The 123,690-nt window shown below is 29.3% G+C and overlaps 13 protein-coding genes and 1 long non-coding RNA gene across 20 annotated transcripts; 5 read left to right on the top strand and 9 right to left on the bottom strand.

Annotated features, from left to right (window-relative positions):
• Nucleotides 1-2,498: 2,498 nt before the first annotated feature.
• On the top strand, nucleotides 2,499-6,332 carry LOC126844816 (cathepsin B-like). Its single transcript, XM_050583235.1, has 6 exons — nucleotides 2,499-2,609; nucleotides 4,921-5,139; nucleotides 5,420-5,620; nucleotides 5,704-5,854; nucleotides 5,939-6,049; nucleotides 6,109-6,332. Exons 1-6 carry the CDS (start codon nucleotides 2,499-2,501, stop codon nucleotides 6,330-6,332), a joined length of 1,017 nt encoding a protein of 338 aa, XP_050439192.1.
• A 5,418-nt stretch (nucleotides 6,333-11,750) lies between these two features.
• On the bottom strand, nucleotides 11,751-15,996 carry LOC126844370 (seipin). The gene is made up of 5 exons (XM_050582516.1): nucleotides 15,466-15,996; nucleotides 14,187-14,332; nucleotides 13,913-14,115; nucleotides 13,598-13,850; nucleotides 11,751-12,225 (listed from the first exon to the last, which is right to left on the bottom strand). The coding sequence occupies exons 1-5, from the start codon at nucleotides 15,684-15,686 to the stop codon at nucleotides 12,083-12,085; spliced, it is 966 nt and encodes a 321-aa protein (XP_050438473.1). The 5' UTR covers nucleotides 15,687-15,996; the 3' UTR covers nucleotides 11,751-12,082.
• A 1,346-nt stretch (nucleotides 15,997-17,342) lies between these two features.
• Nucleotides 17,343-28,468, bottom strand: LOC126844865 (uncharacterized). The gene is made up of 3 exons (XM_050583307.1): nucleotides 28,257-28,468; nucleotides 27,451-27,576; nucleotides 17,343-18,682 (listed from the first exon to the last, which is right to left on the bottom strand). The coding sequence occupies exons 2-3, from the start codon at nucleotides 27,502-27,504 to the stop codon at nucleotides 17,495-17,497; spliced, it is 1,242 nt and encodes a 413-aa protein (XP_050439264.1). The 5' UTR covers nucleotides 27,505-27,576; nucleotides 28,257-28,468; the 3' UTR covers nucleotides 17,343-17,494.
• Nucleotides 28,469-34,879: 6,411 nt separating this feature from the next.
• On the bottom strand, nucleotides 34,880-38,390 carry LOC126844866 (uncharacterized). Its single transcript, XR_007686634.1, has 3 exons — nucleotides 38,145-38,390; nucleotides 37,650-37,802; nucleotides 34,880-35,024 (listed from the first exon to the last, which is right to left on the bottom strand). It is a non-coding gene; the product is annotated as an uncharacterized LOC126844866 (long non-coding RNA).
• A 1,938-nt stretch (nucleotides 38,391-40,328) lies between these two features.
• LOC126844270 (uncharacterized) lies at nucleotides 40,329-50,373 on the bottom strand. Of its 2 annotated transcripts, XM_050582332.1 has the most exons (18): nucleotides 49,956-50,373; nucleotides 48,600-48,769; nucleotides 47,388-47,445; nucleotides 47,233-47,312; nucleotides 46,007-46,080; nucleotides 45,272-45,328; nucleotides 44,967-45,080; nucleotides 44,749-44,871; nucleotides 44,448-44,633; nucleotides 43,936-44,019; nucleotides 43,217-43,297; nucleotides 43,018-43,155; nucleotides 42,834-42,928; nucleotides 42,691-42,755; nucleotides 42,521-42,564; nucleotides 40,738-41,102; nucleotides 40,527-40,675; nucleotides 40,329-40,435 (listed from the first exon to the last, which is right to left on the bottom strand). In XM_050582332.1, exons 1-18 carry the CDS (start codon nucleotides 50,111-50,113, stop codon nucleotides 40,350-40,352), a joined length of 2,127 nt encoding a protein of 708 aa, XP_050438289.1. In that variant the 5' UTR covers nucleotides 50,114-50,373; the 3' UTR covers nucleotides 40,329-40,349. The 2 variants fall into 2 exon arrangements, with proteins under 2 accessions (XP_050438289.1, XP_050438290.1); XM_050582333.1 differs by lacking the exon at nucleotides 45,272-45,328.
• A 1,341-nt stretch (nucleotides 50,374-51,714) lies between these two features.
• LOC126844617 (vacuolar protein sorting-associated protein 4-like) lies at nucleotides 51,715-55,804 on the top strand. 2 transcript variants are annotated; one of them, XM_050582927.1, is made up of 9 exons: nucleotides 51,715-51,858; nucleotides 52,000-52,111; nucleotides 52,191-52,332; nucleotides 52,806-53,037; nucleotides 53,115-53,382; nucleotides 53,444-53,657; nucleotides 53,722-53,950; nucleotides 54,637-54,788; nucleotides 55,664-55,804. In XM_050582927.1, exons 1-8 carry the CDS (start codon nucleotides 51,835-51,837, stop codon nucleotides 54,736-54,738), a joined length of 1,323 nt encoding a protein of 440 aa, XP_050438884.1. In that variant the 5' UTR covers nucleotides 51,715-51,834; the 3' UTR covers nucleotides 54,739-54,788; nucleotides 55,664-55,804. The 2 variants fall into 2 exon arrangements, with proteins under 2 accessions (XP_050438884.1, XP_050438883.1); XM_050582926.1 differs by having other exon boundaries at nucleotides 51,717-51,858; nucleotides 54,637-54,793; nucleotides 55,664-55,802.
• A 1,623-nt stretch (nucleotides 55,805-57,427) lies between these two features.
• LOC126844618 (coenzyme Q-binding protein COQ10 homolog B, mitochondrial) lies at nucleotides 57,428-62,111 on the bottom strand. Its single transcript, XM_050582928.1, has 3 exons — nucleotides 61,821-62,111; nucleotides 58,261-58,443; nucleotides 57,428-58,172 (listed from the first exon to the last, which is right to left on the bottom strand). The coding sequence occupies exons 1-3, from the start codon at nucleotides 61,883-61,885 to the stop codon at nucleotides 57,710-57,712; spliced, it is 711 nt and encodes a 236-aa protein (XP_050438885.1). The 5' UTR covers nucleotides 61,886-62,111; the 3' UTR covers nucleotides 57,428-57,709.
• A 1,607-nt stretch (nucleotides 62,112-63,718) lies between these two features.
• LOC126844543 (putative leucine-rich repeat-containing protein DDB_G0290503) lies at nucleotides 63,719-73,591 on the bottom strand. Of its 2 annotated transcripts, XM_050582818.1 has the most exons (29): nucleotides 72,702-73,590; nucleotides 72,521-72,634; nucleotides 72,399-72,460; nucleotides 71,928-72,313; nucleotides 71,146-71,240; nucleotides 70,651-70,825; nucleotides 70,462-70,586; nucleotides 70,204-70,371; nucleotides 69,879-70,130; nucleotides 69,718-69,813; nucleotides 69,548-69,651; nucleotides 69,265-69,457; nucleotides 69,004-69,210; nucleotides 68,633-68,785; nucleotides 68,375-68,449; nucleotides 68,078-68,311; nucleotides 67,203-68,019; nucleotides 67,085-67,140; nucleotides 66,827-66,978; nucleotides 66,612-66,762; nucleotides 66,252-66,458; nucleotides 66,067-66,189; nucleotides 65,873-66,001; nucleotides 65,233-65,334; nucleotides 64,962-65,120; nucleotides 64,734-64,895; nucleotides 64,604-64,675; nucleotides 64,334-64,545; nucleotides 63,719-64,096 (listed from the first exon to the last, which is right to left on the bottom strand). In XM_050582818.1, the coding sequence occupies exons 1-29, from the start codon at nucleotides 73,077-73,079 to the stop codon at nucleotides 63,970-63,972; spliced, it is 5,286 nt and encodes a 1,761-aa protein (XP_050438775.1). In that variant the 5' UTR covers nucleotides 73,080-73,590; the 3' UTR covers nucleotides 63,719-63,969. The 2 variants fall into 2 exon arrangements, with proteins under 2 accessions (XP_050438775.1, XP_050438776.1); XM_050582819.1 differs by lacking the exon at nucleotides 68,375-68,449 and having other exon boundaries at nucleotides 72,702-73,591.
• A 3,075-nt stretch (nucleotides 73,592-76,666) lies between these two features.
• On the top strand, nucleotides 76,667-92,628 carry LOC126844292 (ionotropic receptor 93a). Of its 3 annotated transcripts, XM_050582377.1 has the most exons (19): nucleotides 76,667-76,779; nucleotides 77,623-77,775; nucleotides 79,098-79,202; nucleotides 79,525-79,674; nucleotides 79,942-80,056; nucleotides 80,805-80,913; nucleotides 80,972-81,133; nucleotides 81,247-81,414; nucleotides 82,587-82,805; nucleotides 83,649-83,755; nucleotides 84,427-84,496; nucleotides 84,748-84,825; nucleotides 84,969-85,124; nucleotides 85,472-85,634; nucleotides 86,983-87,206; nucleotides 87,430-87,613; nucleotides 90,853-90,931; nucleotides 92,143-92,297; nucleotides 92,371-92,628. In XM_050582377.1, the coding sequence occupies exons 1-19, from the start codon at nucleotides 76,668-76,670 to the stop codon at nucleotides 92,463-92,465; spliced, it is 2,604 nt and encodes an 867-aa protein (XP_050438334.1). In that variant the 5' UTR covers nucleotide 76,667; the 3' UTR covers nucleotides 92,466-92,628. The 3 variants fall into 3 exon arrangements, with proteins under 3 accessions (XP_050438334.1, XP_050438336.1, XP_050438335.1); XM_050582379.1 differs by lacking the exons at nucleotides 76,667-76,779; nucleotides 77,623-77,775 and adding an exon at nucleotides 78,423-78,511 and having other exon boundaries at nucleotides 92,371-92,626; XM_050582378.1 differs by lacking the exons at nucleotides 76,667-76,779; nucleotides 77,623-77,775 and adding an exon at nucleotides 78,772-78,856 and having other exon boundaries at nucleotides 92,371-92,626.
• LOC126844294 (protein TEX261) lies at nucleotides 92,491-94,712 on the bottom strand. Its single transcript, XM_050582380.1, has 5 exons — nucleotides 94,396-94,712; nucleotides 93,881-93,960; nucleotides 93,344-93,565; nucleotides 93,180-93,276; nucleotides 92,491-92,735 (listed from the first exon to the last, which is right to left on the bottom strand). The coding sequence occupies exons 1-5, from the start codon at nucleotides 94,463-94,465 to the stop codon at nucleotides 92,623-92,625; spliced, it is 582 nt and encodes a 193-aa protein (XP_050438337.1). The 5' UTR covers nucleotides 94,466-94,712; the 3' UTR covers nucleotides 92,491-92,622.
• Nucleotides 94,713-95,282: 570 nt separating this feature from the next.
• Nucleotides 95,283-101,205, top strand: LOC126844416 (RNA-binding protein 34). 2 transcript variants are annotated; one of them, XM_050582600.1, is made up of 7 exons: nucleotides 95,283-95,588; nucleotides 95,764-95,866; nucleotides 96,262-96,729; nucleotides 98,429-98,808; nucleotides 99,242-99,360; nucleotides 100,760-100,966; nucleotides 101,095-101,205. In XM_050582600.1, the coding sequence occupies exons 3-7, from the start codon at nucleotides 96,716-96,718 to the stop codon at nucleotides 101,155-101,157; spliced, it is 783 nt and encodes a 260-aa protein (XP_050438557.1). In that variant the 5' UTR covers nucleotides 95,283-95,588; nucleotides 95,764-95,866; nucleotides 96,262-96,715; the 3' UTR covers nucleotides 101,158-101,205. The 2 variants fall into 2 exon arrangements, with proteins under 2 accessions (XP_050438557.1, XP_050438556.1); XM_050582599.1 differs by having other exon boundaries at nucleotides 95,533-95,693.
• A 268-nt stretch (nucleotides 101,206-101,473) lies between these two features.
• LOC126844415 (DNA repair protein RAD51 homolog 1) lies at nucleotides 101,474-106,840 on the bottom strand. Its single transcript, XM_050582597.1, has 7 exons — nucleotides 106,744-106,840; nucleotides 105,272-105,385; nucleotides 104,169-104,306; nucleotides 103,881-104,090; nucleotides 103,195-103,403; nucleotides 102,978-103,107; nucleotides 101,474-101,901 (listed from the first exon to the last, which is right to left on the bottom strand). Exons 2-7 carry the CDS (start codon nucleotides 105,368-105,370, stop codon nucleotides 101,656-101,658), a joined length of 1,032 nt encoding a protein of 343 aa, XP_050438554.1. The 5' UTR covers nucleotides 105,371-105,385; nucleotides 106,744-106,840; the 3' UTR covers nucleotides 101,474-101,655.
• Nucleotides 106,841-109,860: 3,020 nt separating this feature from the next.
• On the bottom strand, nucleotides 109,861-114,488 carry LOC126844950 (heat shock protein 83-like). Its single transcript, XM_050583468.1, has 3 exons — nucleotides 114,310-114,488; nucleotides 112,106-112,374; nucleotides 109,861-112,028 (listed from the first exon to the last, which is right to left on the bottom strand). The coding sequence occupies exons 2-3, from the start codon at nucleotides 112,372-112,374 to the stop codon at nucleotides 110,123-110,125; spliced, it is 2,175 nt and encodes a 724-aa protein (XP_050439425.1). The 5' UTR covers nucleotides 114,310-114,488; the 3' UTR covers nucleotides 109,861-110,122.
• Nucleotides 114,489-116,682: 2,194 nt separating this feature from the next.
• Nucleotides 116,683-121,194, top strand: LOC126844260 (exocyst complex component 5). Its single transcript, XM_050582309.1, has 17 exons — nucleotides 116,683-116,912; nucleotides 116,976-117,094; nucleotides 117,169-117,286; nucleotides 117,351-117,548; nucleotides 117,627-117,691; nucleotides 117,754-117,937; nucleotides 118,056-118,196; nucleotides 118,303-118,379; nucleotides 118,435-118,545; nucleotides 118,616-118,711; nucleotides 118,935-119,094; nucleotides 119,198-119,436; nucleotides 119,514-119,600; nucleotides 119,664-119,766; nucleotides 120,372-120,528; nucleotides 120,593-120,753; nucleotides 120,830-121,194. Exons 1-17 carry the CDS (start codon nucleotides 116,880-116,882, stop codon nucleotides 120,929-120,931), a joined length of 2,151 nt encoding a protein of 716 aa, XP_050438266.1. The 5' UTR covers nucleotides 116,683-116,879; the 3' UTR covers nucleotides 120,932-121,194.
• The last annotated feature ends 2,496 nt before the right edge of the window (nucleotides 121,195-123,690 follow it).

Here is a 123,690-nt window from a genome sequence, read left to right as displayed (position 1 = left end):
AATAGCGGCTGTTTATGTTAAATAAACTAACAACTTACCGCTTGTATTTGCTTCTGTCGGGTTTCACATAATCGAACAAGAACTTCATGATAAATCATGACACCACATCGGTTGAATTTTATACTTGTAATACATTAGTTGTAGTCTATAATCACACGAAGTAAGTAGTTAGAATAAACAACATTTTTTCTAGGCAATATTACAATATTAGGTACTTGAGCGAAATCCTTGTGCGACATCTTGTATAATCTATACGGACATTTGGTTGGCGTAAGTAATTAAATTTGTAGCAATAAAATAGTTGTCATACGCTACGATTCAAAGGAGTGTATAGTAAAATGACATATACTGAAGACAGATTTGTGGTATCTAATTTACTTATAAGAAAACACTTATAACTGGTTTATAACTGACTACTTCCCACTTTGCTAATTACCTACTATACTTATTTAGGTTCCTTCCGAGGAGGTTGCAGCGAAAGCATTACGTGGACTGCTTTAGCTGATTCCAAAAATAAGACATAGTGTGATTATGTTAACGGTATTACTTCATATTATCTACGGCTTTTGAGTTTTCATCGAATCAAAAAATCCCATTTTTTTTTTAAATAATTAAATTTTTTGTAAACGATAAGAAATAATGTCAACTGTCAATATTTATGATGTCGCTTTTCCCCAAAATTGTAGTTAAAGTCTAGTTTTAGTGTATACACATCTCCTAATTTAAATCTGAAGTATTTTGGTGTTTAATGTTTTCCAGATAATCATCATTTAGTAAACATAAATAGCTCTAGTACCAGGGGTAAAAACAGATTATTTTATTATGAGAAAAACAAAACATTTATTGTGATAAGTAACGTGATTTAGGTGTTATTTCATATATATTTTGTAACATTACATCTCCAAATATTCAAAATAATATAATTTAATAAGTAGATACACTTCTACTAATTTAAATCTGAGGTACTTAGATAAAAATATAAAGATTTATTTTAAAAAACGAATTTATATTTTGTTGAATAATGAAATTTTGTTTATCTATTGCAACATTTCTCTAGTAAACTGCAAGTTTTTATTTCTAACTGATCGACAAAAATTGTATTTTACTACGTTGAATATTTAATATATGTTGTGTTAAAAGAGAAATTATATTCAAACAAATGTAAATCACATCTAAAGTGGTTTTGAGTTCAAACCTCACACAAGCACAACATTTTAATGTATTTTTATCATTTCAAAAATGATTTATAATAATAGATATTATTATCTACTGTTCTTAGATATGCGTGTGCACTGTGTAGAGAGTATATTATTAACTTATTTTATTAGGTACTAAAAATCGATACTGACTTGATTCGTGCTTCGTATGTGTAATAATGCGGCTTACAGCTTACTACTGTAGTTTAAGTAATCTTAGCGTCTTCGAGAAAGAAAATAAACATGTACATTTCACCATTATAATAAAATGAATATTAAGACGTTATTTTAACTTTTTTTTGCACAATAGTTCAGATTTGAAATTCTATTGAATAAGGTCCTTCATTTATAGCACTACTTAACTTTAATTACTTAAGCTTTTTAATGATATAACTATATTGATAATAAAAAGTTAAGTTTTACTAAAACCAAAAAAATATGCAAGTGTTGCCATTGGAAATTCGAAAGTCCTAGTATGTACCTAGTTTGAAACTATGATAATCTTAGATATGTGAAACTAGAATAAAGTTAAACTTTTTCGTAGATTATTTTATTCATAGATAGGTATTTAAACACAACAAGTTCAATATCTATGATTCGAACACGGTGGTCTCTGATAATGTTTCACAAAATTGTTGAATTAAAAAACCACATGGCTATGAAAATATGTATAATATGCTACTCGTAACTGTAATCTGTTATTTAACTACATATTTGTAATAAACAAAGCAAAAAACTACATTATAACATATTTGTATGTTATTTTTTTATTAATTTCTATTTACAAATTTGATAATGTATTAATGTATGTTTGTGCAACGTACTGACTGAATGTTTAGTATGTTTATTTATAATACAAACTTAATAGTGTATAGTAAATAGTGTATTTTACAGTGTAATTGTAATTACTAAATCTAGAAATGGTATTTGGGCATGTGAAGGCGCGCCTTATTGCCTTTATAATTTCAGAACTTCCATTATTTTAGCTCTCAATATCGCCTATGCCTAGAACTTTTAACTTGAAAAATGAGATTGAAAGTATATATATTATAACTAAATTCGTATTAATTTTGTTATCTACGCTTGTTAACCTACTTGAAAGCAGTATTTTGTATATATTAAGCCTTCAATCTTCATTTTAGGTAACATTATTTCAATGTCATCAGATCAACAAGAACGAAGTTAGTCTTATTAGTTTTTTTCAATTGTTTTATTTTTTTTTTAATCTTAACAATTTCTAGAGTGATTATTTTACTGTCCGTCGTTTTGTTCAGTATTTATCAAACTGGTCAAGCACATTTTATGACTGACGACTACACTGATCAGATATACGACGAACCTACAACCGAGCAAGCATATTTTCTGACTAACGATTACATTGATCAGATAAACGAAAAAGCTACAACATGGAAGGTAAACTATTATTTCACAATAAGTAATCCTCGCATTATTTTCATATAACTATATTTGTATAACTATGTGTAATTAAATATAAACAACTATAATGATTTTCAAGAATCTAAATACTGTCATAATAGTCTTTCTGTTATTTATATTTTATATTATAATAATATTATTTTTATTATACCTGCACAATTGAAGTAATTAAAAATATTCTTTTAGTTTCTTAAATTGTTCGATACACGCTGTTACGTATTTATAACTTTCATACAGATATTAGATAAGTTTCTTTTGATAGTTTATCTATTGAAGTGCAATACACTATCATTCTTAACATTATATTAATAAAATTGATCGTAGACTCGTTTTGTTGTTAATACTTTACTTATGATTTAATATTGTAAAAATATACCAAAGGTAATGTCTTTTAATGACATTACTACTTCTGACGAGCAAGGCACTGCTAACTTGTTTTCTGACTATTTTTATATTGTTTATTCTTTAGAACGGAATGATGTCGATGTATGTGAACTAGGTATATCTTTGATCTTTCTAATAATATTGGTTTTAGTGTTAATGATGTTTTCCGTGGTCTATCTGCTTTGCGTGGTATCGGGTCTATTGGACCTGATGGTCTTTCTGGTACTTTTTTATTTGAACTAAAGTCAATCTTGGCGTATCCACTCTGGGTTTTATTTAGGCGGTCACTGGATGAAGATATTTTCCCGTCAATGTTTAAGTTTAGCTCAGTTACACCTGTCCCTAAGTCCGGTTGCCCGACTATTGTTTCTAACTATCGGCCAATAACCATCCAATCTCATTTATCTAAAATATTCGAGTCTCTTGTACTAAATGCTACCCAGCCATCTATAAATTGTATCCTTATGAAAGAACAGCACGGCTTTCGCCCTGGTCGTTCTACTACCACTAGTAATCTACTGTTTTGTAATTACATTTTTGATTCATTTCAGTGTCGGTCCCAAGTCGATGTAATATATAGGTACCGACTTTAAAAAAGCTTTTGATTCAGTGAATCATGAAGTTCTTATTCTTGTTCTTAGAGAATCTGGATCTGCTGTCCTGGTTTAGATCATATTTTAAAGACAGATATCAGTGGGTTAAGGTGTTTGGCATTAAGTCCAAACTATTTCTGGCTTCATCAGGGGTCCCACAAGGAGGTCATTTGTGTCTCCTTTACTCTTCTCCTTATTTATAAACAGTGTTAATCGAGTTTTGCGTCACTGTCGCTTCTTCTGTTTTGCGGATGACATCAAATTGCTAATTATAAGTTGCTGTTCAGTTGTGTGTTTAATGTTTTCTTCATTATACAAATATGCATGTATATATATATATATATAAAAGGGCCCAGCCCATATACAATAATAATAAATAAATAAATAAATGAATATTATGTTATATTATATAATATTATGTATCTTGGATTATTTGTTGTCCGTTTAGTTAATAAATAAATAAGTATTGTCTACAATAAGTTTTCGGTTTTCCAACAAGTTAAACATTTTAATTTTTATGTAATATACAATTTTGAAGCTTCAAAAAATATTTCAAACATTAGTAAAACATATAGACATTAAAATAAAAATAGTTAAGTTAATTAGTGAAAAACATCACAAAACTTATTAAGACATAACTTTTGCCAGTTCATCACGTATTTTAATCATGTTAAATTTTAAATAGAAGATAAAATTTGTTTAAATAATATGTAACGTCCATTATTAACATAGATATATTTATTGACAATTATCTAACTTTATGGTGCACGGTTTACTTTAGTAACCATTGTAGTACCATTGTGTATATTTACAATATATAGATACTCAATGGTTTTACAAAGGGTACTAAGGACACTATAGTCAAAACATGTATCTAAATAGTCTAATATATATATAATGTAATTTTGGTACTTCAACAAAAATGTGCCAACAATTGTTATTTCATTGCTATTTTTGTATAAACCAGTAAAAGTATAAACCAATTTTTTTATTTTGCAGAAATTTGTTTTTATATTGTTATAAACTATACAATGTAAGAAACAAAAAAAGCTGACTCTAGTTCAGAAAGGGTTTAGTGGTCTTATAATTATTTATTGTTTAATATTTAAAAATATAGAAATTAAGAATTTTTTAACCCACTAGGAGAAAGACACTCTTAATTCATCATTTAAGACATAAGTGTTGGTATCTACTATCTAGTCATAAGTTATGTCGTATAAATTATGTATGCTTTCTGGAAACCAGTGACAACGCCGTAGTATTTAAGTAAAATAATGACTTGTTTTAATTTACTGTGGCTTTGTTTTTAGGCTGGCAGAAATTTCCCTTTGACCACTTCCGTTGTGTACCTAAAGGGCATGCTGGGATCGAAAGGCGTAGGACTATCGTTGAACGGTCCTGTTAAATCCGAAGATCCGAATTACTCAAATTTCCAAGACATTCCTGAATCGTTTGACGCGAGGGAACAGTGGACAGAATGTCAAACGATCGGTCACGTCCGAGATCAAGGAAATTGCGGCAGCTCTTGGGTAATAATATCATTGAATAAATACTGTTTTCCTGAGTGCACCGTTTAAAAAAAGTGACATTTTCTCCACTTCATAGAAACCAATGCATATGTTTTTAAGCCATCGCCAACACCGGCCGGTATTCGACATGTTCTTGTAAATTTTCCTCGCCTGCCGTTTCCCTATCAACATTATCCAACACTCCCCTCCGTCTCATCCTCCCCTCATTTGTCTGTGATCTCTTATCAATAGCCCTGCGCTATCAGCTGTGTCTTATTGGTTGTTGGTGGGTTTATTGTAGGCGGTGGCGACTACGAGTGCGCTTTCCGACCGCATGTGCATAGCCACGAACGGCGAATTCAACGAAACGCTGTCGGCCGAAGAACTGACCTTCTGCTGTCATTATTGTGGTTTCGGATGTTTCGGCGGATGGCCCATCTTGGCATGGTATCGGTTCAAATATCACGGCTGTTGCACCGGAGGAGACTACGGCTCGGACGAGGTGAGTCTTTGACCGATAAAATCGAAGTACACCTATACACATATGTCTTGACTATAACGCAACTGGTGTTTTGCACTTAACAGGGATGTCAACCGTACCGAGTGTCGCCGTGCACAGTGGACGGGCAAGGATACAACTCGACGTGCAATGACCAACCGTTCGAACGTAACCACAAATGCTCCCGGGAGTGTTACGGTAACACTACCGTCGACTACCACGACGACCACGTCTACAGTAATATTTTCAACTGGTTTTTGTCTTATATTTTTGCTCTGTCCTATAACCTAAGCCCCTTTTGGTGGCTTTTGCTAATTACAGCCAGAGACGCGTACCACTTGACGTTCCGCGCCATTCAAAAAGACGTGCTGTGCTACGGTCCGATCGCAGCGTCTTATGATGTGTACGACGACTTCCTAAGCTACAAATCAGGTAAGAAGAAACGAAATCCATTATCCGGTGATCCGACTAACATACTGTTATGCTCGCAGGCGTCTACGCCAAGACGGATAACGCTACTTATATAGGAGGACACGCCGTGAAATTGATCGGATGGGGAATCGACGACGATACTGATACCCCCTACTGGCTGTTAATTAACTCGTGGAACACCGAATGGGGTAATAATGGAACGTTCAAAATTGAAAGGGGCACCAACCAATGTAGAATTGACGTCTCGACGACAGCCGGTGTGCCATTCCTTATTGAGGAGTAAAAAATATAAATATAATGTCTTCCGAAAATGTATTATTATTATTAATGGGAAAAAGCTTTTGTTATTTTTTTTATAAAGTTTGTTCTAAAAAATATAATTTACCGTAAATTAAAATTTGCAATCAACGTTTTTACCTGTAGTCGCAAAAAAAAATCCAAATTACCTGTATTTTTGTAATTAATTCCGTACTTATGTTATGCCTATGGAAAACACTGACCGATTCACCATCTAGATTAGTAAGTTGTACAGTAGTTTTTAAATTTAAAAAAAAAACCTTCAATGATTGGGAGCTTATTCATTTTTTTGGTAGGAAGTAAGCTTTTTCACCTTTCAAACCATCAAACTACAAACAGTAAGTGTAAATAGTAATTAATGTTCTAGTGTGGTGTCAATTCTGTAAATCGATCCAGAGAAAAAAAAATATCGATACTCCGATCACAAGAAAGTCACATAACCAGTTTTGGATACTTACTTTTAAAGTTTAAAATATAGGACGGGGGGAGGGTGGAATGTAGTATTATTTTTATCTCCGCACTCCACCTCCCAACCTAAATTTTAAACTTAAATAACTTTTAATGATAAAATTTGTATTTAATATATTTAAGTTAAACTTAAATAGTTAAGCCGAAATTTAACCACGATTTAGTTTAAGTGTTATTTGAAAAAATCAAGTTGGCGTTTTAGTGTTATGGTGCAACATAAGTAATTTTAAGGAACCCTTAATCTCTACTTAAATTTTAAGTAGAACTGGTGCATTTTTGGCGGATACTAAATAATAAAACAAATTATAATTTTCGCTGTGTTTACAATTTTAGTTCGTGTTGTCCTACATCGGCCTTACTGCAGTATCCACAATAAAAAGATATAAAAACTTATATATTGTCTAATACTGAAAAATAACAGAAGTCATAAACAAAAGTGTCTCAAAAAAAAAAAACCCCCAAAACAATTGGAATAATTTTAACGAAAAATTAGTGTCTTACCACGCTGTACAATTGGTATAAGATTCAAAATATTGTATAATATATTTATTAATATTTAATTGTAATATTTAGGCGTATAAAACACCTGATTGGTCTTAGTTGTTATAATATTGGTTGATATACCTACCCGTATTCTGTTGAAAAAAACATGTACACATAAATACCTATGTAAAAAAAAAAGTATAACATAAACACACACGTCATTTCATACAATTTTGTACACAATTTTTAAAAAAGTAAAAAACACACGCGCAATGGACAATAGTACACAGGTAGTGATTGTCTTCTGTTTTTAGTTATCGTAATAACGAAACGAACGATTTCGTATACGTTGTACAGGCGTTTAGTGCAACAGTGTAAAAATATATAAATGTTAAAAACCATAAACGCGGTCACAGTATTTAAACATTTTCAGACAAACAACAGTGCGCACGCGATAGACCAAGCATTTGCGGATAAGCTAAGAAAGGCGCACAACATGCTCGACGACGCCAGAAGCGAACTACAACTATGTCAATATGACCGGCATAACTGTTACAAAAGTCACTACAGCTTGGTAGAAGACATAACACGTTTGAAATCAGAAGTCGAAAGTTTAGAAGAAACGTAAGTTCTACTTGCATACCTACTCACCGCTCGCGTTTCGTACTCACTATACTTCTTACTTACATTAGGCGATAGCACAATAACTAATAATATTAGTATTATTAGAATAATACTATTAATAATATTAATAATAATTCGAATATTCGAATTTTCGCATGAAAAAACTAAAAAGAACTTCTCAATTTAAGAAAAAAATAATTTGGTTATAGTAAATGTTTGGAAATATTCTTGTTTGATCTACTATATTACAGCTGCACCTACTACATCATTTTAGTTAGAAATACGAAACTAATTTAGTTGTTTATGAGTAGTTGGATTAACATACTAAACATTTAGTTAGGTTAACTATACTTTTTACGTACGCGTACAAGCTAGTCAAAAGAATAATTCGTTATAATTATATTTATTTTGTTAAAAAATTATTAAAAATAGATCAAGGACACCTTAGTTGTCTCTTAATTATTTTTTTTTTAATCTAATTAATCCTGCAAAGAAAATGATAAAATATTCGAATATTCGAAAAATCAGATAGAATATTCGAATAAAAAATTCGATAAATTCGTTATTCAAATAACGAATATTCGTGCGAATAAAGTATTCGAATATTCGAATTTTTTTTATTCGAATAGTCCCACCACTAGTAGGTAGGTATATCTACGCCTTTAGTAGTTACATAAACACCGAAATATTGCAAGACACCCGTTCTGTATAACTTAATTATAAGAGGAGTACTTTAAAAATAAATAAATTTATAATATGTAATTTTGTGCTAATAAATAATGTAATGATCAACCCAGATTGTAATAAAATAAAAATAAATATTGTTTTTTTTGCCTAGAGTTAACCTTAACTCCACGAGTAATACTTTATTAATTCAGATTTAACTTTTTATAATATTCACACGTGTTCAAAACCTGAAAAAGTGCCCGACTATCAACAACTGTTTTCATGAGCACTTAAAAAAAAGGTCACTCACTATTGAAGATTTTACCGTTTTATTTAGTATAATATTATCAATAAAACTAAAACTGAGTCCAGGAATAGTATATTCAAACAACAACCTAAGGTATCCAATACCTGACACATGCGAGTCGGCAATGAGTTAATTAAATTTGTATATAGGTATTCATTTGTATAATAGTGTAAAATATAACATACATTTAATTTTGCATTAACTGAGTCCTAGGTTAACAGTGCTTTTACAATGTTTACAATGTTTTTTTTTTAAATCCAAGTTAACAGGCATGCATATTTTAACAAAAAGTTTGACGTATTAGTCTCAGTTAATATAATATCATTGTTTATATTCTAAGACTGGCATTGAGTGAGGACGGCGTATTCATTGCGGAAAATACAAAATTGAAATATAAAATTACTCTACTAGAACAAGAAGTGCATAATTTAAAAGTAGACAACGGCAATTTAAAAATGGAAATCGATTCGTTGAAAAAAAAATTTTAATGAAACTCCAACAGAAGACGCCAAATTAATGTCGAGCACTGTACGTAGATAGACAATCATCAATATCATCCAAAATTCCAACATTGTCTGACAATAAATTATTAATAATAATAATAATGATGTGTTTTGGTACAATCATATTTTCGTATTAAACTTTTTTTTAAGTATGTCTTCATTCACAAAAACCTGAAAAAAAAACCAGCACAGAAGGGTCGAGAAGGTCATATGAAATCTTCAGGAATTATAATTGGAGCGATACAAAAATGATACATGAGTCATGGATATGTCCTGATAATTATATGATTATTTCCGATTTCTAATCTCCTTCCGATATATCATGATAGTATAGTCCTAATTGCGTATACCTAATACGTTCTGGTCCAAATTGTGTTTAGTTGTTTCATAATATCTGACCTTAATCGATTTTTTGGCAACATTTATCAATATTTAACATTTCTGATAAATCAATTTCGGTGGTTCGCCTACCTAACAAATTCATTTGACCATCCTTATATATATATATTTATATATCCTGCAACTTGATGTAACTTTATTTTCAGACTGACTCTCCATAATCATCCTTTATGTCGACATTTTCAGAATGACCCCCAGCCATAAAACATATCCATGTCAAAATCGCTTTCAAATACTCACGCTTCGATATGAAAATGTGGATGGTAAAAATTATTAAATATAAATAATTTATTTGCCAATAAAATTGTCATTGAGAGTATAATAATTTAATTTCGATTTCCTCAATGAAAAAACATGACTATAATTTTTTTTTTAATAACAGAGAAATCGATTGACAAACAAAAAAGAAATTATTATTAAAGAAAAAGTAAAAGTTTTACGTTCTATTTATTTTTTCGGTTTCCTTAAAAATTGTTATTAGACTAAACTAGGTTTACTGATACCTGAACCTTAAAATCCAAATACGAAAAATTAAATATTGAAATAAAGAAAAAGTTCTCATTTCTTATTGGGAAAAGAGTTAATAATGTGTTTTTTGGTTTTCACTGTAGGTATGTAATAATATAGCTAAAGGAAATTCCATGTAAATTGGAACTAATTAGGCTCTTTATATATAATTTATAAATAATAATAATGTATATAATTTTTTAAAAATTTATACATTTATAGTATAAAAAAACCATACATTTTTAGGACGTTTTCTCAATTTTGAAGGAATGAGGTTAATATTTGTATTTATTGCCTTTTGAATTAACTTTCGGGTTCGATTTCTAAATCAAATTGATTTCTAAAGATTTTTCCATTAGAACGAAACAGTCAAGCAGTTTCAAAGCTATTGTGGGTTAAACCTGAGAATTTAAATTTTAAATAACAAATCGTTTTTATTGAAAATAATGAGCTATATATTATGTTTCAAATAAAGTGTTTTTTAAGTGAAAACGTACTTTATTTTATTATTTTAACTTTTATTTAAATTTTGAACTTCGATTCGGAGCCGAGAAAATATTATTTGAACAATGATGTTCAGCAGTGCTGTAGGTAATTTTTTTTTTTTGTGCATATGTCTTTAAATCCGCTGAGCAGATTCCTGTAGGTAGCAAGGTTAATATAGACCAGAAAACGTTAATAACCTAAACAAAATACCGTTAACCCTCCTAGAAAGATTGGAAACTTTCTCTTTATTTCTTTTTTTTGAGTGGTTTTAATATAAAAATGACTTTATTAATAGATCTTTAGTGGGGTTATAACAAATACGATTTTCTTAAAATTTAGAAGTCAAACTATCTTTTAATTAAAGAATAACTAAAATAAAAGGGAAAATTCCCTTATGGCTTAGGTCATAGTAAATTTCTAGGTTGCTATGTGCCAGTTAATCAACAATCAACAGGTATATCTGTACTGGCTTTTTCTTATTTAAGTTTGACAAATAAAAATGTATTTGAAATAATAACTTGGATTCATGATTAAATTTTAAAAATTTATTTTTTTGTTTTTAAGTAAATACATTTTTATTTTAATAATGTACAGCCATGTGACGGGTTCAGACATAAAAATATTAAAAAAAAAAAAAACACAACATTGTAAAAACAACACCTTTTTAACTTCGCAACAAAGTTAATAAAGTATAAATTTTAAATCATCCTAATCGCAATTGAAAACTGACAATGAGTACAAATACTGAAAAAGTGTGTGACATAAAAACTATTCTGAAATTTTCAGTAAGTAAATACAAAAATATGTATATTATATAAGACAAGACAATTTTTTTAAAAATAAATATTTATTATTATGTAATTTTAGGTGTGGTATATACAACAATTTCGGTTAACAATATAAAAACATATTTTGTAAAATTATAATGATTTTAGAACACAGTAAAAATATTATTAACAATGAAATGTGTATGTACCCAACAACAATAATAATATAATACATTAATAAATTAACAAGAGTAATAAAATGGATATCAGAATACATATCACAGCAAGGATTCATAATTACTAGAACTAGGATAGAGTAACCAAGTAATAAATGTTCGACAAATCGACTTTTAGCAAAATTCTCATTTTGGCTGTAACAATATATCTATAATATTATAATTGTATGTATCGGACCTTCTAAATATCTAATAACATATAAAATTTTGTGTATATTGGTGTGTACATAAAAGTTTTAAAACGAGTAAGATTTTTTCATAAAAAATAACAACTATTTCGATTGTCAGTATTATTGTTCGGCAATCATCAAATCTGCTGCGGCATACGTAGACCTTTTCACCTTGAACACATTACTCTCGTCCGGCACATAGTCAGCACTATCAGAACTGCTTTCTGATGAATCTTCTGATGAATCTAATTTTATCAACGATCCTATGAAATTTTAAGAAAAAAATGTATATAATTCATCACTTTATAAAACACATTTCAGTACATTTAGTAAATATAAATTTTGTTTTAACATATTTGACGTTTCATAAGTTTGACAAATATAAAACACTCAGTTTAAAATTTCTTTTGTTAGCTTTCGTCTTAAAAAAAATGAATACGTAGTATTTTATTTATATACGTAACTTAATTAATTTGATAAGTTTACTTTGAAAAATATTTACTTTATGCTTGAAAAACCAAAAATTTATAAACAAATTCAAGTTTAAGTTCGAACTTTAAGTAATTTCCTAACAGAAAAAAACAGAACTGTATTTTAGTTTTCGCTGTCCTGTAAAATTACAAAAATGTCATTTACGACCTTTTGCCTATGAGTGCCAATATGCAAAATGTTTGGTTGTATCCTACAATATGTATACTATACAGAAAGAAAGGCCTTTAAAAATATTCGACAACCACTCGTCCTTATCAAATGTTGTTAAATAAAAGAATTAAATGCCTAACTGTTGTGAACAGTAACACCAGTTTCTTTTAATTCTTTAAAAAAATTTAATTAACGATCGTTTGGAAAGTAACACTAGTTTAATTTTAAAAAATGTTATTATTTTTTTTTTCTACAAAATTTACATATTTTGATGTAAATATATACAATTTTTTTTTTTGTAGTCTGTGGAACGTTTGATATATTTTTAATAACTAGAGATCAGCGTTTAATATCATTACTGAAAATCTCTATATTTCTATCCTTAAAGGTCTGTTCCACCATCTCTTTTGTCCAATTCCAAATAGTGTCTTTGATATCATCATAAGTTTGAAATATTCTCTGGCTAAATCAATTTTCAATTTGACGAAAAGGTAAAAATGACTTGGTGCAAGTCAATTGTGAGTTGAGCGGTGTGTGGGTGGGCATTGTCACAAGGAAGTAAACACCTTCAGCCAATATTCCTCTTTGTGTGTTCTTCATCACCAAGTAAGGTGGATAGTCAAACATACCACCTAAACGAGTTGAGTACTCATTCCTGGCTTAGCACCAAGTAGTTTTCACCTTTTCTCCAAATTTGAAAATGCTTTAGTCAGAAACATTTGACAATAAATAAATAAATCAAAGGAGGCTGTTTGGAATTGGGAAGGGAGAAAGTGAATAGACCTTCAAAGAAGGTATATGACACCCATGTTGAAAATGTAATAGAATGACAAATTAAATCCTATAAATTTGAATGACAAAAAAACTAAATTTTTTAAAAATAAACAAACATTACTTTTCTAACGATCCTCATAGTAATTACTCAAGACTATAGAATAGCGATTGGCAAATTCTTAAAATCCGAAAAATTATTTATGGTTTAAAGTTATATACCATGTGATGATGATGATTCGCTGTTATGTTTGTTGTCGATCACTTCTGAGCCAAATAGGTGCCGCCACGACATTGCAAACACGGCAAATGCAAAAAGCAGGTTGGTCCCTATACCAACTAATGCTGAAAACACAGGCCAGTGGTACATTAAGTATCTAAGTCCACTTAAACGAGCCAAAATGGTCATGCGGGCTGCATATATTTGCACATCATGATCAAGGACTTCAAAGTGAATATCTGTAATTGGATGAAGCTAAGGAAAAAAAATTACAAAATGACAAGTGTTCACAATATTTGTAATACATTTCTTTTTACTCTGTCTTCTTCAAAATCAGTGTACATTTCCAACACCATGGACTGTTTCTCTTCGGCCAAACCGGACAAATAAAGAGGAGATTTGACGACAGTGCGTAGATTACGTAATATGTCACTTATGTAACGTATTCGAGCTGACCTGCACGATGAAGAAACCAATTGCCCGTGTCTATCGGCTAATCGAGCACATACCATGAACATACCTAAATTTTGATAAACTGCTTTTTTAATATTGCAAAAAAAAAATTCACATTGTTGCAACATATATGCATACCTACTTGTTCATTGACTGGAGACTCGGGCAGATCCAAATTTATTATTATTCGGTATTTTTGTCCTATCATCATCATACTACTCTTGGTAGGTAATTTGATGTGGGCCGAGGGATAGTCACAAACGCCTTTGTTGCTGTAACATGGTCTGTAAATCGAAAAAAAACACATATTTATTTTATAAATGGATTCACACAATAATACATTTAAAAAAAAAAAACCCCAGCCAAATTACTGACACATAACTTTCTTAAAAAACAAATTCTACTCATACTAGAAATGATAAGAAAACCAAAATAATTTCTCAGTGAGGCTCAGTTATTCTGTGACTAACAATGTGAAACTATAAATAAATAAATAAAGGTTGCCATAGCCGATGGTAATGAAATCAAAAAAATCTCTAAGGTCTAAAGGTATGTTCGACTAATAATATCCAAAATAGTCATAAATTCTAAAAAAATGTTAGTTAGTTCAACAATTTTTCCAGGGATTTAGCTTCTTCTCTAAGGAAGCAAAAACATTATAATAAAACTCATAATTTTTTATTCTGCAACAAAGCTAAAAAACACATAATATGGAATGAATTCTTTATCTAATTTACATCTATGCTAAAGCTCTTATTTTACATATTCAATATATGGGTAACTATGTCAATACATTTTTATAGACAGACGATCAACCCTAATCATATACACTTAAACTAAACTCTACATCCTAGTAAAAATTAATTTTTAATCACATAATTGTCATTAGGTACATTGCTTATTTATATTTTTATCTGTGAACACTGGACCTCCCTTACTCACTTATTTACTACTATTCACATAACATAATACTTTCATAGTGTGCTGGTTCATACTGTGCTTGGTTTAGACAGTACTTGCTTTTTTATTTAAATATAATTTATATAAAAAATGTGTATCATTTAATTTTCTTATAATTGATAATAAATATGCATTATTAATTTCGTTCATGTTTAAGTTTGTATTTATTAATATTATTAAAGGTTTAATTGAAAAGTTTTGTTAGCACATTTTTGGCTGTAATGTGTATACAGTAAAATCTGATAAAGAATAGAAAGGTGTTATAATTTTTTTTTTTTTTTTAACAGTATATTCAAGTATATATTTCAACCGTTAGAAAGCGTAAAAAAAATGTAATGAATACTGTAAAAGAAAAACTTTAATGTTCTTCTGTAAAATCTTCATTTAATACTTACAACACTTTTAAATAATCATTTTAATTATAAATTATAAATTTGAAATCAATTTTAATTCGTACTTGTACTGCATGTGGACTGGACGGGTGTACGCCAATGAAGGCATGTAAGCTGTATAGAAAGCCGCGTACAGAAAAATGGAAGCCCAAACAACTGTGACCACCGACATCCAGAACACCGATCCACGGTAAGCGGCCAGAGTAGCCCATAGACCTACGGACATGATACTCTTTTTTACACGCTGAACTTTGCGGTCTATGTACCTGGTTAGAAATCCAAACATGATTGGGCAGTGTCGAATCGAGTATAACAGTTGAGTATTAACAGTTGACAGCTGAATGGCAAGCAACACAATATCGACTAGGGACTTAGAGTGCCGAAACTTATTGTTAAACAATTTGTATTATTATGTAATACAGCTGGTAACAGGAGCACGGTTTTTAACAATGTATATATACTCCTTACACTCTCATTAATGCTCCACTGAATCTAACATCAGAGCTGAAATAGAAACGAGAAAAAAAGCCTACTAACCAAGAACTTTTACACACTAACATTACAACATTGTAGTTCATGCTACCCAGATTAGATAAAATGTTATCTCATCTCTGATGCCACTAACGCATGGCAAATCAGAATGGACACTGATAAGAAATAACAATATAACGTCATGTCCAGCGTAGGCAGGCGGCAAAATCACTCCGACATCAGCTTATTGAAGAAAAAATCAGTTTGACCATCTAGGCAAAAGAAATGTTTGTTTCTTGTAAATGTATACAAAATTACTCCTTTAATAAATATAAATGTTTGTTGTGTAAATATAAAGTATGTATACACAGCAAACGAAAATGTATAATTGAATGGCGTTATGCAGAAAGTAGCAATCCCACAAATCTGTGTTTGGAAATAATTTGATGTTTTACAAAAAAATGTTTTAACCTATCACTGGTCGTGTGGAGAATGATTGGGTTGTGACCCCAGTCACATTTAGTCACACTTTGATTCAGGTAAGAAATGTACCAAAAATCGCAAGACTAGCGATGGGTTAAAATTCATACTATTCTGTTAGTTTTTGAAACGTCGATCCACAACCAAAATTGATTTATTGCATTTTGCAAAATGCGCAAAAAGACATTTTGTATCAACTATCAAGTAGTATTAAAATCGCATTTTTGGAAGTTTTTATGGGATGGATGCATTCTGCATAACGCCATTCGGTTATACTACATATATACACGACAAACGTATCGTAGAATAAATAATTATTTTTTAAGTGCCCGATAGAATTTGTCGGTTATCAATAGTTAAAAATGGATATTGTTTCCTCCAACGAAATTGCTATACCAATTGTGTTTACATTACAGTGTCCAGAGCCTGCAGACATATATAGGTTCATAGCCTGCACATAGCCATTGTATGTTATGGCTTATCGCACTGATTACCCAACTAAAGAAAAATAGCTGGTACAAACTACTCAAATTATATATATATATAAATTGTAATTACCCCGACCGTTTCGGTCAAATGTAAACTGTTGTACTATCGTTGTGTATACTTTTATATAAATATCCGACTGCTAAAACATAATTAAGCATCCATAAATTTATTATTCAGCAAGCCTGCCTAATATTATCGAACTAACAGGTAAAAACTTTATCTTTATTGCCATACGGCTACGGACCACAGTTCACATGTTACTGTAAATTTAAAAAATATATATATATTGCATACTTATGGGTACGGTGTTCAATATTATTCTACTATTATCAATATAATAGTATTCTACTCAGTTACCCACCTGTTATAATTTAATGTTTTACCTAAATATCTCGCTCACCTTTTTAATATACATGTTATTATTATATACAATCCCTTATTGTGCCTATGAAATATGTAGGGAAAAAATGCGGTTGACAAAATTATTGAATCTTTACTCTTTAATTATACGGGTAAAATATTAGAAACATTAATACACATTACACATTAATAATAAACACACTTATGGAATTATCAGTACTGGGTTCACACAAAATAAAACAATATTAAAATTTACAGAATTTACATATAACAAAGTTTAAAAGAATAAAATCTCTAAAAAGCATAGTAATCTAAAGATCTCGAGCTGTGGTCTGTCCCAAAATCTGTATCATCCAACACTTCATCCATAACAACATCTAATTTTTGAAATTCCTTTTCATAATACTGCAATTCGTAGTTACAATACTTCCAGTTGTCGTGAGTCATTTTACTTAATGCGCCAGACACTAGATCGTAAACATCGCTTGCAGTATTATTGTTACTGATTTCATCTTTTATCAGACTCCAAACAAATGTCATCAGATTCATTTCACCATGGTAACGTGGCAATCTTAACACTTCCTTTTGGTATCTTTTGGCTGTTTCGTCTACCATATGGATATTGAACATATTCTTGTGCTTCTTGACAATATTAAGCATTTCGATCTTCAACATGTTTTCTTGATTTTTCTTGATTTTTTTTTCTTCCAACCAACGTGAAATGTTTTCTTTTTTCCAATGTTTGTTAGGGATTTGTTCGTATTTAAATAAATTAAATGGTTTTTTATTCATTACAATCACGCCATTAGGATCTAATGATGGCAATATATCTTCAAACCAAATTAAAAAAGCATTATAGTCTGTGTATAATTTATCTTTTGACATTTCAACACAAAGCAAGCCGCCAGGAACAAATCCTCTACTTGTGCAAATATGAAGTAAAAACAATATTTTGTTTTGAGTATCACTAATATGTTTCTTTTCATCCAAGTCAATCCAAGTTTCATCTAAATAATAAATAGTGCGTCCTTCTTGGCGGTATTGCATTATTTTGTTTAAACATCTTCTACGCCAAAGAACTATCTTCTTTTTTTCGGTTAACGCAAGGCCATGTGTTTTTGTTTTAATTAGTTTAAATTTTAAACTTTTAAGAAAATCGGCAAAAAACTTTTTTTTCATAAATGGCAACAAACCTCTCTTTTTAACTTTACTGTATACTTTTTCAACTGTTGGTAATTTACGTTTAACATAAAATGAACGTACTATTTGTCTAATAGTTGTTTTAACAAATTCATTTACGCCTTCATACGGTCTTGTATTTATGCCAGCAACACTTGTGCACTTTAGAGTCGATGAAGTTCTTTGATTTTCAGACCACTGTATACCGAATTCGGAAGCAATTTCAGAAAAAAGGTGTCGTTTTGGATTATTACACCGCTTATACAAGTTCAATGCCGCAGATCGATTCTGAGTGTCAAACACCTACAAAATATATGATGTATCGTTAGTTAATTAATAAAATATCGAAGACAAAAAATTAAGTAAATAATCTATTTTTGTATTGATGTTAAAATTATAATATGAACAAATTTATTTTATGGTTTCATATGGTAGAATTAAATCTAAAAATTAATAGGTGCAGTGCTTATTTCAGGCACCTTTTCAGGACCAATTTAAGCGCCCCTCAGGAAAAAACAGAGCGCTGAAAAATTATGTTTAGATTAACAAATGGAAAATATACTAATATTAGAGAGCTTATGTACTAGTAATGTCCTAGTATTATTATTAAATTAATTATGACTGTTGTACAATTGTGGATCATGTGCATTAGCAGATTTACTTAAGAGGACGTGATATACCCCTATTTGTTAAGGAGTTAGGTATAGGCAATTTTTCGCAAAATCTTAATTTAAAGCTGGAAATTTGGGTGTATAACGTCCTCTTAAGTAGTTAGTACTTTGCAGTTTCTAGTAAGTATTAAGCTAATATGAACGATTAGTTCATACTTGGATAATGTTTTATACTTCAATAGTTGGTTTTTTAATACTACAATAAATAATATTATTTAAAATATTATTAAGTATGAGTCGCACTCTAAATTAAATTAGTGATAAGTGAAGATACCTAATTGAATATTTTGATAAAATATGAGATCTCGCATGAAAAAAAAACGAGTTGTCATGTTACCCGTATATACTTATTAGGGCTAGGATTTATATTATGCATTGGTATACTTTTTCGCAACATCCGACAACAAATTTGGTTAGTATTTTATTAATGTCAACGAATTTGTTCATACTGAAACCAATAAATAATAGTGGTTTTTTGTTTGCATATTTTGAAAGTATAGCAAATTATTTAAAAGTGCAAAACGGGAAAATATTGTCGAAAATGAAAACTGAATAAGTGCAATAGGGGCTGTCATCCTTAAAGGGGATTGCATACAGTTGATTTTTAAGGAGTTTTGTATAGGCAATATTTAAGAAAAAAGTGGTTTTAATAAATTTCGATCATGTCAATTAATTTACCGGTTAATTTGTATAAGCTTCATAATATTATTTTTAATTTAAATTATTTTGTCTATGAGTAAAAACCATTTTAGTTAATATAACATACATTTTTTGTTCCATCGCACAGGCTGAACCAGTGATCCGATAAGTAATCTGAAAACAGATTTGAATTCTTTATGAAATTTACTTATGATCGGTCTGGGTACTTTTTTGATACCTTATTCCTACTATGTATAAAACACGTTTACCCTGACCGATCATAAGTAAACTTCATGCAAATTAAAATCTGTTTTTAGATTGCTTATCAGATCACTGGTTCGGTCTGTGCAATGGAATAAAAATGATGTGTTTTTACTGAAAAAACCGACCGCATGCAATCCCCTTAATGGCTCAAACGTAAAGGGGCCCCTACATCAGCATTTATTAACAAGCACACAGTATAGGCAATTTTTCACCAAAATTTTAAAATTTAGCTTACATTTTTAAGTGTACATATTACCATTGAGTATATTACAATATATTATACTCAATGATATTACCATAGGAAAGAAGGAAATCATTTGATATTCAATTTTTTTTTTCAACTTAAAACACATATAGGATCTATTTTTGTACAAAAACATATGAAGGGCACAAGAGAAGAATGGTAGTAGTCCATTTATGAAAATGTTTTTTTTCAAATAGTTTTTTCAATATATATGCCATTAATTTTTTTTATTTATGTCAATAGATTGTTTAAATAACTACATTTTTTGTTAGAATAGCACTTAATGTGATTTATTTTGTTCTTATGTAAGATAGAGAGGAATTCACAAACTTTGTTTTTGCTATACTCTAAAAATTTCATAAACAGACTAAAAAAAAACTAAAATCAGTCGAAATATTATGTGTATAGTATCAATCATGCTTTATAAGCGCTGAATTGGTCTTTGGTGTGAATCAAAAAGTATCCTACGATAAAATCTACAAGTCGAAATGTCTATAAGCGGATAAGCCTACTAAAAAGTGTAGACTTTTAATGAGGTTTGTTTGTATAAATTCTAAAACTTAATTTTTAAAAAATTATTGCCAACGCATACACATTTTTAAAAATTTGTTTTAGCATGGAACATACTTTAGCCAAGGCCTCTCAGCGCAAAAAAGACACAAATTAGCGTCACGAAAGTAGCGCGTCTACTTTAAACGTATAATATAATGAGTCGTCGTCGTCATGCAAACGTTTTGGCCAGAAAATAAAATTAATTTTATCGTCATAAATCGCAAGGGGATTATAGATCAGAAATAATCACTATTCAGTATTCAGGAACCAGCAGACTGCGCACGGCGCGACTGTTTTGCGACTAAGGTTGCAAATGAGTTGAGCGCGCAACTGTTTTGTGACCTTGGCAGCGAAAAGCTGTAGGGATCCGCACACGAGGCGATTGGAAAGGGAGTAGTTTGCAATCGGTTTCAAATCGTTTCAATGCGATCGTTTTCCGCGGTCGCAGTTGCGTTGCGTTACAGTTGCACTGAAATTAGTAGGTTTTATTATTTTGGTTTTTTGTTGTTTTTGGTAATTTTTTTCAATTTTTTTTAATATGAATGACCAAGAATCAAATATACAATTTGTTAAAAAGATGGAGAAGCACCAAGAAGTTTATAATTATAAACTTCCTGACTACTCCAGGAATGATGTAACCGAGAAGGCATGGCAAGAGGTTGCCGCCGAAGTAAATATGACAGGTATGAAAAAGTAATAAGTTAAGTAATTAATTATTTTTTATGATTTATTAATTTGTGTATTTTACTGTACTAAAAATTTGGAAGTAACTCGAATATTGCTAAAAAAATATAGACTGCTATAATTTTAAGTTGTTTAACCTGGCTTCGAAAGTCAATGCTCCCAAAAAACTTAACATGATGAAAAAAAAAAATAAAACATTTCGTTCTTCTCTATTTTTAAATATTTTTATACATGGATAATATATATATATACACATATTATCCATGATTTTATAGTCCGCTGTGTTATTGATACATAGACAGACTACAGAAATCGTTCATTTTTTTCCTTTATAAAAATGAATTTATTTTTATGTTTAAAATAGTAATGTACAGACTACTGTACGATAAATTGAATAACGATGACACTCCTCTCCCTACCCTCTCAATAGGGATTGTCACAAGACAATTCGCTGTACGCTGTACGGTCCCTACGGCCACCAAGAAATATAATAACAAAATATTCACCTAACCACGCATAAAACGAATGTAACCTTATTATTTTTGTTATAACGTTTTTATGAACTCACAATCTTGTTTGTCGTTCCGGGTGGAATCTTGCAACTCAAATTTCGAGCACATCCCGATTAGCTATCGGGCTGAAACTTACAGGGTAGCTCACAATTCGATGACAATGCATTATTAATCCACAAGAGGTTGAAAATTCCACCCCTAAGGGGGTTAAAATGGGGTCGATTTCTTGTCCGTCGTTCTGGGTGGAATCTTGCAATTCAAAAAGACTTATTTCTCACCCGCCAGCAAAAATTATGCGTGGTGCGTTTGGGCGTAAACGGTGCTCAGAAATGAGCGGTACCAGGTTCAAACCCGTTCCCATCATTACACTTTTTTGTATTTTCTTACAACTTTTATGATAATTTATATAGTGATTACAACTTAATTTCAACTTTTATGATAATTTATACAGTAATAAATCTAAAATTATAAGCTTTTAAATTGATTACTAATTCTTATGATAATCCTTCTGACCATGCAGCATTTTCTATAACATGTTATAAACTTTTTATAACATTGTACATTTAAATATATAGGTACGTACATACGAAAACGAAAAAGAACAAAATAACTAAAGTAGATTAAAAAATTAATCTAAAAATAACGTTTTTATGCGTCTTAAAAAGTATAAAATAACCTTCCGGGGGTCTTGATAACCAAATAGGACAGGTGAACTAGAAAAACGAGGGGCGCATCTTTACTACTTCACACGTCTGAATAAATAATAACATTCTCTTCTCATTAATAACTACCTTAACTCATAATTCATGCACAATCATCTTTTCTCGTCTAAATAAAATAATACTTAATGACATGTCATGTAAAATTGAGCACCACATTACTTTAAATGTTAAGCAAGTAGGTAGTTAACAAAAAAAATGAAGCAACCTACATAAAACAAACTTTGGAGAGAATAGCAATTAAGTCTTTTCAATTTGTAATGAAATTTAAGGCAAGTGGCACGGAAATCCATTAAATTTCATTTCCGATAAAAATGCACACTATCACTTTCTGATCCGTTCGGTTAGAGAGACAGCATTATGAGAGACAACTTAATGCATTAGCATGAAAGCTTAGGTTTTAATATCTAAGTAGAAAGATGCGCCCCACGTTTTTCTAGTTCACCTGTCCTATTTGCTTATCAAGACCCCCGGAAGGTTATTTTATACTTTATAAGACGCATAAAAACGTTACTTTTAGATTAATTTTTTATTATACACCTATTTGAATAGAAAATACCAACTGACTGATCCGCAATCGTCTTGCTCGTGTGCGGACAAAAGTAAACTAGTTGCGCGCTCAACTGATTTGCAACCTTAGTCGCAAAACAGTCGCGCCGAGTGCGCTGAGCCTAAAGCATGTTCCTTGTTTTATAATTTTAGCCATTAGGCTTTAGGTAGACTGTACTAACTTTTTACTAGTTTATTGGATTTAAAAACTACAAAAATAGTTCTTTAATAATTAAAAAAAATGTTTTATTATACAAAATCAAGATAGGAAGCCATTTTTAAGCGCACAGATCAAAATAATATTTTTCTCTACTTCAAGCTCATGCCTACATCATTATCGGTTAATAACTCCAAAATTATGTTATCAAAACTGTTATAAACTAGTTGAATTAAAAACAATGCTCCTTCAAAATCGTGAAAACTCCAATTGTGGGTTTTTTTCACTTTTTAGGTTGGTATGTGTGAGTGAATCTAGAATTAATTAGTTACCATGTACCAATTTGAATATATTTTCATTATAATAATATAACGACGTAGATGCAATATTACGATATAACAACAGCAATAAATTGTTTTAGACAAGACTCTAAAACTAAAAATACATTTTATAGCACATTATTGTCATAAAATCACTTTCAATTCTACAAATATTACTAGACTTTAGTTGACTCCCGCGTTAAGTAACACATATTATTTTTATCCAAATTGCGTCCACCAGAATATCTGATTTCCAAAAAAATTGTAGAAATAATGTTTTTATGTGTATAATAGTATTATCACGTTTGATGATTGTCGGCTTAGTTGTTATCCGGTCCGATCACTAGACTATGTTTTTATAATTTATCGGGTTAGGTTTAAGTTTTATTTGATCCGGTCTGGTTAATTAAAAAAAATATTCGTTAGGCGGTCTGGTCCGGTTCAGTCAAAATATAGCTATGGTCAATTTATTTTAAGAAACTAAAACCGTTTCAAACGTATAAAAAAATGTAGGCTATTAATTGAACATATAAACGGACTTTTTCGTTATACACTTTTATTATTACGATCATACTAGTTATCAATTTTGTTAAAAATGTTCACTAAACCGATTTAATATATGGACATGTAAACGGATATAATAGATATTAAATTCAAACCATTTTAACGCCATCATATAAACGTACTAATAGATTTAAGTAGTCCGTGATGCCTGTAAAGCTATTATTTGAATTTGCGAGACTTATGATATAAGTGCCTAGGGAAATGATAAGTGAAAATGGTAAAAATATTAAAAGGTTATAAATTTCGTTAAAAAAAAAATGGTAAATGATGGACTCGTACATCAAAAACATCTGTTTTGAAGGTAAGCACCGGTAGAAATAACAATATAATCACGTTGTACAGTTTACCTGACCTTAAGCTGATGGAAATATTGATCACCTGGCACGTGAAGCAACTATAGTACTTTTTGACCCAAAAATGTTACAACAATAAGAAATAAACTCTCCCGCTGCAATATGCTCAGACTTCACAATCCCCGATCCCACAGTAGGTACTGGCTTTATTTATTTAATATTTATCGGTGCAACCCAAACGGCTCCCATCCATAAAATATTACATACATTAAATTTGCTAAACGGTAAAAAGGTCCGGTCCGGGGTATAAAGGTCCGAAGACAAAAAAAATATTTGATAAAAGGTCCAGCTGGTACATTGAAATAGGACAAAGATCTGTCGGTGCAACCCAAACGGTTCCCATCCATTGTTTGTTTTTTCCCAAACGGCTCCCGTCGTAAAAGGTTTCACGAGTAGGTAAATTCCCAAACGGCTCCGGTATCGGTATACTACGCGTATATTATCAAGTCTACCTTTTAAAAAAACTTAAACTTAAATTTAAACCTGTAACCTCCTCCTACTTTTTTTTTTTTTACACTTGCATCCTTTGCGCTCCGGTGGGGTACTTGCCTGGGAGGGCATTACTTCCCCCCGGATCGCCGATGCTCTTTATTTACAAAATTAATTTACAACTTTTTTGAGAGGGTGTTCCCCGCACCCCCTCTACATACAACTAAAAACTATACAAGTCAGCCTTACTCTAACACACCCTCTCCGGGTGGGAGCCCAATAACAATATTAACATTGGACCCCGGAAGAATTAATATACAATTTTGAAAACATTTTTCGTTTTCTTTCCATAAAAACTCGCTGACGAGAAGGAATTTGTGTAGTGAAAAACCGGAGCCGTTTGGGAATTTACCTTTTTATAAAACGGGAGCCGAATGGTCTACGTCCATATTTATATATATTAAATAGTATGTTCCGGTATTAAGAATATTTTGTTTTATTTAACGCGTCTGAGATTGGCATTGCGGTCTGCGGAACAACGATATCTATATACTTTCTTCTTTAAAGCAAAACAAACAAAAATGTTAATGTTCTTTATTTAATATTTACAGTCAGAGCAAGTGGCTATGGCTGTGCTGTATTTTCGTTTTTATAGCGTTTTATTTGGGTTCCTCTTGTATACGTTATCTTATTTCTCATTATTTTTACAGCAATAATTGGATAACGACCCCTCTGTTTTCCTTGATTAAATATGTTGTCTCTATAAATATATGTTATGCATTGTAATTTTTCTACACTTGTTATTGTGTATAAATTGATAATGGGCTTGCCCCGTAAAATATATAAATACAAGCTGTCCCGACCCGGCGTTGCCCGTGTATTAGAATAGACACACAATCAGCTGATCGGATCACTGTATCCCTGTGGTATGGAAAACCATAGAGATGTTTTGATAACTATTGATACTATTGATAATCATAATTAATCATTTTAATTAATTAAAAATTAAAAACATATTCTTAGGGGTATGAAAAATAGTTTACGTTCTATTCTCAGACCTACTGAATAAACACACAAAATTTCATAAGAATCGGTCAAGCCGTTTCGGAGGATTTTGTTACAAACACTGTGACACGAGAATTTTATATATATATAGAGGTACAATGAACAATTTTTTTTAGACTTTAAGTATGTTATTTTTTCAATATATGATGCGGTCGGCATTTCACTACTATTTAGTGGCACTTATGGTCACTCGTTTTATTTTTGGCCTTTTTCCTGACCAAACAGATTAAAACATCCATAAAAATAGGATTTTCTGGTAAACAAAACCGAAGAAAGGTAAAAAAAAAAAAAAAATATATTAAGGAGGAAATAACCAATTAATATCAACAAGGAATGGTAAATAATATAATCGCAATATAACAGCAAACAATATAATATTATATCGCGTACCAACAAGGAAATATTTACGCGATATGATTTCATTAAAATAAGTGTAATAAAAATAAAATAATAAATATTAATTCTTTTTTTTTTTTTACAAGTAATTTTGACTTTATGGTTAGTTTATGATTGATTTTTGAATTTATTATATCCAATATTCATGTATTATTATTATTAACGAATGATCGTGATTTGTATTATAAATATTTAAAATCATTTTTATATTTTTAAACTTAAATGACTACGATTTTAACTTTAATTTAATTTTAATTATTAAATTTAATTTTTTAGTTAACCTTTTAACTAGTTATTATATTTGCTCGGATACAATAAATTGAAAATATAATTGTTTAAGAATTAAGCTAGGATCTCGATAAGTACAAATTTTGCCAGTACGTTTAGAATGATGCAAAAACCAGTTATGTCCGCACGTATATTTTGGTTGTTGCATCTAGAAACCTAGATATAGATTTTTTCCGTAAAATGTTTGGGCATATCCGATTCTTACACTGAATCGACCCTGAATGTTATTCTTAGCTTGTTATTATACCAAATACCGATGCCTTCAATAAAAATGTTAACTAGAGTTGAGCTATTAGGTATAATTTGTCAAGCTCAATATATTTAAAGCTTAAGATGATAAAAAATTTAATTAAAATAATTTAAGTGCTTTCGTTCGGACATTCGGTATTGTCACAGCATATAATACTCATTACGTAAAATATATAAAAAAAAAAAACTGTCGCAGTTTTGAAAACTATTAATTATAATTAAATTGCCTAGATACTTAATAATAGTAAAAACTTTACTTTAGGTAATAACTATAGTTACAAAATGAAAATGCGACTTAATTGTTTTTAATATCAAACTGTTATTGAAAAAAATTAAATCGTTATTTACTAATTAAAAGTATAATAGTCACTAGACTTTTTTATTTATTCATAGCATTACATAAATTACTACTTTACCCGATTTCCTCTGCTTGTAACGTTTGAGACTTGTTGACGGCTGTTAGAGGACATAGCTATTTTTCTCGATGCACTTGGTTATTTAATAATGAATCCAACAGATTTGTTTTGAACAAAAAGATGTATCTAGAGAAATACGTAGAGAATTTAATTAAATTTAGTGTAAGGTAGATAAAACAATATATTATGCGTGTGACACAAACAGTGAAAATCAAAAAGTATTTTATTGATTTTTAATTAATTTAGTTAATTATTTCAAATAATAAGTTAAGTTATGTACGTATGTGTATACATATGCATAATAATAAAGATATTACATTATATACATTTAAAGTAAAAGAAATAATTAAATTTATTCTGATTTAAAAAAACAATGTTTAACTCGTGAAAAATTATACGGTAGTAAATAATCTGCAAAACAGTGAAAAGTCAAGGCCGTTATCCTATATATTAAATTAGTTTTTTATATTTTAATGACACTTAAATTGAGTCAAATTGAGTTATAATTTAATAAATAAATAAATATCACATAAATAATAGGAAATTAAAAATTACATTAGCGTTATATACTGTTAAAAATCAAATTACACGAATTCTACTAAATTCAATAGCACGTTAGTTAATTTTAAGTTCTTACAAAAACAAAAGTTTAAATAAATTGAGTTGAATAAAACATATTTAATGCTTTTTTATTGCAGATAAATATTCAAACAAAAATACGCTACTTGACAGTGAAAAAAGTATTTAACGGAATTAATTTATTGAGGTATTTAATTAAAAATTAGAAAAAAAAACATTCAACTCACTGTGGCAACAATAAGTAGGTATCGTCGACCGACAAATCCACTGGTGCTCTTTGAACTACTGAGGTTTCTGCAGCGGTCCGCGAACGACCTTTCTGCATTGACAGCGTACGACAACTAACAAGCAACCCGCAACGGCTGACGGCAGTCGATACTCGATCAGGTCACGTCTCACGAGCATTGGAATTTACCAGAAACCAAACAGTTTTTGTCCTATGACAACTATCATCCCCTCCTCGTCTAGTGGCTACCCTACCACCGGTTCGGAGAACTAAACCGACGGTGGCGCTGTCCCGGAAATGGGTTCTGCAAAATTATTTTTCACTCTGTAATTTTTACTTACATACATTGATTTTGACAAATAAATAATAATATGTAAATTGCAACGGAAATCTTATTATTGAAGTATTATTTATTGTTCCGCATTTCGCCAAAACCAATAACGTTCGAGGCGGCCGGCTAGTGTCTAAATAGAATAATATCCGGTGGGCAATCGGTAAAAAGCAGAACAATTATTTCACGATTGAAAAAGAGCCAACTTTAAAGCCAGGCCAGGCCGGCTCAAGGATTTGCGGGGCCTGGTGCGAAATAATTGTTTTATATGAAAGGGTACTCTTCATAGACAATTGTACAAAATGCATCAAAATGGCTATTGACACATAGTTCCTATAAATACTAAGGCCCCTTGGTATTGGTTTAACTAAAATTGTTAAAATAAATAAGTCTCCCTGATTTCATGAATTTGTTATCCGTACCGGTGTCCGGTCCGCAGGATTACCTATTGGTAATAAATATAAATAACACGACTGCCGTACAGTGTTGCTGCACAACAACATAGTAATAATAACAATAATAATCGTTATCGTCGTCGTCGACCCACGGTGACGACGACAAACAAAAAATTGAAAAAAAAAGAAAAATACTAATAACAACAATAATGATTGATTCCTACAATTTACTAAAAATAGCACGTTTAATAAGAGACGTCGGGTCTATATTATGATTCGACGGCCGACGTGACCAGTTAAGCGGCCAGTTATACAATTATTAGGCGTAAATAGAGCTGAATGTCTGGAGTGAGAACCCAATGTATATTATAATGTACTTTGTACATAATTTTATTCAAATTACTAATATTATACATAATTTAATAAATAAATAGTAATAATAATTTAAGGCGATTGGGTACCGGCCTTAACTAAGGAGTTGTGGGTAGGCAATTTCTGGTTTTTTTTCTGTTACGCGTTGTTGTTGTGTACGTAGTAAATGAATATTAGTGTGAGTGTTGTTATCTTACCCTCCCATCCTCGCACCCGTCTAATTCATTGTTGAAATGACTCTCGTATGCACACGCACAAGTCGGTTAAAACGGCTACTGTTCATGATTCGTACAATCTTATGCTGAAAAACTACTAATTATCCTTCAATCAGTCCGATCGTTGTATAAGACTTCTGAAAATCAATTTGAGTTCAGCGTGAAATCTACTTGAGATCGGTCAGGCCACTTTTCCAGTTTCATTTAATAGTATTTTTTAAACACTACTACAAGATTTAATATTTTTCAAAAAATTTAAACCAAACTTGTGGAATTTTGAAGGCAAAATTAAAAAATGTAAGCTGACCGATCTCAAGTAGACTTCATGCCGAATTAATATATATTTTCAGAAGTCTTATCGCATTAATACAACGATCGGACTAATTGAGGTAAAATGGGTAGTTTTTGACGGAAAAATTGGCCGGTACCCAATGGCCTTAATAAATATAGTTTTAAAATCTTTAAAACTGTTCGGTTTTTAGCTCGAACATAACCGTATCGTGTGGCCACTCGGCACTGCAGTTGTGGGTTTAACCGTCAATTTTGCGATACTTTTATTTTTGGTGAAGCATATATTACATATAATCTGACTACCGCAGTTTTCCTTCATCTAATATAATACCAAGTTTTCTTATCTAAACTAAAACGTTATGTTTAGAAGAAATGTTCAAATTTTTGATAATCTAATTTTCACAAGTTAAACAGACATAAAACGGAGACCTTCAACAATAAAATCGATATGATGGAGTATGGTCTGTATGGACAATCCATATAGCAAGATATTTTATTGGGATCCGTCAGTTACATAAACTATATTATACAATATATATAATACTTATTTTGACATTATATGGGCGATGCGGCGTGCACGGTGTGGCACGCCGACGGACCGACACCACATTAAATAGTAAACAAAAACAATATTGTTTTAATTTTAGGTCATGGGTTTTAATTTTTTCATACATTGCAAACAGTGTAGAGAATAGGCACAGATCATATAAATTAGAAATGATATGATAACAGATTATTTCCGTAGTACCACCACTGGGTGTCTTCTCCTGTCAAGCCATTAAGTGAAAAACTATATTATGTTTATTTTATAAACTACGCCTATTGTACATAAAAATTGTACATAGGTAAATTGTAATAAAAATAATAAATTATAATATTAAATTATAGAAATTCAATTATAACAAGTTCAAATAGCTCACCGGCACAACTTGACATGTCAAAAATGTTAAACACTAAACTACCAATAAAAAAGATTAAATTGTGTCCAAAAATTATAAATATAAGCGAGGAAAATAAAAGAAATCAAGAAAGGAGTAAAAAGTATTATGATATGAATGCAAAAGTTAGAAAAGACTTCAGAGAGGGAGAGTTAGTTTTAGTTAGACATAAAAAAATCAATTTGGATTAAAGGTAAAATAATTAAAAAACTAAGAGCACCTAGGTCGTATTTGGTTGAGATCAGTGGTGTTATATATAGAAGAAACTCGTTTCATATTAGACACATTTAATAATTTATTGTTAATGTTTTATATTATTATTATTATTATTATTATGTTATTAGAATATGTTGTAGAAGTTCTTATTGTCAATGTTTTATATTATTATTATTATGTATATGAATTATTATTTGTAAAGAAGAGAGATGTATTGTTATCGTAGTCCAGTTAGTTAATAAACGGCCGTGCGATAGTCAGCATGTTGTTCATACCTGCTCATCATGACCATAACATAACAGAGAGATAGCGCAGCATACCTTTATTGACAAAATATATTATATTAAATATTAAATAATAATAAATGGTATTTTTACTACTACGGCAACCGCGATCGTCGGTCTACGGCTGACAGCCGCATGCAATCGATAAAAACCAGTTTTATATTACCAAGCCCGTCTATTATTATTCTATTATTTGATAAAATTAAATGTTTTATATTTTACGCGGATTCATGTTACAATAACAAAATCCTTTTTAAACAACTTGATAGTTTGAAACAGATATTCTATATGTAATAATACAGGTAGTAAAATATTAATACTACATTATATCATAAATTAAATGTATTTAAGAGGACGCCACACACCCAATTTTTTAGCGTTAAAACCTGTCTACGCAGAATAGGTTTTACTCGGTCCACAATGGTCTTAGAGCAAAAACACCAAGTATAAAATAGAAAGATAATGACATTTCTGAGAGAATAGCATATCCGTTTTAAAAAAAATATCCAACAAAAAAGTTATTGATGTTTTAAAAAAGTAAAATTTACACTTTTTTTAACATTAAATATTGAACTATGTACTAATTATATCGAAAAAAGGATATGCCTATCCCTCTAAAATGTCATTATCTTTCGATTTTATACTTGGTGTTTTTGCTCTAAAACCATCGTGGACCGAGTAAAACCTATCCTGCGTAGACAAGTTTTTACGCTAGATTTGTAAATTTGTACGTCGTCATGTGCTGCTTCTAACGGGGCGTTCAAGTATTATTTATAATGGACCGTGTGGGGTGCGGGGGTAACGGTCAGCCGCCGTCCGTCCGTTCGACAGACCGATGGCAGCGTTATCGGTAATAATATTTTGTTATTATTATTCAATCGTTGACACTTGTCAGCACAATTGGCACGTCGCGGCGGTAGTGTTCATGGGTAAATGTATCCTAAATAATATCAGAAAAATTTGTCTTAAAATTGTTATAAACGATTCAACAAATTTTAAAACTGAAATTGTTTTGATACTTGCGATACAATCTAGTGCAAATGTAAGGGGTGGGGTAATAGTGCCCCCCTCCGTTGGTCATACCATAGTATTTATTATGTATTACAATATATATATATTGTAATACATATTTCATTATTATATACATAAAATTCCTTTTTTTTTAATTCGCCTCTACCATTAATGTAGGCTGGATACAATTATTGAAAAACAGAAGCGCTAAGTTATCTGGTAACTAGTAACTACTGTAATATCATGATGACATTGATGTTCCGCGGATGTCTATACGGATTTTATTTATAACTGCTCGAAATCGTACAGCCCAATTTTTTTTATACCCATTTATGAAAACAAATATGTGTTTTTACCCAACTATGGAAGATGTTTTTAGGTGTAAAGTATCTGTGTATGACTATGAATATATTACTACTGAATTAAAAAAATTACAAAAATCGAGTGTTTTTGTCTATAAATAAATTATAATGTACTTTATCTATGGACAGGACTGGTTTTGGAAGAGATGAGGTGATCCCACGCTTTAATCCGAACAAATATGTTAAAATTTAAATTTAAAACGAAATTGATCGAAAAAAAATTAAGCCGAGTTTATTAAATTTATAGTTAAAAATAAAATATACTCCTGCAAAACTTAAATTTCGATATTATCGTGCATACTTACCTACTACACAGGTTAATTAAATTTGCAGACTTATGTATTTAATCTATGCTTACTAGTGTTGCCAGATTTTTAAGTAGGTTATTACTTATTAGTAAAAATCCTTAACCAAAACTAATCAAAGGTTTAAAAAAATTAGAATTCTAGTACTTCATGATAATATTATGTATGGAAATTTCATACATAACATAATTATATGAATATAATTAAATAATGTTCATAATATTATAAATGAAGTCAAAAATAAAAAATTTTAATTGCCGGGTAAAGTTTAACCAATAGAAACGCGCGACATTTACTATCATCATAATGACATAATCGCCTGCGTCCATTCGTTTGAGCTATATGAGTAAAACTCTAATAAATACTGTAATAAATAAAAAGAAGTATAATGGAAGGGAGTAAAGGTAAGGTAAGTAGATAATGTTTATATGTGTATATAAGTGAGCGGGGTATGCATATATATTATTATATTAGTCTTCCGCTATACCAAATTTTATCATTACATAGTTATTATTATTATAATGTCTTACCTTTGTGTGGAGATAATATTTAATTCTCTAGCGTGTGTATTTGATTCTGGTGTGATGCTGTCAAGATGTATTCGACGTTTCTTATATACGAATATATATGTATGTATACGCAATTAAGACCGGTGGTATAACCACAGACACTAATAACGTGATTAAGTGCTCGCGTCACAACGCTACCCTTATTATCAACCTATCTCGACAGAGTACAATTCTATATACAGTTTTGTAGCGTATATAATAATAATTTAACGCTTGCTACTAACACCAAGAGATTATTATAACAGTTTATACTGTTCGCTGGTTAAGTTAACCACATACAATATAGCCAGGCCAGTTAAACCATTAGAATTGATTTATGTACTTTTGCGATCGGTTCATTAGGATAATATTTAATGTAGAAAAGGTAATGTAGTAAATGAATGAACAACGGTAGTTTTATATTTTAAGTGAATGCGACACGCGCATGATATAGATCTCATATAAAGGAAGTATGTAGAGGATATGTGATGGATATTTAAGAATGTTCATATGAAGCACAAAGGACTATAAATAGCTACCTTTTAGGCGTCAACATATGAGCAGGAAAGAGTGCACATCCCACGTCGGACTACTAGGTAGCTACCCGAACAGCCGTAGATGTGCGGAATAGGGAATGGAATAATTAGAGTACTCATTCCACGTCGGACTATAAAAGTAGCTACCCGAACAGGCGTAGATGGTATTGAAAGGAAAGTTTTAGGCTAAGGAAGGATTACTCACTGGCGCTCCGCTGGTCCGGAAGCTGGTTATATCATATATGCCTCTCTTTTGAGTCATTAAAGATCGTTAAGGATCGTGTAAATTCGATCAGATTCGGACAGCGGATCATGAAAAGACAATCCCCTCTTAATTAGTTTATTGTTGTTGTTTTAAGATGTACGCTTCCATGTGTAATAAAGTGTCAAGGAGAATAGATAATTATCCTATGAGATACTATACACACGACGCGCGCTTCGTATATTGCTAATAACATGATAATAATTATTGTATAAAAGTATTGTGTAATATACGTTATTACAATACTATTATTTATATCCTTTTGTTAGCATAATGTTATTTAAAGTATAATAAAATCATAATACTTTTAATTTATATGTAGGTAATACATTATATAATCAATGGTAAAACTATAACAGAAAAATATCCTTATAAAAATAACAAATATTTTTGTTGAGGCAAACTATTAGATGTTTATTTATTTAAGTGTCAAATATTTCAATTCAGATAACATGACAAAATTTAAATATAAACTACTGATGCAACAAATATTAATTAACATAAAGAACTATGGTTTACGATTTCGCTTTCTGTATGTGAGAAAATGATTTTCTCCGCTCATTTCTAAAAGCATCTCGTTATCAATGTTAAAAAATCCAAATCTAAATTTATAACAATAATCCCACCAATTAGACATTGGCGATGTTAAGATTGTAATTAAATTTTCCATGTCAAATGTCGCATTCGTATAAATGTAATCCCCCTATATTAACATAACAACAAAACAAAAATGAGTTATTATTATTTAAAATAGATTCACATGGAGCTAAAAACACATAATATACACACAGTGAAAATTGGTTGTATTAAATTGAAGACATTTTTTGTTGTAATAAACGTTGTGGGGTTTTTGTATGCGACTTTGCTTCATTAAAAAATGTCTCACCGGGACTTTTAATTTTGTTTGTTATTAAAGATTTTTATTATAACTGACTATGTAAAATAAAATAACTTTAAAAGTAATTTTCACTCTACTTAAATAAATAAATTATTAAACAGATTGTAATATTTCTATTAAAGGACCCGAGCAAGTTCTTCTGTTAAACAAAACTTATATATTATGTACTATAGGGTTGTCCTTAAAAAGTCGATTTTCGAATTTTAACCTCGATGCCACCTAAAATGTTTCTAAATACAATAAAAATCAATGCATCACGTTTTTCCTACTCCTTAGTAGTTTGATCTCAAGTTTTGATGGTTTTATAGCTAGAGTCTGCTGAACACGTAAACCATACCCAAAAGTTCATACCTGTTAAAATCATACCAGAATATGAAAATTTAACAAAAAATAGGCGTTTTTTATGCTTTTTCCCGATAACATTGTATTTAATGTACCTGGGGGATAAAACCTAATATTTGAGTTCAGTGTATTTTTGGTATCATGGTACATAAATGAGTAGAATCAACTAGGTCCAACACGATGTTCAAAATAAAGTTAACAGTAATGTTATAAGTTTAAATCACAACCCTAGCAAAACGATAATTGTTGACAATATTGTCATCACATAACGTCATCTGCCGTCCCCACCATATTCTCTGTGCATCACCCGGCGATCGGGCTGTCCTCTAGATTTTTATGTCAAAATTATAATCTTTAATATCAAATATAAGACAATCCCATTTTTTTGTGTTCTCACTTGTTTGAAAATTAGCTAAAAAAAGTACCAAAAGACGTCTATTTGATGTTAAATTTTTATTTTCTAGCAGCAATTTTGACAAGTATGAACTTTTGGGTATGGTTTACGTGTTCAGCAGACTCCAAGCTATAAAACCATCGAAACTTCAACCCTTGTGGGGCATGTGTTAAAATCACTATTTTTCAATTTTTCATCTGCGTAATTTTGGTTGAAACAACTCATTCTAATTCAAACGTAATGTTCCTAAGAATACTCCGATTTAAGTTTTGAAAAAATATTTGAGTTCTTTTAAACATTTTCAAGGCATCGGTCTTGGCACAATTTTAAAATTATTTTTAGTTAATTAATTATTTTAGTTGAAAAAGTTAAAAATTGCATTGTTTTATACTGAAATAATTAATTAACTGAAAATAATTTTAAAATTGTGCCACGACGGACGACCGATGCCTTGAAAATGTTGTTTTAAAAACTTAAATCCATGTACGATCAGATTGAGGACAGTACGTTTGAATTAGAAACACGTGTGTAAAATAAATGTCCAGAAAAAGTTTTAACCGCCTTGGCGCTTATACACTTATTAATATCGCTGATTTGTCTTAATTGTATTAATAGATTAAAATCATTATTTGGTGCACGATAAAGTGACAAAAAAAGGTAATTATGTAAGAAATATACATAATGTTGAACAAAATAACGTATTAAAAAAAAAATTATACTTTTTTAGTTACCGTAAAACTGGGTTACTTGGGACTTTAAGGGTAGTTTGGGACATACGTATAACACTATATATTCTTAATATATATTGTTTTGCTCATGTCCCAAATTACTCTTAAAGTCCCAAGTAACCTGGTTTTACCGGTACTTTAAGCTAAATTGAAAATTGACCATTTAATTATGAATTTTTTGTTAATTACGGAATCAATTTTTCACTTAGGATTTTGAAACTCGAACAATTGTATTTAACGCTAAAAATACTACAATTTAGATGTGCTAATATTGATTTTTGACCAAAAATTATATAATTTAAGTAGATTTTTGTTTTTTTTTTGAGAATTTTTGGTCAAATTACTTAAAACGCGTTGAGCGACCAGTAAACAATTTTTTTTTTACCTCAAATTTTCACCAAGTCTTTTTTTATGTATAGAACAAATTTAAATGTTACCCCATTAGCATTTCGAATATCGATTTTTTGCTCCACCTTAATAGGTATGGCTATTCTTAATATCTTACTAGCTAAGTCTTGTGTAGGAACTAAATGTTCGCCTGTCAAATTTAGGATCAGTGTTTGGGTTAAAAAAATGGCTACATCTACTTTGGTCTTTGGGCATATTTACTTAAAGGACAACGCGTCTGCGCATATAACTATTAACAATAGAAACCCTATTTGCAGGTAAATATAATTGTTTGTGCACATTTTCAGGTATTCTATATTAGTTTAAAAAATTGACCCTGTTATAACTAAAATATTATACATATTAAATTTGGTAAACGGTAAAAAGGTCCGGGGTATAAAGGTCCGAGGACAAAAAAATATCTGATAAAAGGTCCGGCTGGTACATTGAAAGTAGGACAAAGATCTGAATGTAATTTTATCATACATACAAATTGTGTAGAAATGGGACAATTTGCACTATCGAGACATTAGCATATCAAAAATTATTTACAGGGTTACAAATTATAATTACTCTTACTTTTAGTTCACATGAAAATTCTTGGGATTTATAAGCTACTTTTAAAAAGTACGCTAACGCTCTCATGTTATTACACATATGTTTAACTTGAAAAGTTCTAACGTTAACGCAGTCGATATAATGTTCTTTGCATTTGTTGAATTCAACAGTCATCTAAAATATAAAAATAATTAATATTATGATTATGTTAATGCTGGTCGGGTAACAGTGGAGTTTGGCCGAACATTGATTATTATAGTTACTGCACATTATCACTGACTCGTGACTTAACCGGTGGCTCTTTAGGTCTCGAATTTAATCTTATTATTTTTTTTTTGTATTTTTATAAAGATCACGATTTACGCTACAGTAGTTTAAAAAAAACCTAGGGGAGCAAGTAAAGTTTTAAACAATTTGTTCCGATACTGAAAAAAAGTCTTTCAAATGTAACCCGTGTTTAAAAATGTATACTAAGTTGATACGCGATAATAGCAATTACACTTAAATTAGACTTACAGAATATAGTAAGGCTTGTTTTCTGAAGAACATGTGTACATCAACTATTTGTTTGTCATAATACTGCTTAAATGTAGCCTCAAATACCGTTCCATACGACTCATTCACTACGAGTTGAAATTTTGTGAAACGCATTTCGTGCACTATTGGATGAAGGAAATCCAGTTTATCCTACGAGAAATTGACTATTAGGTAATTTCGTCATAAATAGTTTTACAATTTAAAAAACTTCGAACTTACTTTGGACCACGCAAATGCCACTAATAAGCAAACCAAATAACAAACTTTATTTTGAAAACTCATATTCGTAATTAAATCAATATTTTTTTTACATCAAAATTATTACGTACGAGTAACTTACATTAAACAAGTCAACTAAACTTCAGTGCCTCTATTTAAACTCTTGAACTGATGGTGATTGCCATCTGACATGTACCTAAATACCTAAAATAGGTATAGATATACAATTCGACTGAAATGCAAAATTAACTGATTACAAAATTACAATAGTTAACATTTTTAACAATCGAGAAAGGAAGTTAAGTATTGTCCGTCATTGCTAATACTGAATATCAAAATACTGGAATTGCAATTAAAGGAAGTGTATGCATTATATTATATTTGTTAAAAAAATACAACATTTTCATTGAAAAGATATTATTATTACATCAAAAGTAGAAACACTGCAACCGGGGAAATGTAATGTTCATAAATGTATAATATATGTTTTGTGTCTAATGATATTATAATGTAATATGGTACACACCGCTCGACAAAAAAAAATTGTTTTTGCGCAGTTAATTGCACCTAATTAGATATTTGAAGGTCGCCGATTCTATAAATGATGTCTATTTTTTCCTATTGACATAATACACCATTATGGCTACACACAAAAATTAAAGTGTTTATTTTAAATTTATATTTAAAAAATCGATTGTAAAAAATAAGATAGTTGAACATAATCATGTTATGACGAAGATACATTACTAAGACTAATCATGAACAAATCAATTTAAGTTCTAGCTTGATATTAAGAGGGTTTTCTCTGAAACTACTCAAGTTTTTACAAATTGTTTTGTGTAATGCGTATAGGCGCAATTTCAATAAAGAAGTTGAGGGTAATATGTTTTTTTTGAGCAAGGATGTCGTTTATCAATTTAAAATTGAACACTTCAGTTTATTACCATTTTTAATTTATAACAAAAAATAATAAAAATGTATGCAATGTTATAATTTACAGGTATAGACAAGAGATACGCTTTATTCTGAAAATGTGTCAAAAACTTGGTTGTTTATTTTAATAAAACGTGTCATATATTTTTTCTATTTATAATATTGGCAAATCTGTAAGTCTGTTCTGTCTCACTGAAATCCTAAGCCAAATCTTAATTTTTCTTAAAGCAGAATACGAGCGTTCACAAGATGCAAAACTAATGGCGAGAGTAATAGCCACATAAAATTGATAAATAATACTGAATAATAAGTACTATTATCAACTCTGCAAAACGCTTTTGGTTTTTTTTTGTTAACATTTTTATAAGTAAAGTTTATGTACATAAACAGGAAAAATATAAGAGGGGGCTCATTTTAAAATTGGGGTTGCTAATACACCCTTAACGGGCTAAGCTCTCCTAATTGCGCCTATGGTAATGCGTTATATATAAAATACAGCATATTAAATAAATGTTAATGTTGTGCACATTACGTAATTATACGTTTTAGTATTATTTTTTTACTAATTAAATAAGTAAAAATTAAATAAATACATGAGCTATACATATACATAATATGGGTTTATATATTTTTATTTTTCTTTGTTAGGAATAAAACCATGTACATAATGCATGCAAAATTATAAAAATGCTTAAAACTATACATTTATCAAAAAGTACAAATTATTTTTATGTAAGTATAAATAGACGTCATAACTTTTTTTAATTATCATAAAAATAGGTCAGCGAAACTAAAAAAAAATCTGTTTATAAATCTTAAAATTTGGTATTATCGAACAAGAGATATAACGATGAGCATCATACTGAAGAAGCATTGATTAATCACGATACATGTTTTAAGTATATAATAAAGGTAATTGTCCAAGATTGTATAAAAAAAAAAAAAAACATTTTCAATACAAAAACAAAGTAAAAAAGTAACAAGTAAAATAGTTAGTGAATACAAAAAAAAAAAAACACTATAAAAATATGTTTAGTAATTTAATTCTATTGTAATTGAAGACGGATCCATACTTCCACTAGGTTGTGTTAGTATAATACCCTTTTCTTTGTGTAAAGCTAGAAATTATAATACTTAATAATATATATGAATTATAAACAATATTTACTAGCTTAACATAATTAAATAATTAATAACATAATTACTTACAAAGTAACTTGGATATCATTTGAAGGGCTTTTTTTCTACAAGTCACTTGCACAGGACACAGTTGCGTAAATTGCACGCTGTTGCCTGTAGCGTTAGGACTACTCAGGAGTTCGGCAATCTTGCTTAAAACGTCTTTTCCGTGAATTTTACTTAAAAAATATAAAAAAACAAAATTAAAATATTAAATTTTATCATATTATCACAAAGTTACTTTGGCGAAAAATCATGTCGAGGTGTTTGATCGTCGTATGCGTTATTCAAGTTCCCAAGTTCGATAGGCATTTGTTGTAGATCTTCAAAAACCACTTCAGGCAACTCTGTAGATTTATGCTGGGGTAAACGCGTTAAATTTGGGGTTACATTAAGCAACTCATCTATGTCTTGAGGCAATGGAAACGCAACGAAAGGTTGTGATAATTCAACATGAGACACTTCTGGTACTACCAGTGTTTTATTAGGCAAAAGACTATTATTGACTTTGCGTTTTATCCTGGCTTCGAATTCATCCCAATCTCCTTTAGATATCCTGGTAATGGCCGATACATCTTTTAGGCCAATTTCCAATTTCTTGTTCATCTAAATATTAAGACAGTCGTTAAAACATGCTCGATAGAAGCGATGTACAAACAAATTTGTATAAAAATATATGAAAAAAATTGCCCACCAGAAATTAAAATATTAATTTTTATATTATGCGTTAAGCTGCAGTCCAAAATAAATTGTGTTAACAAAAATTTTAATTATTCCACGATATTTTCTACAAAATTGTTTTATAATATAAAATACAATATATTATATTATGTACTTAATAAAAAAAATCTAATTAAATTGAAAATTTCAAAATTTTGAAAAAAATCAAATGTTCAAAATGGTAAGTGACATCATCTTGTAAAAGGGTTTTGCAGAATATTGTAAAATAATAATTATTTTTTACATAATTATATTATGATAAAAACCAAAAAAATGTAATCAAATTTTTTGTTAAGGGGAAACATTCAAAAGTGTTACTTTTCACGACGTTACGCATGGATTATGACTTTATATATTGTAACAAAATTTATTCTAATTTCTACCCTTTTTCATTTCACCATAGCCGAGTAAAAATAGGTGGCAACTGGCATGTGTCTATATTAAGATTAAGCTGATTAACATCTGAATTTCATTACTTAACGTAGAAGAAATGTACTGTACTTTGTTTAACTATTATATATGTATACACAATATGTATATATACGTTATTAATTGTGAAATTTGTATTGTTACGTGGAGCCGAGAAGAATTTTTTTTAATTTTATTGTCCCGTTTCGCCATATTGACAAACACTGAACCTATTCCTTTATGTAGCAAGTTGTAAGATATCGATTTAGAAATTTTACCTTAAAAGAACTTAATTGGCCCAAAAATTCCCCTCTTCCATTAGAGAAATCGAGAAAAACTCCCAACAAATTTACATTTTTTAAAAATTAAAAATTAAGGCGTGGTTACATTTTTTTTAAAAAAGTTTAATCAGTTCCAACTTTGTATGGGAAATTCTTTAGAATTAGGTATTTACTAATGATATACGTTGAAAACTAAAACAACTTCAAAACTCATTTTTTTAGAACGGTAGAAAACATTTTTTATTTAATTTTTTGGGCGACTTCCAGTATGTAACGTGTGAACGAATCAATCGACAATATAATGAAAAATATTTTCCCCACTAAGCAGGCTTGTTATTTTGTTTGTACTTGGTTTTGTAGTTAATGTATCCATTATATATTCAGTGAAGATGAATAGACGACAGACGTATACTAAACGATAAGGAATATAAAGGAGTTATTCAAATAAAAAGATATGATATTGAATGTAACAATGTAAAATTACAAAAAAAGTCAACTTTCACCAAAAACGACTGGATTACCGACCGAATATTCAAATTAAATAATAGACATTATTATAAATTTATAAATAATAAAAAAAAAAAAATTCTCAAAGATTGGAAATTCATTCATTACCTCGTTTACAGTATCTCTCCATACTACACTATTGTTGGTTAAGCCTAAAACATATAAAAACAAAATTAAAAATTATTAATAAAAAAGATAATGTGAACATAATACATTTTAGAATAATTAGATACTCGTACATTTGTTTTTAAAAATTGAATTAAAGGAAATATACATACATTCTTCTGCTAATGAAATTAAACTTAAATGAGGTAATGAGTTGTTCATACACTGTTCAAAAATACTATAAAAGAACATATATTTTAGTTGTTTGTTATAAAACGAGTTATGAGTTTAATATGATTTATCATGAACGACATACCAATTATAACTTGGTGTTTTAGAGTAGTTACATTTTTCAACAATTGCTTTATAGTTATTCATTGTAATATCATTATTAAATACATCGTCTTGAATCTATTTTAAATATATATATATTACAAAAACGGGTTTAAAACTTTAATTTGTCTACATGGTCATTTGTTTAAAAAAAAAAAATGATATACATTTATTATCTCGAGCTCCGTTTGTAGTGTTAAAGCAGCAAATCCAATATGAAGTTTATTATAAAATGCAAAATGTCTTAATGGTAAATGATTCATAAATTGGTGTACAAATTTGTTCGTCATAATTTGAAACGGTCTCTAGGGTTCAAAAATAACACATATATAGTTTAATAAATACAAATAACTAAAATATCATTACATCAGTTTTAGCATCTCCTTCGAATTTCTTTATCCTGTTATTCAAGCAAGCACTGCTGTATTCAATTTTTGTTTTCTTTTTCTGAAAAAAAAAAAAAAAAATTATAGGTATAATTACATTTTTTAGGCTTACTGTCAAAAATATAATGGACAATTTGTAACTCTTTTTATCTTAATCTTATTTTTATCTTTTTATCTCTTTTATCTCTTTTTATCTCTCTTATATTAACTTTTTTTAAGACTAATTTCTCTGTAGTTAAAAAAATGATTTTCGAAATTTCTTAATACAAATTTTTTGTACTAAGTCTTTATTATTAAATTTAGTCAATTATAATGTTTGTACAAAAATTGCCTATACAATTAATAAAACTTTTAATTTCACTTTAATTATAACATAAAACATTATTTTTAAGTGTCAACTAAAAGAATCAATTGACTGAGAATTTAATATTGATAGTTGAATAAAAAATGTTAGTCAAATATTTAATAGAGCAATACAAGAAAAACAATAAGGACCAAAAATATAATTTAATAAGCAAACTGTCAATAAATACAAATTTTGATAGTAATCTAATTCAAACCAGTTGGAGGAGAAAATCACAATTAGCTTAATTATAGTAAGAAAATTAAAATTTCATACGTTGAAAAAGTATTAATATTATACTGAAAAATTAATGTTTTAATTAAATAAAAAATATATGCATTTTAAAAAGTCCTTACGTTGTGTTCAATAACTTTACTCCGTCTTTTTCGTTTGAGAGGTTGTTGTATGACTGATAAAATACATTCATTTTCTGTGAGCATCTAAAAATATAATAAATTAGTAGATTTTCGGACAACAAATCGTATTTAATTTAGTTAAATTTTTATTATGAAATTAGTAAAATATAAAAACTATTAAATTATCACTAAAAGACAAAACACTTAATATAGTATGAATGTATAATTTAACAAACATAATATCGTTCTTAAAAAACATTTTTAATATAATTTAATTTAAATTTAACTATCGAGGATGTTTCCTAACGGATAGGCTATCCAGGCCAGGTAGTTTGAGGATAGCAGCACGGAGCACATTTTAACTGGACAATTTCACGCCCAGCAAATAAAAACACTCCGGACCAAGTGTCAAATTAACAACGGCAAACGCTAGTACATCATAACCTTATCCCCACATGACCACTGGTCCTCCTTATTAACTATAATAAATATAAATAATATAATTTTGTTACTTCTTTTTGTTGATTTGTATTATTTTTTGTAAAGTTATTAGTTTGTTGCAAGGGTTGATCTTGACCACCGACTATGGTTTGTATGTTTTCAGTAACCATTTTTTCTCCAACATTGGATAATAGTGGGTTATCTGCTAGTATATTTGGATTCAAGTTTGGGAATTCTCCTGAGGGTTTGTTTAAATGCTAAAAATATTAATTTCATTGTTTAAGCAATACAAATGAAGAACTTTCTAGTTTGAATAAAAAATAATTTAGTATAAATAAATATTTTTCTTTGATTTAAATTAGTTTTCTGTACTTGGTCAGTTGGTTTACTGCTTTCAATGCCATTTTGTTGTTCTACAGTGTTAGAAAATAGTTGAATATCTAGCATTATATTTGGATTCAAGTTGGAAAATTGTTCTGTTGGTTGGTTCAGGAGCTAAGAATATTTGACAGTTTATGTTTTTATACATAAAGTTAATTCAGAACTTAATGTTCAATTTAAATCAAAATTGAATTAATAAAACAAATTACCTTGCTTTGATTCAAATTAGTTATTTGTAATTGGTCGATTGTTTTGTTATGGCAAACGTCTTTCATTAGTATACCACCAATACCATCAATGTTTTGCTCACACGCCATAAGAACCTATATAAAGTTAACATTAACTACTAAATCATGTTCAAAACTTGAGACTTATTATTTTTTTAGAATTAAGATAAACATTTTTATAACTACAAACTGGGAAACATGTACTTGGTATATATATATATATATATATATATTATATATATATATATATATATAATATATAAATTGCCAAAAAAATAAATATATACCATGTTATCAGGCATGCTCATTCTGGCATCGACTCCAGTTGAATTGGCTGAAGGTTTCTATAGAATTAAAATCACATCATCAGTAGAATTTAAATTACTTATAATTATTTAATATATTTTGACTAGTAATTCTGACTGGACAAAATTTTTAATCTCGTTTAATAATTATATTATACTAATTAAATAGTATAAATTATTATTTATATAAATGTAAAATTAACAATACATAAAAAAAAACATTTTTTCGTTAAATAATAAAATGAATTGTATTGGATAAAGTCCTAAAATACATTATAATATAGTCAATAGATTTTTTTTAAAAAATGTTACATACCTACATTTAAAAAAATTAGATTTACCTAAATCTGATTCAAAATGAAATAATTTTAACTTAAGTACATACTATTAATGTTTACAACATTATTTTAATTATTATTCATATTTTCATTATGTTATGTGTATTTTTAAAAAGTTTTTTATATTTTTTTGAATTTTAAAGAAAACTGTCAAAAAAGCTTTATAATAATAGTCTAATAAATGCAAGACATAATTATAGTGATAATATTTTTATAACCAACACAATATATATAAATATATAGCATTAGTACCAAAGTTGACACATAAGTTCAGCATTTTAAATTTTAACTCAAATTTAATGACATATGCATAATACATACTACTTGGCTTGTTCAAACCCAATGCAATAATAAAAGGTAAGTAACTACAAACACTTACAAATGGTAAATTTACTCCTTGAACATCAGTACTTCTACCAGTTAATATTAGGTTTTGAGTTTCAGTCAATTGTTCTGCAACACACAATTGAGTACTTAGCGTATTAGGAAATATTTGTCGTATAGGGGTGTAATATTTAAAAAATCAAAGGCTTTTGAATTATAGGTATAATTTATAAAGAACTTATATAAAATATTGTATAGTTTTAATGTAATAGTAAGACGGTACATCATATATGTCTACAATGATGAATTTTATTTATAATAATGTATTGGTTTTCAAGATAACCTAAATAAATCAATCTCTAGTTAATTTTTATTTCACAAAAAATATATACACAGATGTACGATGCTATGCACAATAGCAACGACTGTTTTTTTAAATACTGAAAAAATGAGTTGCTGTTTAGGTACATTATACCAATTATCAATATATTTTTAAACCAATAGTAATACTAATTAACATAATATATCACTTAGGAGCGAGTGTTGGTATGAACTGATATGATCATTATTTTTCATAAAATTTATAATTGACCTGATAATTCTAGAAACAATAAAAAAGTTTCAGCCGAGTCTGCAACCACGAAAGAGCATTTTCATGTCTCGCTGAAGTACCTAATAAATTTAGATTAGGTGTAGAATTATAATTAAAAAAAAAAAATTATATGGAGCTTCCAGTTACAGCATAAGGCCAAGGAGATTAAAAAATTATGTACAATCAAGTTTCTGGCTAAAATTGTAGTGTTTGTTATCTGGCCAAAAGTAACTTAACATAGAGAATTAAACTGTTTTGAATTTATTATTTAGTTCTAATTTGAACGTTGAACGTACAACATATCTCTTATCTCAAATCAGATAACAGCGTAACAGATTAACATTCGAAATAGATCCGAAATGGTCATTCCGATAATTGTCTTTCGTCGTCGCTTCGTAGTTTTTGTTACATTGCGGCGCGTAACAGCGTAACGCTTTTTTGGTAACACTTTTTTTCGGTTATTTACCGGCTAAATCTCACCCTTATCTCCTTTTTTCGGTTATGTGCCAGAGCTAAGACATGAAAATGTCAAAATATCTGTTTATAACAGATTAAATTTAATCATTAAATTTCAGTAAAAACGTATTGACTTAAGCTTAAAAATCAAAATATTTAAGCATAAGCAGATCTCAAACTTTTAACAACTATAGTATCAGGAGAAAATCGAAAAATATTATCTGTAATATTACCTTCATTTTTCTTCAGTCGTTTTTTCTGCAATGGTTGATTAGCTGGTTTTTTTCTACTATTTGGTCTGGACTCTTTATCACTATAAATAAAATTAATTACATACATTTATAATAAAAATTATTTTAAAGACATATTTTTCATTATTATTACTTACATAATGTCTAACGGCATTTTGAATGGGAAAAAGTGTTTTAAAGATTTGTTGCAAGTATCTATATAAACATGTTATTAAATACATTACATGAAAACAAAAAAAATACAACAATTTAAGTTTAAGTAATACATGTTGTAAAAGTTTTTATAATGTCTTGTTTACTCGACCACAGTATCACTACATTTTTGTTAAATTTGTATAGTAATTATTGCAGAGAAGACAAAATTAGATGGTTGGAAAAAGGAATAGCCGACTGGATCAGCAGCGAGAGATACACATTTTCAAAGAGTAGATTTGAAGTGTCTTGGTGCAGAATTGAAAAGTCAATATAACTATCAAAATGAAGTAAAATTACGTATAAATGCAGAGAAAAAAAATGTTACTTTGCTTAACAAAAAATGTTTAAATCAAAACTACTCTAAGAAAAATCAAAAGAAAGTCTAATTAAGTATTGTTACATCGGGTCATTTTATGTGACCAACAGAATATGAAAACGAGCTAGCAGTTTTAGAATAAAAATGTATGAGAAGAATAAATAGACTTAAAGAAATGATCAGACAGTACAATAAGAAATGAGGTCAACTCCTGATCTGAAATAACTTTTTGGAGAACAAGACATACCAAGATACTTATAGACAATGAAGGATAGCTGGTTAAATGTGTAGTGAAATGTGTAGGATAAGAATAGTCACCAGTAAGTAAAATACCGCTGGGATAGACAAAAACTAGATGTTGCTAGCTAGAAAAAATACCTCCACTTGTTGGGAGTTTAGGATCTTAGAATTAAAATTAAAGGCTAAGTCTCTAATAAGCTGAAGAAAATTGTATAATATGCATTTATCGTGGTACTCTACCCTTAAAATAGAAATATATTTCTTCCTCTTTTTATTCCACTAATATGAAGTATGAGACAATCAACTTAGTCCTCAACTTTCACACAAATACACTAGTTATTTCTAATATGTTTCCATTTCTCTACATTTATTCAAATATTGTTATCACTTTTCTTATTTCCTTATAAAATACCTTAAGTTTTCTATCTGTCTTCTCTAAATCTAATTAATAATAATTTAAAAAGTTAAGATATAGTTTTAATTTGAAACAAATCACCTTATCAAAAATTAAGTGGTACAATGGTTTTTTTTCATGTATCAGTGACCTATCACGCATAACTATGTAAAATGTTATTGTATTAACACATGAAATACTTACCATAATAAGCAGTAACAGAATTTTTGTATAATATAAGTAATCCAATAAATGATTCACTAATTAGTATAAATGCATATTTTCTCCGTTGAAAAGTATTCTGGAAGTATGGCATATTCAAAGGTCCATTCACAATATCTTCAAAATTATTAAGGAGTATAATTGACTTTTCACTAGAAACAAGAATTAAAGCATACTAGATTTTGTAAAATTCAAATTATATCAAGCGTGTAATACCATATTTTTTTACTTATTTTATGTTATATTGTAAATATATATTAGGGTACCCTATATTTTGATTATTTTTTTAATTTTTAAATGTCATTGTGAAATATTTTAGATAAATAAGTTAATTGTACAACACTGTTTGTAATAAGTAATTCAACAAACTATATGGTTAGCTAAAAACTTTGCTGCTTGTTGATTTTGCCATTGACATATTTTATTAAACGACAGTTTTTTTCTATTAATTTAGATTTAAAGCTAATTAACAGTTTCTTGGAAATAGATAAGACTTAAGATACCGCAAATATCACACATTTAAAATACCTGCCATAATTATTTCCTATATTTAAAGTATTCCATTTGTTTAAGTTATTGTATTACACATTAAGTGTACCTATCTTAATTACTAACTATGAATTCAGTTTGTACATTTACATTAAAATTTCCAACAAACATGTACAATTAAGTAGCAGCTAAAGAATATTTGAAAAACTTAAGAATTTACTTAAAAAAAAAAATGCCAAAACTTAATACATTATTTTCAATGCAACATTTAAAAAGTATAAGTGTTTATAATAATGCAACTAAAATAGATCATGCAGTTACTAAACTAATGTTCATCAATGTGCACTGATACTTCAAATGATGTCTCAATAGCTTCATCACTCTGCACGGCTATTGTCATCAAAGTTAATTAGGTGATATTTATGAGGTTTTTATTCTAACTTAGTTGAAATGGAACCTTATAATTGTTTATGTCCATTTACATTTTCCAGAGGGATATCAACCTTGCCCTAATGGGCAACTATGTCTTCTAAGCCCTCTCATAATAACAATAATAATCTATAGCCCCCAAGCACTAATTATATGCACTGTCCTAGCCTAGCTTAGCTGTCGGTGATGGCCTCGATAGAACTAATTATAGAAAATAGGTTTAGATTATGAGAAAAAAAAAATGGTTAGGTCATAATAGTAATGGTTATAATATTAGGATACCTAATCAAGTTCAGAAATTGTGGCGGTAATCATTTTGACTAAAATTTAGGGACTAAGGTGGCTGATCTTAATATTTTGGAATACCTAAGAAAACGATAACCTAGGTAGTCTCTAATTATTACACAATATTAAACTTACCAAGCGACGACCATATCCAATTTTTTAAAATCATTGCATGTCTTAAAATATTTACCCAAACACTTTTTGTGGGTAAACACATTCAAAGGTACGTTTAACATACCATCGGGGTCGACATGACGGACCATCAGGTAAAAGTTCTTATTGTAAAAATCCATATTCGGTCGATTTTGCTTCAGACCGTCATAAGTAGTTCAACAGTTAACTACAGAGTACAGATTACATCAGACAGATGAAATGTAAAAAAAACGAATCCATACTTGAACAAAACGTTGCTTGGATAAAAAAATAATGGCGACCAAGTCGAAGAACAACAAAATATAATAACTTTGATGTTTGATAATAGCTGCAATTGTTTTTGTAATTCGCGTTCCCGCCATTCTTAAATACATTCAAATTACTATAATCGCTCTTCTCGTTCATTAGTTAGTTAAACGTTCAATAAATAAAAAAAGTATGAACGAATTAAACGTTTCAACTATATATTGTTAAATTATTTTTAGTTTCGATGCAGAGCTGAGAAAGTTGTTTTTACAATGTGTTATTATTTTTTTATGCGCCCACGATATGTTTTTAACCGCAGAACAGACTTTTTCGTATAGCAACTCTATAAATCAGAAATCTCACCTTAAAGGTACTTTACTGGGTCAAAAATTTAAAAAATTCACCCCTTCCTTTTCAGAATCGAGAAAAAACACAAAAAGTTTACATATTTTTCAATTTAAAATTTATAACGCAGTGCGCGAATTAGGTAGTGTTTTAGTAAAAAACAAAAATCGAAATTGTATTTTGTAACTACAACTACAGAATTCTAGAAAACGTTTTATCCATACTTCTGTGCAGCTTTAAAAGGTTTAAAAAAGTCCAAAATTGTATAGCATCTATTACATTATCAATATTATGTAGTATTTTTTAGTTTAATAGCTCAATATACCTAAAATAGTCTAAATTTGATTATTTAATTTTTTTTCATCTAGTTAAATGCGACCGCAATTTTGTATGTATCTCATTTAGACTGTCAGTTATCCATACTTGGTTTTCTTCTACAATACTATCAGACATAAGTTGTAATTACTTATTTGTAAAATAGGATATGCTAGAGGTTATATATTTATATCTACTAATAACTCAAGTGTTTGCAATTATTAACTTGTCTTTTACGTATGCCTTTTTAAACGATTGTGTTGGAAGTTGCAATACAAAAATGGTTCATTTTCGACGCTTCGACCTCGTCACTAAACTGAATTAATATATAAATAATTTTTTTTATTGTTAACTTGAAAATTTGATGAAAACAAAAAAACTGAACACATAATAAGTAACTCTCCAGTAAAAGTTCAATTGAAGTACATATTTTAGTAGCAGATTAATACATTTTTGCTGTATAAGCATTTGTGCTGAAGAGTTGGGAACAAATATAAATGTGGAGTTTCATAGCTGTATTAATTAATAATTTAAGCTTTATATTAATGGTTTACTGGGAAATTGCCTACAGGAAAAGTATAACTATTTACTTTACCAAGTTGCAAATATTCAAAATCGGATATAACCATGAGACTGACATCATTAATCATTAATTTATAATTAAATATTATGTTACATTAAAAGTAGGGAACAACATTATTTTTTAGAGCTGGGTATGTTAATAAAGTCTATAGGATATAAATTAAAAATATAATGTCTACTCCACAATATATTATTATAAATGAGCGACTATAATATTATTGAGCCATAGACGTTGCCAGTATTTAGTATCACATGCTATCAACACCCGGTGACCTACAGTTATCTCGGTTTGAGCGACTGTGATAAGGTAATAATCGTTAGTTTTCGGTCTTTGAAAATTACTAATTAGTAATAACCGAACTGAGAACTCAGAATGGCGATTTCTACTACTTTACAGGTAATAATATTGATATATCATTAAATAATTTTGACAGCTTTGAGCCTTGTCCATGTGCAAGAGCAAACAAAATATTTTCGAGCCTGAAATTAATATTGCCTTTTGTTAATATTAAAACTGATATTTTATTTTTTATTTTAGAGAGCAATAGATTTGGTTACTAAAGCAACTGAAAAAGACCGTAATAAAAACTATGAAGATGCATTAATGTTGTATGAAAGTGGAATTGAGTATTTCTTACATGCTCTCAAATGTAATTGATTTTTTATTTCAATTTGATAATGATTGCGTTTCTTTATTTGATTCAATGTTTTCTTTCTTATGATAATTAGATGAAATCAATGGAGATAAAGCGAAAGATAGTGTACGCAATCGATGTTCACAATATTTGGAAAGAGCAGAAAAGTTAAAAGACTATTTGAAGAACAAAAAAAACAAAAAAAAACTAATTAAAAGTGGAGAATCAAATTCTAAGTATGTATGCTATTGTAAGAATGGTCGTTCAGAAGGTAATGCCTGTTTACTTTTAAAAAATTGTTTTTTTTTTTTTTACCAAATGTATAGGATTTGTTGATATATATATATATATATATATACAACTTTTTTTTGACATAGTCACTAAGTAGATGAATACATTTCGACCAGACGATCATTTTTTGTATTCCCTCCTTGAAGGTCCCTTCCGCCATCTCCCTTGCTCAATTCTAAACAACTTCTTTGATCTCTTCATCAGTTGTAAAAGAACATTCGTCAAAAATGTTTTCAACCATCTGGCGACAACGTAAAGAAATAGCTGTATATATTTATAACATATTCTATAAATGTATAGAAAAAAATAAATTGGAGTTACTTTCTGAACCACCTTCTTACAATAGATGAAGTTTTATGAAGATTTTCATACTTACTATTATTTTTATAAAATACTTACAATTATACTTTTTGTATAGGAATAATGATAAAAAGAACAATTGTGCTGAAGATGAAACAGATTCAGAAAAGAAGCTACAAAGTAAGTTGAAAGACGCTATTGTTGTTGAAAAACCATGTGTTAAATGGACTGATATTGCTGGCTTGGAAGGTGCAAAAGAAGCTCTTAAGGAAGCTGTTATTCTGCCGATTAAATTTCCACACCTTTTCACAGGCAAAAGAATTCCTTGGAAAGGAATATTATTGTTTGGGGTACATCTCCATTTTTTTATTATTATAACCCAAACCTACTCAAATAAATTAAAAAATAATTTTTAATAATTATACAGCCGCCAGGAACTGGTAAATCATATTTGGCTAAAGCTGTAGCGACTGAAGCCAATAATTCTACATTCTTCTCTGTCTCATCTTCAGATCTTGTATCTAAATGGCTGGGAGAGTCTGAAAAGCTCGTTAAAAATTTATTTGAATTAGCAAGACACCATAAACCTAGCATTATTTTCATTGATGAAGTAGATTCCCTTTGTTCCTCACGCTCAGACAATGAATCTGAATCAGCCCGAAGAATAAAGACTGAGTTTTTAGTACAAATGCAAGGTAACTTTTATAATAAATGTAGTAATAATAGAAAAGTTGTAATTTTTATATTTTTTTTTAGGGGTTGGTACTAATAATGAAGGTATTCTTGTGTTGGGGGCCACAAATATTCCATGGGTCCTTGATGCAGCTATACGTAGACGTTTCGAGAAGCGTATATATATTCCTTTACCAGCAGAACATGCCAGATTAGAGATGCTAAAACAAAATTTAGGAAACACTTACCATAGATTAACTGAAAAAGATCTAAAACAATTAGCTGCTAAAACAGAAGGGTACTTCTATTACTTATATTAATAAAGATTAATAACCATTTAACTAATAATAGTAGTTTATTAGATATTCTGGAGCAGACATAAGTATAGTTGTGAGAGATGCCCTTATGCAACCCGTGCGTAAAGTACAAACAGCTACTCATTTCAAAAAAGTTTCGGGACGTGGACGAACAAACCCTAAAGTAAGAGTCAATGATCTTCTCACGCCTTGTTCTCCAACAAGTCCTGGGGCTATAAAAATGTCATTTATGGATGTTCCTAGTGACAAACTTCTTGAACCAGCAGTAACAACAGTAAGTGATAACATTAAATAATTGTCTCGATCCTTTACTGAGAGGTGAACTGGCCAAGGGTGTTATAATGCTTGGGCTATTTTAAAATGAATCTATCAAGTTTGATAACTTTTATATAGTTGATAGACCAAGAGTTTAAATACATTTTATTCAATCCAGTCCAGCTTGATTTCAAATAAAAATATACCAACCTAACCTAACCTAACCTCCCCTAAATTTTAAAGATCCAAATATTAGCCCAACCCACTCTAAAGAAAAAATAATTTCAGCATTGTTTAATTCAGCCCGATTTGAAATTGGAAATTAGACTAATCCGACCTAAGGTTTTGCCATATCAAACAGTAAATTTTATCTACAGTTTTAGTCAGATTAAAATAGATTATGTATCAATTTGTAGTTAGATGCCAGTCCCAAACCGAGTTTATACCATCAACTAATCAACTACAAATTAAATAAAATGTTGTTCTGCAATCGGATTTTATTAAAAAAAAAAATGTTCGCTGTCTGGATTGAACACAAAATGTATTTTAGCCCACAAGTGCTTGCGTGGGTGGCATAAACAGATATTTTTTTTTTTAAAAACACTCCATATCTTAATGCTATGACCTATGACCCAATTGAATCCCAGACCACCTCTCCCTTTATTCATTAATAATTAACAATAAGTTTAAAACATGCTGTTTTAGAACGATATGTTGAGATCCTTGGCAACATCTAAGCCAACTGTGAATGAAGAAGATATGCAGAAACTAAAAAAATTTACTTTAGATTTTGGTCAAGATGGATAACTCAATATTTTATTATTGAACTGTTTCAAAATAATCATTGTGTAAATGTTGTAAGGTTTGTTTATTAAGATTTTAACTTGTTAGCTGAAATTTAATATAATTTATTTTAAATTAAATTTTTTATATTTCTAAGAAATTATCAATATTTTATTAAATTAATTAATAACTATTTTAAATAACCTAGTATAGTTTAATAAGTATATTTGGAAATTCTAAAAGATAGGTTTTAATATACACTATATAGGTATTTTTCACTATTGCTAAAACTTCAACTCAACAGTCAACCATCCTAGGGTTAGGTGGGGTAATTGTAAATGCAATTTTTTCTATTAAAAGAACCAACGTTGTTCGTATTTTGTTTATTTATGTAGTATATTAAGGGGAACGGAAAGCGTAAAAACTTTTACTATTAAAGACTATAACGCAAAGTCACTTTCTGAAGTGTCTTCCGAATATATTTCAAAAAAATTTTTTTTTATTAACCCTAAAAAAATAGTAAGCATTGCATAAGAAAAAAGAAAAATTGAAACCCGTCCAAAAATACGCCAAAAAATTACTTCTGCGAAAGTAATTTTTCATCAAACTTTCGCCATAACTCAGAGAAAAATAACTTAATAAGTATTATAACTAGAAAAAAAAACTTAATATTTTTTCACCATAAAATTAGTCGGCATATTAAAAATGGCTACTAGATCAATTTTTGTAAAATATTGCATATCCTTTGCCTCTTTGTTCTTAATAAATAGCGCTTTTCGTACCCCTTAACATCTTAGAATTAAAAGTATAGAGTTAAAATAGAAAATTGTCAATTACTTTATTCATAAAATATCATTGAATTTGATCCATTTATTTACAGTTGGCCTTACTAGTTTAGCTTTTTATTGTTTAGAAGAAAATTTTGTTATATAACTAATTTTCTTTTTAGGTAAATTTACATGGACATTGGACTCATGGCTTATATTGTCATAATGTTGATCAAACAAACACCTTTTTTTGTGTAACAAAGGTACCATAGATATCTAAGTGTTAAATATTTGTACTATAAATTAGATTTACATGAAATTATGTACAGTTATACAAATGCTATTATTAAAGACTAAAGTCTTGTTTTGTATAGATAATAAATTATTAACTAATAAATGTTTATATCTGAATTACAAGGCGATATTGCTTAAACATTTCAATTGTTATAGTTATCAAACATATGTTGTTAAAATGTTGGTCGATAAACCTTATTAAATACATTTTTATATTAAGGTGGTCCTTAAAAAGTCGAATTTTAACCTCGACGCCTCCTAAAAAGTTTCTAAATACAATAAAAATAAGATCAAAAAAATTTAACCCGTGCCCCACAAGGGTTGAAGTTTAAATAGGATTTCGACACTTGTGCACAAATCAACGCATAGCTTTTTTCCTACTCCTTTGTGCTGAAGTTTTAATGGTTTTATAGCTTAGAGTCTGCTGAACACATACAACATAGAAAATGAAAATGGCCATGGTAGTAAAAAGTATTTTCAGTTTTTTTCTTGACTTCTTTTTATCATTTTTATAGTATCTTCGGCCATAAAAAAAAAACATAGATTAAAAACCAGTTTCTTATGTAAAATAATCTTAGTTTTATGAAAAATGTATTGTTTTTTTTTCTTATGATCTAAAGAGTTGGTTTCATAAAATGTGTATATTTCAAATTGGGTTCTCCATAAAAAAAAAAAAAAGAGGAAATTTTATAGAAAAGTCGAAAAAACTACCACAGTAATTAATTAGTTGAAATAATGTGTAAAAATAAGATAATTATCCGTTTTTTTCTATAAAATTTCACCTCTTTTTTTGTTTTGTTTTTCTGATTGTAAATAAGAAGACCTTGTAACACCGCAGTGCGATCACCAACAGGATTTTTAAAGACTTGACTGCTTGGAGGTTATGAAGGTGGTTCAAGATTTTTATAACTGTTAATTTGATGAATCACATGATTATATTAATCATTAATTATATCGAACATCAATTACCTATTACATATAATCATGTTAAACGGGGTTATCAGCTGACCTGTGTACCATGTATAATAATAACAGCAGACATACAAATATTTAAGTGTTCTTGATACCTAGTTAATTTTTTTGCTCTAGTTTGTTAAGTCCAAACATCCTAAATTCAGTTTTATAACTATAATTACTGTAATCCTAAAATATGTTAGGTATATATATAATATTATCATAGATTAAAAAAACTGAGTTATACAATTTAATTTCTTTAGAAACAGATTAAGCAGCCCATATAGAACCATCCCGGATTCTTCCAAAGAGGAGTTCCCCGACAGGTTGGTTATCTGGGACAGGTCGTCAGTCCATTCGTGGAGAAGGGGATATCGGCTCATTTTTACTAGACGGTTTCCCACCCACCTAACATAACCCTACATACTCATCCTCCTCAAGTTATACACTTAATAATATTTAATTCAACCTTACACATTGCAGATTTATATTGATTAATATCCCACATAAATATTAGTAAATATTTTAATAAATAATAATTATTTTTGATTCTCCTAAAAATGGGTTGTGTATATATTATTTACATGTATAATAGAAAGAAAAACAATATTTAAAATGCTTTTTTTTTTTAAATTTCAACTAAAATACAATATCAGTTACAAAATTCAAAAATAAACTTTTTTAACTTAATGGCCAGTTATAATAATTTTAAATGTATTAATTGGTAGCTTTTGTTTATTATTCAGTGACTAGTATTATACCTATTTTAACAGAAAACTTAGTCTAAAAATAGTTTAAATTGTATACCTAATATATCTTAGTCAATACTCATAAAATCGAACAATATTTGCAACAAATTCTACTACATAACAATTCTGTATAATTATTAAATAACAATATATTTTTTTTTTTAATTATTTAAAAATACTTATATAGAGTACTTTATATAGGTACCTGTACTCTAAAAAGAACATTAATGTTTAATCTTCAGTAAATGGTAACAGTTTAAGTGGCTGGGCTTTGATGGATGGTTGCCCATAGCGTCGAGCAGCTTCATCAAAAAATGCTTGTTCCATTTGCTTGACAAGCTCATTAAAGAACATATTAGCTAACTTGGAGTGTATATGCGACTTGAACTCGTAGGAAACAAAAAAGTTAATAATACAGGTATTAGGCTTATTATTTAGCCCAGGATTACAGTTCCATTGAGTGATTAAATGTTTAAACAGATTACCGTCACGACACTCCGCCTTTATCATATGAGGTCTTTTAAAAGTGACATGTGATACATAATTTTCAATAATTGGAGGGAAGCCTATTTCCAAAAATGTTTTTACATAATTATCTTCTCGCACTTTGACTGAAGATTGTCGACAGAATGGTAAAAATTTCTTGTAATTTTCTGTATCTTGGATAACATCAAACATTTGTTCCGGAGAATATCTGAAAACATTTGTGGAAAACAAAAATAAAACAAAACTGTGCTAGGAAATTAATACTGTTACTGTTAGAGTAGTACAATTAGACTCACCCAATTAGTTTTCGATCTCTATAAATTCTTCTATTACTTCCTCCATTACTTGATGAAAATAAACCAATGAATGTACGTGTTTGATTTACACTAATACACCTAGTTATTTTAGGCAACTTAACAAGCCTACTGGCTATACAGTGAATTGATTTTCCATTAACTATAGCAGCCGACTTCAATTTCCTACAATTTGTTAAATTAATTACAATTAGAATTTCTAAATATAACTAATATTTAACTAAAAAGTATTAAGAGGACGTTATCCACCCATTTTTCAAGCATTACCTACAAACATACCTACACAGAATGCGTTTTACTTGCTTTGTGGTGATATTAGAGCAAAAATATTTATAACAAAAGCGAAAGATAACATGATGTTGCAGACAATGTCATATCCCTTTTTTGATAAACCTAACATTTAACTTAATATTTAACATTTAAAATCACGTTTTTTAAAATTACTATATATTTTCAAATCAGATATGACATTGTCTCTGAAATGTTGGGATCTTTCAATTTCATAATAGGTGTTTTTGCTCTAAAACAACCATGGACTTGGTAAAACACATTCTGCATAACTATGTTTAGATAAAAAAAATATTTTAAATCACTGACAAAGATGTTGTGATTGTCCGAAAAATAAATCAACTACAAAAAAAAAGGAGTTCTAATTACTAAACTAATAATTACACGTTACAGTTTAAGCTTCAAATTAAGACTTTGCAAAAAATTGCCTATACCTAACTAGGGGGTATAACATCCTCTTAATGCTAAATAACATTGCAAATAAATAAATAAAACTTAAAAATATATTTCACACTGGATCGGATCGGAATCGAATTTCTTACATCGGAACGTGTCAGAACAAACAACAATTTTTTCCGCATACTGAATTGGAAAATTCGAGGTCGTCCACTGAGCACCGGCCGAATTTAACCTTGTTATCTATAGCTGATGGTCATAACACGCATTTCAACATAAATATGTCTTATGGCTAGGGGTCATTCTGAAAATTGCGACATGTGAAGTGTCACAGTGCTGACGTTTTTATCCTTACATCATTAAGTATATATATATTAGATTAGAGATAATAGATATGGATTATAGAGGGTCATTCTAAAAATAAAGTTAAGAGTATCCACAGGATATAATGATATAACGATATATATATAAGGATAGTCAAATTAATTTTGTACATAGGCACTTCCTTACTAGTAAACCACAGAAACTAATTTATGAGAAATATTAAATATTGATAAATGTTGCCAGTAAATCGATTAAGGCCAGATATTATAAAACTACTAAAAAACGTTTGGTCAGAACATATAAATAAGACTATACAATCATCATATACCGTAAGGAGATTATATATAATTATATAGTTATATGTCAGGACATATCCATGTATTGATGTATCTGCATAAAGTGTGGATACTCTTAAATTTTTTAAATTTATAAATATTTTAAAATGAGTGATGCTAGTAGTGACAAATAAGATATGATTGTTACACTAGCTCTCCTAGCAGATGCCAAAGATAAACAAGAAAAGTGTATGATAAAAAAAATGAGTTCATATGCTCAAGAAATTCAACTACGCAAAATAAGTTTGCTGATTTGAAATCTAGACTTTGTGATCAAATTTATATGGTATTTGGATATAATTCTGTTGTACTAAAAAAATATGCATTATCATGAAAATCCGGGTTCTAAAAACGATACTATGTAATAATACTGCAGCTATATACGAGTACAACATGATAAAGACCCAAAGTTATGCCCTAGCACGTGTACTTTATGTGCCAATGCCAAAGCGCTAGCCTTCAGAACGCTTCGGAATTTGTGAAAATATTGTTTTCAAACTATTAGGTTCGGTTCCGATCCGATGCAAAGTTTCTGGTCCGATTCAGTGTGCTTAGCTTGATTTAAAATTATGCTATCAATTTTCTTCCGTTCCGATTCAATCAGACTGTTCCGATCCGATCCATTGTGCAGCAACCTTTAATGTATAGTTATTTATAAGTTATCAATTAAATCATAGATATGCAACTATAATCAGTATTTAAATTGGGGGGAGGGACTAAATACCCCAACTATTTTTTCAGAAATTGTAGCGTACTCCTACTAATGACATAAGTGTTGGTTTTTCAGTAATAGAATAAAAGCTGGGTACGCTCTTTTTTTTTAAAGTAAAAACGTCCTACTTTTATTTTTTCAATTCAAGCACTGTGAATAATATAACTATTGGAAATAATATTTCATTGCACTTCTGAACAACACAGTAGTATTACAACTATAATGAAATCGAAAAAAGGAGTATCTACTCAACAAACAGGTTTGCCTAGCTATATTATAGTTCATCTAAAACATTTTATGTATAATATTTGTACAATTTATGGTTTTATTCCTAGTATTTTTTACTTTATTTTTCAAAAATATTTAGATAAATTTAATTGTGAGATTTATTTTTAGATGTTTTGTAGTATCTAGCAAACAAATTATTTTACAAAATTGGTTACAATACATTAATATCCCATAATTTAATTTTTCAGTAAAAATAATTTATTAAAAAAAAACTTAAAGATATTGTGCAACATAATGTAACATACAATTGGAGAAAAAAAATTTAAGTGACATAATAATATAATAATATTGTAAATAATAATAGTCTTGTAATTCAGTAAAAGATTATTATTAATATATAGAATGAGAAATTTGAAAATTATAGTTAACAAAAGGCTGACTTGGCAGTGTAAATGGTTTAGTAGGTAGAATTTTAATACCAAAAAATTCAATATGAAAAGAATAAATATAGATCCTTAAAATATAACTTCAATACAGAATATAATAGGGAAAAACCTCAAACACACAGTGAAGTCGCCATTCAATTAGCATTGATTATCCCAATCCCTATGGCACACTACAAAATTAATATTACTCGGCATCACAGCCAAGTACACTCTGCAGGTACTAAATGTTAGTCTACAAAATCTGAACTACGAATTATTTTTTTTCATTCTCATTATATTATTATATATTTGTTATATACTAAACTGTAATGTACGTTTATTATTACTATAACTGCATACACCGATATTGTATTATATTCATCTCATGTTAATACTCAATATTAATTAATAGTATTTTAGATAAATAATTGTTTTAATATTGTAATTGTTGAGGTATAATGTTAAATTAACAAAATCTCAATAAACAAAAAAATTAAAAAACTAAAGACTAAATTAAGCAATATTATTTGTTGAGTAAGCAAAATAAATAATTGTTAAACACTACTTGTATGTGCAAGGTTTTGTAATAAAATTTGACTTGTGTGGAAATTACTTGTTTTTTTTAGAATTTAAAAACTGTTTATCAAAGTCGAAAAACAGATTTATATGTTGACATTTTTACCAAGGACATTAGTATTATTGTTATTTCAACAATTTTATTTTGTCAATTTTGAAAATTATTTTCTGTAAAGCACATTATCCACATAATCATACAACATTTACTATAAATGTATTAACAATAGTTAACTGAAACAATAGTTACAAAATTTTTACCTGTGTTTTGTACACACATTCGTGTCAATCAATCTCCTGACGCTTATTAGAGCAGTTTTAGACATGACTTACATCTATCAGAGTGGTGAGTACTGACACAATCAAAAAAATTTTAACAACTAGTTAAGTAATTCAAAATCATTATTATGAACGAATTCAAAGGCCATGGAAAATTACTTGGCATTAGTTATTGCAGATTACGTTCAAGAACATAAAATGAAGGCCAAAGCATGTACTGTCTAGTGTCTACTGACCACTAAAATCTAAATTCAGTTATTACTAATTTGTGAAGATTAACCGTTATCACTTATCATTCAGTTATCAAAATTAAATAATTATGATATCACATAGGGATAGCGCCACTTTTATCAAAATCCACAATGTCCCTTGGGCCACGGGACAGTTGTCCTAATCAACATTATATTCCACTTTCCAATGACCATATTTTTCTGTTATCCACTTGACTTGATCCAAATTGGAAAAATAAAAAGTTGAAAAATTGTGGCGATTGGGTCGTTAGTACAGTGGCGTTCTCAGGATTCTTTATTGGGGGGGGGAGGGGGATAAACAAATAAATTGCAATACAAGCCGTGGGGGCTACGCCCCCCGCAACCCCACGATTACAACAGAATATACATTACTCTATAGAAACTTATACCATTTTTGTTTTTATTAATAATTTTCCAAAATTATATCAATTTTTCTTGATTTTTCTGTCATGACATCAAGAACTTCTTCGGGGTCAACCAGCTAGATTTATTCTAGCTTCTAGATTTATTCTATCAATAAATAGCTAGTAATTTAATTACCTGACACATTTAATGATACACCAGATTCTGTTATTCAATCCCTGAGAGGCAGAAAATGATCTATTGCAATTTATACTGATGTCCGTTATTATGAAATTAAATATCAACATTATTTACACAGATGTTTTGTAAATTTTTATACTAATTATATACGAAATGTACACGTCATTTCTACCAATAATACACGGTTTGTATCCCTAAATTCTACGAAACGTTTATAAATTATACGTTTATATTACACGTATGATCAATGATGGCAATGATTAGTAAAGAATTTCCAACTTAGAAAGTAATTTTGACCAAGTGGGGAGAAAACAGTACATTTTTAAAACAAAAACACCGCATGCAATCCTATAAAATTAAAAACATGTAAGTAAAACACATTTTTTTAAACATTGACTTCATTTTTAAAGTGAATAATGAAGTTGTTTTGACAAATGACTTTGTCTATACCTAACGTAGACTAGTTTATTTTACATCAAATTTGAAAAAAAAATATTGATTATAAAACAAAAGTAACGAAAATCCCAAAATGGTTTTCTACCTTATTGTTGAATACACCCAGACGCTACTTTTGTGAGGTATTATGAAATCGATTTCAAAAACTTTAGACTTTTTTTCACTACATCTTAGTTTACATCTTGTAAAAAATGTACAAAATAAATTTGTATAGTTTTTAAATTTCCTTTCGTGTTAAACATTAACACATACAAGTAGTAGATAAACATTTTTTTTGTTGATAAATGACCGTTTTTGTCAGTTTTAGGTATGCTTTAAGCATTATTGATTCGTCTACAAAAACGTTTCGACTTTACACTAGGTGAGTCCGCTTAAATGGACTTTCATGTTTTAGTTAGGAACAAGCAAAACGTTGGCTTTAGACGGTATCTGAAAAAGTACAATTTATCAATTGAAGAAGAAAATAAAAAAGTTTCAAAAATAAACCCAAAGCTTTTGTCCGGAGTTCGAGGGTTATAGCGGCCTGTCTGTCAGACAACAAAAAAACCAACTGAATTTTGTACAAAATTGTATTAAAAAAAAACATATTTATTTACATTAAAAAATTACATAAGGCACGTCAAGTGTGTTTAAGTCTTTTTAATTATTACACGTAATGACTACAACAAAAATTGAGCAAATAATATAAAAATAATAATAATAATAATAATATGAAACTAGTTTTTTAAACTAATAAAAGTAAGCTTAATAAATTCTGAATTCGTATATCAATAATTTCATTATACAAATATATATTATAAATAAGGCACATTTTAGTTAAAATATAAATATATAAACATACAACTATAAAAATTGTGATGGCACTTTATCGGAACACAATTTTAACATTTTATCCATGGCATTTTTCTTGGTAAACTATAGTGAGTATTCTCGAGTTGGAGGCCTGCATATTTCGCCGCAGCAGTCATTTGCATACGCCTCATGGCTATCATACAAATTGCCACAATCCTAAAAATCAATGCAATAATATGTAATGTTTTGTTATATTAAAATTAAAATCATATTTTAGAATAACAAAATTGCGCGTTAAAGATTGTACTAAAAGCCCTTTCCTCCAACAACCCTGTACCACTGATCCACATAGTTCCGATTAAATTTGAGGTTGGAAAAAACATCGTAACAAGCAACCTTTCGACACTACACCACATAGGGTTAAAGACGCATTTTATTCACATGTGAACTCACTTGAATCTGGACATTTTCCGTTTACCACATATTTTTTGCATAGTAGTTTTAAGAAGTCCATCTTCTAATTCAGGAAGCATTATCCTCACTAATTTGTCTTTGCCACTGGCTAGTTTCACTAAATACATCTTTTGCCATACCAACGAGCGGTATTGTGATTCTATCCTAGTCACGGCACACCGATCATTTAACACAGGCCACCAATTATCAGTCTAAAATATTTATTTGAATTTTTATAAAATAGAAAAATAATTTTAAGACAGTCCATACTTTTTGAGACAGTTTGTGAGTCAAGTCTTTCACTAAATTGTTTAAATCGGCAACTCGCGTTCGTAATTCGTCCTATAAATAATAACCCGTGAAAAACAAAAGCGTGCTATTAAACTATCATACATCTTACCCTTGTTTTGCAAAGTTCTATATTGTTCTCTACGAGTTTTCTTATATTCTGACTCGTCAACATAGTTTTTATATCTTCTATGTGTGCTTTACACTTGCTATACTTATCACGATATTCCATTACTTTGCTCGTTAATTTTGCATTCTCAACTTCCAAATTTACCTAAATTCATAATAATATATAAATACAATAACATTTCATCAACTGTATAATAGTTTATAAAGTTACAATCAAATCAGTCTGTCTCTGTTTCAAATCTTCTGGAAGAGTAAAATCTTTAATATCGCTCTTCAATCGGTCTTCGTAAAATTTACTCAGCTCAAGTTTATTTTGCAAGACTTCCATTTTGTTTTGTAAGTGTTGAAATTCTGCATCCATACATTCAAACTATAAGACATTATTATCAATTATTTTTATTCCATAAAATATTATGTTATAAAAAATTCCAACCAATAATTTTTATAAGAGAGAGACATGACATGTATAAACATTATCATACCTTATGTTGTACGTTACGATTTTCAAAAATGGCATCATTGTATTTCTTTTCCCATTCTAAAATTTTTTTTTCAGATTCGGTCAATTTCATCTTTAGGTCGTTCTAAAAAAATTTGTAAGATAGTATTACATGGTGTTATAAAAACAACATGATTGTTAGAAAGATTTTTATAATCAACTACAGTAAACTACTTAATATGTATTTTTTTTTTTTGCTATTATTTTAACAATATTACAGCACAACAATTACAAATCAACATACAATATTAATATTTTAACAACTATAAAAACAATAAGACATGCGAAAAGAAACAATTAAATAAGAAATCCAGCTTTGGAAAGAAAGGAAATTAAGAAGACGATAACAGAGGGACAACGGGAATTTAAAAGAAGAGATGGACCAAGGGAGGTATAGCCGAACAAACTGAGATGGGAAAGTAAATTTTTTCTGTTGGGGTATATAGTAGGGCAGTCAAGGAAAATATGGTTAAAATTACAAGGAGGTACATTATTGTGGAAGATACAAATGGGAGATGAGTTGAGGGAGAGATGGAAGGCATGAGCGAGAAGGAGGTAATGACAAAGGCGAAGCCTGGTAAAATAAACAATAAGGGATCTAGGTAAGGTTAATATGTACTTACATATAATTCATATGTACACTCGTTGCTAGGTTGTTTTTGAATACTTTTTGATTTAAGTCTTTCGAACTCTTTGACTAATTCCGAATGTTTTTGTTTTGTATCTTTAAGTTCTTTTTGAAGCTCTAAGATCTAAATCATGAAATACCTCAAATTAATTTTGTTTTAAATATTTTAATAAATAGTATTGACATTACTTTTAACTCAAACAATCTTTTGTCTTTTTCCGCTCTTTCTCGCTGAACTCTCAACACATCATCTGCATCGTTTAACTGTTGTTTAAAATTACCAATAGACATGTTTTGTTTTGCTATTTGTTCCTAAAAAAATATTTTAAATGTATAATAATTATTTAAAATATTTACTAATAAAATATGAATACCAATAAAGTTGCTCTTTCTTGTTTATACGATTCAAGTTCATTGATTGTCTTGTGAGCTTCTGCCAATTGTTCGTCCATTTCTTCTTTAATATCTAATATTCTGTTTAATTCTCGGTCTAAATTTTCATTTGTATCCAAGACTTTGTTCAATTCACAATCCAAATGCACATTTGTCTCCAAAACTTTGTTCAATTCTTCATACAATTTCTAAATTACACATATTTATTTTTAAAATATGTAACCAATGACATCTACACACCTAAAAGTATTCTAATGAACTTAAAAAACACAGAGGTGGCATGGACTATTAGTGTGGTAGCATACTGTGTTTCTTATCTTATAAGAATAGAGTATGATTACCTTAACTAAATTACTGTCTTCTTGTTTCGATTCTGTAAGAGTACCCGAATCGATTTTGGATTTAGTTTCTAGTTCCCTGATGCGATTTTCCATTTTAATTACGTTTATTTTTAATTCAGTGTTACAATTTACTTCTGCTTGTACTCTCCGACTGAAATACAAACAACAAATATCAGCAATTTAGTTTTTATACTTGTAAAAACCTTTTGTCTCACATGAAATCAGCTATTTTTTCTTCTTGGTGGTTTTTTATGGCATTTAATTGTTCAGTTTCAGCCTCTTTGTCTTGTAAACTTTGTAAGATATCGGCACATTTTTTTTGTTCGTATATGAGATCATTTTCCATTAATGCCATAGTCTTTTTCACCTAAATGATATATGTTTTACAAGAACAAAATAAGAACTTACGTTGTTACGGGATTCAAAACCGAAACCCTGAAATAAAAATATGCAATGATAAGTACTATAGTTACCATGTCTGTTGTGTTTTTGTCAGACCCAAAATCTGAAAATGACGTTGTCAGTTCACCTTAAAAAAAAAAATATCATTAAAAAAAATTATATATGCTACAATTTTAAGATATTACTTACAATCTTTATTTTGTTCCAAACTGGACAGCAAATATTTATGTTCGGTTGCTTGATTTGTTAATTCTTCAATCGTTCTCAACAGATTCATGTTCGTTTTATGTTTTTGTTCTTGTTCATCGGCTAACAAGTCGCGGCAACCTTTTAACTCGGCGGCGTGTAGCTCTTCCATTTTTGCTAGCTCGTGCTTCAGACGCGATTTGTCCACCATCAAATTGTCAATGTCTTCTCTCAAGGCAACATTTTCACTTTTAAGTCTTTCGTATTCATTTTTCAGTTCCTCAATTTGTTCGCCTACTTCCATTTTAAACTTTTCTGTTTGTAACAACTCGCGCTTCAATGTTGAATTGTCGTGTTGTAACGATTTTAACAATTTCATTTGGTCATCCTTTAAGCGATTACACTCATACACGAGTTCTTCATTTACGTTTTCTAAAAATTTGATTTTCTCTGTTTGTTTTTTGTTACAGTCTTTGAAACTGGCCAACTTCTTTTCTAAATTGTCTTTCATGAACTCTAGTGGTTGAATTTCTGCTCTCAACTTTACTCCTAACGTTTCGAGTTCTTTTAGCGTTATTTGTTTTTTTTCAATCTCTGAGAGAGCGTCATTAAGTTTATCGGTTAACAAATTTTCATTTTCTATTAATTTACTTAGACGTTCTTCGAGTGAGCTATTTTCTACACGTAATAATTGCACATTTTCCTCTAATGTTTTAACTTGGGTTTCCATAGCTTCAGAATCTTTTTCCATTATTTTTATTAAAGCATTTCTATTTTCTAATTCCAACTTAGTATTCGCCAATGTCAATTTCAAATCATCCTAGAAAACCAAAATACAAGTTCAGTAACAATTATAATACAAATTTATTGATACATACATTCATAGTAGTATACATATTTGTCCGATCTTTTAATTGCGGAGATGGTAGACTTAAATTAGACATTGACGGTTCTCGAATTGATACATTATGATGATGATCCCGGAATTGTAATGAAGCCAGAGTATTGGAATCGTTGGGCACAGCTCGTCTCATATGTTCGTTTTCACTTGCACGCGAATTAGTCATAATACTTTTGGAAAAACCGTTTGAGTCGATTTCATTGTTTCCATCCTGAAAATTGTAGAATCAATGGTTGAAAAATTAATAGCAATCATAAATTACATTTAAAAATACCTCTTCTCTAATTTGCATTTCATCAAGTTTAGCTTGCAGTGTCTCAATCTGAGCCGTTTTGTTATTCGTTTCAATCTTAAATTTAAAAAAATCTATGTGTGAATTTTTTTTTTAATTACTTCTTAAAATATTATTATTGTTAGTAAAATTGATTTTGTGCATGTATTTTAAACTTAAAATACAATAAACAATGCAATGAGAAATTCAAGTGTTTTACAATTTATATAAATATTTAATTAAAAATACATTAATATTTACCTGTAAAGTCATATTTTCTTCAGCAAGCTTTACAACCTTTAATTCAAGGTCGCTGATTGCTTTTGGATCGATATCTTGCTTTTCAATCAGTTTAAATTCGTAAGAAGAAAGCATATTTTTGAGATGCCTCGTCAAATCATTTAGCTTACTTATCTACAATAGAACAACACTACTTTATTAACAACAGTATAATATATTTAATAAAGTGGTTCAGCAAATAATTTTTTAAAGTTAGCAGAGTTCTTTTAATATTTTTAAAATGTTGTCAAAAATGTTTTTAATAATTTTTAAACATATTTAGCGTAAAACTTTAATGTTATTAAAGACTTAATTATTACTAAAATATTAGCAAAACTAAATTTAACACCAACCTCATTATTTTTATCTTCCAACACTTGAGAACATTTTTTATGTTCCATAATAATTTTTTCTAATGTATCGTGCAACTGTGAAGTAGCCGTTTCGACATCGTTATTTTTTAATACTCGGAGATTATCGATTTTCATTTTTGCTGCAGTCAATTGATCACTCTTTTCAGCGAGTCTCGTTCTTAAAGTATCAACTTCAGATTGCAAGTCCTAAAAACACAATTTAAGTTATTTGAAAAAATAAAAAAATAGGCTATTACTCACTTTAAGTTGTTTGTTGAGTGCTTTTAAAGACAACCGCTGTTCAGACTCGTGTTTCAAAATGGCGTCTTCCGATTTATACATTCTGCTTAAACGCTCCTGTACTCTGACAAACACATCGTCCAAAGTCGCTACAATTCGAGACGGAGAACTATTTTTCTCTAAACTTATATTATTCGGCAATTCGGATCTCTCCCTGGACGAAATAAAAATTGTTACACAAGTTAATAAATATGCAGTAGTTCTAAACAAGTTTTTGTGAAATTTGTCAATTCAAAATACTAACGCAACAGATATATCTTCAGACATTGGAGAACTACATTCATCGACCACCCAAAACTGATCCAGTTCTTTAATGCGTTTTGAAATTGATTTTTCTAAATCTTTGAGCTAAACAAAAAATTTAATTAATAAAAATAAAAAATACTAATACATGAAAGAATATACGCAATATACTTTTAATCTAAAGTTGTTGACTACAATTTCGGCATCGCCAAATTCTGGAGTAGAACTCTGATTTTGTTCTTCTAATAAATTTCTCATTCTATCTAACTGAAAAAAAAATGTAAATGTTTAAAAAAAAAATTGTATTGACATTTCACTAATTTCATTATTACTTCAGCTAGCATATCTTGTTGGTTAGTTTGTTCTTCTTTTAACATTTTCGTTAGAGAGCTTATATAATTTTTATTGGATATTTCATTTTGAGCAAATATTTCCATGCGTTGTTCCATTCCACAAATCATTTCCTTTAGCGATGTCACTTCTTGTTCTGACACTTTTAACATTTCTTCCGTTTTCTGTTGCTTTGCTTTCAGTTTTTCATACCGTTCTTCAGCTTCTTTGTGTTCATTCACAAGCATTTCGGTCTACAATAATTAAAAAATTCGGTTTTTACAAAAAAAATATAAAAAAAACCAACAGTTTTAATAAAAATGTTACGTGTGTTTTGAGGTCTTCGGCTCCCAAAGATAATCTTTCCTTATCTCGCAATTGCTCTTTTAATAGTTTCATTTCTGAATCGTATTGCTCTCTTTCGTGTTCACGTTCTGCCGTTTGGTCTTTGAGAAATAAGTTCAGTGAATGCAATCGATTATCAGCTGCCATCAGCTATAAACAACAATACATATATTTTATTTTATATTTTAACTTTTTTGTTGTGCTGGACAGTTAAATTAAATTAAGCTATTATAACTGAACCTGTTGTGTAAGATCTTCTTTCTCATTTTTCATGTCATCGACCATTTTGCAGTATTCATTGTGATATTCGTCCAGCAAACTTTGCAAAGGAGTCCAATCTTCATAGTTTTTAATTAATTCTTGAGCTTTAAACATTTTTTATTTATCAACTATGATATTGTTTTAATTTTTATAATGAATTAATCTTACCTTTGTGTTGTAATAACATTAAATTGTTGTTTTGAATACCAATAATGCATTGCTTGTTATAACTAGCAGAGGAAACTTCGTTATCAAGTTGTTTTTTCAGGAAGTCATTTTCTTGTTCCAATGCGGAATTTTCCATAAACAACTTTTTATAATCAGATTTTTGCTTCTCGAGTTCCTAAAACAGTTTTTGGTTATTATTACATTTGAATCGGCAAACGACAAATGTACAGACAAGTATAAAGACAATTTCATTATTTATTTATTTGCATTTCATCCTAATTCCAAAAATTTCATTTTGAGATTAGAAAAATATATTTTTTGATAATAAATAAATGGCCAAAAAAAACCATCCTAACTCCAATCAGAAAATTGAATTTTCATAAAATCAATAGTTTAATGTTTTTTCCTTATATTGTCAATTGATAAACGTTACAAAATTGGAGTTATGACATACTGTGATTTAGAATGACTATATACACAGACTAAATGAGTTACTTTTTTGTAATAATCCAGTTTTTTGTCAAAAAAGGATTTATGACAAATAATTTCTGAAGTCGGACGTAAGACTTTTGGTTCTGTAGTGGTCAAATCTGAAATTAAAAAAATTGTATTTACAATTATGTCATAACATCTGCTTATACTAAGTCAATAATAATTCAATAGGTAGAAATACATAAATGACTAAAAAAAATTAATTAAATTACATACTACAAATTTTTTTTTGGCAACTGGTTATTTTCAAAACTGGCATAAAGTTGTAAAAAACTTACAAAACAAAAATGAAAAACTATTTACTTTGCTTAAAAAATAAGAACCAAAAAATGTTTCACAAGTTGCGAGTTTAAAAATTAAAAAATTAATGAAACATACAAATTATCTAAAAATTGCACAAAGAAGTGGTACAATAAAATCTTTAATATCAAGTAAAATATATTTTTTATCGTCTTTCTAACTTTAGACGCATGTCTTACTACTGACTTAAGGCTAAGTTATAAGCAAATAATCATCAATGGTAACATCAAAATAAAGACCATCAAAAGCCACATTTACATAACTTTTCTTTTAGGTTTTAAAATTTAGTTAAACTATTTATCTAACCTAACCTTGTAACTTTTACCTGTACTTTATTTTTTAAGTTTACTAAGAAAACACAAAAAAAAATCATGAAAATGTCACTTGGTCCTCATTATTGTAAAATTACCTACGATAGGTTATAAAGTCTATAATTCATTTTTAAATTGGTTTAAAAAAAAAATATATATATATATATATTGTACCAGATAATGTTGCAGCTTCTTCTTTCAATTTTTCTAAGCACGCATTTAAATTAGATCTTAATAGGTTGGAAGTATCACCAGATGCGTCAACGTTAGTGAAGTCAGCTAATATTGAATTTTCATCAATTAGCGATACAATCTCTTCAATGTTTGGCACAAAATGTACTCTCCTTGGACTTCTAGATTCTTGAACAAGACCATGGAATTCATCTGTCGAATTAATATGGCAACCGTCACCTGCTCCACCATTAGAAATGCCACCACATTCCATTTCATTCATATGCTCAACTATCGAGTTATTTAGTTCTTCTTGTTGATCGATGAGAAATGAGCAAAGATGTTTGGTCAACTGACGAAGAGTCATAGCAACTGTACGTAAATCATCTCTGTGAATTTAAAAAAATTGTACTATAAATAAAATTAACATTTTTACAATGATTTAAAATAAATAAATTCACAAAAACAACTTACCTTTCTTGAATTATGTCTTCAAGATCTTTGATTTGTGTATCGATACTGTCTTGCGATAATACCTAAAGAAAAAATCTTATTAATTAATTTTTACGAGGAAAGTAATGAATATTGACATGTACATAATCAGAAGTTTCAATATCCACATCATTTACACCCTCACGAAGTATTTTTGGATCGTACGAATCTAACGACGACGGCCTTTCATTGTCATCAAAAGATGAACTTATTATAGTCTGCAAATAATAAAACAAAATAAACAATAGTTTGCTTGAAGTTATACAAAGGGATATTTATGTTCACCTTTTTTAATTTGTAAATTTCATTGATTAAGTACGAAACTATTTTTTTATGTTTTACTTGAGTTTTTGTAATGTCTTCTTCAATACGTTTTGTCAATGTGTCTAGATCGCAATCTTTCAAATCATTAAGGCGACTTTCAAACTGATATCTCAACTCTTCTATCTCCTGCTCGTGTTTATTTTTTATTTTTTTCAACTCATCTTGGTATTCAGATCTTAGAATTTGTTTGAGTTTTGTAATTTCCAAAGCATTTTCAGCACACAAACGCTTTATTTCATCGCGATGTCTTTGTTCATTTTCTTCGAGCTCAATACGGTGTTTTTCGCACATCCTATTAAGTTCTTTTTGGTATACCTCATGCAGTGTATCCATTGCCATGACACGATCTAGTATTGACTAGATTAATTAATTAATTGCCTAATTAGGTTATAAACACTATCACAGTTTAACGCATTCAATCGAGTCCAGTGTAAGTACTACAAACAAAAATCACTACGGTAACGTTCCGGGATAACAAAAACATTGATTGCCCCATAGACAAGTATTAGCGGATTAGCCGATTTGTGTCTAAAAGAGTTTACATTGCGCTACACTATAAAAACATCAATAGTTATAACGACAATAGCATGTAACTGACATTTTATCAAAAATGAGATGAATATTATACATAAAATAATTCGTAATCTCCTTGCGCACATGTTTCATTATCAACTTTTTTTCATATAATCGGTTATTTCCCTCCAAAATCACGTTTATGTAATAACGCGTATCTACTATTAAACTGTGAAAAACGTAAATAATTTGATAATAACCCAATTATTATGACTGATAATTGTAACTTTAAGTATGAGAAAATACTATTTAAAATTTGATAAATATTGTACAAATATGTAATATGTAAAACTACTTCTCTCAAATTAAAGTAAAACAGTTTCTTGCTTCCCCTGAAAAGTTGCCAAATTGTAGATACGTGGAATTGTCGTTAGTGTAATGATTGCCGACGTTTACCGTCTCAAAATCTTCGTTTAGTTATTACCGGTACGGTGTGGCGCAGTAGACACCGCAGCTGCCGCAAGGCGCCTGACGTTAAGCTGCGTCTGGTACCGCTTGATCCCGGATGGGTGACCACCCGGGTTTTTAGCAGCAACCCACAATTGAAATAATGAATTAAAAAATTATAAAACAAAATTATAGTATTTACAAATTTAAAATGCTAATAAAACTGAATACCAAAAATAAAAAATCGGTATTCGCATTCGATTATTTAATCGCATGGCATCAGTGAACAACACTATAATTGTAATAACATAATTGTAACATCGTGTACCTGTACTTCGATTTTTCTAATCGAAAAATATTTATTGTAATACTATTGTTTCTTATATTCTTGTTTAATTATATTTAGTGCAAAGTTATTAAAAAAACAAATGTATTTACACTTACTAAATAAGTATTTAAAATTCAATAAATTTATTGGTTTATAGAATAGTACATGACGGACAAAGTCCAAGACATAGTGTTTTAAAATAATATAATTAGCTTATAAAATATGGATATTATATTGTAACAAAGTTGATGATGTAGTGAGAAATCATGAAAATATCCAGCGACACGGTAGTTGCGCAAGCTAAGTAAAAAAAAATATTTCAATATAAAAAAATGCAATTTTTAACTTTTTTAAACTGAAATAATTAATTAACTAAAAAAAAATTTTTTAAATTGTGCCACGACCGAAACCCAAATAATAAAACCAAATAATAAATTATTTGAAGAACTCAAATATTTTTTCAAAAAAAAATCTGAGTATTCTTAGGAACAGTACGTTTGAAGTAGAATGAGTTGTTTTCGACCAAAAATACGCAGGTGTAGAGGCTTCTTAACCGACAAACGTTATTAATTATTATATTATAGGCAACGGTAAATTGCGCCAATCGATTTTGTCTACCTGAAATATGGTGGTTTTACGCGGTAAATTTGATCGCATGGTATTATAGGGTGATAAATTGTGCCAGAAATATTATCAGTATGATTATGAGTGTAGTATTGAAACTTTCAGTTTAGCTTTAGTAGTACTTACGTAACGATATGGCTGATTTCGAAGTGATATACGAACGTGATAAACGCTAATTAAAAACCGGTTATAAGTATCGGTGTTCAGGAGAACTGTCCAATGCTGAAGAAAAGCGGATGTACACCATGAAAACGTGTTCCACAATACTACACAAAACACTAATAAAGTGATGAAAATTTACTGGAGCGACCAAAAATTAGCTCTGCGGCTGTGTGAAGCGGAAGATATCTTTGAGCTACCTTTAAAAGTTTTACATCAGTGTTTTGCAGCAAGTTCAGCGCTGGTCCGCTAACCGACTAATATGTGCACTGCAGTCTGCATGCAAAATGAAAAAGTATCAATTAAAAAAAAATTATAGTTTTCGTGTTATTAAGCATCAACATACTATATGTTTTATATCTCAAGTAAATAAAATATTCAAATTTGTATAAGTTATTGGCTCATTTTAGATCTACCTTAGGTCTACTTGTCTGACCTAAGACCCTAAAACTTTATCGAATATTTAAATTTTATATTCATTGTGATGTGTACCATCTTAAACACATTGTTATTTATCATATTAGCTAGTCCAGTATATTATTTATAATCAATGTTATAGCTTTTACAACGATTGGTTTTTTTTGTTTCTGAAGTCATGACAGCTTATAAAATTTCATATTGCGTACGAGCCCGCAACCACGGGAGACTTTTTATGTCCACGGGAGGATATAAGGATATGTTGACTGATCAGCAAGTGGATCAAACCCATCCCCATCCCATCCCTACCCCCACCCCAACCTCAACCTCATCCCCATCCCAACTCAAGACTAAGCTATAATTTGTAATAATATAATATGTATATTTTGTACAAAAAAATATTACGTACGTTCTTAAAAAAATTCCGATTTATGTTTGAAAAAACATTTGGATTCTTTATAACATTTATAAGATATCGATTGTGCCCCATTTTTAAAATTATTATTAATTAATAACTTATACGACATAAATATAATATATGTGAAAAATTGCAATCAGTTTGCATTATTATTGCAGGGTCATGCGTTTTAAGAGTACGGTTTAAATTGGAATGAGTTGTTTTCGATCAAAAATACGCAGGTGTAGAGGCACTGTATTATTTTTGAGGAATGAGGGGACTAAATCTTTATTTGGGATATTGAGCAATTTCCGCTTATGTCGTCAGCACAAACAAGCGAATATAATATAGCCCGAATAAAAGTGGTCTTCATTGGTACAGTTAGTTGTAAGTTTTAGAGACTATATTGTTGAGCGCCACACGGTTATTCACAATATCTAAAGCCTAAATAGTTCAATAAATCTGTAATAAGTATCTCCAATATGTTTTTATTGTAGTCTTTACTTAGCGTGTGCGTGTGTACGCTCAAGTAACTATATTATTTATTTGTTTTTATTATTAGCTGTACTATATTTAATTGTACGACAATATATACAAGTATGTAATATAACATATATGTGTATAATATATTGTACATGTACGCCTGTTATTATCCCCGTAGTTTACCTGATATGCCATTTGTTTGCTGGTCTGTCTATATTAAACAGTTTGGGGGTTTATTTATTAAAGCGCGACCTAGATTCAGCTTTGGGGTTAACGAAACTCGACCCTTTCAGAAGACTTTTGCGTGATCGGCTCGCGACCCCGCAGACAGAAGTAACCGTACCGCTATGGGTAACGTTCCATTGAGTTCATGTTATTTGTCATATTTATTATAACTTTTTATTATTATTAGTCATTATCCGGACAAATTACTCGAAATATGACGAATGCTTTTTTATTTATTTAATATTCAATTACGTTGTTGACCATCAGACCATGTCGAAGCTTTGTCAAGACCCACCGTCATCATTTTCGTCTTATCAGTTCCGCAGAGGCCGTCATGGGTTCTGACGTGTTAATCGTCTTATCGATACAAGCTTTGTTGGTAACCCTTTGCCACTGCCAAAACGGTTATAATTTCGACTCCGGACCAAGGAACAACGACACCATCGGTAAATTTATGCAAAGATTAAGTATAACTAGGTACCTCGTTACGTCGAATAGCTCGAAAACAACTTATTTAATTTTACATATGGGGGGGACACTAGTTGTCACCGGGTCTTCTAACTCAACTGTAACTAATAAAATATGTTTTAGTAAAGTAAATATAAATAAATAGTATATGTCATAGGTATTGATATAGATATAGAGGGAGCAACTCCTTAAAGTTTTTAAGCGTTTAAAAATATACCAACAGTTATTCAAATCTTTTCACATTAATTTTCTCTATGAATAATTGTTTAAACCGAAATTAAAGTTTCAAATAACATCATTATTTTACTAAAATGATAAAGAATTTTTTTTAATTTTTAAAGTTAAAAATATTATTTTAAATGTTAGTTTTAAAAAGTAACTAGAACACATATTGCTGAAAAACTTTAATTTTATATTTTCGAATGTTAAACATGAAACATAATAGCTTCTTCCACAGAAATAGAAATTTTCAATTTACTTATTTGGTTTACCAAACTAAAGCAGTCAATTTAATGAATATAATGACTTTTTACATTGTATTTCGCCATCAGAGTGTCACAAAACTTGTATTATAATTTGGTAATATTAAAAGCTGAATTTAAACGGAAAATTTAATTTCCAGTTAATCCATTCTAGGCCTAACAATCATTTGATTATTTAAAGTCAGTATCTAGAAAAAAAATAGAAATGCTCAATAAATTTGAGGTGCAAGGAAAACAATGCATTAATGCATAACAGTTTTACTTTACCCATGCTATCATATTATATATATATATATATATATATATATATATATAATATATGTTTTTTTGATATTGTAGCAATAATTATCAATCCAAAATTTGCTACTAGCACGAACAATGTAATTTGGGAAACGGTCAATATGCACGTTGAAAAATTAAAACAGGATTTATTCAAACAAGCAGGTGTATCAGTGGAATTATACACTCAGAGCAACATAAAGCTGTCAAGAGGTGAGAAAAAAACTTAGTTTTTTATCCTTAGGCTACTACGATTGTCGTTATGTTAAAACTAGACTAGACGAAACGATGCAACCATTTTAAAAGTCTCAATTTAAAACTTATAACTTATATGTAAGCCACTTAATAATGATATTATACTTTTTAAATAAAACTGATGGTGCACTTAAGCATTTTTAAGTGGTTGCCAAGTGTGTTAGCACTTGGCAGACTTTAGTCTGTTTCACTTCGAATGACTTCGGTGTATACCTAACCGTCTTGTTAATAAAGTTACCGCTAAATTTCCTTATTTTTTAGTTAATTTTTTTATAAAATATGACTTTATCCTTATAAATAAAGTTGTGCAATGGTTACTTCGGGTGACATTAGGAACTTGGAGTTAAGCGTCGTCCGTCACCGCTTGGTCCTAGATGGGTAACTAGGGGTTTTTAGCGGTGGCGCGGCGCAAGCAAGTTCTCTTACAACCTACTGCACATGCTCAAACTACACAATAAAAATACCAACCAATAAAAACTTAGTTGCCTATTGCCAATTGCCTGACTTTAAAAAATATATATACAGAGTGATTTTTTTTAAGTGATTCACTCAATATCTTTAGGGTTTAATCTGATATCGAATTTTTTTTTCTTTAGTGTTTATATACATTGTGATCTCAATTTTTCACAACATTTTATGTTTTTAACTTCTTCTCAAATTAGTTATTTTTATAACAACTTTTGAAACTTAAATGGTAACGTATATATTTTATTAACTTTTTAAATTAAGAGTAACATATACTGAAAATTTTAGATTACCAGTTTTGGATAATTATTCTTAAAATCATTTAAGCTTAAACTTTAGGATGGGGGAAGGGTGGTGAATAGTACTATTTTTATATGCGCGCATTACTCATCAATCAATCTATCTTGTTCAGAAAAATCACTTCTTTTATTATTTTTTATACTTAGTTTTTTACCAAACTGTTATTTGACATACAGCTTTTCGCCTTTTTCTACTACAAGAACTTAATTTTGGTCTTCCATCTTCAATCATCAAGTTACTATAACTATCGAACACTTATATCACCCATACCGTAGTTCGTATTATATTATATTACAATATGGGCATTGTTTTCCCGTTTTTCTTTTCTTACTTAATCAAAATTAAATACTTATAGTTTTTACTATCTACTTTTGATACTTTTGATAGGATTTTTACATATTACAATACTTATAAATACATTAATGTGCAATCGTCATATATACGAAACCCCGCAGCCAACTAATAGCGAATTACTTACAGTGTTATATAATATATATAAACATGAATTTGTTTAGATATTGTATCGATCTTCGTTGTGTCTTATTGCGATGATATTTGGAATCTATACCGCAAAGCTGAATATGAAGGACTCAACGAATTTTTGTACATCTCAATCACAGGTACGTAGACGTTTATTCAAAGAAACGCATTTTACTCACATTTTTGTTGAGTCTTTTATACAAATATCTACACATTCAGCATCTGTATGAGTACAATTAGCCGTCCAAATTTATGAATATCATAATTTTAAGTGTCGAAATCGAAAAAGACATCTTTTGAAAATAAAAAATTATTGGAAATGTCAAATGTTGACAAAGTTATTGCAATTTAAAAATGAAACAAATTACGTTTTTTGACTTACCCGTTCCCGAAAATTAAAATGTCCCTATAATTACAGAAATAGTTCTTACACCAGTTTTTTTTTTTTTAATATTTATCCAGATACCGATTGTCCAAGGCTTCCAACAAACGAAGCTATTACCATCCCATTGACGTCGAGTAGTACAGAACTATCTCAACTGATAATGGACTTGAGAATGTCAAATTCCTTTCCATGGAAGTCAATTATTATGATGCATGACGACTCAATCGGTATTGAAAATGATAAAATAAATAGGTATGATCACAACTCTTTTAATACGCTACCCCTAGACTTCACACCCTCATTTCCCACGCTACGTCGCGTCGCCACAAAGTACGAACTGAAATATGATAGAATTTAGGCGTGATGCTGACACCGAAATACAATTTGTGATCATACAAAGTTATTTTATCATGAATATTACATTTTAGTAACACTATATTTTAATTTTAAAATTATTTGTACAACGTATTATTGTAATTACATTTGTCTTGAAGAAAACAACGTCGTGCACCATTTGATTACCGCATTAACAAAACCCTATTCAAAAACAATTAGATCACCATCAGTGACCATTTTCGAAATCTTTACTCAAGACTCAGAATGGAAACGGTTAGTAAAAGTTTTTATTATATTTTTATAGTAGAGTACAGTCGTGGATTTACAATTCTCGTGATCTACTAAAAGTCATATTACATTTTTTGTACAAATTATAATCGACTGACACCGGGATCTTAACTATAAGTTTTACTTATTTTCCGCTTTAACTTACTTATGTGGGTACTTATACTCCCTGTACAGTGTACTTAACGAAAAATATCAATCAATTTGAATAAACAATATTTATCAACCCTTATTAAAACTACGTTATTCATATGAAAAAATACTGTCAATACGAAAAAATAAATTATCACTTTAATATTAATGTTATTAAATTGAGAATCAAATACATTTATGATAAATTTATTATTGATACGATGTATTTTTCGATTGCCGCGATAAAATATATTTTATTAAAATAACGATGCATTATTATGCTGATAAAACATATTTTATGGGGTCAATAGCAATTAAGTAGGTATATTAATAAAATTAGTCTACATTTATATTGAACATAACGTTATTTTTCGGTAAGTGTGGCTCGAACTGGGTTTCATAGAATGAGTGTCCAGCAAACTAGAAATTAGAAACTAATTGACATTAACACTTGGTCTTTTATAAACTGGATAAGTGTCCGGGTACTCGCTTACTCCTAAGGCACCAAGAACACCCCTTTCCCCCTCCCTGCTGTCATACTTATACGCTACATTACTTATACACTACATGTACTGAAATGTAATAAGTTTTATTTCCATTTTAGAAGAAAACTTTTGTTGGAAAACTTTGAAAAATTTCTGAAAACTAGTGAAAATAACGCAAATTACATAAGTATTATCAGCGTGCATCACGTACCTTTAATTCTTGACGCGGTAAGCATTCAAAGGACCAATGCCATAAGTTCAACGGCATTACTTTTATGTTTTCTAGGCAAAAACATTACATTTGCTGTCTGCCGAGAACAGTTGGCTAATAATTATACCAGACATGGATTCTGCCACGGGCAACATGTCATCTTTTTCCAACCTCTTAAGTGAAGGTGAAAACGTATCGTTTATTTATAACGCAACCAAAACCGGTTCAAAGTGCACTGTATGTATAAAAAACTGTGGTTATTATTAAACAATTATAACAGACACAGCTATACGCTGCCCATAATACAGACTTTTTAATAAATATAATACCATAATTACGATTGCCTTAAGGGTGGCCTATTATGTTTGGTGGATGAACTGATGTCAGTGTTCATAATGGCGTACAGCGCTTCGATCCAACAAGAAACGGAATTGTCGCAGCAGGTGTCGGAGGAAGAATGGGACGAAATCAGACCGTCCAAGTCCGACAGAAGACATTCGATGGTTTCTTTCATCAAGGTATAGTCTAATTCCTAAGTGTGCACTGAGGGTAAATAGTTACAGCTAAAATACTACATATGATACTAATATTTAGTAGATAGGAGAAGTTTTTTAACAATATTAACATGGACATTATTTTGGTCTATCCGGAATAAGCGTTGTGACACTGGGGAATAAATCAGAGAGGGGGGAGAAATATTGAAGGGGAAAAGAGGGGAGTGGAGAAAGACATATCCATGATGCTATTTTCTGTTTAGCGAAGAAATCGCGTTATATTTTTTGTAGAAGATTGATCTTCTTTTGCAGTTTTCAATCCTAAAGTTGGTTTGCACCGATTTTCCATGTTTCTTTATTGTTGACCTTTCTTTTTATTTCTTAATATGAATATTCATGATCTTCTATTATTTGTATTTTAACTTAAATATTGTAATCGTGACTTTTCTCTGTAATTTTTTCCTTCTAACATCCCTATCCGTTCAATTGGACGAACAGTGTAAGTTTCTACATGAGACTTAGCAGGTAAAAATATGCATACATACGTTAATTCATATATGGTTATTTTTTAGATGTACAAATAATTGTATAATGTACTAGCTGAGGTAGATCCGCTTCGCTTGGTAATTAAACCGAGTATATTGAAACCGATTTATTTGCCAAGTCATATTTTTTTCTCGTATACAAAAGCGGTTTATGTATCCACGGAGAAAGTTCTAAAATATTCCATGGTATTGCTATCGAATACTCCCACCCCACCTAAGTAAGAAATTATTAAATTGAGGTGCTGTATTTACAAATAAGCATCAAAGCGTTAATTTGAAAGTGATTTTGTCCGAGAGGACTAGTACAATATTATTTATTATCAATGGTAGGAACTAACGTTATTATATTTTTACCTGCTGGATTCGTGTAGGAACTTACCATTTCCTACTAATTTTACCTCCTCTTGATACTTTCCCATGATGATCTTTTTTCATAAAAGTTCTTCCAATACTTCTTCATTAGTGATCCTATCCGTCCAACTTATTTTTAATATCCTTCTGTACACTACAATTCGGAAGCCTCTATTATTTTTTTAAATATGACTGCTAAGGGCTCGGGGTGCTAATAAACTCTATTTTATTCAATAGTATAATTTGAATTGTTAATCATACAGTATAAACTATAACAGTAATAACACAGTAATATAACAGTTTCGATTAAACGAATCGGGTGTATGTGAGACGTGCCCTGCATGGCAGATCGATTCCGGCGTTACTTGGGGACAAGAGCACTTTGGCCACAATGAAGGATGCCACGTGTTACCCGTGGGCCATTGGAATGCTAAGACCGGACTAAAACTCAACGAACCGCTTTTCTTACATATGGTTAACGGTTTCAGAGGCATGACTTTGCCTATAGCTACGTTTCACGTAAGTATACTTACATTACACTCGTATACATAATTGTTAGAACAGCAATTAAATTTAATTTTTTTGGATATTTATGGTGTATGTTATTGGAATATTGGTGCATTTAGAAGGGCTGCTAAGGAAGTTCAGATCTTTAAAAACTCTGAAAGCTCCCTCAGAATTTCAGTAAAAATTTTAAACCTTACTTGGGGGCTGTGTTTGTTTGGTGGCTGACATTCTTTTAGAGTCTAAACGAGTTTAGAAGGATTTAACTTTCCTAATACCCTCTATAGTTGCGTCAATGTATTGTATTTTTATATTATAATATAGTGTATTTGTACTAATATAATAAGTATTTTTAATAAACTAAAATAATAAATAATATATCGTCGCTACTAGTGACGTATTTAGGATTTTGTAAAAAGGGATATGCATTGGCAAACCTTTAATTGACCCAAACGGGCTTTATTTCCGAACCCCACCCATCACCACTGTATCTCAACCAGTGTTAGCTTTTAAAAACAATTTAAAATGTCTGAAATTAGAAAACAAAGACACATTTTAAGAAACACGGAAAACTATATAAAAAAAAAACATCTCAAAGATCTATTACCCTCAACGGGCCGATAGGTAAGCTACAAAAAGGCTAAAGGGGTAGGCCCCCACCCCCTAGCTACGCCATTGGTCATTGCAATAAAATTTTAAATTACTAATATTTATTTACTATTTAAAAATGAATTGTACATTCATTTTATTTACTAAAGAAAATTAAAAATTAGCTAATAACAAACATTAAACATGGAAGTTAAACAATGTTTATTCAACTATATTATTAAACTGTATACCAAATATGTTAAAATACAGTTTCCACCATGGCAAATCATCAACTACAACAGCACCGGTCATTTGGTTGGCTACAGCGGTTTGGTGTTCGACGTTATGAATCAACTAGCTAACACACTGAATTTCACGTGAGTATGAAGATCCGTGTAAGGTCGTCCTTTTTGTTCAAGCTCAGTTTTTGCTCTGGTTATATTATAACTCTCCCCTCCAGCGGCTATGTTTTTTAAATTAAAAAATACCAATAAATTAAGTTTGAGAAGTTACTTTATTGAGCTTTTTATATTATTTATTATTAGCTACAATTTATGCATGACACTCTAATAGCACCAAGACTCCAAGAGAATACTCTGATCGAACACTATCAGGAGTCTAAATTAGGAATATAGAGACTTCCCAAGGATACGGGTACGGATAACTAATTATATCTGATAGGAGTCCTTATATAATCGGAAAAAGACCTCTACTCATATTTTTATTTATCACTCCAACGGCAACCTTAGCAGCATAGGGAGTAAAAAATTGCAAATATACAAGCTTGGTGAGGATTGAACAGACAACATTATTTGTAAGTATGATAATAAACCATCTTATTATACAATATTGTTATTTCTGGCTATTTAAACACTACTTTTTAAATAAATATATAATGAATGCGTTTTGGTGATACGGGATACCTGATAAATTCAGATCTTTTTTAAAAAGTCCCACTGAATCCCGGCGAGCTATCAGGGCAGTTGAGATGCATGAACTGAAATAAATAAAAATAAAAATAGAAATTTATGTTATGTGTGTATAATAGGTACAATGTGATCATTGTTCCGAACAATCAAGCCAACTCCAATCATACCAGAACGGTTTTTACAAGGAATGTAAGAATTATACAAACTTAATTTAGTTATGAATCAAATTTCTATTGGTTAAGTGATAAGCTGTTATTAAGCTATTCTTCCTTTTAATCCTTTCTTATAAAAGATAAGTGTTCGTTATTTAAAGTATTGAGCACTTTACTAATTGAAATGAGGAGAAGATATAGAGAATGAGGAGCACTTATACAGCTTAAAAGTGAATAATGCAAGAATTTTTTTTATAATAATATTGATAAAATTGTCTTATATTCAAGAGTATTTTGGGAGAACAAGACGCTGTTATTCCAAACGAATTATGGGATAAAACAATACAACTAATTAGGTCGAACAAAGTAAGTAAACATAGTAAACGCTAATTGCTAATCATCTAAAATATAGACTAGCTTTGTATTTCACATTAACCCTAATAATTGTCAGCAACCGGCAACGAGGTTCATTACCAATTTAACCTTATTTTTCTTATTTATTTCCGTAGATTTTTATTGCAGCTGCTGCATTTTCTGTAAAAGAAGTCAATCAGATGCTTATCAACTATACCACACACTTAAGCATAGAACCTCATCAGATATTAGTGACCAGGCCAAAGGAACTTAGCAGGGCTTTACTATTTACTGCTCCATTCACCCTTCTGGTAAATTCCGTAATAATGAGTTTTAATTTAATTATCGGCTGAATACTTTTAACTCACGCATCCGGCATCCAAATCTATTCAAATCAGTTTTTAAATTATTAATTTTTTTTTAGATTGTCATTGGTACATGACTCGAGTTTTTTAGATAACACAACAGTCGAGTAGTCTGTTTCATCTTTTTTAAGTTAAATAAGAAATAAATCATCTTTCTTTGATTTTTATATCATACAAATAAAACTTAAATAAATATGTGACGTCAAAATGTATTTTTTATACATTTTTCAAATTAATTAATTTTATTAAATTTCTTAAATAAATGTAAATATATGTAACTCTGCTGTGTTTAGACTTGGTTGTGCATAGCAGTTGTGGTAGGCCTAATGGGACCACTATTAAACGTATTTCATACTCTAAGCCCATACTACGAATATCATAATATAAACCGAAAGGGCGGTCTAAATTCGCCACTTAACTGCTTTTGGTATGTATACGGGGCACTATTACAACAAGGTAAGTGTATTTGATATAACACAATTATAAAATATTTAAATACTATAGGCCCGGAACTTAGGGGACGCTATACATCCGTAATTTATCCGCAAAAATGGTTTTGCGGGGGACAAGTGTGTGAGAACGGTATTTACAGTAACCATATACAATTTATAAAATGGATAGTAAAGAAGTGTATTTATGCCGTAGCTTTTTAATTTTTTGATAACTGAACACAATTAAATTTATTCATTCATAAAAATAGTTGTTTTATGTTGCCTGACACGAAAAAAAAAATTCATAAAAATAATTTATTTTTATTTTTTGATTTGTTTATAAAAAATTTAAAGTATATATATCAAAGGTAATAAAAACACTACGGCATAGATAAAGTTCTTCTCTATACATTAGTAAAATTTGGTTAATCTACTGTTAATACTGGTCTCACATTCACATACATGTCATGTAATTTTTATGGGAAAAAAATTGTAAGTTATTCTATAAAAATGACTGTGAGAGTCTTAGAAAATGGCAATTAATAAAAAATCCTCATTACTGTATTAATAAGTATACACTATAGTTCAAGCTCTAAATTAAGGCTTTGCGAAAAATTGCCTATTCTTTACTCCTTAGGCGAAATGGGCGATGTAGCGTCCTCTTAAAGACGTTAAAAATCCTATACAAATTCACTAAAGAAAAGTGTTTAATTTACCAAAAATATTTATAAAAAAATAAGTAAATGATTAAAAAATATCCTATAGGTATAAAAAAATTATTAAAGTTACCGATTAATTAAAACCTTTAATTATTATTAAATACTATTTATTTACATAGAAATGATTAAAATATGTTTATGACAATAAATCGATATCTGCTACTTATTGCCGTTAATCTAATAAAGACCTATATCGGATAAACGGTGGTGTTGTATACAAAAAAAAAAACAACAGTGCCTGTTGGAAAAAGATTTAAAAGTTATTCCCTTTTCCTTGACACAGGGCACTATTATACAGAAAGTAGGGTCGACCTAATTTATTTTCTATACTGTTTGTCCATCTCTTTTCTCCGTTTCTCTTTTATATCATTCCATACGTTAACTCGGGTGTGCCGTAAGTCGTATACGAAGCCTTCTGGCTTCTTGTGTCTATCTTCTTGTTTCTCCATAAGATTGCTCGCTCTGAAAATATTTTTACCACATTGGCCAAGCCAATTTACGCCACAGAATTTCTCACAGTCGATTCGAGAATCGAGAGGAGTAAAATCTATTCTAGAGGCATAGATTTCAAATAGCTAGAGGATATCACTTGTCGCGAATATCTTTAATAATTATTGTGTTGCCTTACTAGTTACCGCCATTAAATTTATACAGGAGGTGCACATTTGCCGGATGCTGACAGTGGCCGTTTGGTTGTTGGCACTTGGTGGCTGTTCGTGTTGGTCATCGTTACCACGTACAGTGGTAATTTGGTAGCATATTTGACATTCCCGCAAATGGACACGATGGTATCCAACATCGCCGAGCTGATGAACCGCAAGTCCCAAGGATACACTTGGGGTATACCGGAATCGTCTAATCTACATACGTTGCTCACCGTGAGTGCAGTATTGTAGACTTAAAGATTAGTTTTGGTTAAATTATCACAACCATGTAGCAGCCGCTTATTCTGATCGTAAAACAGTAAAAACAACGTTTTTTTTCCAAATTGCCTTGTTAACTTCAACAAAAGTTTTATTAAATTTCCAATGAATTTCTTACTCAAACTACTACATTAATAAATTGAGCGAGACTGCATTAAATGCAATAATCAATGTCTAGACTTTACCGGACGATATGGCGGTCAAAACGTTGATTAAAAATGCGGAACATCACAAAGAAGTATCATCTTCTATCGTCGAGAGGGTTAGAGCTGGTAAACACGCATTCATCCAACGCCGAACAAATTTGATTTACTTAATGAAAAATGATTTTTTGCTGACGAACAGATGTGATTTCGCCATAGGTAAGGCATTAAATAGTATCTTTGTAGTTTGCTTCCAAAAACCAATGTATAAATATTCTTCTCAATCACTAACCAAGTCCATATTTCCATTGCAGTCCAGTTTCGGGTTAATCAGATCTTTCTTAATAGCATCCAAGTACAAACCTATTTAGCGCCCAAACATTTGTATTGATTTTTTTTCCACAATATGTGCGTTTTTTACACTGATGATTTTTTTCAGATTTTTCTGGTCACATAGTTTATTGAGATATAATCATAAAACCTGCGGTCGTCACAATAATAGTATTAGATTAGGACCAAGCATTCCCTTTAGGTGAGCGGGCGTATACTAGTTAGTTGTATCCGTGAATCTACGAACTGCATCTGATTCTTATCGTAACTAAAAAAGTCAATCTACATTAGTTGACTTTCAGGCTCATATATTATACGAACTACGAGTTGCATCCGAAAAATTATTAAATATTTGAGATACAAGTTACATCTCACTAAAGAAACAGTGGTTCCAAAACTATGCAAACATTTTATTGAATTTTACTTTTTTTCGTGGTTAAACTAATATAATAATCGTTATGGCTAAACTGTGAAAAGTAAATAGCTGGCAGAAATGCTTAGTGCAATATTGGAATGTTCCACCAATATACAATACATTTACGGTTAATATAAGTTCCAAATTTGTATTAGTTGAAACACATTTATACCATTAAATTTATTATTATATTTTAATCCATTTTCATCTTCATACATTATGTCAATGGTATCAAATGTAATATGAACATTATTTCGAGATTTCGTGATTTGATATAAAAAAATTCTGTAATTGTTAAGGTACTCGTACCTACCTTATTTTCTATTAACTCGGCGTGTAATAATTTTGCAGGTATTTCGCACAATATCATTTTGGAAGTGGCTTTTGTTTTTAAATGAATACTCATTATTTGTCTATTGAGAACTTGTTCATTCAGAGGTCGGTGGTTATTGTGCATTAATTTTTTTCGAATATTATTTTTTAATCGAAACCAACTTTCAAAACCACTTAACAAGTTCATGTCATACTTTGCCATCGATCAACGTTGTATGCCAATTCTTATTGATAGCTTAATAATTTGTATTTTGTAACCATTTTTCCTGTTTTTATTTTTTCGCTTAGAATTTGACCAACTTTATGTTCAATTTTTGCATCTAAAAAAAATGATAAAAACACTCGGCGCGTTCAATATCAGTTTTCTAATCGACTATTACAACAGTAACTAAATTGCTACCATTAATTTACCTAAATTCATTGAAAAAATTACACCTTAACAAATCACCAATTGTTTGCTATTAATTTAAACATTTTTATTTTATAGTTTAAATAATTTTATAAATTGTAAAATATTATTATTGTAAATTACAATAATAATATTTTTATAATTTAGTAATTATTATAGATATTTTATTTCAATAAATTATAAAAGTATTTTTCACGATTTTGGGAACCACTGATTGTACCCCGTGGCTCTAAACAAAGGAATGCACTATATTATAGTGTAAACCATTTTAATTTGTGACAAGATTTTGATTACAATCTAGGGGCAATTCGTTTATAAAATTTGGTTCTACCTGGCCTCGGGATGCGACTAGTATACACCGTTGTGCGCTATTCTCTCCTCTGGTCAGATTTAGTTTAGACTCGTTAAGTCATTGACCGCTTACAGAGCTGTATCAAATTACCATTTGTATTCCATTTAGATAAGCTATTTTTTACTCTGGGATTTGGGGACGTGAGCCCGCATCCGAACGACAGTCTCGCAATGGGTCGAGTCAATTCCTGTAGCCGGGTCACCTTACGCCTAAAATAGTTACTGTAAAAATAATTCGGTATTTTTGGCATTTGGTAAAATATATGTTTCTAAAAGTATGTGGGGTATCCGAAAAAAATCCTCTCGAGGAATAAAAACAACCACGAAGGTCGAGGGAATGCGAGAAGTCAGCAGTAACTCTTATAATAGCTAACTTTTGCGTACACCTACAATTTACATACATTTTTGGCTATAACTTAAGCGCTGATTGTGAGCAGAAAAATCTGAAAAGTACACTATAGTCATCAGTGTAAAAAACATACATTTTAAAGAAAAAAAAATCGCTTTTACGCTAAACTACATTTGTTCCAAATTTCCTTTAGAATACATATTTGTAACTGAATATTTTACGTTCTTCCTTACTTTGTTAAGGTGGTGTGTTCTTTATTCAGTTCTATTGTTTGTCCATTAGTTAAGTTTTATATCACGATCTCTAGTACTAGAATAAACAAGAACCAATTTAGAGGCGGATAGGTTGAATATTTGTTACCGGCTAAATCTATATAAAAAATCCCCAAAACTACACATTAGTACACAAGACTGACTCAAGGAAGGCTTCAACCCACACTTCCTTTTTTATACCTTTTATAAAATGTATTTCCTATGTATTTAGAAAAGTATAAACCTAATAGAAAATTACGCTGTTCCAATGTACCAATATTGAGAATAGACAAACATGGAGAGTACGAATAATGACCATTGACCTGGGCGCCTGGCTATGAAAGATTCGCAAGAATTTATGCTGAACTACTTCTAATTTATATTTGAGACCTAGTTGGTATAGAGGCCATATTACTCGTATTGTGCTTGTATTTATAATACTAAATACAAGCACAATAAGAGTTTTTATTAAACTTTGTTTTTCTCTTATTAAGGTTAATGTGAATCATACCACTATGGTTATAACCCCCTTAAGTATAAACATACATTTTCATGTATAATAATTTAAATAATAATAATTTATAGATTACTAAATCTATTGTTATTTTTAGTTTTTCTTGGTCTTCCTACTTTTTTGAGTTAGGATAAATTTTTAAAATTAATATTAGTTAGTAGGTATTAATTATTATTAGTTGGACCCTTGTGCGTATTTACATGTGTTGAGTAGCGAACACTTAATAGTATGTAAATATAGAAAAAGCCTACTGAAAAAAGACCTTGCGAAATAAGAGCTAACCGTAATTTTCCCGGTAGCCCGATGAGCCTATCCGCCTTTGTCAATATTAGTGGAAGGAGTGGATTCTGAAATCGTTACTTACAATTAGTACCTTGAAAATATTTTGGGTGATGTAATTACACACTTTCATTACCTATCTAATAAGTTTTCCTCAGATAAAAATTTTGGGATTCATTCTAACAATTTCTAACAAATTGCCAATAAATAAAAAATGTAATGTTTAGGTGATGAAGATTTTGCTGAGGAGAAATTGTCAATGGTTCTATCTAAAGGCAGCCCTTATCTCAAAAGAATAAATAGAGAGTTGAGTTTAAACTTTAATCATATTATTATATGATATTATTATTAGAAAACAAATATTCGCTATCTTAAGAAGACGCCACAAGACGATTTATTTTAAGTGTAAAACTATAGCTATTACTTAAGTTGTCTAAATTGTTCGTAGTAATTAAAATTTTGGAAATACATAAATACAATTTTATATGATAGTCAAATAACACAAAATATTACTTTATATAAATAAATAGGGTGTTTACAAATTATTATTTATTATAAAGTGGGTACACTAAAGTTTTATTATAGAGGGGGGAGTAGAGGTCCTTATTACACGTGTATTAGATTACACGTGAAATCCGTGTAATAAACATACACATGTATTCAAAAAAATGTATTTTTGTTATTAATTTTAGTTTTACGTTTAATATCACGTCTATTTAATTATACGAACTCAAACACAAGTATAATTGTGTAAATACGTTAACTCAAATTAAAATTTTTGACAAAATAAATTTTTTTTAAATACACGTGTATTTAAATTACACGTTTAAAATCACAGGCACTAGGGGGGAGCTATGCAATCTATATAAATAAAAATGAAATTGCTGTTCGTTGCAACACACATACTTGAGAACGGCTGGACCGATTTGGCTCCTTTTTTTCAAAATGTTCGTAATAGTCCAAGGAAGGTTTTAGCAGAAAGAAAAAATTTGAAAATTTTAGTGAAAGTTTATTTCAATAGATATAGACATATAGACAGTTTAAAAGCTGATCAGCCAAATTAAAAAAAAATTGACAATTTGCATAGCCTCCCCCCTAGGTGAAGCTGAGGCAACGCAAACTAGTCTATAATAAAACTTAGTGTACATACTTTATAATAAATAATAATTTGTAATATAAGGTAATATTTTGTTTTTTTTTTATATTAGTATGTCAATATGCCAAACTGTCCATATGTCAGCTGTGATATTTGTGCACGTAGCGCCGACTATTGGAATAAACTTTCATTCAAATTTTCCAATTTTTTCTTTCTGCTTAAACCTTTTTCTATTACGAACATTTTAAAAATTAAAAAGGAGCCAAATCGGTCCGGCTGTTTCAAGTGATGCAAATACCTACGAACAGCATTTTATTTTTATTTATATAGATTAAGATTTTGATACAAACTAAATTAAAAATATGGCAAGTGTGGTGTATTCTTAAGAAGGTAATAAAAACAAGTTGCAACTTTTAAACAGAATTGAAAAAATGCATAAAGTTGGTCTCATAAACAAATGGTTGGAAGATACTTTACCTAAAAAGGACCAGTGTTGGACTAAAACTCAATTGGATGTCACTAATCACAAAGTTAATTTGGACGATATGCAAGGGTCATTCATTGTGCTTTTATTAGGTAAAATAATTGCTATACAATTATAATTTTGTATTTTCACTATTTATAACATTATCAACAACTTTTCTTTCAGGTGTGCTTTCATCGTTAGTGTCTTTCTCTGTGGAATATCTACTTAAAAGGTACAAAAACCGGCATGAAGTAATAATATACCCATTCATCAACTAACATCAAAACACAAATAGAACCACAATTATACAAATAGCAGTCTTTTATTTATTATAACTTAATAACCAAAAATAATTGTTTTATTAATAAACGTTTAAAACATTGTTCCTCGTTTTCAAAATTCTACCTACATTTACATTACATTTAACTAACACTTTTAATATTTAAGGCGATCATTTTTTGTAGTCATGTCAGCAAAATAACTAAAAATATCTTTTAGCTTATAACTCCGATTTCGATTAGTGAAGTAGTGTGAAACCACATTATCATCTAAAACAAAAAAAAAATTGAATACATAAATAAGATATGTCCATTTAATAAGATTAAATGGACTGACTAAAGTATTACAGAATAAAATATATCTTAAGTTGTGTTATTTTTTTATAAAAATATGTAGCATCATTGTAAGATTTAAAAGTGATATTTTTCCCCATTATGTTTATACTGATTTAAAGGTTAATAATAAAAATAAAATATTCTTTACAATTGGTGCTTACTACAGTATATTAAGTATCAAATTTAACTTAAGAGAGGGTTCGATTTCTGCACACTATAAAACAGAGGTCACAACCTAAAACAAGCTTATACTTGTCCAAGAAGAGGGGGGGATTTTAAGAAATAAAAATATATTAATAGAATTACTCATTTAGGAAATAGGAATTATATACATAATTTTTATATTATAAATATTGTTTAGAATTGTCTTAATCTTACCCATATTTGTAGTAGGTAACGTGTTGTCATTAGCTGATAACGATAATATATACATAAAAGGCACCATCCATAAACAAACAGTAAAATATGATAAAATCTAGAAATTTAATAACAATATGTAGTTATTTAAAAAACATGTGAATTAAAAAATGCAAAGTTCATACTTGTAATAACGTTGAATAACGTTGTAGGAAGAATTTAAATGCCAGCACGTGATTTAAGATTAATGATATTATAGATGATATGAATAAAAGTGATGTAAAATTAAAATATGGAAAATCTGATAGCATCAAATAATATAGAGCATGGCTTACAAGGCCAGATGCAACTACGCTAAATGGCATATTGTCAAAAAAATACAGTCCTATGTGACACAGTGCAACTATCTGAAACACAATTAAAAATGAGTGTACACATTTTTTCTTGTTTAACTAACCAATTTGGCTGAATTATTTGTTGAGGGGGGGGGGAGTTATATAAGGTTTTTGCCATGCCATGGAAGACATTGGTAGCCTCTTTCTCTAAACAGTCACCTGGTCAGAGAAAGAGAGACCACACGTAGCCAAGTGTTATATGGCAACAGTAAGCACTAACACACTGTCGCCTTACCCACTTGGCCACTCGTCCTACTACAAATTCAGAAATTAATATAACATAAACAAACATTTAGAAACAATGTTACAGCTTTTAGTAATCCTTACATTGATTGTCCATTTTATACATTTTTTGGTAAGGGTAGTATTCTCTTCTACAAATTCAGCTAGGTAATAAACTCCTGCACCTAAAAATAATATAGTAGTTTTATATCATATTTAACTTTAATACAGACATCTAAGTAGACAACTTTATAGTGTTTACTTAATTCCCATCATTGGGAAAGGTTGAAAATTATACCTCTCGTAAGCTTTTTCTATTCTTTAATTAAAAAGTTACATATCATTAATTTGTGTAGCACAGCACTTTCCGTTTCAGGAAATTAACACTTTTTCTGCATAATTTGCAGTGACTTTAATAATTTTCAATGTTGGGCCTTTATGCCTGTTAAGCTCACATGATGATCATGATGATTATATAAAATTATGTACAATTATAATATGTATAACCGAAAATTATATAAATAAATAAAAATTGTCCAGTATTCAATTAAAAGAATATGTATAGTTTAATGACACATCTTATTCTAATAAATTTCTAATTTGAAAAATTGTTCACTTACCAATAAAGATTGTTATAAGAGCAATTTGTGTAACAATAGCTATAACAGTAACAATCATCATGAAGATCATTTTACTGTATTATATTAAAAAATGTACAAACAGAATTTTAAATTGAATGCATTAAATCTAATTTAAATATTACAATTATTGATTAATCAATAACAACACATTGGTATTTTATGTATATTTGGCATAATTTTCATGTACAATCGACTTCAAATTTTCATTAATAAAAAAATGTTCATGAAGCATAATATTGATTATAACCTATATATACAATATCAAAACCTTAGGCGACTAATGACTATATAATTAGCGTTAAATAAAAATTAAAAACTAACATTCTATGATATTTTTATTTGTATTACCTATAGGCTATAAATTATAAATTATAAAATTATCACAGAATAGATCAAATGAGATATTATCATCATTTTTGAGAGGTTCCTACGATTGCCACGAACCGTCGTTACCACGACATGATGTTACTACGAATATTTGTTTCTGTGCAGTTACCACTAACATCAATAACTTCGAATATACAATTACCGCGATATTAAATTGTTACGATATCAACTTCGATTTTTAAAAATATCGTACCCACAGATATATATATATATATATATATATAATAAACTAGATTGCTAACTAGCGATAAGAATTGAAGCCGACGGTCCGCCATTCTGGTGGGATTTATGTGTGTTATCAATGCATATAATATATATCTGTGTATATAATTATATCAATATTATATATATATGTAACTGTTATAAACATATGTTATTCTCGCGTGATAAGGTTCTAATTCCTACCGAAATGTCGGAAAGTGGCTGTTTCAATCTTCTCTATTGGTGGCATGTACAGTTAGCAATCTAGTTTATTTTATTATATATATCTATGATCGTACCCAAGGTGTATTTATAAATCCGCCTTGATCGTACCATTTAGATAGTTTACTCGCTCTGATAAGTTATAAAATTTGGATCAAGTGGGTAACGAAAAAAATGGTCACTAGGAAATAAAATAAATTAGGACAACTGTCCCATGAAATATTGTGGATTTTGGTAAGAGTGCTGTTATCCCTACATGACAAAGATAAGGATCGTTGTCATAAATCATAATATGGTAAACTTAACCACGTGTTTTGTTCAAATTGATAATGGATATGAGCGAGTCTTCTTAGTTCTTACTTGTAAGTTCTTCGTTAATCTGCTATGCAACTGAATTTGAGTTATGATTATTGAACTTCAATTAATAATTATATTCTAGTTTACTTACTAGACAGTTACCGTTGAAAGTAAACAATTTTATATTATAGTTATCAGTAATTAAAATTAAAACTAAAATAAATTTCAAACTTCCTATAGGTACTAGTTATTTGATTTACAAACAGAAGCGAACTCCGTCTAGAAAGTATGGATAACGACTATAAAGTTGGTGCCCTAGGTGATTTAATTACATCCCTAAAAGGTTAGATTCTATTTAATACTTTTATTTTCAATTTATGATTAAAATCTAAAATAATTATTTATCCAATGTGTAAATATGTACCTAAAACTTCAAGATACTTATAAATATACAATTCTAGAAAAAGTTGTTTGACTCTGATGTCAATTTAGATTTGTTAGATCTATAAGCTTTCAGAGCTTATAGCTCGAACTAAGTTATATACATATTTATACAGTGTTGATTGCCAGTTATTGGTTATCTTATCGCTACAATAAGTCATAAGGTACCTAAAAAATCATCTAATTGACAAAGCAACTATTTATTCATACCATATTTTGTTCTTTAATATGTGGTATTCCTCAGATGTTATTTATGTTTTTTTTGTAATGATTATATTTATATCTTTTATTATTTAGCTCGTAACAAAAAGAATAAAAACTCTACAAATAAGCAATCATCAAAAGGGGAAAAACGAAAGTCTACGGAAACTTCATTGAAAAAATCCAAAAAATTTAAGAAAATTGATGGCACTTCTGAATTAAAACAACCTAAGTTAAAGTCTATTAAAGATAAATCCATTTTGAAACACAAGTCACAAATGACACTATAGCCATCAACTCAGAAACCATTGTACCATTTAAAACTTCAGTAAAAAAAAATAAGAAAATAAAAAAAAATAAAAATGAAGTAAAATCAGAACCTGTACTTGGAAATACTGATAGTACATGTGTAAAAACTGAAAATTTACCTAAAAATGCAGAAAACACACCTGCTAAAACTGAGAATATTACTAAAAAAAAAAAAAAATCTAAAATCGATTCAAAAAATAAGAGTACTATACAAAAGTTGGAAAAAATTGATAGTAAAGAAATGTCTAAGAAAGGGTAAGTTTTTTTTTAATTAGCAATATTGGTATAATCACATTGGTAATGTTTTATTTGGGGTCATTTGAAGTGGCACAACCCTGATCCTGCCTGGTGGGAGATTAGTGACCTTACGCCTTCCACTCATCAAACATTTCAGTGTTTAGTGCTATTTACTTTTCAAATCCATTATTTTTTATAGCTAGAAATTTAGCCAACTAGATTTTTTTCTAGCACAATAAACTCTTTATATGTTTAAACAACTACTTAGGATTTCAATATACTTTTCAATGCACTGCATAATTTGTTATTACTTATAGGAAGTACTCAATATTTTATAAGTTAACATACAAATTTAGTTTAAATTATTGTAATATTGTTATACATAGTACAATTTATTTGAACTATTATGTTTAATAGACAATATTGGTATAAAAAAACCAGCTAAAGTTTTTAAACATACATATTACCATAAGAAAGAAGTATCTATATTGATGATTATTTTTCAACTTTTGTAACGCATATATACTGCGTTTCAAAAGAGAACAAAATTATTTTGCGCATTATGGCTGGCGGCCGCTTTGAGGAAAATTTCTCCCACCCACTCTTGCCGATAATACCCGATGGTTTCTGTTCGAGACACGAAGCACGTTGTGGTGGGAGGTGCTAGGCGGGAGATGTGTGGCGCTGAACGTAAACAGGTTGCCACCCTGTATGTTCTCTTTTGGAAAGCAGTATAGAATCTATTTTTGTGTACAAACACTACTTTAAACGTACTGTTCCTCAGAATTAGTTAATTAATTAATTCAATGTAAAAAACTGCAATTTTTACCTTTTTTTAACTGAATTAATTAATTAACAAAAATAATTTTAAAATTGTGCCACAGTCATTGCCTTGAAAATGTTATGAAGAATTCAAATGTTTTTTTTTTAAATCTTAAATCAGTGTATTCCTAGGAACAGTACGTTTGAAATGGAATGAGTTGTTTTCGACCAAAAATATGCAAGTGTAGGGCCTTTACACATTGAAGACGACTGTTGTGTTTAACGTGGTCTTTATTATTAACTATAGGAGACGACAATATTATTATCGGGCAACAATGTTGAGGATGAATGCCGTGCTTAGCAAAGCACTTGTTATTAGTTCATATGGACGAAACGTTTCCCACCTTACTACATTGCTACACCTTGTACCATTGTTGCTTGGACTGGTGATTTTAAGGCATTCTTTATATAATGTTGTCAGATATGTATTGATATGAGGTATACATTTTTTTTCGTTGAAGTATTTAGAGTACATAAAATAGGTCAAAAACAAATATTGTTAGCATTGCAATATTTTCAATACAATTTGTATTATAAGTATATTAATATGAAAAACAATTTCTTGTAAAACACGGTGCTCGTCCTTAAGATGTAAAATTATTGCCCGTTTTAAACACTGCGATCGTCTTCAACGTAACAATGATATAAAAATATTATCGTCTCCAGTATATAAAAATACTGACCGCGTTAGGCACGGCACCCATCCTGAACGTAGCAATGTCATAAAATTAGTTCAGTCTCCAATGTGGTAAAAAGATTATAACAGTATTAATAGTTTTCACAAATTTGTTAAGACAATTTTATTGAAATTCTGTGCTACATCTAATTGTTGTTCATCTAGAACATCCATTTATTGGTTTCCAGTTTACTCTTATAACTATTTTTATGTTAATAGAGATATAAAAAATACTGACGAATATATAGAAAAGGAATCGAGAACTATATTTATTGGAAATGTACCTGTTGATGTTAAAGTGCCAACTATCAAAGCGCTATTTAAGGATTATGGAGAAATAGAGACAACAAGGTTGAGAAGTGTGGCTGTGAAAAACCTCAATAAACCAAAACGTGTGTCTGTTTTGAAAAAAGATTTTCATCCTCAAAGAGATACTGCCAATATGTATGTACGATTTAAAACTGTTGAACAGGCTAAGAATGCATTGGCCTTGAATGCTACTAAATTTGAAGGGCATACAATTCGAGTAGACATGGCCTTGAATTCTGATCACAAACAGAATAAAAAAAAGGGAGTATTTATTGGAAATTTACCTTACAGTGAGTATTATAACCTTAATTATTTTAAGGTGGGTTTATACGATCAGTTGAATTGCGCAAACTTTTTTGCGCAGTTGCAGTTGTAGTTATATTGAACAAAAATATTGTTTGTAAAAAAATATGTTATCAAGAAAAAAGTAATAACAGTATTGTGTCCCATTTCTATGATATACTAAATGTGAAATTTTTATAACTTTCTTATACGGCATCGCTTAAGTTAAAAAAGGTATATTTAGTTTGTTAAAAAAAAATTATTTTGCAACATGACTTTTCTCTCTGATAATAAATATTGTTTAGAACTAGTATATTTATTTGTATTAATCTATAATTTTAAAATACAAGTCACCAAGGGCTTTTAAATTATGACGAGTTGTACAAGAAATTATCTAAAGAAGTAGATTAAAATTCACATTTAATCAATTTTTTTTTTTAGATATTCAAGAAGATGAAGTTTGGGATTTTTTCAGAGACTGTGGTGTTATATCTGCTGTACGTATAGTGCGTGATAACAAAACTGGAGTATGCAAAGGAATTGGATATGTAGATTTTGAAGTAAGTTTAACAGTATTTGGTTGCCAGCTACTTAATAAATAAAAAATATATTTCTCCATTATTTATAAATTTAAAAGTTTTAAATGTTTGAAAAAGTAGTCCATATATACACTGAAATAAATTCTTACAGTTAATAAAAAAATAAAGGGAAAAAAAAGCCTGCACAATAGGATCGGGACAAAGTAAAAATAGAGCATATTGTCATCGTCATGCAAAAACTGACTGAAGTGACTGACTGACTGAAACTCTAAAGTTTTTATAGTTTTCGTAATATTTTTTTTTCTGTACAATAATATAGTTAAAATAACGCATTTTAAAATGTTATTTCTTTTGGTCACTTCTTGCACATCGTCAATTTTCGCATGACAGCGATGATATGGGTTAACTAGTCGATAGAGATATAATATTGTATAGAGATTTATAATATTGTAAAAATACTAACATAAAAAAGTCCAAAAAAAATATTTGCTTAATTTAAAATTATTATCCTGTATACTTAAAAACATTTTAGTATAATACATTTATTACTTTAAAGTAAACATTAATTTTTGGTAACTTTATTTAATTTTAAACAACTATAGTGTTTGGAATCATGTTTTTTCAAGTATTTTGAGAGGGTTTTCCTTAATAAAAAAACATTGCCTACACAATTTTGAAAAAATAGTAGGTAGGACTAATTTTTAAAAAGTTACAGTATGCGTAATTTTAAGATAGATAATGTGTACATACATTTTTGTGTTTTTCTTGTTTTTAAATGAGTAATATTTTTTATTTTAGGCTTTATAAAGTAGCTTTTGGGTGTAGTTTTCGGTATATAAATCTTTAGACTTGCTACATTAAGTAATCCAAACTAGAGCTCACAATTTGTTACGGCATTGATTATAACTAGTATTATTTAAAAGTATTTTTGATCAATGGTAACAGTTTTAACATACATGTGTATCCAGACTTAACGAATCCGAACCATTTAAGGTTCATGTATTTAAAGTTTGGATATCTGTGTAGTTAATGTTCGAAAATCCTTCTTTTAAATTATGTATTATATTCTGTGTAAAATATGATACAATGTTGCGTCAAATTGAGTCCTAACCCCCTACCCCCAATAGCCAATATGTGCTTGAGTTTTGGTGTAGCCTCCTTCAGTCCTATATTATTTTAATAAATTGCAGAAACTATAGATCTTTCCTAAGAATCAAGTCTTTTTTAAATGTTTAATCGCCATTGAAATGCTGTAAATTTATATCTCAGTCTTTCTCTCTCATAATTTATGCTATCTTTGTGTACTTGTCCTTTTGGTTCCTACTTTATGTAGCCTTGTATTAGTTTGTTTCACTAAATTGTAGCAATATTCTATTAAATCTTCACCAATGTTTTATTTATATTAATTTGTATTTTTTAGTCTAAAGAATCTGTAGAATTAGCAATGCAACTTCAAGGTAAAAAACTTCAAGATAGAATCATTCGTATTAAACGGATAGAAACACATCCAAGTGACAAAATACCACAAACAAGAACTAATTTTAAACCTATTCCTTTTAAGAAACCCCAAAGTAGTAACAAAGGTCAATCTTACCAAGGAGAAACTTTAAAACCAAAATTCAAAAAGGTATAATTGCATATAAATGAAAAAAAATTGTCAATAATTTAATCCTCGACTTTAAAAAATTTATCAAACAACATTCGTGCATGCTACCAAGTTAATCTATGGACTATACATTTTTTTGTTTTTTTTAGAAACCCAAACCAACCAAAACTGATTTAATGAGAAAGAAAATAGCCAAGAAGTTAGCTGCTTGACTTTATTTGACAAATTAATTGCTATTAATAAAACAAATTTACTTTAAATTGTATTTATTTAGTAATCCTTTACACCGTTATGTAAAAAATAATTGGAAGGTATGTTATTTAAACATAAAGAAGTACACACTGGTGAAAAGACAATGTAGTATTTTGTTTTACTTGGAACACTTACTTAATAAATTGATTTTTATTATCTGGTAATGAATAATACAATTAAATTTCTCCACTCTATGTTTTACAATAATAGAGGATGCATATAATTTTTTTTTTTTATTTTTTTTTATTTCTTAAAATATCAGTCATAAGAAAGAAATAGATACATTAAAATTTTACTTGGTTATAAAATATACATATATACAAGATATAACAGTCATTATTAAGAATAATAATTTATTCCTTATCATTCAAATGTCGCCAAGTATGATTCTGATCAAACATCTTATGCTTATTAACATGAATAAAAATTAAAACTAAATTTAAACTTAACTATATTAATTATTCTTTGGCATCGCCAATACCATCTGCATTTATTGCAAACATCGCTTCTGATTCTGGTAGACAAGGAGAATCATAGATTTTGCAAATCCTGGTTTCTCCTCTACCTTTGCGTAAATACAGTCTAGTTGTTGATGCGTGTGCCATTATGTTTCCTCCGACAGGTTTTTTAGGATCAGCAGCAAACATTGATGCTCCATCGACTTGAGCTACTACTTGATTAGTTATTACAACAGCAACTCCAAACTGAAAAAATTTGGATTAGTTAAAAAATATTTTTGTATATTCTGGAATTTTGATAATGTATATATTAACTATGTATTAGTGTATAACATTCCATCATTATCAAAATGGATAACAAAGTCGTTTGAAATTAAGAATACCTAATATAAATAGTATCAGTCAAGTGCTTTAATAAGAATTGTAATGTAGTCATTTATTGTGTAAAAACAAAATTTGACAGTATAATTGTTTTGGTGGACAAGTACCGAAACATCTAAAGTAACTTTTTATTAGTAATGTACATAATTGAATGTAAAACAAATGAGAACAATATTCAAATTTCATTGTAAAATAAATTCCTATTTTGTATACAACATAACTGGGGCATTGAGGAAAGTTATTGGTTGATTTCATTTCAAAAGGCTGAGCCAGTAAGGTGGTTGCATGCGGTCTGATTATTAAACATTTAAGACCAAAAAGCAAGACAAAAGTACAACTACTTAGAATGGTCCGAGTTCAATTCTGTAAAGATACGAGTTCTTTGGAAACTTTACTAAGTTATGTAGAAAACAGATTTTTGATGGTTTTAAGTCAAAAAATTTGGTTTAGATATTGAAAAAATTGCAAATTTTATTTATTTAGTTCCAAGAAACTGAAATTTTTAAATGAAAATCGGCTTCCCACATAACAATTAAGTAGCCAAAGAACTCGAATCCTCATTACAAAATTGAAATTGGACAATCCTATGTAGTCAAATGTTGTCTGGCTTTTAGGTGTAAAATAAACCTAAACGGCTTTTACTTATAGAAAAAATGATTTATATTAAAAATAATACCTTGACCTTATACAAATTAACCGGTAAATTAATTGACATGGTCGACATTTTTTTAAAACCTCTTTTTTTCTTAAATATTGTCTATAGAAAACTTCTTAAAAACAGAGCGCATGCAATCCCCATAAATAATTTAGATTTAAATTTGTAATATTATTAAATAGGATCAGAGAAATATATTATATTATAGTCTTATTTCTAACATAATCAAGTAAAAACAGATAGCAAGATAAAAATTACTTCTACATTTTTATAATAAAAATCTTACTTCATCGGCAAGACGCAACAACATTCTGAGAAATCTGGCCAAGTGATTTTGTCTTGCTGATAATTCTCCTCTGCCAGAATAATCAGTTCTGTACAAAGCCATAGAACTGTCTACAATTAACAATGCATACCTAGAAAGAATATATTTAAATTCTAAATTAAAAAGAAAAAATACTACTTCCAATTAATTATCATGAAAAAATAAATTAAAACAAAACCTGGATTCAACCATCATAGCACCAGCCTGCATTAACAATTGTGTTTGCTGATCTGAGTTATAAGCTCTTGCGTAAGCTACATTATCAAGAACATCACTCCCAGTCAATTTATAACGCTCAGCCACGGCAAGTAATCTTTCAGGTCGAAATGTACCTTCAGTGTCAATATATAAGCACTTTCCTTCACCACCATTTTGATCAATAGGTAGCTGGAATTATTATAATTGCATTTATTTATTTATTAAGAGAAAATAAAAATAAAAATGATTAAACAAAAATTATCGTCACGCAATATAATTATATAGCAACACTAAAATGGATCATATAGGTATCCAGTCCATTAATTGTCAAATTGAAAATGTGTTGTTCAATAAAAGAATATGGCGTAATCTATCTCTGCATATTTAAAATATAGAAGTTTAATCTGTAACAGCAAAAATGAGTTTAACCAGCAAATATGTAAATTAAAATACCCTAAAACATTGAGTAGAAAATTATCTCGGAACCAAAATTGAATAGATATAAGTTTAGTAAAAAATTTGATACAATTTATAAAAATAAAAACTTAACGAGTCATTTCAAAAAACTACAAAAAGTAATATTCACTCTTATAAACCCAAGGTACAGATTTATGAAAAATAATTTATTCATTTACCATTCATTTTTAATTTAAAAAAAATAATTACCTGACAGGTCACAGCTAACGTATGACATAATTGAGTTTTACCAGTTCTAAACTCTCCAAATATTTCTGTTATTGAACCTGTTTCAATACCTCCACCTAACAAACGGTCTAACTCTCTTGATCCTGTAGTCAACTGAATTATTTCTGAGCGTTTCTGGTGAAATTCTGTAGCAGTAGTAAATCCAATTGGAACCATTTTTGACGCTTCTGCCTGCCATATTAATTCAAATACATTTACTAACAACTTAAAAGATTAGACACATGGTTTCTATATAGATTTATTATTTACCAAAATTTTATCAGCTTTCGCTTCGCTTATGCCTTTGATTGTAATTAAATGTTTCTTTGTGGCAAAAGCTATGGATTCCATAGTATGATAACCGGCTTCTTGAAGTTTTTTAATATCGCCACTTGTAATTCCTTGACCCTTTATCGTAATAGTTAGTGATTAGCATAATTAAATAAATTTAAAAATTAAGATTTCACTATGTTTCTATAGAATAAAAAAAAACATTTATAAGGAAGGAACTATATATTATGATAAATTAAGTTGAAGGGTTTACAGATAAATTTCATTTATAAACAAAAATTAATTCTTTTAAAAAGAAATTAACAAATAAATAAAAAGCAGTACAGTGGGATCGAGGCATAGTGGAGATGGAACATATTGGGGCGGGGAGTTTACATGTCTATATGAATTGTTACAACTCAAAATGATAAAATCACTATCAAATAAGCTCCTTGATGCGAATCTATAATGGTAGAAATACAAATATTGATAAAAGCATTGTACCTAATGACAATTATGTGTTTAAAAATGTATTTTCAATATTATGGTGGATATTTTTAGGGTTGATCGTCCGTTTATAATAATTTATTGCTATAGTAGTTTTTTATTTCATTTTTTGTGAATCAAAGTTTATCGGTAGTACTATGTCTAAAAAATATGCAATACAAATTGGGGACTAATACAATTAAAAAATTTATTGTACGCCGTAATTTTAAGTTAAAAATATGTAAATTTTCTCGATTTTGAAGGGGAAGATGTGAATTTCTTATATTTTTGGCTCTGACAATACCTTTTTGGTTTTATTTCAGTTGCTTCATGAGAAATTGATTCAGCGGTTTAGAAAATATTGTGGATCCAGACACAAAAAAAATAATAATAATAACACATCATTGTAAAAAGAATAAAAAATACCTTTTCAGCTATGCATCGAAGATAAACTAAGTTTATTTTTGTTTACAACTATAAGCAATTAATCTAATGGAATAGGTTAAAGAGATTGTAAACAAAAAGTTCTATCAAACTTTTAAAAATTTGTTAACACTTTTTATTTCAAAAAAAGGAGATTAATAAAAAAAATGTTTATTTTGAATTTAAAATCTTACTTCTAATTTGGCTATTGGTTGTGGTCCATATTCTTCATTATCTTCTTCAGTTACCTGGACAGCAGCTGTATGTGAAGACTGAGCGGCTTGCATAGCCATTTTATTCTTCGATAGCTATAAAATGAATAATAAAAATGACTCATTTTTAACAATTGAAAATAAATTAAAGAAAACTATACAAAATTAAAAGAAATCATAATTTTCATGAACTCAATAGATCACAGACTTGATATATTATGTAATATATATTTTACATCCAATCATACAAATCAACTCCTCATAGTTTTAATAAGCATTAGTTACTTTCAGACTTAATAACCAACAAAAGAACCATATTATAACTTTTATTTTAACAGCTACAACAACTATAGTTATTGTAAGTTATGTATGATTAAGTGTTCATTTAACATTTAAGTTTAGAATTATAGGTTTGGTAGTGTAGGTTAGGCTTTGTCATTAAAATTCGCAGCTGTTTACCCAGCGACATTAGACAGAACATTACTCTATTAGCTGTTAACTCGAATTATAAAATGTCACACATTGATGAATTAATTATAAATAGTTAAATTTGTTTTTATTATTGAAATTTAAGATTAAAAAATGAACAAACTTATTTTTTTTTTCTAATTGCTATCATTATAAAATTGTATTTCAACTTTTTTAACATTGAAGTTCATACATGAAAATGTAAAGATAGGATGTTTTAATGATTGAATGATGAAATGTATTAACTGTTTTTATACCCTACACATATTTTTTATTGTTTGTCCAACATAACCACTTTTTAGCTATGCGGCATCTCATTATCCTACACAAAACAAAGCTCAGTGCATAAGTGAACCAAGTCCTTAGTTCATCTCAAAACCGCAAAATGACAACATGTCATTGTTATCCAAAAAACAATTTAGAAACCATTTACTGGACATCAGCTGTGATGGACTTGGCTCATTTATGTGCTGAAATCTCTATTTATTGATACAATTAAGAAAATATGAATGTTAAAAACATACTATTTACACCTAAATATAAGTATAAACGTTTTTTTAAAAATTTGATACCCACATACAATAGTTTTTAAAAACCAACTACATTATATTTAATCAGGTTAAAGCCTAATAGTTAAGACATATTAACGCTTGACCATATGTCACTTGGAGTATAATGCATCAATTATAACTATAATTTATTTATTTTAAAAATGTGATGGTTCAACAAATATGCCATACTATACGTAAAGATTATATACGACATAATTGAAAATTATTATGCTTAAGTACATTGTTATTGGTTTGTAAAAGATATTGGCCAACTAACATTTTATAAATTTTGTTTAATAGCTAAATCGAATATGTGACAAAAAAGACGTGTATTTTTCTACGTCAATAACTTCCAATGTGTTTATGTTCAACAAATGAACAATAACAAAAACATAACTATAGTAGTAAGGGTTTAATATACATTTGAAAACTTACCTAAAGAAAATCAATAAGTTTCAACTTGTAAAATGTATACTTAAATGCGCCAAATCCTGTCCAAAATAATACAAATCACAATGACTCTGGCCGTAGACGAATGAATACAGATTACAGATTACTAATTACAATAAACCTATATCTTGCAAAAAAGGTTTTATCATAATAAAACAGATAGGTTGACCAACAACTTGTGTTGTCAATTTTTACAAAATGTCTACCAGTTATTCCCCGTATAGATACACGGCCCCCCGTGACACCAGCAACCATTTTGCGATTATCACACGTTATTGATATACCTTGCTTCTTTGTTTTTTTTTTTGATAGTACTGTTGTGTACTCAAATTCAAATAATCAACGGATCCAGATGTGACAACGACTATTGGACAGAAAACGACAGATAACCAAAAGGGGAAACATCAAATAGTACAAAAAATCCAATTCCAACTTTTTCCATTTCGGTGTGTCATGATGTGTTATCATGACTTTTTGTTTGTAGTTTTCACCATAGACCTTTCTTTAAACATAGAAAAAACTAGAACAGAACCTAATGGCTATAAATAATAAAATAATATTTAGAACACCATAACATAACCATAAAATAATTCACTCCGCGTATACGTATTACAGCAATCGGCAACAATGTTGTCATCTTCAGCGCCAATGACAGATTCAGTCTATCTTTATAGGTCTATTCTTTTTGTCTTTTTTTTAAAAATAATTTTGATCTTAGCTATGTAATTGTTTTAAAAATACAAATGAAAGTTTATAATCTAATCTATATATTATATAAATCGCGAGACTGTGGCAGTTGATACTTTGTGCGCTTTAAAAATTTCAGGAAGATTGGATATGTTAGATACTGTCCTATGATCAGTAGATTTTCAAAAATATTTACCATAATAATTATAAAAAAAATAATGTTAAAATTCCATGTTATCTAAGCACTATTTAAACCGAATTTTAGTGTAATCGAAATTTGAAAATCAAAAGGCTCCATAACATATAACAGCCGTTTTCACAAAAAAAGAAAAGAAAAATGGTAAAAAGTTAATTATTAGATTATTGATTGTGAAAAAGTTTTTAGTGTTCAATTTCACAGGGTTTCTGTAGACCAAATTAACACGTTAATTTTACATTTTTCCGTTTTATGTATAACAGCAAAAAAACATGCTTTTCTAAAAAATAGTAAAAAGTGAACTAAAAAGTAAAAAATAATTTTTTACAAGAACAATTTACCAATCAATTGTAGTATATTTAATTAAAAATGTTAATTACTTTGAAAACAACTGAAAATTAACTAAAATTTAAAATAATGTTAAGCATCTTTAATTTTTGACTAAAAAGAAAAGCGTGGGCCCTATTCAACAGTTTTTTTTTTTTTTATTATATTTTAATTGTTTCAACATAATCTTGTTTTTACAATATATTAATTAATAAGTTACATAATTAGGTAGGCATAATAGAGTATTAAAATAATTTATAAATTATTTTAATTTAGCAAATTGTACATAAATTATGAGTTGTTTTAATTAGGTCATTAATCTGATGATACCGATGATGAAGATGACGATGATGATTCTGGAGGTAGTAAGATATCTTGTGGGAGACAACAACAAAGTCTAAATTCATTGAGTTAAGTATTATGAAATGTTTGTCACACACAAATATTGAATCAAATTTAAATTACAAAAGAACTTACAATATAAAACATTATCTGATAAATGTATAAAAAACTTTGTTGAATAGGGCCAACGCTTTTCTTTTTAGTCAAAAGTTAAAGATGTTTAACATTATTTTAAATTGTAGTTAATTTTCGGTTGTTTTCAAAGTAATTAACATTTTTAATTATATGTGCTACAATTGATTGGTAAATTGTTGTAGTCAAATTATTTTTTACTTTTTACTGTTTTTAAAAAAGTTTTTTTTTCTTTATTTATTTAATAATTGGTGAATAGATTACTAAATTCATTTTAGATTTGAAAAAAAAAATTAATTTTAGTGAAATAATCCCCATATTGACCTCCGGCATTTGTCACCTGGATGTCTGGGTCCCAATATTTTGACGGAACATTGTATTGTTATCCAAAATGAGTATCTGGGTTAAATTTCAGCCTTCTATGATATCAGGAAGTAGATTAAATTAATTTTGGAAGATTTAAAAAAACATGAAATTTTAGTGAAATGACCCCCACATTTGACCCTGTGTAGGGCGACGTAGATGTCCGAATCCTAATATGATTACAGGATATTGTATTGTCATTCGAGATGAGTGTCTGTGCCAAGTTTCAGCCCTCTACGATATTGGGAAGTGGGTTAAATTAATTTTGCAAGATTTGAAAATTACTTGTGCAAACGTACGTACGTAACAATTTTAATAATTTAATATTAGGTAGTATACAGTTAAGCCTTGTATAAGAGGTGTGAAGTTATTCTTAGTAAATTAACCACAATAGGTCATTGCTTTTTAAAAATGTAATCTTAGTTGCACTTGAGTCTATGTGTAATGTGTATGCATAAGCGGAAATTCATTAACTTTTAATTTAACAATTGAAAATTTTGGTTTTTTTTTTAATAAGCGAGTACAGTTTGACAGGTTAAAAACGATGATTACCAAATTCTGTACTTAGTTTTTTTTACATATATAATTTTTTTATAATAGATAAATCAATTAAATTTAAATATTTAAGTTGAATTTATTATTCTTATAAAAAGAACTAGTTATGTAACTCAAAAATAAAGTATTTAAGTAATAATTAAAATTGTGAATTCAAAAAGAATATTACAATTTACTATTAGGTTAATAAATTTAATTATGTTTCAACTCAATAGGATGAGTGGGATTTTAATTATAAATTAATGTGAATTGTCAACAAATTTTTTTCTTCAAAATTAATTTAAAACTTGTTTTTAAAGAAAAAAATTGTTACCTGGCATTCCAATCCAATTATCATGTTATTATATAAACTACCAAATATTAAAAATAAGGAACTTTGTTCCAAAAACCCTCAAAATTTTGACTTGTTTCTACACTGTAATTTTCACACCTTGATATTTTGTTATTTAGTACAGGAATAGAAACTAAATAAATTAAAAACAATGTCAACAAAACTATGGTTTGTTGTATAATATGTTTAATTAAATAGGAACAGACCTCTTTGAAGTATGTAACTCCAAGCAAACTTACAAACGCAAATCTTAATTTGTTTAAATTGAATAATTTGTATACATAAAAAATGCGCTGCAGAAAAAGTTTGAAGTAAAAAAATAAAAGATAGACAAATCAGTCTTAACAATAAACATAATAAAAATAAAAACAAATTGGATTAATTTTTACAAAACAATTCCTATTTTTTTTATTGTTATTATTTTGAAAAAATTAATCGACTTCTTCCATGCGTGATGAGTCTTCAGCATCAGCGTCAATGACTGGTGTGGCTTCAACATCAGCTGATTTCTCTTCAACGACCGGTAAATCTTCATCGATACCCAAACCCAATTTGATCATTCTGTGTATTCTAGAAGCATGGACTTGTGGGTCTTCAAGTCCAAAACCAGAAGATAACAAGCTGGTTTCGAACAAAAGCATGACCAAGTCTCGAACAGCCTTGTCGTTCGAGTCTGCTTCGGCTTTTTGTCTGAGAGTCTCGATGATTGGATGTTCGGGATTGATTTCCAAGTGTTTCTTTGCAGACATGTAGCCCATGGTGGAGGAGTCCCGGAGTGCTTGGGCCTTCATGATACGTTCCATATTCGCAGTCCATCCATATTGAGAAGTGACGATACAACAAGGCGACTCAACCAATCTGTTACTAATGACGACCTTTTCAACTTTCTTGTCCAAGATGTCCTTAACAACTTTGCACAATTTTTCAAACTTGGCTTGGTCTTCTTCATGTTTTTTCTTTTCCTCGTCTGTTTCAGGCAGGTCCAATCCTTCTTTGGTGACAGATACCAAGTTCTTGCCATCATACTCTTTCATTTGCTGTACGACGTACTCATCAATGGGCTCAGTCATGTATATGACTTCAAAGCCACGCTTCTTCACAAGTTCGACGAATGAAGAATTAGATACTTGTTCGCGACTTTCACCGGTGATGTAGTAAATGTGAGTTTGGTTTTGCTTCATGCGGGCAACATAGTCCTTCAATGAGCAAATATCGTCACCAGTGACTGAAGTGTGGAACCTCAACAAGTCAGACAGTTTCTTTCTGTTTTGGCTGTCTTCGTGGATTCCAAGTTTCAAGTTCTTGCTGAACTGTTCATACAACTTTTTGTAGTTGTCCTTGTCTTCGGCCAACTCCTCGAACAATTCCAAACACTTCTTTACCAAGTTCTTCCTAATGACTTTGAGAATCTTGTTTTGTTGGAGCATTTCACGAGAAATGTTCAATGGCAAATCTTCACTGTCTACAACACCCTTGATAAAGTTCAAGTACTCCGGCATGAGGTCTTCGCAGTTGTCCATAATGAACACACGACGCACATACAACTTAATGTTATTCTTCTTCTTCTTGTTTTCAAACATATCGTAAGGCGCGCGCTTGGGGATGAACAACAAAGCTCTGAATTCCAGTTGTCCTTCAACGGAAAAATGTTTGACAGCCAAATGATCTTCCCAGTCATTTGTTAAAGACTTGTAGAATTCACCGTACTCATCTTGGCTGATGTCATCTGGGTTACGTGTCCAGATGGGTTTGGTCTTGTTCAGCACTTCTTCATCCAAATACTTTTCTTTAATTGTCTTCTTTTTCTTCTTATCTTTTTCTTCGTCTTTCTTGTCTTCATCTTCATCTTCACCGACATCTTCAATCTTTGGTTTCTTGTCTTCTTCGGTTTCGTCGTCCTTCTTTTCTTCCTCAGCTTCGTCGTCACTCACTTCTTTGTCGCGTTCGTTCTCAACAACCAATTTAATCGGATAGCCAATGAACTGAGAGTGTTTCTTAATGATACCAGTGACTTTTTCTTGTTGAAGGAATTCACTTTGGTCCTCTTTGATGTGAAGGACAATTTTGGTACCACGGCCGAGAGGTTCACCAGGGTCTGGACGAATAGTAAAAGAGCCTCCAGCAGCTGACTCCCACAAGTATTGTTCGTCATCATTGTGTTTAGAAACGACTGTGACTTTGTCAGCAACTAGGTAAGCAGAATAGAAACCAACACCAAATTGACCAATCATGGAAATGTCGGCACCAGCTTGCAACGCTTCCATGAATGCCTTGGTTCCAGATTTGGCAATGGTTCCTAAGTTGTTGACAAGATCAGCTTTTGTCATACCAATACCGCTATAAAAAATGTATTAAAAAAAAAAAATTAATACACAACATATTAATAATTATATTATTAAAAAAGTAACACTTACGTGTCAATAATGGTTAAAGTTTTTTCTTCCTGGTTAGGGATGATCTTGATGTACATTTCCTTGTTGGATTCCAATTTGGACGGGTCAGTCAAAGACTCATAACGAATCTTGTCCAATGCATCAGAAGAATTAGATACCAATTCTCGCAAGAATATTTCTTTGTTGGAATAGAATGTATTAATGATGAGAGACATGAGCTGAGCAATCTCAGCTTGGAAAGCGAAAGTTTCCACATCTTCGGTTTGAGACATTGTTACGTCTTCAGGCATCTGTAACAAAAAGAATTATTTATACTTGTTACAAAATTAATTTTGAGTATTAACTATTTATAAATATTTTATATTAATACTTCTGAACAATAAAATTAAAAATGAAATGATATTTGCTTGCACATGCCACTGTACTTGCTTACTAGTAGAGATATTTGTTGATAAATTTAAGGTACTTGTATGTTATCGCGACTACCTGAATAAGCGGTAGACTACCAATGGGCGTCACAATTCAGTGATCGAGACTACCGAAGAAGAATGCCATAATACTATACAATAATTTAAGGAACAAATGTACTTTACCGGACACTTTTTTTTTGCCATATAATAGTGTTTTTTACGACAATTACGAATCTGAAGTAAAAATTAGGCGGACTCCGTTAGTTCAAAAGTTATAGCTAGTTGAAATTTGTATATTTCCCCTATGTAACAGTACGCGGTGGCGGCTAAGCCATGCAGCGCCATCGGCGGCGATAACTGATAAGGACTGCAGGTCTCAGAGTGTTTTGGCTCTAGCTTGGCACCGTCGCTTCGCTCCGCTAACTAAAAATATCCTAGGTTTGCAGGCTACAGTCTAGGAGGAGATCACAGGTTTACAGTAAAGTGGGTTTAACTCTTTCCGGCATGGTGGGATTACAGTTGTCCCACATAAAAATTCACCTTTGCGGCATGGTGGGACAAATAATATACCACATATTATATTATTTTTCTAAATTTTATTTATCTCGTTTTCGTTTATTTTTAGCATTTTTCATACGACCGTGTGTCTATAGAATATTAATAAGTAACGCCGATTTGTCCTGTCTGTATTGAACAAAAGGCATCGGCATAAACACATATTTTTTTTTCCCAGAAAATTTTCAAAACTTATTTTGTTATTTGTGAGGGAAATAATCAACCGATTTGAATGTTCTTTTTTATGTTCGTTTCCATATTAGGTTGTTTATAATTAATGGTATAAAAGTATATTGATATGAAAAAAAAATACTTGATGCGAATGTTGTGCGCACAGTATGTGCGGTGGGAAATACGTAATCCCACATACTGTAACTCCTAGACTTTGCCACTAATTTTTTTTTTTTTTAATATTATTTTTAATGCATATGTAAGTACAAATCAACGAAAAAAAAAATTTTAAATTTAAGTATCCATGCATCTTGGGTATAGAAATTTTGAAATCTCTTGTGCATGAAAGAGTTAAAACGGCTCTAGAAGCCTTGTCACTTCCGGCAAAATAAAAAACCCACGAAAGGCACATAGGAAAAATATGCAAATTTAAACTAACTAAACTTTTGAACTAACAAAGTCTGCCTAATTACGACTTCAGATTCATAATCAGCGTAAAAAGGTATACTTATACCAATAAAATATTAGGTTATTATTATTTTAATTTTTTTAACTATATTAATAATTTTATTTAGCGCCTATAATTATTATTCTCAACATTTAAATATGAAACTTATTATTACTACATAAGAGTTCAAGTAGCTATAAGTTTTTAGCTATAGCTAAATATTACTATAAATAAAAAATCTAAAAAATATCAATAATAAAGGTGCACGATGATAAAGTAAACTTGTTCCATAATTTTATTTAAGTAAGTAACTCATTATTTTTTTACATTTTAGTTTGGAGCAACTCTCGTCGATAAACAAAGTTTAATAGTAAAAATTATAAATTAAAAAAAAAAACAATAAACGGTACTATCAGTAATTTCACTACAGTAATTAACAATTTGTCGTTAGCTTAAGTAAATTACACTTCTTTTTTTAAATATCAGCTACTTCAATCAAAATGATGGAAACCACGTGACGAACGAAATTGTTTTATTACGTACAGATCGTCAATCAATTGGAAAATAATATTGTTAATAAAAAAAAAACTAGGTAGGTAAAATAAATAAATTAATATATAAATGTTGAAATGGATACTTACAGTGTTTGTCTTGATTGTAATGGAACAAAAAAATAAATAACAATTTGATCGTATACGAATTAGCGCAAAATTGAACAGCGACTAATCGCAGTGGTTGCACAACGGTTGCTTGCGAATGAACGATGAATTCAGAAATGAGAAATGACAGAGTATTAGTTGGTGCACTCACTTTTATAATTTTCCGTTGGCGGTCACCGGTTCGCGTGCGTTCTTTGTCGCGGCTGTAGGTGGGCAGCGTTAGTCAAGGGGTGCGAATTGCGATGCGCAACACTCGACGTAAATTGCCAACGGTGAGCCGGCAATATGGTCCGCGGTGTGCACCGGTTCGACGAAGCGCGAAAACCGCGGCCACCGCCCGATTTGACCAACTCCATACCGACTTGCGTTTCCCGGCCGCCGACCGGCTTCGAGAATGTTCTAAAACATTCTATGTCTGTCGGCCGCCGGCCGGCTTTGTGTGTCGTGCATACAGAGCGTTATAAAAAAAACCAATAATTTGCGGTTTCAATACAAATTACAAACCACATTTGACATTTTCCACTAATCAGTCAATAAACGTATATAATTTATACATTTTCTCTCAAAATACTTGTTTTACACATTTATCAAAATGTTCGACTTGTCCTAATCAACAAGAATATTAAGCTGGGAAATCTGATTTACAAAGTTAAAATTTTCAAATTTTGATATTTATACTTATGAGTTATGTTACATAAAGCAACGATACTTTAATACAAAAAAAGTTTCAAGTTATATGTATCGAAAATTCATTGATGCAGTTAATGCGGTTTCCAAACTTTTACGGCTACGGTACCCTTAAAAATAGTAGGTGCTCCAACTCTAACTAAACACCAATTTGTCAACTATTAACTAAAAATTTACATTTAAACTAAAAACAACATTTTAAAATCAAAATTTTGTTATTATTTTATTAATAAACACTTTTATTTTAAGAAGGATCTTAAAAAATGAATAATTTTTATATTTCATATGTGAAGAATAAAATTGTTTCATTGTTTGACTTATAATAGTTTTAAAATTTGGTATTATAACTGACAGCTTAATTCGTAAGTCTGGATCCAATTTATTTCTATAGTTGTTCTTAGTGTAAGCATAAGCGGAAAAAACCATTATCACAAATGGTAGTAGAGTATAAGATAGCTTTTTCAGCTACTGATGGGTATTTGTCCCTAAATACAATCCAAAAAAAATTGAAAGATAAGGCTTCAAATTTATTTTTTAAGGATGACGATCTTTGAATTTTGATAAGGTTTTCATATTCGAGTACAGATAACATGAATGGTATTTATCAATTCACAAAAAATGTTTGTATCCAATCGATGTCATTATTAGTATCTGAAAATTATTCTAACAATTTTTTGAGATTATGTTCACAAATATTTTATCTTACATTAATTGTTAATGGCAACTCGTTTTCCTTTAGAAATTCCATCCATAGAGGAAAGCATTCAAGCTCTTTGTCTTTTACATACGTGATCCAAAAATTAAGTTTAGTTTTAAATTATTCATTTCGCCTTTAACTATAAACGTAGTCATTGCTTTTCCTTGCATTTATAATTTATATTTTCATAACAAATACTTGAAATTTTCATAAGGTGTGTGCCTTGTGATTCCCTTATCCCTAAGAACCCTTGTGATTATCGCGTGAAATCCTTAGGTTCCGCAGAACACACTATATGAATGGCTGAACTAGTGAATCAAATTACATTACGATAGCAAAAATGCTTTTTGAAACTGTTATTATGGTCAAAACATATTAGTTTTTGATTTCTAATTGTGTTCATACAATGTAAAAAATATGTTTTGACTGGTACATGTAATAATAAAATCCATAACAATTAGCGACAGACGTTTTTTGAAGTTAATGCTTGTTAAAAACAACTTATAATTTAAGTCTAACCTTAGTTATAGATTACAGTACATTATATTTATAAATATTCAACATCATTTGCTGTCTTGGACGTTTATACAATATTATTGTCAAACTAAGTACAAATAATACAACATAATACACAGTCAAAATCATCTTGTTAGTTGTTTTTACGCCAGTACCAAAACTTTTCATAACCGGCCACTAATTTTGAATTTTAAATCAACGAATAGAGATGTGTCTTTCCAGCCATAATACTCAATAATAGTTATTGCCTATTATTAATTTGAATTGGCTGAAATTAGGGTGTTTCTCAAAGGAATTACACTGTTTGCAGAAACAACATAGGACGGAACTATATATTGGTGTTTGAGGGTTCTCTTGTAAACCGTAAACGCCAAATCCAAATCCCTATTTAGAAGTTATCAATATATTTAGTATTTTGTGATAACGATAAGATAAACATTATGCTGATAAGTGATAACCGATGGTTATTAATTTTGAGTTTCCGATTGCTGAGTTGCTTACAGAATATGAATTAAATTTGTAAAATCATTTTCAAGTTAATTTTTCGATGAGGAAATTCATTGTGTAAAAATTACATGGTTAATTCATTATTTACTTATTTTTCTCTTATATTTTCGTGACATATTTTTTTTATTTAACTAAACCCTCCAAAATGATGCAACAGTATATGAAAGAAATGGAACAGGTAAAAATATAGGTTGCTTTGTAATTTCTTACAACATATTATTCATACAATTGTTTTTAATAGGATCCATATGATCCTGATGAGTTTGTTGAACGTTTGGCCTATCGAGTATTTGGAAATAGTGCTGATTGTGATAACATTCTAGTAGATGAAGTACAGGAAACGTTTGTTCAAGCCATAAAGTATTACAAATTGTTGTTTATCTTTCAATATTATAAAATGTTTTATTTATTTATATAATTTTCATTCTATTTAGAGATTTGAAATTTTTACAAGAACGTCAAAAGAAAAAATGTGAAAAACTAGAACGAGTTTGTCGTGATAAAGAATCTTTATATTTTGGACAAATTCAAAGTCTTCAAGAACAAAATAAAGTATTTTTAATAATTTAATTTTATGCTTTTGTAGCTTATTGTTGACGTCAAGTATTTTTCATAGGCAGGAATTATAGCATTTCAAAATTTAGATGAAAGAATAAACTATGTAGCAACTAAAGTTATTCATGTTGGCGATCAACTTGAGTCAATTAATACTCCACGTTCAAGAGCTGTGCAAGTTCATAAGCTTATTGGGTATCTATCTGAGTTCATGTCTGCTGGTCCCTTGTCAGTAGATATTTTTAATGATCCAACAAAAGTAAACCATCAAATTCATACTAATTTTAGTTCTTAAAAAAAAAACACCTAGTTACAATATAGTTGTTTAATTTTACAGGTTGATGAAGCTGCTGATGTGATACAAAAACTATTTCCCATAGCCCAAGAGCTGCCTCCTGGCAGGTGAGTTACTTAAAAGTACACAGTATGCAAATTAAACCTAAATACTGTTATATTTTTATCAGATACGAAGAAGCAAAAATGAAAATAGCAAAAAAATATGATGAGATTGAACGTTTGCTAATTGAGGAATTTATTAGACATCATTCACGAAAAAACTTGACTCGTATGAAAGAAGTTGCTTCAATATTAACTCATTTCAAAGGGTATTCTCAATGTGTAGATGCATTTATTGAATACAGTCAAGCGGTACTAACATACATAATTTTATTATATTATATATGAGTTATTTAACCAAGTACTTCTTATTGCAATCTCAAAATGTATGTTTGACAATCTAAAAATTAAAAAAAAATTGTTTTATTAGAACTCGCTTTCTGGGAAAAATTTGTTTGCTGATATAGTTCCTGTATGCGAGGAAAATCTACAAATCATCGCAGAAGTATTTTCTAATCCTGATCAAGTTATGGCTAAATTTGTTTTAAACATATATCAGCTCAAACTCCAGGTAAATTGTCCTAGAACATTTAATCGATCAACTAGTGTTTAGTTCTATTGAATATAGTTTTGAGTAAAAAAAAATGATGTTAAAACAATTATAAAACTATTTACAGAATCATATTGCTACAGTATTATCTGAAGAAAAGGGTACTGCAAGTTTTTTAGAAAAGCTTTCTCAGCTACATAAAAAGTAAATTTCTAACTTTTTGTTTTTAACATTTATTTACTTATTTTTATTTTTTTAGAACTTCCATATTATCAAAGAATCTTTCACATTTCAATCTAGGCAATGACGATATGTTTTTAAATAAACTACAGCATAATATATTTCAGAAGTACTTGGATTCATATTTTAGGTACCATATTTTAATGTTCTTAAAAATTATGTATTAATGTAATTTAATTATTGTCCTTTACATTTTATAGTTCTGAAATAAAGAATCTCAAAGATAAATGTTTAACAATGTTGCAAAAATTTTACGAATCTAAGGGTCATCAGAAAAAACAAATTCAAGCTGGAGGGTATTATTGACATACAACAAATAATATATTATATAATATTTATTAGAATTTTTGGTTGAGTGGCTAAACAAACATTTCGTACTTGAAATTAGGGTTCAACTCTCTAGTAACTATGTGATTTTGCTACAAGATCATTTTCTATGATTTGATGATACAATTAAATAAAAGTTTTTTATATTTATGTCCATAGTTTATTTATTATTATAGGTTAAACTTTTTTCAGATTTCAGGAGTTACGTAGAGATTTGCAAACCGTTATCAGTACACGAGCAAACTTCAACATTATGCGCATTGAAAATTATGGCGGTGAAACATTTTTATCAGAAGATGTAGCCGCATTGTTACTACAAGAATTCAATCATGCACTGGATAGGTGTTGTACGGTAATTTTTTTTCTTTTTAATTATATTGTATATAAGTAGATTTCAGAATATACTTATTTATTATTAACTTAATAATTTTTAATTAAAATATACAATTTTGTAGCTTTCTCCCTCGTCTGATATTCCTTCAAACTGTTTTCAAATATTTGAAGTATTAACGACTTATTTGATTGAAGAGTATGTGGACTATGGGTTAGAATTAGCAATACAGTCGGTGCCAATTCCAGAAGCTAAAACTCACGATCCCCCAAATGTTTACTTCTTCGATGTAGCAAAACAAGTTAATACAATAATTATTTTATTAGAAAAACAGTTTTCAGATATATTGGTTCCTTTAATTATGTGTGTATATCATTTTTCAAGTTATTTTATTGTAGATTTTGTTTAAATGTAGTAATCATTTTCATATGTTACTTTAGAACAACTCCTAAGTATTCACAGTGTAATAGTTTAAAGAAAAAGCAATTGGAACAAACGGAATCTAAGATTGATTTTGGTCTCGACAGGTTAGAATAACAAAATATTTTCTGTTTTCCATTATACACTCCTTAACTAGTTTATTTGTCTAGATCATTAAATGCAATCACAGGATGGATAAAAATATGTCTTGCAACTGAACAAAAAAAAACTGATTTCAGGCCGGAAACTGATATTGACACCATGACATCTGTTGTGAGTTAATCAAATATTTTATTTAAAAAAAAAAATTGAATTGCTTTTGTAATAAAACATTATAGCACACTATATAATATATATATACATACAAGAAAATAACAATAGGTTTTTAAGATTTACATTTATTGAAATGAGAAAACCAGCATTTAAAATATAGGACATTAGAAAAGAAATAACGTTAAGGGAATGAGAATTAAGAAGAAGTTAAATATAGTAAAAATTTAACCAATGGGGGAGAAGAGAGAAAAAAGAAAGTTACGACTGGAAGGAGAGAGGGACATTTGAAAAGGATATGTGATACATCACAATTCATATCCAACAGGTGCAAAAGACTAAGAGAGGAAAAATTAAGTGAGAGACAATAGCAATGGGAAGGTAGCAAATTGTGACCAGTGCGTGACCAATAGAAGGCAACTATAAGATGTCTAAGGATGTCCTGACCCCAGAACCACGAACGAGTTGTAAATGAAGGTGAAATATTTCTATGTCATGAAGAGTAATTAGGTGGGACTAAATTTGTTTGTTCTTTACAATATTTTGTGTGTAGTTCACTATTAGTATAATATGTAGTAATAGTATTACATTTTTTTAACATATTTCAGGCTTGTAAATGTGTAGTTCAATATTTAAATAGTAATATCAAACACATACGTCAGTGTCTTGACGTAAAGAATGCTGATCTAGTATTGGCTGAACTTGGAGTCAGATTTCATCGTGTAATATACGAACATTTGTTACAATATACTTACAACTCAGCTGGTAATATTTTAATATTTTTCTTTTAAATTGAAAACATGTAAGTGGTATATGTCATTATTTTTAGGTGCTATGTGTGCAATTTGTGATGTAAATGAGTACAGAAAATGTGTGAAAGATTTAGGCTCGCCTCTAGTAATCAACTTGTTTGATACATTACATGCTTTATGTAATTTGTTGCTAGTGAAACATGAAAATTTAAAACAAGTTTGTTACGGTGATACACTGGTAAATACTTAATATAATTATTCTAAAAATGATTAATTATTATACATTAACATAATTATAAACAATTTGAATACAGGTTGGTTTGGATTATTCAATTTTAAGTAATTTCATACAACTACGCAGTGACTTTAAATCACAAAAGTTATCGGCATTGTTAAAAAATTTGACATCTAGATGATATCCAATGGTATTACAATACAACCAAATTGCTTGACTTCATTACACTATACACAATGTAATAACTGGAGATTTACTTTTGGTGTTGAAAGTTATAATAAATTCATAGGTATAAATAATTTATTCTGTTACACTGTTAAATATTATTTGGTTATGGCCAATAATTCAGATCAATATAAGGATTGACATTTGTAATTTATAAATGATAAAAAGTAATTCAAACTAATGTCTTTAACAATATTTTATATTTTGCTACAAAAATGTTAATACTACATCAACATTGTGTCTACTTTAAAAAGAAACAAAAACATTTGTCTAGTTTAAAACTGCAAGTAATTTGTTTTTAATATTTATTTTAAAATAACATAAAGACATGTGGTTTTGTCAATGGTATAGTTGATAATATGTAGCATTTTATAATAATATATATATATAATTAAAAGTTTTGCATATATTATATGTTATCTTACTTGTGCCATTTTTATAAGTAGTTAACAAAATGTAATATAATATATATATATATTTTTATACACCTTAGAAATGTTTTATATTTATTCATTAATTTTAATATAAACATTAAAAAAAGATGTGTACAGTGTACATGATAATCTTTATAATATTGTTTAATGGTAACCGATCAATTTGTATTTATACAATATGTATGTATAAATAGTTTAGAATTTCACTTTTGTTCTATTATTGTTAAACAAAAATATAATTATATTGCAGCCGTTATTATTTTATAATGTATTTTTTATTTACTTATGACAAGTTAAGATAAATATTCTTTATAAAGTTTTTAGCATGAAACCTTAAAATTTAAGCATGAGAAACCCACTAACCTATAATATAACATATGTATTATTTTTCTATATACATTTGTTTTAAGTTTTTTTTTTACAGCACTAAATTGTTCATACTTCATTCTAATATAAGAGTTTAAAAAATATACATGTTTATCAGGTCGATTGTTTCATCATGGACCAGTCAATATCTCACTGGGTTTAATTAATAATTTAATAATTTTTTTATAATGTTTTTATAAAACGTGATATCAATTTTTCACAATTATTTTTGTTTTCACCCCATTTTCGACTTAGTTTTTTTGATAGCAACTTTTAAACCGTAAATGGTAACGTATATATTTTATTAACTTTTTAAATTGAGAATAATGTTCTAAAAATGTTGACTGGTCGATAACCAGTTTCGGACAACTATTTTTAAAGATATAAGATTTCAAAAGTTAAGATGGGAGGGGAAGTGCGGTTGGTAAATGCGCACAAATAAAAATACACTTCACCTTTACTCCTGCCCTAAACTTGAAACTTCAATAACTTCAAAAATAGTTATCTAAAATTGGTTATCGACCAGTCAACATTTTTAGTACATTATTCTCAATTTAAAAAGTTAATAAAATATATACGTTACCATTTACGGTTTAAAAGTTGCCATCAAAAAAACTAAGTTGAAATGGGGTGAAAACAAAAAAAATTGTGAAAAATTGATATCACGTTTTATAAAAACACAAAAAAAAATTTAATTATTAATGAAACCCATTGAGATATTGACTGGTTTATGATAAAAGGATCACCTGTATATATATTTTTTTTTGCCTTTCCCAAGCCAATTTTCTATACTTAATTTTTTTTTTTATTGAGTTAATAAATTATTATCACAAACCTATACTTATTAAAATAGTATATCTAATCAAATTTAATGTAGGGCGGTAGATGTTTATGTTAGACACGATTATAATATTATTTTTAACCAATACAATTTTAGACGAGTAAACAAATTACCATAGGACAAGTACTTAAATATTTTATGAGCCACAATGTAAAGAACTACAACGACTTGAATAGCTCAAAATCAATTTTTTTAATATATATATATATATATTTTTTTTTTTTGTTCTTTAGAAGGAGTATATAATAATATTTGTTGAATATCTATTAATACTTAAAAAAGTAAACTGACTTGGATAGGCCTACAATTTTTAACTTACTTTTATATTATAAATGAACAACTTAGAGCAAAATTTTTAAAAATATATATTTTTAGAACATCTTAATAACTACTAATTAAGAATTAAATTTTAAATCGATCAAGTTATGGTTTTTTAATTAATTAAAAACAGAGTATCAATTAACAATCTTAAAGATATCGCCGGAGTTTAACAAAATATTGATAATAGGTATTTGTCAACTTAGCTACAGCTATACAATGTAGGTATATTATGATCTAGACTCTAGAGTCTAGAATATTTAAAATTAATTTTTAAGTGTTTAAATGTGGAGGATCTACCTAATCGTTCCTGAATATAATCGTCATAAATTACAGAAAATTAATCCCTGGAAAAAATGCACCGAAAATAAATTCATTTACCAAGGAAAAAAAATTCCTATAACGAAATTTAACTAACGATTATATAACACTAAACTATTGTATATCTTAATCTTCATTTAAAATGTTTTTACGTTAAAAGTGTTGTTCCTCTATTGTCGCAAATATAAAAATTCGATACGATTGAATTTAATACAGACTCCTACTCTAAACCTTAGTATAAAAGTTTGTGAAATGAATTATTATTTTCAATTATAATTTTATTAATTTATTGTTAAACGTTTCAGCGTTGTGAAAATAATTATACGACGTACTGTAGATATATACATTAATGATAGATTAATTAAACTAAAATAAATTAGCTATCGTTAATATAAGATGTCGCCTGTCGGGTGATTTATTTTCTTCTTATCAATT

This window comes from Adelges cooleyi, unplaced genomic scaffold, assembly GCF_023614345.1.
Source record: "Adelges cooleyi isolate 19-005CV unplaced genomic scaffold, UGA_ACOO_1.1 ACOO_flye_CR_arks_rails_tigmint_CR_PRNA_651, whole genome shotgun sequence".
NCBI classification, from domain to species: domain Eukaryota; kingdom Metazoa; phylum Arthropoda; class Insecta; order Hemiptera; family Adelgidae; genus Adelges; species Adelges cooleyi.
Note: the sequence above shows the minus strand (reverse complement) of the source record. Positions and strands in the feature narration are given on the sequence as shown.

Excerpts from the sequence above, each read along its gene's own strand:
- LOC126844294 (XM_050582380.1), bottom strand. The coding sequence starts at position 94,465 with ATGATCTTCATGATGATTGTTACTGTTATAGCTATTGTTACACAAATT. Across the intron at positions 93,566-93,880 it reads GTATAAAATGGACAATCAAT|ATAGTTGCACTGTGTCACAT; the intron begins GTAAGGATTACT and ends ATTGTGTTTCAG. Across the intron at positions 93,277-93,343 it reads GTTATTCAACGTTATTACAA|ATTTTATCATATTTTACTGT; the intron begins GTATGAACTTTG and ends TTAAATTTCTAG.
- LOC126844865 (XM_050583307.1), bottom strand. The coding sequence starts at position 27,504 with ATGTCCTCTAACAGCCGTCAACAAGTCTCAAACGTTACAAGCAGAGGA. Across the intron at positions 18,683-27,450 it reads TTACAAGCAGAGGAAATCGG|GTGTTTGACACTCAGAATCG; the intron begins GTAAAGTAGTAA and ends TATATTTTGTAG.
- LOC126844415 (XM_050582597.1), bottom strand. The coding sequence starts at position 105,370 with ATGGCTATGCAAGCCGCTCAGTCTTCACATACAGCTGCTGTCCAGGTA. Across the intron at positions 104,091-104,168 it reads CGAAAGCTGATAAAATTTTG|GCAGAAGCGTCAAAAATGGT; the intron begins GTAAATAATAAA and ends TTAATATGGCAG. Across the intron at positions 101,902-102,977 it reads TGTTGCGTCTTGCCGATGAA|TTTGGAGTTGCTGTTGTAAT; the intron begins GTAAGATTTTTA and ends AAATTTTTTCAG.
- LOC126844416 (XM_050582600.1), top strand. Across the intron at positions 98,809-99,241 it reads TATTGGAAATTTACCTTACA|ATATTCAAGAAGATGAAGTT; the intron begins GTGAGTATTATA and ends TTTTTTTTTTAG. Across the intron at positions 100,967-101,094 it reads TAAAACCAAAATTCAAAAAG|AAACCCAAACCAACCAAAAC; the intron begins GTATAATTGCAT and ends TGTTTTTTTTAG.
- LOC126844292 (XM_050582377.1), top strand. The coding sequence starts at position 76,668 with ATGGGTTCTGACGTGTTAATCGTCTTATCGATACAAGCTTTGTTGGTA. Across the intron at positions 81,415-82,586 it reads CGATGGTTTCTTTCATCAAG|TTTCGATTAAACGAATCGGG; the intron begins GTATAGTCTAAT and ends GTAATATAACAG. Across the intron at positions 87,614-90,852 it reads CAGATGTGATTTCGCCATAG|GTGATGAAGATTTTGCTGAG; the intron begins GTAAGGCATTAA and ends TGTAATGTTTAG.
- LOC126844950 (XM_050583468.1), bottom strand. The coding sequence starts at position 112,374 with ATGCCTGAAGACGTAACAATGTCTCAAACCGAAGATGTGGAAACTTTC. Across the intron at positions 112,029-112,105 it reads ACTTTAACCATTATTGACAC|CGGTATTGGTATGACAAAAG; the intron begins GTAAGTGTTACT and ends CATTTTTTATAG.
- LOC126844270 (XM_050582332.1), bottom strand. The coding sequence starts at position 50,113 with ATGGATTTTTACAATAAGAACTTTTACCTGATGGTCCGTCATGTCGAC. Across the intron at positions 46,081-47,232 it reads ACGACTGAAGAAAAATGAAG|AACAATTGACTGAAACTCAA; the intron begins GTAATATTACAG and ends TGTGTGTTGCAG. Across the intron at positions 42,565-42,690 it reads AATTTCATTAGCAGAAGAAT|GCTTAACCAACAATAGTGTA; the intron begins GTATGTATATTT and ends TATATGTTTTAG.
- LOC126844816 (XM_050583235.1), top strand. The coding sequence starts at position 2,499 with ATGACTGACGACTACACTGATCAGATATACGACGAACCTACAACCGAG. Across the intron at positions 2,610-4,920 it reads AAAAAGCTACAACATGGAAG|GCTGGCAGAAATTTCCCTTT; the intron begins GTAAACTATTAT and ends CTTTGTTTTTAG. Across the intron at positions 5,855-5,938 it reads CCACGACGACCACGTCTACA|CCAGAGACGCGTACCACTTG; the intron begins GTAATATTTTCA and ends TGCTAATTACAG.
- LOC126844370 (XM_050582516.1), bottom strand. The coding sequence starts at position 15,686 with ATGTTTGGATTTCTAACCAGGTACATAGACCGCAAAGTTCAGCGTGTA. Across the intron at positions 14,333-15,465 it reads CCAGTCCACATGCAGTACAA|ACCATGTTACAGCAACAAAG; the intron begins GTACGAATTAAA and ends TTCGATTTACAG. Across the intron at positions 14,116-14,186 it reads TCCAGTCAATGAACAAGTAG|GTATGTTCATGGTATGTGCT; the intron begins GTATGCATATAT and ends ATCAAAATTTAG.
- LOC126844543 (XM_050582818.1), bottom strand. The coding sequence starts at position 73,079 with ATGGCAATGGATACACTGCATGAGGTATACCAAAAAGAACTTAATAGG. Across the intron at positions 71,241-71,927 it reads AGAAGCTGCAACATTATCTG|ATTTGACCACTACAGAACCA; the intron begins GTACAATATATA and ends TTTTAATTTCAG. Across the intron at positions 64,546-64,603 it reads CTCACAAACTGTCTCAAAAA|ACTGATAATTGGTGGCCTGT; the intron begins GTATGGACTGTC and ends TAAATATTTTAG.
- LOC126844617 (XM_050582927.1), top strand. The coding sequence starts at position 51,835 with ATGGCGATTTCTACTACTTTACAG. Across the intron at positions 52,112-52,190 it reads TTTCTTACATGCTCTCAAAT|ATGAAATCAATGGAGATAAA; the intron begins GTAATTGATTTT and ends TATGATAATTAG. Across the intron at positions 53,951-54,636 it reads TTGAACCAGCAGTAACAACA|AACGATATGTTGAGATCCTT; the intron begins GTAAGTGATAAC and ends ATGCTGTTTTAG.
- LOC126844618 (XM_050582928.1), bottom strand. The coding sequence starts at position 61,885 with ATGTCTAAAACTGCTCTAATAAGCGTCAGGAGATTGATTGACACGAAT. Across the intron at positions 58,444-61,820 it reads AATGTGTGTACAAAACACAG|GAAATTGAAGTCGGCTGCTA; the intron begins GTAAAAATTTTG and ends AACAAATTGTAG. Across the intron at positions 58,173-58,260 it reads AGAGATCGAAAACTAATTGG|ATATTCTCCGGAACAAATGT; the intron begins GTGAGTCTAATT and ends AAATGTTTTCAG.
- LOC126844260 (XM_050582309.1), top strand. The coding sequence starts at position 116,880 with ATGATGCAACAGTATATGAAAGAAATGGAACAG. Across the intron at positions 117,287-117,350 it reads GTCTTCAAGAACAAAATAAA|GCAGGAATTATAGCATTTCA; the intron begins GTATTTTTAATA and ends TATTTTTCATAG. Across the intron at positions 119,437-119,513 it reads ATATTGGTTCCTTTAATTAT|AACAACTCCTAAGTATTCAC; the intron begins GTGTGTATATCA and ends ATGTTACTTTAG.